Source organism: Brachionichthys hirsutus, chromosome 11 (genome assembly GCF_040956055.1).
Source record: "Brachionichthys hirsutus isolate HB-005 chromosome 11, CSIRO-AGI_Bhir_v1, whole genome shotgun sequence".
In the NCBI taxonomy this organism is placed as follows: Eukaryota; Metazoa; Chordata; class Actinopteri; order Lophiiformes; family Brachionichthyidae; genus Brachionichthys; species Brachionichthys hirsutus.
This window is the reverse complement of record NC_090907.1, coordinates 11,168,958-11,310,357: the sequence shown is the minus strand read 5'-3', so window position 1 is coordinate 11,310,357 and position 141,400 is coordinate 11,168,958. Positions and strand designations below refer to the sequence as shown.

The window sequence follows — 141,400 nt, the reverse complement described above, 5'->3', positions numbered from 1 at the left end:
GTTTCCTCCTCTGTAAAGGTAATGGGTGGAGGCGAGGACAGCAGAAGCAAAGGCACCTCAGCAGCTGGGAGGCAGGAGGTCAGGTATCAGGCCCAACTTCCTCTGCCAGAGAGAACTGGGGTTCATTCCAGAAAGCAGGTTCAACGAACCCTGAGTTGACTTTTACCCCGAGATGGGAAAGTGTTCGTTTAATCAACGAGCACTGAGTCTGTTCAGCGTGAACATGACAACAATCAAAAGCCATCATCAATGAAGCACCAATACTACGAGTCATTATGGCAACCAAATAAAAAAGAACACTAGCAGTCCTAGCGCGTGCAGAAGGTGAGTATGAGCACATATTAAAAGAAAAGCGGCACGGCTGAAGAGAGACCGTCGCTGTCTAGAGATCAGCTCTGAGCCACTTTTTGTTTGTCATGGTGATGGATAGACTAACAGAGGAGGTGAGACAGGAAGCTCCTTGGAATATGATGTTTGTAGATGACATTGTGATCTGCAGTGAGAGCAGGTAGAGGAGAATCTAGAGAAGTGGAGGTCTGCTCGAGAAAAGAGAGGAATGAAGGTGAGCAGGAGTAAAACAGAGTACATGTGTGTACATGAGAAGGTCCCAGGGGAGACAGTGAAGTTACAAGGAGTAGATGTAAAGAAGGTAGAGGATTTCAGGTACCTCGGGTCAACACTGCAGAGTGATGGAGAGAATGTGGAAAGGAGGTGAAGAATCGTGTGCAGGCAGGCTGGAACGGGTGGAGGAAAGTATCAGGTGTGCTCTGTGATAGGAGAGTGTCAGCGAGGATGAAGGGAAAGGTCTACAAGACAGTGGTGAGGACAGCCATGATGGACGGCTTAGAGACAGTGGCTCTGAGGAAAAGACAGGAGGCGGAGCTAGAAGTGGAGGAGATGAAGATGCTGAGGTTCTCCTTGGGAGTGACCAGGTTGGACACGATTAGAAATGAGACAATAAGAGGGACAGTGAAGGTTAGACGTTTTGGAGACAAGGTCAGAGAGGACAGACTTTGATGGTTTGGACATGTCCAGAGGAGAGACAGGGACTATATCGGTAGAAGGATGCTGAGGATGGAACTGCCAGGGAACAGGACTAGAGGACGACCCGGGAGAAGATACATGGACGTAGTGAGGGAGGACATGAGAGTGGCTGGTGTTGGGGAGGACGATGCAAAGGACAGGGTCAAGTGGAGAACATTGCTGTGGCGACCCCTCACGGGGACAAGCCGAAAGTACAGTAGTACTTAAAGACTTTTCACTGCTTTTACTGGCCATTTTAGCCATTTCACTCCAGCCAGTCCCAGTGTCGGGTACCACCTACCTACAACCACATAAGAAGCTGTTAGGATGGTCGCCTGCAGCATCATTGCTTTGGTTTGTCGCTGCAGAACCTGAACATTTCCGCTGTGATGTGAAGCTGACCCATCGACAGGCTTCTGCTGTTTAAGGATGGAGTCTAACTTGTGAGGAATATCTGGGGTTTAATGCCGACGCTTTCAGAATGGCCCTGCAACACATCTGCCCTCACCAAAACACACAAGGCACCGAGACTTAGCCAGACATGATGGAGTCGGGCTGCAGCTGGCAGTCGCTGCAGTCGTCAGAAGGGATGATAGGACGTTGAGGATGATGTCCTCTGACGTCCGATTTCATCCACAGATGATTCACTGACTAAAGAATGCAGAATGGATGTTGAAATGATCTGTCAGGTAATTAAAAAGAAAACAGCAGATTAATGGATTAATTTTTGCATCAGATGAATCACACTGGGATAGGTCCATCGTGTCATGGAGGCCTCATATATCAGCAAACACATCCGTCCATCCATCCATCCATCCGTCTGTCCGTCCCACCCGGCCTTTGTTGGCCTCTCACTGTTCTTTTGTTTCCTTCATCACACGGACCACTCGCCTCCCTCTCCCTTCCCAATAATCTATTTTGCCTTCTCGCCTTTCCCCACCCCCCCCCTCTACATCTGTGCCTGTGTCCTCATCTGACCCTGCTCAGCCTGATTTGCTCTCAGTGTCTGTTTGGATGAGGTACAGCTATTGCTGCAGAGTTACTGCAGACACGTCTGTCCCTCTACAGACATGTTATCGCTCTAAAGACGTTTGTCCCTTTACAGACACGTCTGTCTCTCTACAGACACGTCTGTCCCTCTACAGACAAGTTGGTCCCTCCACAGACATGTCTGTACCTCTGAGGACACGCTTGTCCCACTGCAGAAACATCTGTCGCTTTACACACATCTTTGCCCCTCTACAGACATGTTATCGCTCTAAAGACATTTTTCCCTTTACATGCACGTCTGTCCCTCTACAGGCACGTCTGTCTCTCCATAGACAAGTTGGTCCCTCTACGGACATGCCTGTCTCACTATAGCGTTTGTGCAGCGTAGAAGTCATGTGTCCTGCTGGCTGCACATTGCGTAGCTTACGCAATGCGAGTAGCGACGTCATTCGCGCCCACTGGAATCGATAGGGCAATAGTTAGCAAAAACGATTTCAAGGAATTGAAACACTGGAAACCGGTTCTCAACAAGAACCCGTTTTTGATTCTCACCGATACCCACTACAGACATTCATGAATCTACTTACAGTATTTCTGTTTTCGCTTTCACGTCCTGCTGTATTCCCTGCCACGATGACCTCATCCCTCCCAGAGGAATCATTCGTCTAATCTGACCTGCAGGAAAATGGAATGAATTAGCAAATAAACACAACATGATAGAAATAAAACAGGCAAACAAAGTCAGTCAGTCATTTCAGAAGAAATCAGTCCAATCAGATGTCACAAGTTGATAAAGACCAGGAAGTGTGCCTTTGCAGCTGATTGGACAAAGGAGCAAATGAAGCCTGCCGCGGGGCAGCGATGTGGAGTAAGCACCAAGCTTATGGACGTTACAAGAAGAAGAAAGGTTTATTTTGTCATTGTTACACTGCAAGCACACAACAAAATTCTGTTCAGTACAACGGGCCCCTTCAAACAGCCACACACTAACTGCTGCGTTTCAACGTCCAATGTTCAATGAGATGTGTGACGTCATTGCTCACATAGACATATTGCAAATGTAAATGTGTCCTCTAATGGGTTTGTAATGCACAAGGGACTTAGTTTTAATTGTCAAAGGAAGCAGTAAATTTATTGTGACATAAAAGCATCCGCTGAACTCAGTCGTCAACAGAAATCTTTTGGCGTGCAACTCTTCCCTGAGGTCGTTCACAAAATACGATAAAGATGTTTGTGAATTACACTGTTGTAAATTATTCTGATGATCAAAGCCGCTCTGGGACTGTTTGTTGGTGCGTTCTGTGGCAAAGCATTTTGATTTCACTGTTGGTTCAGCTCCGAAAACCGGGTGAAGGCTTTGTGTGAGAAGAACTAAAAGTGAGACTGCTGGCGTCATTGAATCGCACCATGCCAGTCTGCGAATAAAGTGCACTGATGGAGGAGTCTGGTCAATAAATGCTTAAAAAAAAAAAGCATCACATCATGAAAGAGAACACATGATGGACTGGAACAGAACGTCATTCATCAGCAGCATGTGTGTTGAGACCAGAGATGAAAAGTGGTGTGTGTTCATGACTCCCTTCAGCACACACGTCCCCTTCAACAGAGCTGAAGGCAGGAAGCTAAAGCTTTAACTTAAACCCTATTTTATAACCAGGACGTCTGTTTATTTTTTTGACTTTTCCGTCTTTGTGAGGAGGATTTGTTTGTTTTTGCTGCTTGATTTAAGGGATGTATGTTGTTTGCATTTTAGATGTGCTGACTGATACTGATCTTAATTTCTTCATCTCTCTCTCCTCCTTGTGAGCCAGCTTTTTGCTTATATTATGGCATATCTGGTGTCTTTGTGTCCTGATCAATAGGTTTGTACTGAACTTATTTTATTTGTATTTATGTACAAAGGACTTTCAACGGAAACAAGACCGCATCCTCTTAGACAGGATGTTTGACTGTACTTGTACTGTAATACATGCTACTGTCTGACTGTACTTGTACTCTAACATTCTATCTAATAAATATATTCATCATCATCAGCTGTTGGTGTGAACGGTGAAGAACACGGACCCGCGTGAGGCTCGCCGTCCTCCGGCAGCAGCGAACCAGGAACAGGAAGGACGGAGCGACGATGGAAGCATTGCAATAACCTTTGGTGAAAACCAATGAACTGCATTTGAAAGAGATTTCAATGTTTAGACAGATGGGAGCAGGAAGGTCTCGTATACGTGCTTCCTGCAGGAAATCGCTCTCGTGTGTTCGCTGTCATGTTAGGAACAATCTCTGGAATGTAACAGCTTGTTGTCAGGAAATGTGCGAAGACACTATTAGCAGACAGAAGACTATTCCCTGTAGCTTCATGTAGCCTACTGTAGGTGGACGCCACACAGCAGACATGCTTTGTGCACCAACACACACACACAGCATTAACAGCCGATCCTAATCACAATCTATTTGTAGCTTGCAGAGCTGCAGCTTTTAGCCGATAAAACAGTAAAGGAAACAGCAAGTACAACCTTTTAAATGTCTCGGAGCCATTCTTTTTGAGCACTAGCATCTGTGTGTAGCAGACCAAGAGACAAATGTCTGACACTAAAGGAGGTTTATTTTGCATTTGGTGCATTTGTGCAACCAACAGGACCCTTTGGTTAAATCTGCCTGTGAGCACACAACTGAATGCAGCCAATCGCATTGCAGGCAGAATTTTCCTCATCCTCCAATGAGACGAAAGGACTTCAAATTAACGTTGGGAGCAACGGCAGTCTAGATGGCTGTGGACAGCAGTAAGGCCGATCTAGTGCTTCAGCGCTGATGCAGGAGGAGAGTCCAGGATGGTGCTGAGAGTCACACAGCCAGCAGCAGGTGAACAGCGTGAGGAAACCCATATGGATGACATGAATTCATTTGGGCATGTTGGTGAAGGAAATAGAGGAGATGAATAATACCACTTATTTCCAGAAGAGACTAGATCATAGGGCGACCTACAAGAGTGGAGGGAGGAGCACACAGGTGGACGACATATTGTGTAGACTCTACACAATGTAGACTGAGCAGTTTAAAGGAGGTTGGTGACTATAAGGTCGTGGTAGGAGAGAGTGTAGCCAGCCAACATAGGCTGGTGGTGTGTAAGATGACTCTAGTGGTGAAGAAGATGAAGAGGACAAAGGCAGAGCAGAGGACAAAGTGGTGGAGGCTGAAGAATGAAAATTGTTGTGTGGCTTTCAGGGAAGAAGTTAGACAGGCTCTGGGTGGACAAGAGAGGCTTCCAGAAGACTGGAATACAACAGCTAAGGTGATCAGGGAGACAGGTAGGAGAGTACTGGGTGTGTCTTCTGGAAGGAAAGGAGATAAGGAGACCTGGTGGTGGAACCAGGAAGTGCAGAAGTCTTTTCAGGAAAAGAAGTTAGCTAAGGAGAAGTGGGACATTCAGAGGACAGAAGAGAGTAAACAGGAGCACAGGGAGATGAGACGCAAGGCAAAGGTAGAGGTGGCAAAGGTCAAACAAGGGCATATGATGACCTGTATGCAGGTTAGATTGTAAAGAGGGAGAGAAGGATCTGTACAGGCTGGACAGACAGAGAGACAGAGATGGGAAGGATGTTCAGCATGTTAGAGTGATGAAGAGTAGAGGTGGGAAGGTGTTGACAGAGGCCAGTAGTGTGTAGGAAGATGGAGGAAGTATTTAGATGAATTAATGAATGAGGAAAATGAGAGAGAACAAAGGGTAGTAGAGGCACCTGTTGTGTATCAGGAAGTGACAAAGATTAGCATGAGTGAAGTTAGAAAGGCGATGAAGAGGATGAAGAATGGGAAGGCAGTTGGACCGAGAACATACCTGTGGAGGTATGGAAGTGTCTAGGAGTGCTGGACTTGTCCAAACCATCGAAGTCTGGCCTCTCTGACCTTATCTCCAAAACGTCTAACCTTCGCTGTCACTTCACTGATACTTTCCTCCACCCGTTCCAACCTAAATGGTTAAAACTAATGTCTACCACCACAGAACACACACACACACATACTCACACACTGTATTCTGAATCGCTGACCCAAACGTTCCTCATCAAACGAAAAGTGCTGCTGGTGCAAAGGATAATAACCGTAACTGAACTGTGTGTAACTGAAGCCGGCAGCAGTTCCCGTTGGCTGGGAGGTGGGATTCACTACAGCAAGACCAGCCACCAGTCACACACATTTTCACGCCTTTGGGCTCTTGCCTCTGGTCATCAGTCGTTTTTTGAATGTTTGAACCTTCACCTACAGGATGTCACATGGATTTGGTGGTTGGGATGCAAAAACGTGGAAGCGGATCTTCCTCAGGTGAGGTTGAACGCAGCACCACCCCCGGCAGCGATGCTCGTTTTCATTCGCTAGAATAGAATAGAATCGTCTTTGCTGAGGTCGGCTACATTTGTGGAATATGCACCCGCGATATTTTCGATTAACTGCAGAGCTGCGAAACACACTTTATTAGTCTTTTTGTTTTTACCGGTAATTTCTTCCACTTCTTTCTTTCCTCCGTCTCTCTATTGTCTAGTTTATCCCTCCATCCAGCGCTGCCTGGGAGATTTAATGTTGCAAATGGGACTAATGCTGGATCCTTTATGCCGCCCAGGAGGGTGTGAACTCCCGTTGCCCTCCCACAGTGCTTTCTCCCAGGGAATGGGAGACACACACACACACACACACACACACACACACTTCCGTGTTACACGGTGGTGTGCTTTGTTTGGATTGGGAACATTTTCTTTCTTCCCGAGCAGATTGAGGCAGAAGTTCCAGCCTTGGGCTTTTCACATCAATGACAAAAAAAAGAAGAAGCTCTGATGGTGCTTTCATGAAGAACGGTTGTTCCTCAGATGCGAAAGCGTAATGACTTAGAAGCGACTGTAGTTTACGTGAAAATGCATAGCTTCAGGAGGAATTCACCATTTATGTGGTAATGAGTGAAGCCCTTCCAGAATGCACTCTGTCTCCTGCTCTGTGTGTGTGACTTTATCTAAACAGCAGAAACACACCATCAGCGGTTCTACCCTGCTCAGTCCTTGCTGTCGGTTCTTTGGGTCAGCCGTCAGCAGGCTTGTGTATCGGGTCCGTTCCTCAGGACTTTCTCTGCTACTATCTCCAACCGAACCATGGGATTGATGGATGGGTGAATGGATGGATGGATGGATTGATGGATGGATGGATGGATGGATGGGTGGATGGATGGGTGGATGGATTGATGTATGGATGGATTGATGGATGGGTGGATGGATGGGTGGATGGATGACCTCTATAGAAACCCAACACATTCCCAAAGACTATGAATGGCTCCACCGTTGACTCTGCATCTTCAGCCCAGTCCATCACATACTGGTTCAACAGACCCAGTACAAGCCAGTAGCTCATCCAGCCCCACCAGAATAGAGTGGTGGGTAAATCCCACTGTTCCCACTGAGTCTAGGTCCATGTGTCAGATACCCAGGGTTAGAAATGTTGCACTATCCAATCAGCAGTCTCAGTGAAACTGTCCTTAATGATTGGATAAAGCCCTCTCTCTCTCTCTCTCTCAATCAGAAGGGTTAAACTGGTTGTGTTCCTGACCCCTGACTAACAGCCTGTCCAGCATCAGTAGCAGATCCACAGAGTGCTGAGTAGACAGAATCCGAATCAGCAGAATTCTGAGCTGGCTAAGTAGAGCAGGAAACCTCAGTGAAAATGTCTGGAGGACTAAATGAAGCATGCAGACGTTTTGCTGAGCGGATACTGGGTGCAGATCAGCAGCCGCTGCGTCCTCTGGCCTCCTGTCCCTTTAAAGACGCCGACCTGGCTGCTGATGAGAAGGCAGTTATTTCCAGCTCCTTCCTCCTTTATTTGTGGCCCTGGTTTAGGAGACCTGAATCAGCAGGCTGGATGTCGGGGTGCCATGCTGATAAAGCAAGAAGCGGATCCCACGCACTTTAACCAGGGCCCCCAAGTGATCTGTGAGGGGGGGGCTTGATCAGGGGATCAGGGCCCTAAGCCAGGCGGATACACTCGGGTGGATAATATGTCTTTAATGCTACTGTTGGACGGCCCAACTGGCGCCCAGACCGACTGGCACGATGCCCAGCGCTCTTCAGCTTGCCGAGCGGCTGCACGGCCTGGGTGACAGTTTTCAGACAGGCAAGAATGTCACGGGTGACAGACAGGCAAGCAGACAGACAGGCAGGCAGGCAGACAGGCAGACAGGCAGACACGCAGAGTGCATAACTGCAGCTGACTGATGCGGCCAGATTTGAAGACGTCCCACACTGTTCTGTAAATTGACAGTAAATTCTTGGCAGCAGCTTCATCAGCAAACTGATGTTTTGTAACATCATTATTACTGTTATATTATTACTATTATATTGCTGTAAATAACAGTTTTAGAGCAAATTATAGAGACGTGACTTCCCCTCTCCTCCAAGATGGCGAGCTAAATGCGCTCACCCAGCCCTGAGCTGCAGCGTGAAGTAATCAAACGGCATCAAAGTTGGAGGCAAAATACAGGTTTCAGAGTTTGGAATGTATCAGTTGGCTGGTTTTAATTGACCCAATATGGTTCAATGCAGGAATGTCAAGCATCCCATCTCTGCTCCAGAAGTAACCCAGTCTGAGCTCTTCATGGTCCAGAACCGATGTTGGTGTCCTGGTGCAAGGAAAATAATGTCTCTTTAATATCATGTAAATGTTGAAAAGAGCACGGAGATGATTATCGAGGCCGTCACACCCACAGGACTCAACAGGACTCAGGTGGGTCCGTCCATCCAGCAGAAAAACTGCTGCATGGTTCTTGATGGAAAAAAATAAATAATCTGAAGCTGGGTCTTGGTCTAACTTAAATCCCATCCGGATCCCCGTCTGGATACAAAAATATCCGGATTATCACATTTACTTATAATGGAGGCTTTTTCCCAAAATATTTAGTCTTGTAAAATCTGCATTCGATATGAACCATCATGAAACATGTCACCTGGATCTGATCCAGAATGAGGTCAGGAAAAAATATTACATTTTAACATTGAAAACTCAATTTCTGGATTCCAAAATCAGTTAAAAATTCACATAAACTCTGATTCACTTTTACTTTTCATGGTTGGTGTATAAAGATACCAAGAACAATCTAGAACCTTTTGGTGCTGATCCAGATCACCATGTGGACGGTGTAGATCCAGTTAGGAGGGAAACGAGCTGCTTGGAGGAGGTCTGCGCTCTCTGAGTGCTTTTCTCGTTTCCTTAGTTGTTTAGTTTGGTGTAATGTTACATTTTCAGAGGAAATATAAAAATGGGAAACTGGAATTTACAGAATCAGTGAAAAAAGAATGCCAGCAGTGTTTTTACTAAACGTATAGCACTGCACAAGACATTTAAACGTTCAAATCAAAGTGATTAAATCAAGGGAGCATTTCGGTGAATGACATATGGAAACATTTACAGAGCTGTAATTACAAAATAATGCAATTTACTCAGTGGTCATCATCATCATCATCATCATCATCATCTTCATCATCGATCTGATGACATCAGAAAGCGTGCTTTTGTGGTTTCAGTGGAGGTCTCTGCTACGGCCAGGTCCAGTGAGACCTAAAGGCGCTGTGAGGATCTGATCCGATGAGACCTGCTCCAGAGAGAGCGGAACTCTGCTTCACCCAACGTTGTTTGCGGAGCAGCAAAAAGCGTTATTTAACGCCGAGTCCGGCTGGCCGGAGCAGCGAGGACCGTATATTTGGAGGTTCTGAAGGGAATCGGGCCGTGTTTGAATTATCAGCCGTTGGAACTGCTGCAGGTCATTTCATAAATAAACCGCTGAAACGCTAAAGTCTTAGATTCTGTTATACGTTTCGTTTGGGTCAACATTGTTTGAGTGGTCTGGTCAAGCATAAAACAATATATTATTTTAAGCCCTAATCTTGAGTGTCCGCTTACAGGATTGCAACATAAATGCCAGGGCTAAACAAAGCAGCCCTAGTCGCAGTCACCATACTCTCCCCAGATAGGGGGGTCCCGGGACTCGGGCCCATTGTGCCGGTTTACTTACTGGACTTTCTTCTTGTCCCATGAGGGGTCACCACAGCAAATCAACCTTCTCCACTTCACCCTGTCCTTCGCATCGTCCTCCCCAACACCAGCCACCAACCTCTGGACATGTCCAAACCATTGTCTTGTCTCTCTGACCTTATCTCCAAAACGTCTAACCTTCACTGTCCCTCTTATTGTCTCATTTCTAATCCTGTCCAACCTGGTCACTCCCAAGAAGAACCTCAGCATCTTCATCTCCTCCACTTCTAGCTCCACCTCCTGTCTTTTCCTCAGAGACACTGTCTCTAAGTCGTCCATCATGGCTGTCCTCACCACTGTCTCTAAGCCGTCCATCATGGCTGTCCTCACCACTGTCTTGTAGACCTTTCCCTTCATCCTCGCTGACACTCTCCTATCACAGAGCACTCCTGATACTTTCCTCCGCCCGTTCCAGCCTGCCTGCACACGATTCTTCACTTCCTTTCCACATTCTCTCCATCACTCTGCACTGTTGACCCGGGGTACCTGAAGTCCTCTACCTTCTTTACATCTATTCCTTGTAACTTCACTGTCCCCGCTGGGACCTTCTCATTTACACACATGTACTCTGTTTTACTCCTGATCACCTTCATTCCTCTCTTTTCGAGCGCAGACCTCCACTTCTCTAGATTCTCCTCTACCTGCTCTCACTGCAGATCACAATGTCATCTGCAAACATCATATTCCAAGGAGCTTCCTGTCTCACCTAATCTGAACCTGAACAACTCTGACGTACTTCTCTGCCACTCCAGACTTCCTCATGCAGTACCACAGTTCCTCTCTGGGCACCCTGTCTAGGCTTTCTCTAGACCTACAAAGACACAATGCAGCTCCTTCTGACCTTCCCTATACTTCTCCATTGCTAGCCTCAACGCTAACATTGCATCTGTGGTACTCTTCCTCAGCATAAAGCCATACTGCTGCTCACAAGTGCTTACTTCTGTCATTAGTCTAACCTCAAACACCTTTTTCCATAACTTCATCGTATGACTCATGAGCTTTATCCTCCTATAGATTCAAGATTCAAGATACTTTATTATCATTATGCGAACATAATAAAATCGTGAGAAGGCCCACGGCTTAAGGCACACATCATAACATAATCAAATCAAAAACTAAATTCTCTCTCTTAAAGTTTCCACAACTCTGTATGTTTCCCTTCTTCTTGAGAATGGGCACCAGAACACTTCTCCATTTCTCTGGCATCTTCTTCCCCTCTAAAAACTCTACAGCTTCCTCTCCTAGACACTTCCACACCTCCACAGGTATGTAATCCATTCCAACTGCCTTCCCATTCTTCATCCTCTTCATCACCTTTCTAACTTCACTCGTGCTAATCTTTGTCACTTCCTGGTCCACAACAGGTGCCTCTACGACCCTTTGTTCTCTCTCATTTTCCTCATTCATTAACTCCTCAAAAATACTTCTTCCATCTTCCGAGCACAGATAATGCAGAATTTAAAAGTATGATGAATGAATTAAAGGGGGAGGGACGTAAGGACAAGCAGAAGCAGATGATGAAGGAATGCAAAGGCTTCCACATCTTCATCTTTAAAGCCTGTTCTAAATCTGTTCTCCTGTGAAAAGTATTCATTTATCAATATGATAATACAGGGTGTCCATTTATTTAGAACTTAAACAAATTATTTTAAAAGAAAATGAACAGATATCCATCCATTTTCTTGTAGATGAGACAACTTCAATCGTCTTGTCTAGAGACTGACTGAGAACCTACGCAGACATGTCTGAACATCGATAATGACCTGCAGCACTCCGGCGACCCGATTGGTGGTGGGAATGCAAACATAGAAGAGGCATCGGAAGAAGTCCCCAGTTGGTGGGCCCCAGAACATTTTGGTCCATAATGCCTATTGCTATTGGCACATCGTTGCTATAAGTAGCAGGGGCCGGCGGACCCATCGGCTGGTGGATTAAGACAGCTGAGCAGTGGGAGAGGCCCGGCCCAGATGGCTGTCCTATACAGCTCAGGCATTCAATACTTTTTTCCCCCAACCAGACGGAGACCATTACAGTAGCTTGAAAGACCTGAGAGAGGCAGAGAGGCAGAGAGACAGAGCTGGGGGCAGTGGTGGAGGGGGTGTCTTGCCTTTCCAAAATCTCTAATTACTACAATTGTTTAAATCTTTTCAGCATGCTTTTCGGATACAACCCCCCCCCCCCCCCCCCCCCCCCCCCGTAAGCCCTCCTGAGAATTCTTAAGAGACCAAACTCACACTTGGCGGAAAAACGGAGGGAGAGAAGAAAGAGAGGCATAGACAGGGAAAGGAAAAGTAGAAAAAAGAGGCACATTAAAGACATGCAAATGCAACTGTCTGGGGTGAGGAACACTAAGCAGCGCTCGTAGGATAGCTGCCTCTATTTATAGCGTTTGCATGTGTGTGTGTGTGTGTGAGAGGCTGCGTGAGTGTGTGTGCAGAGGTGTGTGATGACTTCCTTAAGCCCGGCTTTCATGTTGCAGTGAGACAGTCTGGGTGTAGAGATATGTCTGCAGAAATATTCTGCCTAATTGAAACACTTCACAAATGAAGCTGTCAAGCCCGGCTTCAAACAGAATCTACGACAGCAGTTGAAAGAGAATTTCTAGGACAGCAGGGTGGAGGAGACTCTTTCCTGCTTTTCCAAACATCTACAGCACATTAAATGATTACAGGTTGGCTTCAGGACAGTTACCCGAGAGAAAACTTCCTCAGAGAGTCCAGGAGAGAACAGCAGCCAATCACTGACGAGTCACGTCTACTAAACTGGGGGCAAGAGGGATTTCAACCATTAGTGGGTTTTTACCTGAGGACAATGTCAGACTGCAGATTGTACAATTGGTGTCTGGTTGTGTCTGGGAGCCTCGTTGAGCTGTCCTGAAAGTGCTGAACTTGAGTTCATGCGCTTGTCTGCTTTAGTCCTACTGTGGTAGCGGTTCTTTGTAAAGATTGTACTCTGTGACAGTAGACCTCTGGAAATAAGTTTAATCGTTCAAAAATCACAATTAGCTCTGACAACGTCTCACCATGAGCTAAATCACTTCATTCTTGGACTATCATCTCTGATAAGTGCCAACACATATCAATTATAGATATCAGTTGGTTTATATGCACTAATCAGCAGCAAAGATTAAAGCATAGTCGTTAAATTTAGCTGCTCTCCTGTAATTATAGGCTTTATTTAGCGACATTATTAAAGTACACTCAGCAGGTCTTTATAAATAATACACTGGAAGTTTACAATATGTGAAGGATAGAGTCACGGGACTTTACCATAGCCTGGTAAATCTGGATGTGCAGTTTCCCTGGCAACGGGTCTGAATGGTCCATGGGGTCTGATTCCCCATATTCCCAATAACACACACAGAGCATTATGAGGGGGCTGGCCTTAAGCCTCCTTCTGGTCCACAAAACACAAGTAGACTGGTTTTGAACCCCCAGCACTGAATCGAGAGGAGGACCCAAAACTTCCTCCTTAAGAAGTATGATCCCCAACAGCTGGAACACACCTGGGGAATGATGTTGGATGATGTCGGACTGACCTGAACCAGGACAATCCGACCTAGTGAGCATGCTGTGTACGCTACACATAGCATGCAACATGGAAATGCTCGTAAATACATCAAAGGGCATTTTCCTCTTAACTTGATGATGATATCTATTTATGGAGCTCAGCATATATCCTGCCTGTGAAGTCGAGCCGATAGCCGGTACTGTGCTGCTTGGCTGTGTGGAAGTGGATCAGTAAAACAATATGTGTGCTCTGAAACTTTCACCATGAACTCTAATCTAACAAACCGTCTTTGTTTGGACAAGAAGAGCCGAGCCCGGAGAACAGCAGGCTACTGAGGGCTGCTGCAGAGAGTGATACCGGCGGCTATGGATAGCATATGGCACTGGGAACTGGATACAACACAATAAACACAGGACGGGCTGGGTCGCAGTCGATGGGATTACGTGTGTGTGTGTGTGTGCTTTTTCATGAAGCAGAATGCCAGCATAGTAGAGTATGTTTAACAGAACATTTGTAGCTCGTGGATCACAGCCATTGTTATCTCTCTAGTCAAAGCTGGGTTTTTTTATGTCACTATGTGCATCCTCAGAATATTTTAATGTTGTGTTGCAGACAAGTTTTTTTTTTTTCTATCTATTTGTCCCGTGAGGGGTCGCCACAGCAACCCAACCATCTCCGCTTCACCCTGTCCTTTGCATCGTCCTCCCCAACACCAGCCACTCTCATGTCCTCCCTGACTACGTCCATGTATCTTCTCCTGGGTCGACCTCTAGTCCTGTTCCCTGGCAGCTCCATCCTCAGCATTTTTGTGTTCCTCTGTTTCCCCTCCTTCGCTCATGTTCTTTTATTCAGTCTTGGGCGCAGCAGAGGACGGACAGCCGGAGCCAAACGAGACACACCTGATTCACATCCCAGCTCATCACCGGCGCTCCCTTCTCTCAGACAAATTGAGTGCACGTCTCACGTCCTTCTCCCTGCTCCTGTTTTCCCCGGGTGTCTCTCCAGCCTCTGTTTGGTGACGTCAGTCTGCGATTGATTTTCGTGTTTGGCCGAGTTTTATTTCTTTGGATAATGACGACAGCCCGTTTCTCGTGCTTTTTGAAACTCTGAATTTTTATTTGAAAAATATTTTTATTGTTATTAAGGAAATGTTGACTGTCTCTCTGCACCTCATCTCTGCACCTCAGTATCCACCCAAGCACCTGGTCCTTCACAGCTATAATGCAAAATGAAACAAAAATATTTAATTAGTTATTTCTACTAAAGATTATTTTTCTATTAATCACTGAATTTTCACATTTCAGATACCGAGCAGAGATGTGTGCTGAGGCACCAGCCAACCAAACAGCAACATTTTGGTGACGGCCTGTGGACATTTCGTAAACAGCATGAATTGTTGTTTATGTTTTCTTGTTGATGTGTCTGTGAATGCTTGCGCGTGTTAGCGTGTTTCTAAAGGTCACGCCATCCTCATGTGCAGCTTCACGGAAAGCTGCCACTGCTGCTGTTTGTCTGGGACGTGTCTCCCCCCTGCAGGGCATTGATTAAGTGCCACAACTATTCCCCACCTGCGGCAGCCGGCCAATAACAGGCGAGCATATGCATTAACCAGCCAATGACAGAGCAAAGAGAGGTTTGGAGAGACTGGAGAGAAACAGGCAGTCATCAAACAAGTGGGTCTTTTTTTTTCTAGTGGAAAAACACAAAGTCTCATTCAGGGGGATTAGAGGAAACAGCTATAAAATACAGGGGGAGGGAAGGGGGAGGAATGTAGAGAAAATTCTGAGGTGAGTGAAGGGTAAGGAAGCAAGGTGAAGTAGATGATGGAGAAGAGATGGACAACAGCTGGGAGGGAGGCTGGAACTGGAAAAAAACATTGAAATCATGTCAGACACACACACACACACACACACACATACACATTTTGAGCTTTTTTCAGGGTGCTTTAATGAAGCTGTCCAGATGAAAAACGAGCCAGTAAAATCTAATAACACGAGGCAAACATTTCATGCAGGGCTGTGGAGGTAGATTCTGAAGCGAGGACAGCGTTTGTGAAGAACGGCTGCTTCCGCCTCGGTGCCTTTAAAGCATGGATTCAGTCTCATGTTCAGTCATTCCCAGAAGCCACCGGGGTTTAATCAGCTGATGATGATGTTGGTCAAGCTGTCTTCACCGTTGGGCTGCGTGTGCTCCATGCTAAACTGCTGCTTCCTGCCGTTTCTGGTGCATTTTATAGGCAAAGAGATGATCTGATCTGTGTCCTGCACAAAAGAATCAAAGACACTAAAACAGTCCTGCGTGACATTCATGTCTGATTTTCCAAATGCAAATAAAGCCAACAGTCTGATGTGAACTGGGTCTCTGGAAATAAGTTTTACCCGAGTTTAACAAAAAGATTTGTCGTCAGCTGCAACTGTGAAATCTAAACTACTGCACGAGTTCTGATTAGCGTTATTGATCTCGTGCCATCATGACCCAATAATTCCTTCAATGAATGATTGCATTGCATGGAACTTAAATGCACACAGACTGCATGACGGAAATCCTGCTCGAAGGTCGAAGGAAGGAAAACAATAAACTGATGCTTCATCACCTCAATCATTGTCGCGGGTGCTGCTGGAGCTCATCCCGGCTGGCTGCAGGCGAGGGGCGGGGCACCGCACAGACAGGAATCAAACCCAGGCAGCAGCGCTACCCACTGCACCATCGTGGTGTGAATTGATTTTGTAGAATAGTGTATATGTTGCATGAGGACAACAGACAGCTGCTGCAGGACCCAGCTCTCAGTGGATGTATTTTTAGGGTGACGACCAAAGAACACCAACCGCTGCATCGCAGGGACGGACGGACAGACAGACAGACAGAGGGCACCTCAGACTCATCTTCCGTTCTACTCAACATGAGGAAGAACCTCTGAAATCTAGTAAGAATCACCAGGTGGTGTGTCAGCCTCGAGATGGGATGGATGGATGAATTATTTCATGTTATCAATGGCAGCCTTCGTCACATGGAGAGAAACATTGATGCTCAGAGATATCCCCCCCATCAAAGTCATCTAGATTCTAGAATCTAGAAGATAGATATTCCACCAAACAAATCCTATTTCCTCTAAAAATACTCATATATTAGTACAACAACAATAAGGGCGTCTGCATTTAGAATAGCAGAGAAGCATCCTACTGTTGAAAATGTTCATAGGGCTTTGATGCTGACATCAGCTGTGCGTAACCATCAGCATCTCTGCTGCAGCTGCACCAACAAAGCAGGTCGACAGAGGATTTGAGATGAGCCCATCCCAAATAAAAAAATACAACAACCCGTCTCCCAGACACCATCTCAACTCATAAACCAACAACCCGTCTCCGAGACCCCATCCCAACAAATAAACCAACAACCCGTCTCCCAGACACCATTTCAACTCATAAACCAACAACCCGTCTCCGAGACCCCATCCCAACTCATAAACCAACAACCCGTCTCCGAGACCCCATCCCAACAAATAAACCAACAACCCGTCTTCTAGACCCCATCCCAACTAATAAACCAACATGTCTCCTAGACCCCATCCCAACTAATAAACCAACATGTCTCCTAGACCCCATCCCAACTAATAAACCAACAACCCGTCTCCTAGACCCCATCCCAACTAATAAACCAACATGTCTCCTAGACCCCATCCCAACTAATAAACCAACATGTCTCCTAGACCCCATCCCAACTAATAAACCAACATGTCTCCTAGACCCCATCCCAACTAATAAACCAACAACCCGTCTCCTAGACCCCATCCCAACTAATAAACCAACATGTCTCCTAGACCCCATCCCAACTAATAAACCAGCATGTCTCCTAGACCCCATCCAAACTAATAAACCAACATCCTGTCTCCTAGACCCCATCCCAACTAATAAACCAATGACCTGTCTCCGACCCCACCCCAACTAATGAACCATCTGCGTACCTGGTGGTCTATCATGACTTTATATTTCTTTGCCTTTAAAGAGTCTGCATTAAGATGGTTTACATCATAATTTTCAGATCAATCTCAGTTTAGGGTAGCACTGTGGTGGAAAACGAAATTTATTTCCCATATAAATAGTCATTGCTAGGTTTGCCATTTATTGAAACGGAGCGGACGTTCTCAGCACTCTTGGTACAATATGGCAGATGACCACAGAAATATCCCCGATGTCCTCCTCTCAGACATCGGGGATGTGATCAGAAGCTGCCTTTAAGCTGGTAAGAAGCTTCCTTCAAGGTGTTCAGAAGCTGCCTTTAAGCTGGTAAGAAGCTTCATTTAAGGTGGCATGAAGCTACCTTTAAGGTGGCATGAAGCTACCTTTGAAGTGGCATGAAGCTACCTTTAAGGTGGCATGAAGCTACCTTTGAGGTGGCATGAAGCTACCTTTAAGGTGGCATGAAGCTACCTTTGAGGTGGCATGAAGCTTCCTTTGAGGTGGCATGAAGCTGCCTTTAAGGTGGCATGAAGCTACCTTTGAAGTGGCATGAAGCTACCTTTGAGGTGGCATGAAGCTGCCTTTAAGGTGGCATGAAGCTACCTTTAAGGTGGCATGAAGCTGCCTTTAAGGTGGCATGAAGCTGCCTTTAAGGTGGCATGAAGCTACCTTTAAGGTGGCATGAAGCTACCTTTGAGGTGGCATGAAGCTACCTTTGAGGTGGCATGAAGCTACCTTTAAGGTGGCATGAAGCTACCTTTTAGGTGGCATGAAGCTGCCTTTAAGGTGGCATGAAGCTACCTTTAAGGTGGCATGAAGCTACCTTTAAGGTGGCATGAAGCTACCTTTAAGGTGGCATAAAGCTACCTTTAAGGTGGCATGAAGCTGCCTTTAAGGTGGCATAAAGCTACCTTTAAGGTGGCATGAAGCTGCCTTTAAGGTGGCATGAAGCTACCTTTAAGGTGGCATAAAGCTACCTTTAAGGTGGCATAAAGCCACCTTGAAGGTGGCCTAAAGCTACCTTTAAGGTGGCATGAAGCTACTGTTGAGGTGGCATGAAGCTACCTTTAAGGTGGCATAAAGCTACCTTTAAGGTGGCCTAAAGCTACCTTTAAGGTGGCATAAAGCTGCCTTTAATGTGATATGAAGGTGCCTTTAAGGTGTCATAAAGCTACCTTTAATGTGATATGAAGGTGCCTTTAAGGTGCTTTAAGGACAGCAGACAGACAAACAGGGGGGAGGAGGGATTCATCCTTCATCTGTGATGTAACTGTTGACGATGGCTTTGCCGCAGTCAATTAGAAGCCTGTGTCCTCAAATGGCCTCACACACACACACACTATCTCTCTCTCTTTCCACTCCCCCTCTCTTTTCTCATCTCCTCTTCCTGGAGCTATTTATCTCTTCCACATCCTCTCATTCTTGTTTTTTATTGTTGCCGCAAAAATCCCAAGCTATTTCAATGCAATATTATCTTTGTCGCGGCGCTCCTCCCTGTCGGCTCCTCCTCGCATCCCTGCCTCTGCTCTCCTCCTGCCCAGAATCCCTCACGTCCCACACACACATTACAGAATAGTATCTACTATGTCAGGTTGCAGATGTCCTCCTCCTCCGTAACCCTGCTGGACGGGTAGCCTCGCTGCTTTTAATAACAGCGTACTCTCCCCAGACGTACAGCGTTTAGTCCTACTATATGACGATGCCTCCTTTTACACCGTCTCCCCCTCTCCCTGCCGTACTCTCATCGCTTCTTGCCTCCCATTTCCTCCGTTTCTTTCTTTCCTCCTCTCTGCTTCTACCTTTTGCACATGCTCAAAAGAAACATTTAACGAGCAAACCATAAGAAGCACTTTGGTTTTGAGACCATTTCAGGTGTGTCTGCGTATGTTCATCCGTGTGCACGTGTGTGAATGTGTGTGTGTGTGTGTGCCCATCCCTCGCTCCTCTCCTCTCTCTCTAACTGATGGAGGGTGGGGTAATCTGCATTGGTTGCCATGACACCAGACAGCCCTTGCTTCGCAAAGGCACGTAGGTTCCTCTCTGCTCTATTTCCCTGGAGCCCTCCACGTGTGTGTGTGTGTGTGTGTGTGTGCGCGTGTGTGTAGGTGTGTGTGTCTGTGCGTGCGTGCGCCTGAATCTGAGTGTTACATGTGATGCACTTGATGCACAAAGATAAGAAAAATGGAACATTAGTGTTGCTATGAGGTAAATAAAAACAAGCAACATCTGGAGGCAAATATAAACATGTTGATATTAGATTTACATCCAGACAGGCGGGTCTTTGAGATTCTCTCGAGAGGAGGATTCCAGTAAAGCTCCGCACCGTGCGAGCCACTGAAGGAGTTCCTGGCCCATTTAAATTATTGTTCTTATTAGTATTTATTGAGCCGCTCTGCTTAAACCCAACCTCTGGAGGACATTGGAGCGTATCTCAGACCGAGCGGAGCCCACTGAAGGGCCTCACACGGACTTCGTATTGCTTCAGGGATATTTGTAAAAACATGTTCCTTCATTATTATTATGAGGATTAGTTCTTATTGTTACTGTTCACTCTGCAGGCTTTAGAAGGCAAAGTACTGCAGTACACAGAAAGCTGTTTCCAGATACCATTAGTTGGAGGGAATCGCAGTATTTAGAATCAAATCTATTCACGGTTCTAAGAATCCTAATAAAAGTGTTCGTACTACCTTAGAATCCGCCTTTCTATCTCCAGACTCCTGCCTAGATGAATAATTTAGCAGGCTATACTTCTAGCCATCTGCCACCCCACCTCTCTCTCTCTCTCTCCCTCTCCCTCGCCCTCTATCTCTGTTCCTCTCGCCTCACAGTGAGCTCTCGGTTCAGACTCTGCACGCGACTCTCTTTCTTGCAGGTCAGCGATGGAGCTGCATGGCAAATCATTTTGAAAATCACTTTGCCGTATTTCTCTCTCATTGCTGCAGCGTTGACATCTTTAACAGTGAACATTTGATTACTGCCAGTTTAACAATGCAAATAAGGCCTTGCTCATTTGTGCTCTGGTTTTTAGCATGATAATCTTTAAGAGTCCTGCAGTCTCAGCGCCGACCAGCACTCAGCCGGTCTCTGCTCGCGGCGGCACCAGCTGTCTGACGGGCTCCCCAGCCAGAGGAGGCCAGAGGAGACGAGTTCCATCCAAAATCAAATCACTAACCGTCATTAACCTCTGCAGTGCTGCCTGCAGAGCCCAGCAGAGGTCAGCCAAGTTCCTCTTTAATGTCGATGCACAATGAGGAAGCGCCACTTTCATTATCGCTGAGCAACAACTACAACGCCTGAGTGGCTGGATGTCCTCCTGTCCTCCTGTCCTCCTGTCCTCAAGCTGCACGGCGGCGAAATGAATGAATACATGATGTCAAACTACAGGTAGAGCAACGGGACGATTTCCAGCGTCTGGATCAATGCAAGCAAATCCCAGCAGCCAGGAAGGAAAGACTGGTCTGAGGTTAGCGAGGAGAAAACGGGAAGGAATTAGAGGCACAGACAGACAGACAGGAAAACGCGTGTTCAGGCCAGGGGTTGGAGGATCACAGGAGAGAGTTGATGAAGTCAGACTAAAGACGCAGATGATGAGGAAGAGGAAGAGGAAGAGGAAGAGGGGAATGGATGAATCCCGAATGCTTCCTGCCAGCAGGAACAGGAGGAAATGTTTCAGGAGACTCCTCTTCCGCTTCCTCTTCATTTTCTACAGATCAACATTTTCTAGCAAGGCATTTTTAGATTCTCTGCATACAGAAAACAGCCATCACTGCTTATTGAACTATTTAGGCATTCCAGTTGGTGTTGTGTGTCGATACATGTATGTGTATTTATACACGATAGATGAGACGACCATCTCGTCTGAAGCTGCTTTTCTGCTTTGCGGCTAACGGGTGTTGCTCGGTCCTATCGTAGCTAGCTATGGGCGAGAGACGGGGCACACCTCGGACACGCCGCCAGTGTGTGTGTGTGTGTGTGCGTGGGCCCCGGCTGCTGACCCTGCTGCTCAGGTTACCTGGCAGCCTGACGCCGATGCTATGAAACCAGCTGACGGGGACGTTTCGGCCCTCGTCCCGCCCCTGCAGCCTCCATTACTAACACAAAACGCATCTCTGCTTGTCAGACGCTGCCGTTCAGCGTGACCCGTGATGACCGCCTCTGTTTCTGTTTATGACCGGCTCTACCCTACAGCAATCAGCAATTAAACTCCATGAACCCGACTGTCGAAAACGTTCCAGTCAGGTAAAACCGTAGCAGCTCTTGTCTGCTTGTCACGTCGGTACTCAACCCGCCGAGCTGCCCGATGCACCAGGAACCCTCAGATGCCTCACAAAGCAGAGACACTAAAGCCTCCGGCTCTCGGTATCCTGTTTCTAGGAACCGCAGGCTACTCTGGGCCAGGGTGGAGGGGCCGGGTGGGGGTGGACAAGGGGAGAACTGTGGGACGACAGGGTGCAGAGGTAGGCCGTGCACATAACGGCACCTGAGCAAGGTGCATGTATCAGTCACGTGCGTGCATTAAGCATGTTGCCATGTTTCCACCTGCAGGTTGACATACAAATCAGGTATGAATGTGACCAGACAGAGAAAGAAAGACACGAAGACGGAAGACATGAGGAAGAAAGATAGGAAGACGGAAGACATGAGGAAGAAAGATAGGAAGATGGCAGACATGAGGAAGAAAGATAGGAAGATGGAAGACATGAGGAAGAAAGATAGGAAGACGGAAGACATGAGGAAGAAAGATAGGAAGACGGAAGACATGAGGAAGAAAGATAGGAAGATGGCAGACATGAGGAAGAAAGATAGGAAGATGGAAGACATGAGGAAGAAAGATAGGAAGACGGAAGACATGAGGAAGAAAGATAGGAAGACGGAAGACATGAGGAAGAAAGATGGGAAGACGGAAGACATGAGGAAGAAAGATGGGAAGACGGAAGACATGAGGAAGAAAGATAGGGAGACGGAAGACATGAGGAAGAAAGATAGGAAGACGGAAGACATGAGGAAGAAAGATAGGAAGGCAAAAGACATGAGGAAGAAAAATATGAAGACGGAAGACATGAGGAAGAAATATATGAATGTGGAAGAAAGACACGAAAACGAAAGACACAAGGATTAAGAAATAAAGGAAGAAGACATGAGGAAGAAAGACACAATGAAGAGAGACAAAACAGACTGATTTCACCGCTGCAAAATAACGGGGAGGCAGACCGTCCAAGACAGAGTGAAAGAAATAAGGAGGAAGAGGACAAAGGAGAGAACAAGGGGAAAGAAAAAAGACAGCGGTGCGATGGCGGTAAGGGATGAGGAGAAGAAAGAAAAAGGGACGAGGAGGAGGAAGAGGAGGAAGAGGAGAAGAGACGAGACGAAAAGGCAAGGCGGGGGGAAATTGAGCGTGTAGTGAAGGGGCTGTTGAGGGAGAGGGGGGGGGGGGGTGCTGATGCTGGAGCACAGCGCGGCCAGGCTGAACCGAATGAACCGCAGTGAAGGTCATGGAGTCCAACATTCCTCTGGAACACTGTGTTTACGCTGCGATGAGGGAGGGGGGGGGGGGGACGGGGCCCACGGGCGGGGGGTGCGAGGGGGACGACGCGCAGAGACGGAAATCATCTACCAGGGACACTTCCCAGCCGGGGTGAGTGCGTGAGTGTGCCGCGCGCAAATCGAGGCTGGAGCGCGTTTCAGAGAAACTTGATTCCAAAGTCCCCTGTCTGCCCCCCCCCCCTCCGGTAACGTCCCGGGAGACGGCGGACGGCCGTGCGCGCTGCATCTGTCACCGAAGTCCAAAGACTAACGCTCAGTTATCGTTTCATTCCAGATGTTCAGACGCAAACTGTTAGAAATCAAACTGAAATCAGTTCGTCTCAGGCATCAAAAGTTCCTTCACGTGTCTGTAAGAGGAACAGGATTAACTGTCAAATTATAATAAATGAAATATTCTGATTTAATCAGGAATACTAAACTTGTTTGGAAAAAAAATGACAGTTTCAATGTTTTGCTTTCGTCACTTTGAGGCAACTTTTATTGATTTGAATTTATTTGTAAATGTTTCAAAAGAAAGATGAACGATTTGTGATTGCTGTCATTTTAAATTTGGTTCGAATTTAAATGAATTTGTTTTTGAGATTCAGATTAATTTCAATTGACTATACGTATTTAAAAAAAATTCAATATAAATTTAAAATCAGGCTTTCCTTTTTAAAGATCAAGGGTGCTTGCAAATAAACTCCATGAGTTAGAATATTAATATATCATTAATTAAATTATTTATTGTTACATTTTAACAAACAATTCTCTCCTGTAAATGTTAGAATTTTAATTCTTACAGTAAAAGCAAATTATTAAATTATTTACTGTTTCTTGTTTATAGAAAACTTATCTTGTAAATTATCTTTAACAAAAACTCAATAACAAAAACGAAAGTTTTTTGTTATTGAGTTGCAAAAACTAAATTTCGGCAGACAGAGACCGAGAGTGCTGCAATCGCCCCCCGTTGAGCGGCTGCGCACTTCCCCGCCAGGCGGAAAGACGTTTCCTTCCGCCCTCTGCTGGTGAAACAGAGGAACAGCAGATCTCGCCATCACGCTCACAGCAGATACAATCTAGTATCTGAGACAATGACAGATGTGGTATCGGTCCTAAGAGAGATTAATAATGCGATAATCATACAATTTTACATTTTAAATCAGTCCAGGAAAGAAAGTAATCGATCAAATTGTCTCTGGAAAGCCTTGAAACAAATATTTCTCCTCCCCATCAGATTAAGAAAAGAAACAAAGACATGCTTTATCAAAATGCCAGCCAGTTATTCTCCAGACTCTTTAAATGTATAATTTAAATCATTTCTAGATGACTCAGCCTCAGAATCTTTTCGCTTTTCCTGAGCCATTGAGGAAAATGATCTCCACTGGCATCAGTCAGAGTGACACTTCAGTGAGCGAAGGCAGAGCAGGAGACACCAGGCTGTCTGGACTCTGGACTGAATAATCCGTTGGTGCCCAGAACGCTGCACAGCAATGCAGAAAATATGCAGGAGCAACACAACCGGACGAAAGCTGATAGATGAAAACTCCATAAGAGGCTGAAAGCTGAGTCCTCAACAGAAGGACATGAGTGAACCCGATGACCGACATCTGCCTGTCTGCCTGCCTCTCTATCTATCTATCTATCTATCTATCTATCTATTTATCTATCTATCTATCTATCATCATAACCCAGGAACGGATTTAGACCCATCAATAATAATATCAGCACCGGATCCCCCCAGGGCTGTGTACTTTCCCCCTGGCTCTTCTCCCTGTACACCAACTGCTGCACCTCTGGCCATCAGTCCGTCAAACTGATTAAGTTTGCGGACGACACCACCCTCATCGGGCTCATCTCGGACGGTGATGAGTTGGCCTACAGGAGGGAGGTGGACCGGCTGGTGTCCTGGTGTAGCAGCAACAACCTGGAGCTGAACAGCCAGAAAACAGTGGAGATGATTGTCGACATCAGGAAAGTCACAGCCCCACCGCCCCCCCTCGCCCTCACATACTCCCCTACCCCCATCTCCATCGTGGACTCTTTCCGCTTCCTGGGCACCACCATCACCCGGGACCTCAAGTGGGAGCCGACCATCAGCTCCCTCATCAAGAAGGCTCAGCAGAGGATGTACTTCCTGCGGCAGCTGAGGAAACTCAAGCTGCCAACCCAGATGTTGGTGCAGTTCTACACCTCCATTGTGGAGTGCGTGCTCACCTCCTCCATCACCGTGTGGTACGCTGGCGCCACCACCAGGGACAGACACAGAGTGCAGCGCATTGTACGTGCTGCGGAGAAGGTGATCGGCTGCAAGCTGCCATCGCTCCAGGACCTGTATGTCTCCAGGACTCGGAGGCGTGCAGGTCGGATCACAGCCGACCCTTCCCACCCTGGACATGGTCTCTTTGACCCTCTCCCCTCAGGCAGGAGGCTACGGTCCATCCGGACCAGAACCTCCCGCCACAAGAACAGCTTCTTTCCCTCAGCCGTAAGACTAATGAACACTTAATAATTCTGTCCCGGACTCCTGAATACAACTTGCACTTTTCCATTTGCACTGCGTGATGACGATAGTTTACTGCTGCTAGTACACATCTGTGTAACCACTCCGGCTGCTGTTGATGTCTGTACCTGTATGGTCTTTGTATTTTGTCCTTAATGTTAGATGTAGAACGACTTCACCGAGCAACGTTCCTAGTCTGTGAACCCTCACTGACAATGGCAATAAACCACTTCTGATTCTGATTCTAATTCTGATTCTGATTCTAATAAGTCAATTATTTTCTTTTTTTTTATTTCCCTCCACAACAAAGACTTTATAGTCAAGTCAAAGCATTTCATGTCCATCTCCTTTATCTGTCTCGTATGCATCAACTATGTCTCATCTCATCCAGTTTCATCGCTTCCTTTCATGTCATTTTGCACTTTATTCTCTAATCCCTGTAATCCTCCTGTGGCCAGTTAGTGTGGCAGCAGGTGGATTAAAGAAAACCCACTACTACTACTTCAACAGGAGTTTAAGTATCTGGACCCTCGAGCGGTCATTCGGAGCTGAAGAAGCCTCTTGGATGAGAGCTGAAACGTCTTCACTCAAACTTGATGAGTCCGGCTGCTGCTTCGTTTTGGCTTTGACTGAAACGGTTCCTCTCGTTGCCGATGACGGCGTGCAGAGCTCACTGACATGGGCGATAATATCGGTGTTCTCTTCTCTTCCACCGTCACCAGAGAGTCCAGCGTTATACAATGGAGGATAAGTGAACACAAGTAAATTAAGGTGAAGCTTGAACGGGCATAAGAAGAACAGCCCAGAGACTACTTTAATCAATGCAGGTGCACAAGTAACTCCTTCTCACCCAAACTATCACCCTGTGTGACAGGTAATTATTTTGGCAGCCAGCAGACCTCCCAAGAGCCCCCCCCCCCCGCCCCCCTGCTACCTCAATACCTCTCAAGGGGCCATCTGTGCTTAGCCACCCTAGATAAGTGAGAAGAATGTGGGGCAGGATTGCTACGGTGTCTGGCGCTTAGCTTGAGCTACAAGATTTAGGAGGACGGCGCAGACCGGGGGGGGGGGGGGGGGGGGTAATATTTTATGGTTTTACTACAATGATGCTGTATTTTTTTCCTAATTTTCATTGTTAGTTGGAGGAGAAATGGAGCTCATTGCACCCTGCAGAGCACTTTATATTCACCATGAGGGGTGTAGGAAGAGGAGGTGATGAAAATGCAGTGAACCCTAGAATTTACACTATTTGTTGTAATGCCGTGAAATGAAGTGTGGTAGTGTGTAAGAACCAACCAACCAACCAACCAACCAGCCAGCCAACCAACCAACTCCAAAGGAACTCCTTTGGTTGAGCTCAGAACTGAGAGTCCGCGCTGCAGCTCAGACGTACTGCCGGCAAAAAATGACAAAGACCGAAAAAAAAAACTATCAGACACATCACGAAGAGCAAAAAAAAACAAAGAAGCAACGACTTGTTCAAGTTTGATTGAAGATGTTTCACCTCTCATCCAAGAGGCTTCTTCAGTTCTGAGAGACTGGTCGAGGGTCCAGATACTTAAACTCCTGTTGGAGCAGGAACAAAGAAACAAAGAAAGGACCAAAACCACCAAGGCAATCAGACTCCCCAGGAATATTAGCAAGAGCGTTATGAATGCCAAGGCTCCCCGGGAGTCATGAAAACACAAATGAATCCTCAGGAGTCATTAGCATCCATAAGGTGAAGGGTGCTCTGATATACTAGGAAAGCACTCGGAGAGCACAGACCTCCCCCAAGCAGCTCATTCCCCTCCTAACTGGATCTACACCGTCCACATGGTGATCTGGATCAGCACCAAAAGGCCATGAAAAGTTAAAGTGAACCAGAGTGTGACACATGACTGTGTCACATTCCATAAACATCGGTCAATAATGAACCGAGATATTGAGGAACGAATTTTGAAGCTCCATTGACTCTATTGTTAACGAACATTTCAAACTGATCCAAAATCCAGGTTCTCTTCTGGATCATCACCGAACATTTCCTGAAAATTTCATCCAGATCCATCCAGAACCTTGTGAGTTACGTTGCTCACGGACGGGCAGACAGGCAGACAGACGGGCGCCGGCGACTACACAACCTCCGCCTCGCCTCGGCGGCGGTGAATATATCAGCTTCTCCTTCTCCTCATAAATACATCAGGACCAGTCGCCCCGAAGCGGTCCTTTCATACCAGGTGCAGGTGGCGGGCAGCAGCTCTGAAGCACCCATGGGATGTCGTGTTTGGTCTTCACAGCCTACACAGCCCCCCCCCCCCCCCATCCACACCACCCTGGGGAGGGAGGGCATCATATTTAACAATACTGGCTGGTGTACCTTTCTCTCCAGCAGCTGTCAAATGGGACCCTGTAATTGCTTCCAGAACCTCACCGCCACCACCAGCAGTGTAAATACGTTAGAATGGCAGGGATGCCTCCAGAAACAGGCTCAATGCACCCCCCCCCCCCCCCTCCCCAACACCTAGTGTGTGAGTGTGTGTGTGTGTGTGTGTGTGAGGAATGCTGCAAGACCTGATAGATCCTCACCAGACCAGAACTCCCGTTAAAATAGAATTGAATTAGGATGCAAGGCACCGATCATTCTTCCAGCACTTTGGTTCTGGTTCGGCCCGAGGCCATGCTGCCGCTCTCTCCAGAGCAGTCAACAACATTATGTGATCTGGAAATAGGTGTCTCCTATTTCAAAGAATTACCGCCATGGGTGGAAATTGAAAGTAGCTTGAGAAATAGCACCCTTTTTTCTTTGGTCCAGAAACAGACCACAGAACAGGAAAACCTGGTGCAGTAAAGGAGAGGGGCTGCTTAGGAATTTCTACGCCTCACACCGTGCTTGAGACTTTGGTTCTTAATACCAAAGACCATTTTTGTTTCATATCCTGTGCAGAAGCATTTACATCTAATAAAAGCTCTCATTTGTGCATATCAGGACAAGGTTTTTTTTATTATCTGGATGTCTGCACTTCAAATAATATACATATTTGCTATGAATATGAAAAATGCTGCTCTGGCTCAGTCTTGAAGGAGGTCCCAAGGACAAGCGCCTGTTTTTGAGCGAGGATGTGAGAGGGTTGGATCCACGTCAGAGAAGAGGAACTAGAGGAGGAGCACGCTTGCCTGAAAGCCATTCATGAAATATCTTACTCAGTAAAAGGTGATCATGTGATAATAGCGTCATGGCCATGTCATTCTTCTCTTCCATGCAGAATGAAGGCTTTTTTTTAAAGAACAACGTCCGCTGATGATCCGCCACCTTTTCATTCTCTCACTAGGAAAGTTATGTTTTACATTGCTTGGTTGGTTTTTCCAACTCGATCACATGAAGACTAGGGGATGGAATTTCTAAGAAAAGCAGAAAAGAACCCCTTCAACCTGCTGCAGAGCTGAAAAGGGGTGCAGCATTTTGTTCCCTTTTATTTAAAATTGCAAGCAAAACCTGATGAACCTGATGAGGGGTCAGAGGAGCAGGTGTGTGCTCGGGTTATATGAAGCAGTTATATCTCAATTTTGCTGTTCAGTTGCTACAAACATTAGGACAGCAAATAAATACACGCACTATCCGAATTACGACCCGCGCGATTTACGACCACCCGTACTTACAACGTCCGTCTGACCGATGCCGATCACGAATGAAATGATCTGGGTTCCTTTCCTAAATTATTTGAAGCCATGTTTTGAGCATAACCTGAACCAGTCGCAGTGTCATCTCCGAATCATTTTAAAAGCCCAGTGCAGCAACACCATCGCTGCTCAGTCCTCCGTTCTAGTCCAGTCAAGCAGGAAGACCCAAGTCCAGACCCACTGGGGCATTCCAGCTGAATTCAGTTTCACCTCTGGCCGCTGTTGTAGCAGCTTAGCCTACGCCACGGCTACACAAAAGGCCGAGTTTCATATTGAATGTGAGAATCCCCTCATCTTTTGACCCCCATTACCATATGAAAAGACCAGAAAATGAAACTGCCAGCTAAAAGAGAAGCACTGGAGTGAGTGGTTCAGGTAAAACAAGCCATCGACAGTGCTCGGTTTACTGTTCAGCAGAGGATGGATGGAGGGGATGGATGGACGCAGATGGATGGATGGACTGTCATTGTTTCAAGCTTTGAAAACAAACCTGTGACCTCACAGAATGCCTGCCCGCCCCGTTTTGTTCATAAATCAGATCAGATCAAACAAATCAGTTTAGGAACACAATGTAAGAACAAATTTTGACTCAGATGGAGAACAAGTCTTGGTTGAATAGCAACAACTCCCACACTCGACGTCATCCAACTCTGCGCTTTGTACGCAGCATTGCTCTCAATTTTTGTCGTTGAGTTCCCTTCCTTGAAACCTGTTTCTTGTGCTTTCTTGGGAGCCATAATTACCCTCAGTATGGCTCCCAAGAAATTAAAAATTGCTATTGGTTGCGTGGCAAAGACGTCTCTCCCCCTCCTCCACCATCCACCTGTGCCACACACTTTCAAAAACAAAGATAAAGTGTATAATTACTATGTTTTATTTTAGTGATAATGTATAACTGTCAGGAACCCGGCTGGAGCTTCCGGCTCCACTCTCTCTCTGCTCCGCCTGCCACACCCGTCATCAGCTTATCCACGTCACCTGTGCTGCTCTGGACACCTGCTGCTCATCTCCTCATCAGCCCCACTGCACTTATACTCTGCTCAGTACTCTGCGCTCTGCCAGAGTGTCAGCAACGTGTGCCTACTCTCCAGCGCTTATATTCTGACTGATTCTTGTGTACCTCCCCTGCTTGTTTTTTGGATCTTGACTGCTCGCCTGCGTCTTTGGATTTGCCTGCCTGATTGGTCTGATTGCCTGATTTGTCTGCTGGTTTGGACTGACCACATGTGCTTGAATATTAAAGTTACGTTACTGGATTCCATTCTTCTGTCGTGCTTTTGGGTTCCCCCCCTATCTATGCCCTAACAATAACTTTACTGTGCTTTTCTAGAATCAAGGTTATCTTTAATTCGTTTCTATGTTGTCACCACACCAGATTTTACAAATGATTGGGCCATGAAGCTTTGTATGATTCCGTAGAAGTCATTTCACAATCAGAGTTTGTGTCAATGTTCTAATATTTTCTGCAGCTGTGCCGAAAGGCGTCCTGATGATGCATTTATAATATCTGTCCCTAAATGACCTGCCGCATGTCAGAAACCCCTGCAAGGATGTGCTGGACTGGACCTTCATGCGTCTCCTGCAGGAGGAGGACTGAACCGCCCTGGAAACAGACCAGGCCTGATCTCGGTGACACTCGGTGTGTTGAACTTGTCTACCTCGGCGCTCAGTGTTTTCCTGATGTCTCACACAACAGTCACACGTTGCTGCTGACACTGCTACAGCACTAAACTAAACAGATTCTCTGACAGCTGACAGGTCGCAAGGACTTCTACCCACACTGCAGCTCAACAGCCCCGCCATCCAGTGTCAGCCCGGTGCTTCCTTCTGGCGTCTGATGTCCTCCCACGGCGACAGGAGTCGACTCCAAACCACCCACCATCTTATGTAAGCGATAATCCTATCCAAGCTTCCCCGTGACCGCAGACTTCCTGGTTCTTTTTCAGCCGTCTCATTCACCTTCCATTCTGGTTAAAAAACATTCCCCATGAACGCTCCCTGTGTGACTCCTCAGACAGAAACAAAAAGGCAGCCTCTCCATCACCCAGGAAACCATAAGTTTCCCTTAATCTGAATAACTCGGGAGGGCAAGACAAGAGGGAAATGTGAATTCTGCTTGGGGGGGGGGGGGGGGGGGGGGTAAAAGCCCCTTGGCGACGCCATTTTGAACGTGTGCCGTGTTGAGCCGGCTGGAGCCAGAGATACCTAAGACAACAGACAGGGAAGACTAACCTGGAGACGGAGCTCCAGGCCGGCTTACCCACTGTTTAAAATGTTCTATGGATGTCGTGTCATTGTGCCGAAAGACTGGAGTCAGGATGACGACTCATCACGGCCCCTGAAGGGGAGGCAGAGGAAGCGGCTCTGAAAGGAGGTCAGCGGAAGATTGTGGCACCAGACTTGATATCTCTATTCACAAGCTGCACTAGCAACCTGGTCACTCTGAATGCAGCACCATTATTTCAAGACAGCAGCAGTCCTGGGAAAGGAAACCCCACAGAAAGGGGGCACAGGAAAGACAAATGAGCCTGACACATTGGCAAGCAGGCGAGGTAACAAGTTCACGGCCCTTTCAGAGAGCATGGCAGCCTGCAGGGTGATGGATCACAGAGCCTTATATGGGCCGTCAGGAGTGGGACATGGTTTAAAACGCATGGGAACCCACCCTTCAAGAGGAACGGATTCATCCCAGTGGTGGAATAAATGAATCCCTGGAGTTTCTGCAGGAGGCTCTTCCAGCTTTCTCCCTTTGGAGCAGAGCTAAAGATCTGCAAACATCACATTCCAAGGGGCTTCCTGTCTCACCTCATCTGTTAGTCTATCCATCACCATGGCAAACAAATAGGGGCTCAGAGCTGATCCCTGGTGCATCCCACCTCTACACTAAACTCACCTGTTACTCCTGCTGCACACTTCACTGCTGTCATACGTGTCCTGAACTACTCTGACTTACTTCTCTGCCACTCCAGACTTCCTCATGCAGTACCACAGTTCCTCTCTGGGCACCCTGTCTAGGCTTTCTCTAGATCTACAAAGACACAATGCAGCTCCTTCTGACCTTCCCTGTACTTCTCCATTGCTAGCCTCAATGCAAATATTGTGTTTGTGGTACTCTTCCTCGGCATAAAGCCATACTACTGCTCACAAATACTTACTTCTGTCCTGAGTCTAGCATCAAACACCTTTTTCCATAACTTCATCGTATGACTCATCAGCTTCATCCTCTATAGTCTGCACAACTCTGTATGTTTCCCTTCTTCTTGAAAATGGGCACCAGAACATTTCTCCTCCATTCCTCTGGCATCTTCTCCCCCTCTAGGATTGTATTAAACAACCCTGTTAAAAACTCTACAGCTACCTCTCCTAGACACCTCCACACCTCCACAGGACAAGACTCAGCAGTCCACCTGCACCAGAAAGAACAAAAATGTCCCGGTTTTATCCAGGGAAGACAGATGGTTTGAGAGAGGAGTTAAAGAAGATTTTTTTGTCAAACTGGAGAAACCATCCCTGAACAAGACACTATCTATTAGCAACACACAATGCCGTATTGACCTCTGTCCACAAAATCCACAACCCCCAGCCACACCTCAACAGCTCACCTGAGGGTGGTGGGACAACGACCCCCTTATGAATGTTAACGACTCCAGATGAGTCTTATGGTGGTTTTGGTTCTTCCTTAGTTTTCTGCTCCAACAGCAGGAAAAGTATCTGGACCCTCTCCCAGTCAGTTTGAACTGAAGAAGCCTCAGAGGTGAAACGTCTTCAGGCAAACTTGAACAAGTCCACTTGATTCTTTTTTAATCTTCTTGATTTGCCTCCAGCTATATATGATGATCAACAAAGCACCTCATCTAGTTTGCACCGCTGTGCGTGTCCATACAACGCAGAAACACCAAGAACAACACAAACAGTAAAGTGGAAGTGTGTCTTTGTGTCTCCTCAGCACCCGTCCCGTGTTAAAACGCTGTCATTTCTGTGTATCGTCACCACGTGGTCACGTCCGGCACCTGTCCTCTGTCAACACATGCACACAGGAACATCTGGACCATGAGAGCCCATACGTAGCTCCGCTGAGTGTGGTGCTGACAGGCTGGCTGCTAACAGCCTCCCCAGCAGAGGAGAGGAGAAACAGGAGGAGTTTGGAGCAGAGAGCGGAAAAAGAGGAGAGCGTTTTCTTTCTGGACACTGACCTGAATGGAAGAGGGAAGCCGGCGCTGGTCAGCCTCTCGTCTGGCGTCTTTGATCAGATTTCACACTCCAGCTCTTCGACACTGCCTCCCCAAGTTCCTGTTTGTGAGGAAAAACTCCCTGGCAGGGGGAGGAACGAGGGGAGGAAGAGGCAGATGGGAGACAAAGCCCTTTACCGCTTCCTTGTTCTATTTTGCACTCATTCCTCTGGTACTTTCATTCATCGTAAAAATTATCTCCACACACTCTCTGCTGAGAGAGAGAGAGAGAGAGAGAGAGAGAGAGAGAGCATCTACTGAGCATGCCCACAGCCCAGCGGCTTACTTTGTGATGAACTCTTCCTCTCCTGTTCTTGCCTTCCCCCTCCTCTGTCACAGCGCTGTCTCTCCCGTCACTTGTCCTCTCTCTCTTTCTCTCTCTCTCTTTCTCTCTCTCTCCAGCAATCAGTTCCGGGATCAGGAATGCTGCTCTGATCAAAGTCCGGCTGGCTCCAAGGATGGAAAAACAAGCCCTTCAAACCGAGCCAAGTGAAGAGAGGAGCCGAGGAGAGCCAAGCATGACGCCATTCTGACGTCATGCGTCAAGACTAAAGTCACATGCGTGTTGCATGTGTGTAATCTGTGTCGTTTGATCATGTGCACATTAGCTGTCATCAATGTCATCACTAATCCTAACCTAGTAGAGCTCTATGAAAGTTACCAAAATAATTCTGCTGCCAGATCCAGGCAGGTATTTACCCACACCATCTGCAGAGTAGGGACGGGGCAGGTGGCGGAACCGGAGGTCCAGACGACTGCAGGCTTGACCCCAGCTAGTTCAGAGGTCATGGGAAACAGCAGGCCAACATGAAGAAGGGGGGTCAATCCTCCCGGTGGAGGATGGCTGATGGAGTAATAGCAACAGGGATTGAAAATAGGGATCGATCCATGGGGGACAGTCCACAGGGGACAGTCCAAGGGGGCCAGTATTCCTTCAGCAGACAAACCGTATGTGGATCAGACTCTATGACCGGTTGATTCTTTAATCACCCGGCGATCAGAGAATAAGTTGGTCAGAGCTGAGAGTCTGACCAGCATCAAAACATAAACATAAATTATTTACACTAAATACTTTAGAGGTGTACTCTAAAGTACTTTAGAGGGAAAGAGCTCACACAACTACGGGGGAAGAGACAGCAATTACTGATATTGATTATTGCATTAATTAACTATTAACTTTGTCAAAAAGGAAAGTCTTGAGTCTATCTAGAGATAGTGTCTGATTCCACAATAAGTGAGCTTGATAACTGAAAGCTCCGCCCCCGGTCTGCTTTTAGAAATTGTTGGAACCAACGGCAGACTAGCATTTTGGAATATTGCATAATGAGCTCTGCAAGGTAAGGTGGGGCCTGCCTGTTGAGGGCTCGCTAGCACTCTCACCCCCTCTCTGTCAACGTCTCTCTGTCTTTCTACCTCTGTCTCTCTCTCTCTCTCGTTCTCAAACCCAACCGCTCCAGACAGATGGCCGCCCACTATGAGTCTTAGGTTCTGTTCAAGGTTTCTGCCTGTTAAATGGAAGTTTTTCCTTGCCTCCGTAGCCAAAGTGCTGCTCAAGTTGGGTTCCCGTGCTACACCTGTAAAGTGCCTTGAGATAATGTTCTGTTATGATCTGGCGCTATAGAAATAAAAATGAATTGAATTGACTTGAAACTGTTCCTGGCTGTACCAGAACCACCTGATTCATCAGCCCTCTCATTCCACCCCTGAGTACCGGTGACCCCCATTATTATCTGGCTTGGGTCTATCCTGACAGGAACCCCATGGCCTAAGAAAACCTTTGCGCATCTGGGATGAAAAGAAGGAGCTCAGACAACCATGAAACTCCCTCCATTGACCTTAACGCCCCTGACAACAACCATCCTGCTACCCCCACCATGAAAAAGGATGCTGTTAACAGGGATTAGAGGGCTGGTGTCCATCCCCTGCCAGTGTGCAAACACACAGATAGTGAATAAGAGTGTGCCAACACTCCCAGCAAATGTGAACAGTCATGGTGAAGGTAGGCTGAGCACAAATAAGGCATCGATTCTGTCTCAAAAGCAAAATGATTTATCACTAACGGGTATCACAAATAGAGTACAACTATACAAATACATGTAACATTCAATAGGAGGGATCCACTCATGGAGTACTAGCAGCACCTGCTGGCCAAAACTAGTACTGCAGTCAGCAATTAGAGAAAAGGGTTCTGAATTTAGTCCCTCAGGGGTTTTGGTGTTTCAGTCATTCATCTTCTTGAGCCACCTGCATTGCGGGTCTCCAGCCGGCTACAGGCGAGACACGGGGTACATCCCGGACGAGACGTCAGCTGAAGGCAGGGCCGCAAGAAAGACAAAGAGCCATTCATGCTCACTCACACCTACGGACAACTTGGTGCGACCGGTATGTTGGTGGTGGGAGAACCCGGAGAGAACCCTTAGAGAAGAGCGTATGGGAAGGAATCGAATCTTGGTCCTCATCTTCCTCTGATGTTTATAAATGAATCCTCATCTCCCTCAGGTGGTTATAAACGTGTCTTTATCTTTGTCCAGTCTTTATAAACTAGACTAGACAGCTGCTGATTCGTTCCCCGCTTCAGGACTTTTCCCTGTTGCAATCCTCCAGAGAGGATGTTGTCCCCAGTCTCAGTCCGTATGAAGCCGACTACTTTTAATCCATGTCTTCCCTGAAACAAAATCAAGAACGAAACCAACATTAAGGTGAAATACACACCATCTGTGGCGGCACGGTGGCGTACTGGTTAGTGCTGCCGCCTCTCAGCAAGAAGGTACCGGGTTTAAATCCTCTCTGTGCGGATTTTCAACTCCAGCCTCAAATATCTGTTCACACTCCTCACGTCTCTTTATTCTTATACCGTAGATATACATTTTGCACTAATAATTTTTTATTAGGAGACGCAGGGAGCTTTGACACATCTTTACTTTCCTTATTTCTTATTTCACGTGTCTCATCCAAAAGTTACACAGCAGGTGTGACCCGTCACCGTCCCTCCTCTGCTGTTGAGATCGGGATGGACGGGATGGACTCATGCAGGTTTGCTGCCTCTATGAAGTCAGAATTACCTCATTGCGTTAAAATCTTATTTGTATTTTTCAAGGCATGTAAAGTTTTTATGCAGTAATGATGTGAAAAACTGCTGAACATAAACTCGGTTCTCAGTATTCTGAGAGTAGCTCATGCGGAATGGTTAAACTTTAAAGTGTGACACAAATTAGAGCTGACCTTTGACCCGGTCGGCCCGCACTACTCCGCTATGGAAGGTGGCGCAGATGAGGAGATTCCTTTGCCACTCCTCATGCAAAGTCGAAACCTGGCCGTTTTATATTATTGCATCACTATGTGTTGTCTTCAGCAGCGTGTTGTGTCCTTCGACACGCTGCTTCTATTTCTGTGTTCTCCTACGTTATTTTATTTATTTATTATGTTTGTATTGGTTGTATTGTATGGTCTGGTAGACTGTTTAAACTGAATTGCCCTTTGGGATAAATAAAGTTGTCTGAATCTGAATTTGAATAAAAGTAACCTCAGCCAAAACCAGCTAAAGCTTGAAATGCAACAAGTGCAGTTGTCCCGAGTTTGTAGTGATGTAACTGCAAAAAATGATCTTTTTGCAGAAATTCCTGCATGTTTACAGATGTACTTGGAATTCCGCATCAGAACTACTTTTCCCGAATGAACTTTGACATATAATATTTCATTAACCCACCAGAAGTCATGAAAATTCAGAATCAGGCAGTCGGTGGACCAAGAGGAACCGGAGCCGGACAAATCACTGACTTCAACTTGATTGGCCAGTTGTGCTAGACTGGTGTTCCAGTATATCACTATTATCAGCGGTGCTTGTATCAGAAAAGAAGTGAGTAGAAAGAAAAGTTGAGTCTGATGAACAAGTGGAGCAGGACTTTATTCAGCCAACATTAATATACGATCCACCGTCGGCTCTGGTCTCATGCTGATGAACCTCCCGTACAAAGTCTTCAATAATTTGAGAATTTGAGAAGAACTTGTTCCTTAGAACGGGGAATTAAGCATCCAATCCCTGCGGGCAAGATCCACAGAGATTATGTTCGCATGACTGACTGTAAACACAAAATCTGACTTTCCTACTGGACCCACCAACGTCAGATCTGTTGGTCCAACCATCTAAAGTCTTGACCAGCAGCTGCCAGTAGGTCCGGGTTTCGTTACTCCCAGCTAAGCCGTTCACACTCTCCAGGTACGGACCAAAGTCTTCATTGTACGTGTAGGTGAAGCTGCAGGAGGAGAAACAGGAAACACAGAAAAAGACAAACTAAAACTAGAAACCCACTCAGAGAGCACAGACCTCCTCCAAGCAGCTCGTTCCCCTCCTAGCTGGATCTACACCGTCCACATGGTGATCTGGATCAGCACCAAAAGGTTCTAGATTGTTCTTGGTGTCTTTAAACACCAACCATGAACAGTCAAAGTGAATCAGAGTCTATGTGTATTTTTAACTGATTTTTGAATCCATAAATAAGTTTTAATCTTAAAATGTAATATTTTTTCCTGACCTCATTCTGGATCAGAACCAGAAGCCATGTTGCATGATGGTTTATAGCGGACCCCTTTATGACTGTGATTTTTGGTGACTGAATTGAAAGCAGATTTTACAAGATAGGATATTTAGAAAAAGCCTCCATTATAAGTAAATGGGTAAATCCAGATTATTTTGTATCTAGATGGGTATCCGGGACATTCTCAAAATTTGATGGGATCTAAATTAGATCAAGACCAATTTTCAGATTTGTATTCATCAAGATCCATCCAGCGGTTTTTCTGTCATCCTGCTTAAACACAATGACCCCCCCTATTTTTGGACAAATTGCGACACCATTTGCAATTCAGATCCGATCTAGATCAAATTTGGTGGTGAGATAAAGACCCCCCCCCCCCCCCCCCCCTACACGACTGTGAAACATCGGTCAATAATCAACCGAGATATTGATGAACAAATCATTCATTTCAATTGACTGCATATCACCAAATGTTTCAAAGTGATCCAGAATCCAGGCTCTCTTCTGGATCACACCAAAATGTAATCGCCTGTTCCTGGTAACATTCCCAACATTTCCTGAAAATTTGATCAAGATCTGTCTGTAACCTTTTGAGTTATCTTGCTGACAAACAGGCCGGCGCCGGTGATGGCATAATCTATTCTTTTATTCTTTTAAGTACAGCAGAGCAAAATGAGTCGACTGAAACATGGGCCAGGCTGATCAAATATTGAATTCAGAAGATAATGTTTGGATCTTACTTGAAGTTGTTGTTGGAGGACATGAGTTTGGTCATGGCTCCCAGCAGGATCCCTCCCTTAACCGTATGAGCGCTGAAGGTCAGAGGTGGATGGCCCAGGAGGCCGTGCTCCACCACCAGCTGGAAGTCAACCGTTTCTATGCCCTCTGGACCAGAACCTGGAAGTCAGAACAAGTAGCTGATTCCCATCAGCAATCACAGACCATCATAGAGCTGAAGTTGAGGCTCACTTCCAGTCCCAGAGAGCAGCAGCAGCAGCAGCAGCAGCGCTACAGGAAGCAGAGCGTGCGTCGCCATTGCAGCTGTATGGCAGGCCGCTGAAACGAGCACTGGTTTTATTCCGGTCCGGACTGTTGACACACCGGAGCAGAGACCAGCGTTATCCTAATCACATATAAAAGCTGATAAAACTTTCCTTCAGGTCATCTAAACTGTGACCTTGAAGTTCGGAACGTTTGTTTGCTCCTTTTGAATGCGTTGTTTGGAGTTCCTACTCTCGTCGTGCTTTTATAATTGTTGCCGTAAACGGGAATGGTCTTCATTGATCTGATAAATGGACCACGAGGATTTTCTCATGTCATTTAAAAAATAAAAAGAAAGATTCATGACAGCAACGTGTGACGAGCCTCACGGTGATAAACATGCTGATGCTGACTTCAGCGCCCCGTGACCTCCAGCAGGTGCCAGTCACCTTCAAAGGTCACCCGGGAGACGTCGAGGCACGGCCGTCGTGTTTGTCTTCAACAGGCCAGAATGACACAAGATTTAACTTATCAATGTTGACATTCATTCCTTCTCACGAAACAACAAAAAGGATTTCAAGGAAACATTTTAGATCTCGTAGTTAAATAAAAATGTTGAATGAACATCAAATACCTTCAAAATAATAGTCTATGCAGGAAGGATTTAAAGTCAATCGCAGAGGGATTGTGTGTGTGTGTGTGTGTGTGTGTGTGTGTGTGTGTGTGTGTGTGTGTGGGTGGGTGGGTGTGGGTGTGGGTGTGTGTGTGTGTGTGGGTGGGTGTGGGTGTGGGTGTGGGTGTGGGTGTGTGTGCTCACATGCTAGTTTTGCATTGGCATCGACGCATCCACTAGACTAGAGGGCAGCAAAGACTCCACAACGACCGGTTGGGGAACAGGAGGACGTCCCGATGGAGGGTGAACTCGGTGGTCCTCTGTGAGGCCCGGAGACGCAGGGAGCTTTGACACATCTTCACTTCACTTCTTCCTCTCCATCCATAAACATCGGCTATGCATTGTCGGCGTTTCTACAACACTGCCTCCAATCATTTGTATTAGATTTCACGTGTCTCATCCAAAAGCTACACAGCAGGTGTGACCAGTCACCGTCCCTCCTCTGCTGTTGAGATCGGGATGGACGGGATGGACTCATGCAGGTTTGCTGCCTCTATGAAGTCAGAATTACCTCATTGCGTTAAAATCTTATTTGTATTTTTCAAGGCATGTAAAGCTTTTATGCAGTAATGATGTGAAAAACTGCTGAACATAAACTCGGTTCTCAGTATTCTGAGAGTAGCTCATGCGGAATGGTTAAACTTTAAAGTGTGACACAAATTAGAGCTGACCTTTGACCCGGTCGGCCCGCACTAATCCGCTGTGGAAGGTGGCGCAGATGAGGAGATTCCTTTGCCACTCCTCATGCAAAGTCGAAACCTGGCCGTTTTATATTATTGCATCACTATGTGTTGTCTTCAGCAGCGTGTTGTGTCCTTCGACACGCTGCTTCTATTTCTGTGCTCTCCTACGTTCAGGGAGGGGAACATAAAATTAACCTCAGCCAAAACCAGCTAAAGCTTGAAATGCAACAAGTGCAGTTGTCCCAACTTTGTAGTGATGCAACTGCAAAAAATGATCTTTTAGCAGAAATTCCTGCATGTTTACAGATGTACTTGGAATTCCACATCAGAACTACTTTTCCCGAATGAACTGTGACATATCCATATTTCATTAACCCACCAGAAGTCATGAAAATTCAGAATCAGGCAGGTCTTCTGCAGTCGGTGGACCAAGAGGAACCGGAGCCGGACAAATCACTGACTTCAACTTGATTGGCCAGTTGTGCTAGACTGGTGTTCCAGATGTGGCAGGAAAAGGCTATGACCTGGAAGTCAGGGCGTCTCCCAAACAGATCCGACAGGACCTGGCGCCTCGTTCAGCCGACGCAGTAGACCTTCACAGCTGAAGGGGAACCTCAGAGTCTAGAAACCAAGGCACTGCTATTCTGCAGGTCCCTCGGGAAGGGATATTTTAATACAAGTGACAAGGACTGTTGTCACACTGGCTCTTAGCTTGAGGGCTGATAGGACAATAATAATAATAATAATAATAAACTTTATTTATATAGCACTTTTTTAGAAATAAAATTCGCAAAGTGCTTTTACAGATAATAACAAATCATACAAACAAATAAATACATATTAAACAGACATTAATCAGTGTAAAATGGGTGTTTCAAAGCAACAATGGCATCAGGGCACAAGTGATGAGACTAGGTACCCAGCAATAATCATAAAATAATAAAACAATGTTAAATAAATATAAAAAATAATAAATTTAAAAATTTAAATTCAAATAAATGAAAAGTAATTAAAACAGAGGACTCCATCAATCAAAAGCCAGTCTATATAAATATGTTTTTAGAAGTGTTTTAAACGAAGTTACCGAATCTGCAAGCCTTATATTTTCAGGCAGGTCGTCATGGCCGTCAATGACCGTCTCCGTGACGATAACCGCATTCGGTATATCGCTATTATCAGCGGTGCTTGTATCAGAAAAGCAGTGAGTGGAAAGAAAAGTTGAGTCTGATGAACAAGTGGAGCAGGACTTTATTCAGCCAACATTAATATACGATCCACCGTCGGCTCTGGTCTCATTCTGATGAACCTCCCGTGCAAAGTCAACAATAATTTGAGAATTTGAGAACAACTTGTTCATCAGAACGGGGAATTAAGCATCCAATCCCTGCGGGCAAGATCCACAGAGATTATGTTCGCATGACTGACTGTAAACACAAAATCTGACTTTCCTACTGGACCCACCAACGTCAGATCTGTAGATCCAACCATCTGAATTCTTCACCAGCAGCTCCCAGTAGGTCCGGGTTTCGTGACTCCCAGCTAAGCCGTTCACACTCTCCAGGTACGGGCCGAAGTCTTCATTGTACGTGTAGGTGAAGCTGCAGGAGGAGGAACAGGAAACACAGAAAAAGACAAACTAAAACTAGAAACCCACTCAGAGAGCGCAGACCTCCTCCAAGCAGCTTGTTTCCCTCCTAGCTGGATCTACACCGTCCACATGGTGATCTGGATCAGCACCAAAAGGTTCTAGATTGTTCTTGGTGTCTTTAAACACCAACCATGAACAGTCAAAGTGAATCAGAGTCTATGTGTATTTTTAACTGATTTTTGAATCCATAAATAAGTTTTAATCTTAAAATGTAATATTTTTTCCTGACCTCATTCTGGATCAGAACCAGAAGCTATGTTGCATGATGGTTCACAGCGGACCCCTTTATGACTGTGATTTTTGGTGACTGAATTGAAAGCAAATTTTACAAGATAGGATATTTAGAAAAAGCCTCCATTATAAGTAAATGGGTAAATCCAGATTATTTTGTATCTAGATGGGTATCCGGGACATTCTCAAAATTTGATGGGATCTAAATTAAATCAAGACCAATTTTCAGATTTGTATTCATCAAGATCCATACGCCTATTTTTGGACAAATTGCGACACCATTTGCAATTCAGATTCGATCAAGATCAAATTTGGTGGTGAGATAAAGACCCCCCCCCTACACGACTGTGAAACATCGGTCAATAATCAAACAAATCATTCATTTCCATTGACTGCATATCACCAAATGTTTCAAAGTGATCCAGAATCCAGGCTCTCTTCTGGATCACACCAAAATGTAATCGCCTGTTCCTGGTAACATTCCCAACATTTCCAGAAAATTTGATCAAGATCTGTCTGTAACCTTTTGAGTTATCTTGCTGACAAACAGGCCGGCGCCGGTGATGGCATAATCTATTCTTTTATTCTTTTAAGTACAGCAGAGCAAAATGAGTCGCATGAAACATGGGCCAGGCTGATCAAATATTGAATTCAGAAGATAATGTTTGGATCTTACTTGAAGTTGTTGTTGGAGGACATGAGTTTGGTCATGGCTCCCAGCAGGATCCCTCCCTTAACCGTATGAGCGCTGAAGTTCAGAGGTGGACGGCACAGGAGGCCGTGCTCCACCACCAGCTGGAAGTCAACCGTTTCTATGCCCTCTGGACCAGAACCTGGAAGACAGAACAAGTAGCTGATTCCCATCAGCAATCACAGACCATCATAGAGCTGAAGTTGAGGCTCACTTCCAGTCCCAGAGAGCAGCAGCAGCAGCAGCGCTACAGGAAGCAGAGCGTGCGTCGCCATTGCAGCTGTATGGCAGGCCGCTGAAACGAGCACTGGTTTTATTCCGGTCCGGACTGTTGACACACCGGAGCAGAGACCAGCGTTATCCTAATCACATATAAAAGCTGATAAAACTTTCCTTCAGGTCATCTAAACTGTGACCTTGAAGTTCGGAATGTTTGTTTGCTCCTTTTGAATGCCTTGTTTGGAGTTCCTACTCTCGTCGTGCTTTTATAATTGTTGACGTAAACGGGAATGGTCTTCATTGATCTGATAAATGGACCACGAGGAGTTTCTCATGTTTTTTTTTCATTTTCTAACCGCTTATTCCGCTATCGGGTCGCGGGCCAAGCTGGAGCCAATCCCAGCAGTCAATGGGCAAGAGGCAGGGGACACCCTGGACAAGCCGCCAGTTCATCGCAGGGCAACACAGAGACAGACAATCACACACACACACACTCACACTCACACCGACGGGCAATTTAGTGTCACCAATCAGCCTAGGCTGCATGTCTTTGGAGGCGGGAGGAAGCCGGAGAACCCGGAGAGAACCCACGCAGACACGGGGAGAACATGCAAACTCCTCACAGAATGGCCACAAGCCGGAGACGAACCTGCGACCATCTCGCTGTGAGGCAACAGTGCTTACCACTGCGCCGAGTTTCTCATGTCATTTAAAAAATAAAAAGAAAGATTCATGACAGCAACGTGTGGCGAGCCTCACGGTGATAAACATGCTGATGCTGACTTCAGCACCCCGTGACCTCCAGCAGGTGCCAGTCACCTTCAAAGGTGCCGCTAAAGGTCGCCCGGGAGATGTCGACTTAACTTAGAAACAAAGAAAAGCATTTCAAGGAAACGTTTTAGATCTCGTAGTTAAATAAAAATGATGAATGAACATCAAATAACTTCAAAATAATAATCTATGCAGGAAGGATTTAAAGTCAATAGCAGAGGGATTGTGTGTGTGTGTGTGTGTGTGAGTGTGCGTGTGTGTGTGTATTTCATATCAGTCTTTGCACAATGAAGTATCAAAGGCTGTTTCCTTGTCGCCGCTGCTTTTGTGACTTGTGGCTGGGATTATTTACTGATCTGAGGACAGAACAAGGTCAACAAGTCTTTGTATCGCTTTCAAACTGGACATTGAATGAGAACATATGTGTTTGAATTACTGTGAACAACAAAAAGAGTTCAAGGTCAGCAAAGATTACTGCCAGTGTTCCTTATGCTAGCAAAACACTGCTGCAAATTCCCCTAGGATAGACACACACACACACACACACACGCACACACACACACCCAAACACACAGTCATGTCAAAGCACAGACAAGCTCGGGTTCTTTTTAGCTGGTCAGAATAGACTTGGATATTTGTATTCAGGATGCAATAAATGATTCTATAGAGTGGAAATCGGCACACAGCAGGGCAGTGTCTGTGGGTAGCAGCACTTTCCTCTTTCTTTGTCTCTTGGGGACCATTTGAGGTGTTTTTATGTCTGGGTGTGTGCGTGACTGGTTGTCTTTGTGTGGCCCGATGTCTAACCTTTAGTCGTCTACTTGTTCTGACTTCCAGGTTCTGGTCCAGAGGGCACAGAAACGGTTGACTTCCAGCTGGTGGTGGAGAACGGCCTCCTGTGCCGTCCACCTCTGACCTTCAGCGCTCGTACGGTTAACGGAGGGATCCTGCTGGGAGCCATGACCAAACTCATGTCCTCCAACGACAACTTTATTTCATCAGCCTGGCCCACGTTTCAGTCGAGGCGGAGGTCATGTCGTCACCGGCGCCGGTCTGTTTGTCTGTTTGTTAGCAAAGATAACTCAAAAAGTTCCAGACGGATCTTGAAGAGATTTTCAGGAAATGTTGGGAATGTTACCAGGAACAACTTGGTGATGATCCAGAAGAGATCCTGGATTCTGGATCACTTTGACATTTTTGGTGAAATTCATGATTTGTTCCTCAATATCCTCGGTTGATTATAGATCTGTGTTTATGGAATTTGGCATCTGAAACTCTTCCTTTGCCAGTCGAGTTCTTGTTTCCACCTGACTGTCCATTACGCTATGTTGTTGATTAATTTTGACAGCTGAACAGACTATTGTGCACGTGATGAATTATGTTAGGAAATGATGCTTTCCATGTTTTGGAAAGAACAGCCTAAAGTAGCCTGAGAAGTCAACAACCAGTTCAGATCAATAAGAGCCATTCGCTTGCAAAGATGCACTGAGAGGTAAAAAGACATACTTTACTCTATACTTTACATACTTTGCTGTACTTTGCATGTACTGTACTAAGACATTCAGTTCTGCTGTGGTTTGGAGATTTGTCCATGTTTTGGTTTTTTTAGAATGTAATTTCAGTTTCTATGAGGAACTCTGACTCCTGCTACTGAATCTGTTTGCATGAGGAAGGGTCCAATGACGTGTGTTGGAGCGTTCTGAACTTCTACCCACGCGCACGCACGCACACACACACACACGCACCCTCCACCCAATGACCCAACCTCAGCCGGTGGTATCCGTCCCCCCTGCTGCCCGACCCGCCCTCTCCGCTCCACTCCCCGGTGCGCACCGGTGCTCGGAGCGGACTTCGCTGCAGTCCGGGGAGGCCAACGACATCCCGACACGTCGCGGAGAACAACCGTCAAACGAGAGCTCCGGGTTCTGCCATCGATCAGGTGGGCTTCGTCCCCTTTGATGTTAATTCTTGAAACTGTATACAGGGGGGGTCGACTTACGACCTAATTGGTTCCGAATATTTTTTATATCAAGCCTTCTCGGTTGTAAGTCGCCCGTGTTAAATTACCGTTTGTATATTATGCTGCGTCATGATTCTGTAAATGAGAATTGGAAAGATGAAGGTTTTCCTCTCGGTGGACATCGTGTGTGAGAAACAGAAACTGTCGTAACCACACGTCTTATACAGACACTAAAACAGCACCTTCTCAGACGTGGTGACTGCAGCACTAAAATCTAGAAGCTAAACATCTCAAGCATCCAGAGCAGAATGTGAAAGAGAACTTAGTTTAATGAACTGTATTAAAATAGCATCCAGAAATGGTCTGGAAGTGTTTGGACCAGCCGATGCGTATAAAGTCAAAGCTGCAGGCAGGCGAGGACGTCTACCTGGACAACGTGTCCAACCGCTGGAGACGTGAGAAGGACACAGGACAAATTTGGTTATATACTGTATTTTGGAGACGTTTCAGGACTCTCTCCTGACCACAGTGCACACATGAATGAATGAATTTTATTTTCGAACCGGTAAAAATATGTAAGTATTTGTAGATACAAAGGAAAGAAATAATGGAAAACAAAAACAAAAGACACAACAAAATGCAGCACATAGTTCAAAAAAGGAGTAGGAAGAAGTGGAATACTTCAGTTTATAGCAAAATATTCAACATAAATACTTACATATGAACGAACCCGTCTATATTAGATTTTTGTTCTGAGTTCATTCCAGTGAAACCAGGCCTTTGGCATGATTATGGTCCGTTTGATGTTTCCACTCAGCTATTTGGACCTGACCTCTTTGTTTAATTCTGTTAGAACTTTAATCCATTTGACTTTGAGCATCAAGTCTTAGAGTCAGATACAGGCGGAGTAGATAATCTGAAGTGGTATGATCCCAGGTCACTGAGTTCTTGTCTCGGACCTCCCTTCTCACCCAGAACAATGCAGCAACGGTGGACTTGTGACGTACTGCGATACAAACCGTCCCTCCATTCCCTTGCTTCCATATTACCGGGGCCTTTTGACACGTTTGACTTTCTCTGTCCTTGCAGGCAGTGAAAGATGTTTGGAGGAAGCACTGATTTAGAGGACAGCGATAGCTGTAGACGGTTCTCGTACATTAGCATGGCTTGATGCTTGGTGGTACGTCTGAGTCTGCAGATTTTTCCCAGTAACTCCAGCCCCCTCTGGCTCAAACTAGATCAAGGGTTGGAAAGAAAAATTGAGTATAATCCTCAAGGGGATTAAGAACCCCATGAGCGATTAAATGAGGCTTCTGTCTCAAAAGGGACAAATTACCGGCCTACCTCAGACTTGGGAACCGTTTTTACACACAGAACTAAGTAGATTAGACGTATCTCCATTTAAGTGATGATTAGTCACCTCGCGGTCACAGGGGACGCTGCATATTTCTGCCTCTTAGACTTGCCAGGTTAATGGAAATGAATTTTGGTTGACATTGGTCAAACCTCCGCTGTGATTTCCCAGCGGATCAGAAAAGGGATCCACCCTTTTCTGATTCAAGGAGAGGTTTTTTTCGTCTTTCTCCAGCATTTATAATCCTGAGGACAACCATTTTAGCGTAGAGCTGTGGACAGGTTAGCATGAAACCTTTATCAGAGAAAGGGGAGCATGGCGGTCCAGTGGGCCACGCTGTTAACTCACAGCAGGAAGGTTCCGGGTTCGATTCCTATCTGTGCAGAGTTTGTATGTTCTCTGTGTGGGTTCTCTGAGAGCTTCTCTGGTTTCCTCCAGCCTCTCACCTGTAGACAGCTGAGATAGGCTCCAGCAAGACCCGTGACCCGCAAGGCAGATGAAGCAGCTGTAGACAAGACGATTGAGGTTGTCTCATCTGCGAGGGGATGGATGGATGGATGGATGGATGGATGGGAGGTAGGGAGGGACCAGGTGACTGGGAAGTATCTAGACCAGGCATGAGGAGGAGGATTAAGACACCATCTATCAGCAACACACAATGCAGTATTAACTTCTGTCCCCAAAATCCAGAACCCCCAGCCACACCTGAGGGGTGGGGGGGCAACGACCCTTGACCTTATGGATGCTAATGATGCCTTAGGATTCTTTAGCCAGGTTTTAATGACTCCCGGGGAGTATTAGCATTCATAAGGTGAATGCTAATACTCCTGGGGAGTCTTATTATTGTCTTGGTGGTTTGGTTGTCATCCTGGGTGTGCCCCGCCTTTCCCGACATAATCAGCCGGGATAGGCTCCAGCAACACCTGTCGCTGATGCCATCATCTCATTTACAAGAAAATGGATGCAAAAATAGATGTACTACTAAGCTGTGTTTTATTAACAATGTCTGCCAGTGGAAATTCAGTGACAGTGAAGACAATGAAAAGTTAATTTGTGTACTTGGAGTGTATCAATGACAGAAATGAAGCTTTCTTTCTTCTCTTTCTCTTCTTTCCTTCGCTTACTTTTGTATTTTTATTTATCTATTGGACGAGCTGCTGCAATGTTGTTTCAGAACTTTATTAGCTCATGCATTACGTCAATAAATGTAAGCAATATACCAAATACTATAGCCGGTTTACACCTACACAAAAAATGTGCCATGTGTGAGCCTGCTCGTCCCTCCCTCTCCTCCCACAGTCTGAGAGCTAGTATGGATAATAAGGCTTTGGAACTTGACGCTGTCAGCATCACCATGGAGGAAGATGCGATTTGCAACAGAGGCAGCCAGCCTCCGCCTCCACAGCATCAAGAAGCATCGTTGCTGACGCACCTGAAGAAGGTTGAGAACCAGATCACTGAGGCACAGCGTTTCTCTCACCTGCCCAAACGCTCAGCTGTGGACTTGGAGTTCATTGACCTGTCCTACACAATCCAGGAGGGACCATGCTGGAAGAGGAGAGGTAACCAGTCTACCAATTTACATGAATATTGTCAAATGGAGAATGTGGCAGAAACCGTCTTTGAGGCCTAATTAGCATTAATAAAATCACGGCACCTTTTCTGTGGTTGTTGTTTGCTTTTAACATGGATGGATGGATGCATGGATCCCATTTAAGGACATCATAAAGATGGTTTTCTGTAGTTTCGCTTAAAATGATCACCAATGCACCGTTTGATGTCATTAGGTTGCAAAGCCTTGCTGAAGTGCTTGTCTGGGCGGTTCTCTAGTCGGGAGCTAATAGGAATTATGGGGCCTTCGGGGGCTGGGAAATCCACTTTAATGAACATTCTGGCTGGATACAGGTGAGATTGATAACTTCTATTTTCTGTTGGACAAAAAGCTGAGCTCATACTTATGAGAAATGTTCGTTCTTTCATCGACAGATCGACAAAGTTAGATTTGATTCACAGGCATTAGAGAATATACATGACTTGTGTTTTAGCATGTGTGGTGGTTACATTGCACTGTTTACTCTCTGCCTCATGTGGTCTGAGTAGCTCACTGAACTGCCCAGTGTGTGTCCGTTCCTCCTGCTATTCAGGGAAACAGGGATGAAGGGTCAGATCCTGGTAAATGGGAAACCCAGGGATCTGCGGACATTCAGGAAACTGTCCTGCTACATCATGCAGGAGGACATGCTGCTACCACACCTCACAGCAAGGGAGGCCATGATGGTGAGGTTTTATTGGCACAGCAAGTCTGAACTCCTTAAAATGTTTGTTTATTTGTGGATTTTGTGTCGATGACTGCTCCGGTGGACTCACCACCCGCCGAGGGAACCATAGGGTGGGTGCAATGTGGATTGGGTGGCAGCAGACGGCGGGGGGGTGCTTGACAACCTGATCCATGGACATAGTGACTAGCTCTTGGGACAAGGAATATCACCTTGCTGGGGGGGAAGGAGCCAGAACTTGTTAGGGAGATTGACAGGTACAGTCTAGATCAGGGGTGTCAAACTCATTTTCTCCAAGGGCCACATTAGCATTATGTTTGCCCTCCAAAGGCCAAATGTAAACCATAACACAGTAAAAAATTAACTAAATGTAATGTCATTTAATGTAAAATAAATGTAACTACTCCTTAACATGCTCTTTAACTGCCACAGTAATTAAAATAAAATATTCAGTTTTGATATCACTTTTTGAAAAGGTTGTTGAAAGATAAAGCCATACTGTAAATGAGAAAAATCAGAAGTATGAACCAAAGTTTGGTTTGTGCTCAAACCAAAAAAAACAACCGAAGTGGGCAAGATAAAGAACGTTCCCCGAGTCAATGCAGCGGAAAAGACGTCACTTTCAGGTTCAAACCTGGACAGCTGCATATGTAGCCAATTAGCTATGGAGCTGTCCAGTGCTGATCCTGAGCGCCATATGTAGCCGGGATCAACATGTCAGCACATGCTGGAAAAAAGTTCAAATAACTTTCAATAGTCACTGCCAGCAGATTATTCATTTCCTGACTGCAGCGTGTTGCTATTGTTATTGCCATGTTGCTGAATGTGCCCATTTCATCAGCTAGAGGAGGCGTGTGGCGATTGGGGAGAGGAAAGACTGGAAATCCCTGACTGTTGCCTCCATGATCTGGCCCCGGATGTGTTGGAAGATGTATAGATAGATGATGTTTTTAATTGAACTTGTAAAGAAAAGGGTGATAGCTAAATGTTGGAGTCTCTCTGATCCGAGACTGCTGCATATCCGCTGTCATTAAATACTTGTTGCTTTGCAAAAACATCATGTAAAAATCCTCTTTACAGGTTTCAGCCAACTTAAAGCTGGATGAATCTATGGATGTGAAGAAAAAACTGGTGAGTTTAACATTTATTAGCTTAAAATACAGATAGACGATAACAGCTCGGGTTCCACTGGGAGAGTTCTGATGCATAAACTATGTACAGCATGTTTACAGTATCTCACAGTGGTCATGGATACAGCCAGGGACCGTCATGCAAGTCCTTTCTGTTCTCCTTTCCATCACTTCATGTCAACGCCCCCTTTCCCCCCCTCAGGGGCTTTAAAATGGATCAGCTTCAGGATTTCAGTACTCTCCAACAGCACAATTCAAAAAAAGTTAAGGCCTCGTTCTGGTTAAGATCCCCAGTTCCCCCAAGTCCACATGTCGAAGTGTCTTGAGCAAGATGCTGACCCCAAATGTACGCGTAGAAATGGCAGCCCTCTGCCCCCCAGATGGTCACTCAGTCTGAGACAGAAGAGCCCCCAGTGTCCTGGTCTTGTCCTCTCTTGTCCAGGTGAATGAGATTCTGACTGCGTTAGGGCTCCTGGACTGTGCTCACACTCGTAGCAGCTCCCTGTCGGGCGGTCAGTGTAAACGGCTCGCCATCGCCCTTGAGCTGGTCAACAACCCTCCGGTCATGTTCTTTGATGAGCCCACCAGGTGATCAGCATGATGCTTATATATATATTATATGATGATGATATTGATGAAATTAATTTCATGTTTAGTAAGAACTTATGTCATGTTGATCAGAAGTGAAACCAAATACATTGTGATCAAAACTATTAGGTAAGTTGTGTTTTTGAGGATTCATTTTATTATTGAACAATTACAATTAAAATGTTCTTAAATCTCAAACCTAAATATTTAAGAATGTAAAAGTGAGGTTTTGGCTTTCTTTGGAGAATATCTATCTGTGTATAATTATTATGCAACAAAATGAAAAATGAAAATGTTCTCAAGCTCATTTGAGGAAGGGGGCCACGTAATTATTCTTTCCTCTTTAAGGCCTTTACTGGCTAACCACGCAGTGGAGTACATTGATGTATGTGATGCAGACTTTTTATTGTACCACTGCTTGAAGAAAGTGTCTTCTAAAAACTGGCAGTAGGATTGCGAGTTGATTTTGAGTCCATCTTCAACCAGAAAAGGTTCAACTATCCATCCATCTACCCATCTTCCACCACTTATCCGGGGCCGGGTCATGGATGGAACAGTCTCAACGGGGACTTCCGAGACTTCCCTCTCCCCAGCCACCTCCTCCAGCTCTTCCAGGGCTGGAGGAGACATCGTCTCTGTATAATAATAAATATTAAAAAAAACCTTCAGTTCCAAAATAAACCCACTTTCCCACAGGTCTCCAATAAACAACATGTAATTCAATGGTGAACATTAATGACACCGACTGATGACGAACACCCCCCGCCCCCTGCTGACTGTAGAACATCTCGCCTCTCCCATGTTGATATCTCCTCTCCTGATGACCTCGTTCATTCTTTCCCTCCCTGTGTTAGCGGTTTAGACAGCGTGTCATGCTACCAGGTGGTTTCCCTGATGCGCTCCCTGGCGCTGGGGGGGAGGACCATCATTTGCACCATCCACCAGCCCAGCGCCAAGTTGTTTGAGATGTTTGACAAGGTACCGACTCTTCTTAAAGTAATTTTCCATTCTGAAAAATGATGATGTCACTTCGTCAAAACACCTTTGAATGTTTTTTGTACATTGAGCAGTTGTGTTTCTCTACAGCTTTACATTCTCAGTCAGGGACAGTGCATCTACAAAGGTTCAGTCCCTTACCTCATCCCCTACCTAAAGACCCTGGGCCTTTATTGCCCCACCTACCACAACCCTGCAGACTTCAGTACGTCCCCTTCACATGTGTTGGTGTATCTTTAGGCTGCTGAGGATGACGTGAACTCAGTTGCTTGCTTGTCCGTTTGCCCCTGGTTCAGTCATTGAGGTGGCGTCGGGAGAGTATGGAGACCTGAATCCGGTGCTGTTTGACGCCGTCCAAGGTGGGATGTGTGCGCTAGAAGAGAAGAAGAGCCAAACTGAAAGCAACGGCCCATCAGTCTGCACAACCAAGTGTCCTCTGGTACGCAGGTGAAACGCTGCTGCACTGCAGTCAGGACCGGGCTTTCAGCGGTCAGCGGGGGGGGGGGGGGGGGGGGGGGTTCATCACGGGCCGAGTGGCAGAACACTTCTTGACTGGATGCCACAGGTTCCTGGAGCTTTTTAATGATCTCTCCGAGGTGTTTTTCAACCAACTAAGTCAGGAGCGCTGTGCCCACATATATGATTGATTCCCACTTACAAGGACTGACAAACAAACAACCAGTGTGTGTTTGTGGGGGGGCGGATAGGCCAACTTCTTCCTCAATATCTCGGCTGATTATTGACCAATGTTTCTGGAATATGACACAGCCATGTAGGGCTCGGGTCTCTATCTCACCAACGAATTTCATCTGGATCAGATCCACAATGACTGATTCAAAAATCAGTTAAAAATCAACTCTGATTCACTTTTACTTTTCATGGTTGGTGTATAAAGATACCAAGAACAATCTAGAACCTTTTGGTGCTGATCCAGATCACCATGTGGACGGTGTAGATCCAGTTAGGAGGGGAACGAGCTGCTTTCTTAATGGAATCAACTGGTCGTGTTCGTCCACAAAGTTGTATCCAATGCAGACATTTCTCTTAGTTGTTTGTCAGTTTAGGGACTAAAGCGTACACCCCCCCCCCCCCACCTTCCAGTCGTTCAGGATACCGGTCTGCTTACTGCTGCTTACTGTTTGTGATCAATCAGAATGCAAATGTAGGACATAGTGATGATCAGCTTCTAAAATCAAACAGGAATTAATCGATTTAGCTGAAATCACGACTTTCATTTTACCGCAGGGCCTGTTAGTCCGGCTCTGAGAGCAGACAGGTGTGTTTTTTAATGGGGGTGTTTGTGACCAAGCTCTGCTCCATCTTCTCCAGGAGGCCGGGCACATCGAGAGCCATTCCTTTGCCACGAGCACATTAACGCAGTTCTGCATCCTCTTCAAGAGAACCTTCATTACGACCTGCCGAGACCAGGTGGGTGAAACATGGCAGACGCACGGGTCCTGTTTACTGGCTGCAAACACGAGAGCAGGGCCTTGGTGAGCAGTAAAGCAGTGTTCCAGCATTCTCTTCAGCTGCTGACGAAGATGGAGTCTGGTTCTCGACCCCCCCCCCCCCCCCCATCACGTGGTTGAGATGCAGACGATAAACTGATCTGAGCACTGCTTTTAGTGTGAGATGGAAACTAATCCAGCTTTAGTCCTGGTCCAGGTTTTGACCCACCTCAGGCTGACGTCGCACATCGCCATCGGCGTGTTGATAGGCTTGCTCTATCTGAACATCGGCAACGACGCCAGCAAAGTCTTTAACAACACCGGCTTCCTCTTCTTCTCGATGCTCTTCATCATGTTTGGAGCGCTCATGCCAACCGTGTTAACTTGTGAGTCTGATCCAGAGCCGGTTTCTGTTTCCGCCGCCCTGTTTCTTTGTGCCTTTGACACGTGCGTGCTTTCGCTGCCTTAGTCCCTCTGGAGATGTCGGTTTTCCTGCGGGAGCATCTGAACTACTGGTACAGCCTGAAGGCCTACTACCTGGCCAAGACCATGGCTGACATCCCGTTCCAGGTGAGCCAGCGGGAGGGGCGCAGCGTTAGCCGGACGGTTTACCTGGCGCAGTAGATCTGTTGACCCTCCTCCTCAGACGCTTCCTGCAGCAAATCAAAGGCATACGAGGACAGAGCAGGACATTGTCATCGTTTCCTCGCTCAGCAGTCGGTGCTGCTGTTATTTCAGGTGATCTGCCCCATCATGTACTGCAGCATCGTGTACTGGATGACAGAGCAGCCCCCTGAGGCCGGCCGCTACCTCCTCTTCACAGCCCTGTCCACTTGCACCGCCCTGGTAGCCCAGTCCCTGGGCCTGCTGGTTGGAGCTGCCTCCACCTCGCCACAGGTGTGCGGCAGGTTGGCCTCGGTGTTTGTTGGCTCATATTACAAATCTAAGACAGAATATGTCCTTTGCGTCCCTGCCTAGGTGGCCACTTTTGTGGGCCCTGTCACAGCCATCCCCGTCCTGCTGTTCTCTGGCTTCTTTGTCAACTTTGATACAATCCCCAAGTACCTGCAGTGGAGCTCCTACGTGTCTTATGTCAGGTGAGTACTAGTACATATCTCCACTCTATGCTCTTACCTGTCCTCCCATCATGGATGGATGGATGGATGGATGGATGAGGTGACTCTGTTTTCTCACCTGTCCCACAGGTATGGCTTTGAGGGGGTGATCCTGTCCATCTATGGGATGAACCGTTCAGAGCTGCAGTGCCCGGGGAAGGTGTGTAAGTTCCAGCAGCCTGAGGAGGTTCTGCAGTTGTTGGATGTGGAGGACGCAAAGCTCTACATAGATTTCTCCATCCTGGGCGTTTTCTTCATCGTCCTGCGGCTGGCCACTTACGTCGTCCTCCGCTACAAGGTCAAGTCTGAGAGATAGGTTTCTGTGGGCCCATCTCCTTCCTGGATCTGGACTCTTTTCTCACGTGGGACTTTGGTTCACTTCATTTCTTGCTGCTCAAGGGACTAAACGAATCGGCGTTGGAAGCAGAATCAGGATCGGAGCGACGACAAGAGTCGTATTCCTAAACTGATTCTGAGGCCAGTGACTGACGATACGGGCATCACCTCCTGAATCAACGTGCACCTGTTTTACCTCAGACATCAGAACACTTGAACAAGAGACCAGAGGAGGGGGACGCGGAGCCCCGGTCAGCAGGGGATTGTGTGCTATTCATATTCCTGCGAGACCAAAATGCGCCGGATGACAGCGTTTTTGTTTGAGCGAGATTCTCGTGTCATCCACTGATCAGCAATAACATTAGAACCGGCCGCCTCATGTGGGCGAGGTCTTCCTCAGCCGCCGAGCCGAACCCGGGTCGTGGGTTGGAGTGTCCGATTCAGCTAACGTGCCCAAATTCCCCATGTGGGATATTGTTATTCCCCTCGCCTGTCGGAGGTGATGATGATGTAGCTGATCAGTGGATGAAGGATGTGACGATGACGACTGATGGGCTTCTACCGAGTGGAAATCAAATGTTGTTTGAGCTGGACGCCTTTTTGATGTGTTACTAGTTGTAAAGTCATCATTATCGCGATTGTCTACTGACTTGGTGTTTTTGTACTTCCACAGCGTAATCTTAAATCTGAAAATCTTAGTGAGAATAAAAGAAAATTAATCTTTAACTCATTCAGTACCAGCCATTTTCAACTCAGCTATATGCTCAGTGGCCCAGTTTTCGCTCATTTTGCCCGATATTCCAAGCCCCATAGAATATGGGAACGAAGCTACTAAATGAAAGATTAAAGTTCGGGTTTCAAAAAGCATCTTTAGACGTAAATGGCACTGAATGAGTTAATTATTCTATGCTGTACTATATTACCTTTTCTATTATACTATTATACACATCTATAGCTTTATGTAAGCATCGTGGGGGCAGGCAGGGCTTTCTTCCTGCAGTGAACTGGAGGACAATCCTTTTTCTAATCTTGACCGTTGTGGGAGGGGGGGACTGCGGCGCCGTCTGTCTCTGCTCCTGAGGTTGGACTTGGTGTCCCGGGAGGCGGGAAGGAGAAGGGGGGGTTACTCTGAAATAGGCCGGAGAACATTTGCTTTCTAATTACAGTATTTAGTTCTTTAATTAATGCTGTTAACTTGTGAGAATAAATGTTAAATGTTCTTATGTTGCTTCAGTGGACTAAAGACACTGATAAACTGGTCATCCAATCAAAAACTGAAGATGGGGAACTATTCTTTCTCTTCTCGTACATATTTTGTTCCAAGCTTACTTTAAGATTTTGTTTGTTTGTTTGTTTTGTTGTTGTGTTTTGCCTCCGTTGGTTCAGGTAGCTCCGTGTTTCAGGGATAAACCCTCCACAGATAACAACCGCACTGTAAGGACTCAACGTGCGACTCGGTTTGGTGCTACTGCTTCCTGTTCGGTTTGCAATGCTTATATAAATATATATATAAGTACACATCACACTGCACCGGGAACTTTATACTTGTACTCTGTGTAAAATGTACTGGCTGTCATCCTGTCCACTTTTTGAACCTTCTCACTGAACTGTACTTTACGGCATCACAATAAACCCTGATCTAATTTATTGATCTCAGACTTGATCTGTGTTTGGGGAAGCGCATTCCATGGTTTGACAATCACTCGGTCGATTTGATTTGATTTGATTTGCCATCATGATGCCAGCAACACCTTTTTCTGGAATCGCTTTGAGATTTCCGTTAACATTCCAGTCAACGGAGCTTCGAAATGTGTCCCTCCATATCTCTGTTGAGTATTGACTGATGCAGAGCAGAGACAGCTCAGACGTTGAAGATAAGGGAATAGAACCATCAGCGTAAAGGATTGTTTCACAGGAAGGTAGAAACGTATCAGTTGTGTGACGGTTCTAGTGTTCGCCAATCGGATGAGAGATATTGAGGAGGTCAAGACAAAAATTAAATCACGACAGGAAACAGCAGACTTCGCTGAGAGAGTCAACATAACTGAGACAAAAACAATTAAAGACAGAAAAGACGTTTTGGAGGCTTAATGAGAGATGAACGTCTTACCTGTACTTTTATCAGTCAGCTGAGAGTCCCACATAGATCAGAGCAGGGAGACAGGCGTCACTGTGATTAGACGAACAGCAGGAAGCACTAGTGGACGAGAAATACAATCACAGAGTATTAGAGACGTTGTTGCTGAGACGACTGAACCGTATGTCCTGCTGTTATTTCCCTCTGTTCCCTCTGATAACTGACTATCCCATCGTTCATGCAGCCTTGACACTTCGATGAATTACTTATAGTCAGATACAGTCTCGTTAGATGCAGATTACTTAAATGAAATGCTGGATAATAACCCCACACAGAACACCAATATGATCAGTTATGTTCATGGCACGGTTCAGAGGTTGACCTAATTCACGTGCGGCAGATACGAAGCCGTACATGATACGTGATCTACTGCTTCACTGGCCACTTAACAGAACCACCAGAACCTAGATGGAGATTCTGAGATCGTCTTGCTCTGGACTGTCTGCTACCTGAGAGGGAGGCATCTGTTCCACGTTTGATGTTAGCTGCAGCACGTTCATTCCTGATGACAGTCTGAGAGCGACTCTGTAAGGCCTCAGAGCGCTGTTACTTATATTGATGGAATATTCGGGGTTATCCAGTCCTTTAATTGTTAGGGATAATTGTTAGGCTGAGCGGGGGGGGCTTATGGCCCCCGGCCCTAGTGACCCTCGAACCCAGCTGCACAAATCAGAATCGGATTCGTGTGATCGGAATATCAACAGAAGGAATCAGATTTGGGACCACTTCTTTTCCAGTGTGAACGCAGAACACTCAGGAGGAACCGTCAGACACACACACAGGTAGGCTGCATTCCGGTTCTGAGTTAGAACTGGAGTCGATACGAATGTCTAATTAAGCATTTGAACTCAGGATAAACGAACCGTTGTCTACTTTCTCCAGACGTCCCACTTTACATTATTTAATCCAGTCGATGGCGATCTACAATGGGCCTGTAGGGGGCAGTAATACGCATCTCTACGTCAATTCACCCGCAAAAGGAGGAAGAAGAAGAAGAAGAAGCAGCAGAAGAAGAAGGAGAAGAGTTACAGTTAGCTCAGAAGAGTTCCTACAAATGCAAGTATTTCCGTCCATCCATCCTTTTTCTGACGTTAATCGTCATAGCGCTGTCACAAGAGTGATGCTAACGGGCCTTGCTAACCAGCTAGCTATTATTATTATTATTCGCTGCTTGAAAGCGGTACTTTCTACCGAACATCAGACACGTCAGAAACTCAGATGACGTCAGTTTTGAGTCAATACCAGCCTTTTACCAGAGGCGGTCATGAGGAGAAAAGGGCCCATGTTCGAAGGCTTGAAAGTACAACCCTACTAAGTATTTTAATATTCGTCCAGCCTCTAACATGAGTTTATCTCGGGACGTGTTAAGTCAGCATGTAGGTATCAAGACCATAAACAGTCATATTTGTATTACAAAGTTCAGCTGTTATCGATTAAAATGAACTAGTTCACGTTCACAGTTCAATGCTTTCCAGCTCCTTGAAATTGTTGTTGTTAAACTGCCAGCAGTCAAAGAGTTGACTTCCCCAGTTGCCTGGGTTACGTTGGATTCTGCTTCCTGTCCGGTTTGTTGCTGTAATCAGAGAACACCATGGCAACAGTGATTGATTTTAGCATGATGCTGTGTTTGTGTCTCCTTTGGGACAGGCCCTGTCGCCATGGTGACAGTGATTGATCTTAGCATGATGCTGTGTTTGTGTCTCCTTTGGGACAGGCCCTGTCGCCATGGCGACAGTGATTGATCTTAGCATGATGCTGTGTTTGCGTCTCCTTTGGGACAGGCTCTGTCGCCATGGCAACAGTGATTGATCTTAGCATGATGCTGTGTTTGCGTCTCCTTTGGGACAGGCTCTGTAGGCATGGCAACAGTGATTGATCTTAGCATGATGCTGTGTTTGCATCTCCTTTGGGACAGGCTCTGTAGGCATGGCAACAGTGATTGATCTTAGCATGATGCTGTGTTTGCGTCTCCTTTGGGACAGTGATTGATCTTAGCATGATGCTGTGTTTGCGTCTCCTTTGGGACAGGCCCTGTCGCCATGGCAACAGTGATTGATCTTAGCATGATGCTGTGTTTGCGTCTCCTTTGGCACAGGCCCTGTCGCCATGGCTCAGGACTCACTGGCAGAGGCTGGTCTTTATTTTGATGAGGTCAACAAGCTGCGAGTGTTGGAGCCCGACGTCAGCCAGAAGACCTCAGAGCTCAAGGACGAGTGTAAAGAATTTGTGGAAAGTAAGCAAGCACTGAAGACACTCAATCCTCACTTAACGACGCGTTACGTTCCGCAGACCCCGTCGCTACACGACTTCGACGTTAAACCATTGGCTGACAACTTGATTAGTGTTTATCTATTCTTTTTTGCTGCCAGCACGGTGGCACAGTGGTTAGCGCTATCACCTCACAGCAAGAAGGTCCAGGTTCAAATTAGGCATGATCCGATCTCGTGATCGGAAATCGGGTCCAATCACGAGCTAGCGGACTCGCTCGGAATCGGATGTTACCTCCCGATCAGGACTCGGATATATATGGATCGTTATTGTCATTACTTTCTACCAGATCTGGAGTTACGCTGTGGAACAGAGTGAGACCTCTCTCCTACAGACAGAGATGGTAACGCGTGCAGCATGACATCACTTCCTGTGACACTATTGGTTGAATGCTGCTAAACACGCGAGCAGTTTGAAGCTGGTCGCACTGTGGAAGTATTCTGAAGTGGATGAGAAAAACCTGGCGATTGAGGTGCTGTTCATTTTATTTTAAATATTTGTATTTAATATTTCCTGTTGCACAAGTCCAAGTCCAAAGTGAAAAAAGTATTTTATTTATAACTTGAATGTTCAAGCTACGCCACAGAAGTGCTCTGATTAAGAGTTAAATGTTGAAATAAGATGATAAAATAAGCGACGTCCTGGATCCGTTTCTTCACTCATCTTTATTTTTTTATGTATAAAGGAGTATCGGATCGGGACTCGGTATCGGTTCAAAATCAAATGACTTGGACTCGGGGGCCTCCAAAAACCTGCAATTTATGTGATTTATTTACTCTAAATTGTACGTATTGTAGTATTTTTTTGTCAGGTACAGCGCACCCACATCTAATACCTCTTGATTTCTGAGAGAGGTAATTATATATATATATATATATATATATATATATATATATATATATATAACTATGTATTGTGTTGGGTTTTCCGGGTGATTTTTGTTTATTTTTGAAACTATTTTTTCTCCTATCGATCCCTGTGTGAACGTCGTTAAGTGAGGACAAGCTGTACTTTGTCAAGAGTTCTCTCATCCTAGCGTGTCCTACGGGCGGCTCTAATGTTTCTGTCTTTGCAGAAATTGTCCAGTTTCAGAAGACGGTGGGAGGTCTCATTGAGCTGGTCGATGGACTAGCAAAAGAAACGGAGAGAGAGAAGATGAAGGTAAGCGGAGCATTAAACGGCGATGTTGGAGTCCTCCTGCGCAAAAGCTGCCAAAAGCCTGTATGCAGATGACCTCCCCCTGAAAACACCTCCATCTGGCTCCCTATGAAATGTTTCATTGTTTGTGTTTTAAAAGTTGTATGTAAATATCTCAAACTGAATATTATATTTTTTTGATGATAAAAAAAGTACTGATGATGTGATGATGACATCCAGGTGGGCCCTTGGGCAAGACCCTTCACACTACAATGAAAAATAGTCCGGTGTTGGGGAACCAGGGCACCCAGGTACACCCGTAGCTCCGTCCCTGGATCGTGATCCTGTTTTTCCACCAGCAGAGGGTGTAATCGAGTAAATCGCTCTTAATGGTTCAAACAGAACGAGACACGCAAGTCTGAAGAATTGTATTTGATTTTTGTTCTAAAAATCTCATTTTTCATTCAAGATAAAACGTAATTTCACTTTTCATGAGAGGCCATTTAGTTGCTCCTCCCTCAGAGCAATAAAACAGAGTATAAATCAGAAATGTTCTTGTTTTTGGTCCGAACACGAAGTGGAACTGGTTCCGTGTCTCGTGTTGACGCTCCGTCTCCTCGTCCTCCAGGCTATCGGAGCCAGAAACCTGCTGAAATCCGTGGCGAGGCAGAGAGAGGCCAAGCAGCAGCAGCTTCAGGCGCTGATTGCAGAGAAGAAGACGCAGCTGGAGAGGTAAGATGTGGCGCCGTGGTCGCCTCCGTCCTGCTGGAGGCGCTGCAACAGGAGGACGGGGAGGACTCTTCACCAGGGGGGCGGGGAGGACTCCTCACCAGGGGGACGCGGAGGACTCTTCACCAGGGGGACGCGGAGGACTCCTCACCAGGGGGGCGGGGAGGACTCTTCACCAGGGGGACGGGGAGGACTCCTCACCAGGGGGGCGGGGAGGACTCTTCTCCAGGGGGGACGGGGAGGACTCTTCACCATGGGGACGGGGAGGACTCTTCTCCAGGGGGGACGGGGAGGACCCTTCTCCAGGGGGGACGGGGAGGACCCTTCTCCAGGGGGCGGGGAGGACTCCTCACCAGGGGGACGCGGAGGACTCTTCACCAGGGGGACGCGGAGGACTCCTCACCAGGGGGGCGGGGAGGACTCTTCACCAGGGGGACGGGGAGGACTCCTCACCAGGGGGGCGGGGAGGACTCTTCTCCAGGGGGGACGGGGAGGACTCTTCACCAGGGGGACGGGGAGGACTCTTCTCCAGGGGGACGGGGAGGACTCCTCACCAGGGGGGCGGGGAGGACTCTTCTCCAGGGGGGACGGGGAGGACCCTTCTCCAGGGGGGACGGGGAGGACCCTTCTCCAGGGGGGACGGGGAGGACCCTTCTCCAGGGGGGCGGGGAGGACTCCTCACCAGGGGGGCGGGGAGGACTCTTCACCAGATCGTCTGGAACGCTCCACTTTGAAGCGTCTTTTAGCAGTTTTAACATTTTGAAATGAAGACGGTCGCCATCAGTGATCAATAATAATCTTTGTCTAACCAATCAGTGTTTATCTGTTAGAAATACTCTCTGTGTCGACTTCTGGAAAATATTGCAGTATAATCTAGTAGTTTACTGTTTGTGTTTCTCAGGTATCGTGTTGAGTATGAAGCCTTGTCCAAAGTGGAGGCGGAACAGAACGAGTTCATCGATCAGTTCATTCTGCAGAAATGATGACCCCCCCCCCCCCCCCACACACACACACGACTTGAACATATTCTCAAAGCAACCATGAAGATGGAGCTATTTATACAAAGACATATTTATACTCTAGAGTGTATTTATCTACTTTTACTGTGTATTTTTTATCACTTGAAATGCTGCTTGTGCTTGAGTCTGTAAATACTTTTGGCTCTAGAGCCTGCATTGTTTTAGCTTCTAGATTAGCTTCCAGCGATGTCACGTGATCGTTTGCCTCGTCTTTGAGGAATCGTTCATGTTGAATGAACACTCAGGACATTTCAGTGTGGAAGTAAAAAAGTATTTTGAAATCGTGTGAACTTATTTCTGGTGTTTCTGTGGAGCAGATCCAAATGTTGCAGATTGTAGTTTAACAGATGTGGTGAAGACAAACGAGAAATGAATACTGCCACGGCCCCCCCCCCCCAGGGGACTGACCTTTAACCTGAGACGATGTTCAATGAGACAACTCTGAATTACATTAAATCCTTTATTAGAAATCATTTCCACGCCGGTTCAACCGTCCGTGAAGACGATCACACGCAGAGAGGGAAGTGAAATGAGACTCGCACCGCTGCCGTCGTGGTTCCGGAACCTCACTTGATCTTATACTGGAGAGAGAGAAGAGTTCAAAGTTCAAACCCACAGGAAACGAAGCCGATCCCTAAACGCGTCTTCCTAACCTTATGGAGAATCCAGTCCGCGTCTGCTAGAGCTCTTTGGATTATCATCTGGATCCTCTCTGGGTTGTCTTCGTCTGAGTGGCTGCTGTAGCTCTGGACACCAGAGGATGAGAATCGTTGACATGCTGATGGGAGAGGTCAAAGGTCAGCGCTAGTACCAGGGGGCTCACCTGTCTTATGGCGTGCCGGTAATGCTTCTGGACCGCGGGGGATGGTAGCCGTCTGCAGCATCTCAGGAGGTACCGGTAGAGCTGCACCGGTGTCTGGACCAGCTCGGCTCCAGCTAGCGGCGGCGGCATCTCCCCCCGGCTGGAAACGCGTAGGTATAATGACGTAATAAGGTACATGCGGGTGCGTCACACGTGCAATTCACGGCGCAGTTCGTGTTGAACATCCGTTGTTGTGATTAGCATCAAGCTAGTCCGATGGAGCCGCTTTCACACTCCGGTCCGATAGATGGCGACAATACTCCTAGAAGCTAGTTTCCGACCGCCCAACAACAACAATAACAACAAAACAAGAAAGTAGAACGAGGAAGAAGAAGGTCTGTGACGCGCCTCGCAACGAGGAAGCAGGAGGAAGAGGAGCAACAGGAGAACCTTACACGGACTTTTCTTCTCCGAACTCTGGTCCGTGACGTCGTTCGGCGCGCCGTGCGGGATCGGCGCTTCCCGTTCGGGGCGGAGGGAGGTCGGTGAGTCGCCGGCAGCGCCGTTCCGTGTTCAGGCTGCCTCCGCCACGAACATCGTTCCGTGACTTTCTCTCAGCCGGTCGCGCGCGTCGCGTCGCAGGCCAGGAAGTGAATATAGCGAACTTTTGACTGCCTAAACAAGGCACGCAGGAAACGTGACGTCACGCGCGCTACAGTGACATAATGCTTCCAGTGAACTCCATTCCATGGAACGGCGTCACGTGACCTGGGCGCGTGCTTCTGCTTTGACCTTTGCTAAGTGTTGGACTGCGGCTGACGTCACAACGTGAACTAATGGAATTCAGACTGGAAACCATTCTTTATTCGCTATTTTACAGATAACAACAGAGGAGGAACCGATCTGACCATCAGAACTACTTTAATCAGTGTTAATGTGGATGAAATGAAGGCTCTAACATTAGAAGAAAGACGTTTAGACAACACGACTATAAAGTGTCTGGAAGACTTAATCATTTAAAACTTTAAGGCGGAAAGATCTGAAATAAATTCAATAAATTATTGCTTTGTAAGGGCCGGTGATTTTTTTTTTTTTTAAATATCATACACTTAACTGTTTCTGATCAAAGGAAAATGTATTCATGTAGAATTAAAACCCAGGTGTCAGTTTGCAGGTTACATCATCAGATCAGCTGATTTTATTATTTACTTTACTTGCCGTTCAGAACTGAAAAAGCCTCTCGGACGAGAGGTGAAACGTCTCCAAGTAAACTTCAACAAGTCCAGTCCTCTTTGTGATGAACTCTTATTGTTGATTATGCTGTTTTCTCGCTGTAATACTGGATTACATTTTTACTTTATCATTAGTGTCATACTGAGCTCGTTTTTATGGTCATGCTAGTTTTTGCCCCAGAAATAAGTGTTTTATGGACGCATGCTCAGTGCTTAATGGGCTCTATCGGATGGTTGTACGAATGCTTTTTATTCGTTTATCTGGATCGTCTTGCACGTTTTTATCGTGCGCTTTCAGGAAGGCTCTCCCGTCGTTCTCACACGCCGCCGATCTGATTCTGTTCCTCGTCAGCCGCTGGTCGTCTCTGCGCGGCTCCGTAGAGTCAAAGGAAGGAATGATCCGGAGCAGCGAGAGGTTCTGGCGGCCTCACCAGTAGCCGTCACCACGGCGGAGAATCTCCGGACCTCCGTCTGTCGGGTGGTCATCTACCTCCAAAGGGACATGTCCGGGGACAGCTGCCTCCCCCGACGTGGGACGCAGGCCGGCCGCACCTCCCCGCCCCCGCCTCTGGTCCCCCCCACGACCAAGACCTGCAGCTATCGAGGCGCAGTGGGCCTGGGCAACAAGTATGTCCGTCTCAACGTGGGCGGGAACCTGTTCTACACCACGCTGCCGGTGCTGAACAAGCAGCACTCCATGCTGGAAGCCATGTTCAGTGGGAAGACGGAGGTGTTCACCGACAAGCAAGGTAAGCCGCCAGGGAAGCTCCGCCTTCTCTCTGGATAACACTTCGGGGTAAAACCCAACGCAGCCGCGGCTCCTAAGAGGTTTATGTTTATGACTGAGGATGTGTGTACTTCTACAAAACACGTACTGTTGGCTACATATCGCCCGCTGGACTTTCGTTACGCACGTTTCCTGTGATTCTAACATGATGAGGTTAATTCTGCTGAAATGAGGAGTGAACCTCACAAAACGGCAGCTTCGTCGTCTCTCGGGGAAAGGTCTGTCGCTTGCTCCGGTCGCTCGGATGTACGCGGTCTCAACGGCCGCGCCTTCCTTTCAGGTTGGATCCTGATTGACCGCAGCGGCAAACACTTCGGCAGCATCCTTTGCTACCTGCGGGACGGGACGGTCGCCTTGCCCAAAGGTCGCCAGGCGGTTCAGGAGCTGCTTGCTGAGGCCAAGTATTACTTTGTCCAGGGACTAGTGGACCTCTGTCAAAACAGCCTGCAGGTTAGTCGCTTGGGAGTGGTTGCTGGGTTACGGTAGCTGTAATAGCTGTATTGGCGACTTTGTTAGACTCCTGCATGAAATGATGCTTAAATCCTTGTGATGGACTATTTAGTTTATGTAACTATAGTAAGTAGAGACCTACAGAGAGACAGCAACACAGTCTCGCTGCTAGCATGTAGCACCGTTAGCCAAGTCATTGATCAATCAATAGGGAGGCTGAACTGGCTGCTGCCATCTCTTCTCAGGATACATGTGAAAATTCAGCAAATTTATATGAAAGATTATCTGAAACTGTTGAAGTTAAACGTAAAATAACATTTTAGTACCGATCACTGGATAAATATAAGAATTAAAAAACATTATTTTCCTTTTTTTTTTGCATGACCTGCAAAGTGTAAAAGCAGCAGGAAAATGGATGGGTGGATGCTGGCGGGTGAGGCACGGCCTGCCTGCCTTGCCTACCTGTACGTTAGCTAGCGCTGCTTCAGGTGTAGCGGTGCACCGTCCCGAGACGGGCAGCAAACGGGCAGCAAACAGACCCCTTAACCCTTAAACAGTGAAGAGTTCTGCTAATAAGTTCAAATCGATCTGGACTCTGTGGGTCGTCTCCAGACATGGACTCGGTGTCGTTGTGCTTTTCGACTGTGCTGCAAGATGACCACTAATGAACATAGAACGCTGACGACTGTGTTTCTACCCGAGTCCTCTTCATCGTGTTTTTGATTGGCAGGGCAATAAAGAGCAGCCCCTGTGTGTCATACCTGTGGTCACCTCCAGGAAGGAGGAGGAGAGGCTGATCCAGTGTTCTGCCAAGGTAATACGAGAACGTGCCTACAGGTCTGTCATTGAGGTGGGGGGGGGGGGGGGGCTAGTTGTTGCCTGGCAACCAGCAGATAAAACGCTGATTGAACAGCTTCTCGTTCCTTGTCGTTGGGAGGAACGTGAACGTTCTGCACGCGGTATCTCTGTCACTAACCGCTGTGTGTCTGATCCGTTTGTTCCCCTCCGGCAGCCTTTGGTGAAGCTGGTGTACAACAGAAGCAACAACAAGTACTCCTACACCAGGTGAGAAAGCCCCGGGGGCTCCTCCTTCCTCCTTCAGGAGCATCACTCATTATTATTATAAACGGTGAAAGGCTGCCTTTGTCTCGACAGCAACTCTGACGACAACCTGCTCAAGAACATCGAGCTGTTCGACCGGCTGTCCCTCAGCTTCAACGGCCGGGTCCTCTTCATGAAGGACGTGATCGGCGATGAGATCTGCTGCTGGTCCTTCTACGGCCAGCGCCGCAAGCTGGCCGAGGTCTGCTGCACCTCCATCTTCTACGCCACGGAGAAGAAGCAGACCAAGGTGAGGGTGCATTCAGTGGGCGGGGAGCAGCAGGGCCCGCTGTCCACCAGGGGCAGCAGAGGGCGTCACGTGGCTGGTCCTGCGTGTTTGAAGGATTATCTACGATGCAGCCGGTCCTCCCTTAACGACAGAGTTACGTTCAGATCGCTCAACGTTTCGTCGAAACCCTCGTTGAACAACAACATGGAAAAATGTCGGCCAAGTTGTCGTGTCAAAAAAGTTTCTATTTTTATACGTATATTCCATTTATACTGTACACATGTACGTACTCAGTCATAACTCTGCTGCCAGTGCTGGTAGGAACTGGAGTAGGAGGATCAGAATCACTAGGACCTGATGGAGGAGGAGGAGGAGGAGGAAGAAGATCAGTGAATTTTCATCGTTGTGAGCAGATAATCTGGACTTGTCGCCGCTGCTGGTTCTGGAGTCTCCGTTCTGCCGTTGCTGCTGGTTCTTGTGTGTAAATGTTTGGGTCCGTGTTTAGCTCCCATCAGGCCCGCCGGGCGCTCCTCGTCTGCGTGGCGTGGCCTGTGATTGGCTGATGCCTTTGTTTAAGGTGTCTCTCACGCCCCGGCTGCAGGTGGAGTTTCCTGAAGCTCGCATATACGAGGAGACTCTGAACGCGCTGCTGTACGAGACCACGCCCCTGCCGGACAACCCTCTGCTGGAGGCCACATACCGCCGCTACAACCACTGTGGCTCCCACAGCGAGGAAGAGGAGGGGCCCGGAGGCGGCGAGCGCGTCCGTCGAATCCACGTCAAGAGGTACAGCACGTACGACGACCGGCCGCTGGGACACTGACTGAAACCAGAGCCGCCTCCCACCGCTGACGACCAATCATCTGACGGGAATGGAATGCTCTCGGCCCCCTGTCGGGACCTTTTAATCTGGGCAGTGTGAACACTCGATGCTCCTCAGCTGCTGAAAGGGTCTGAAGAACGCTCGCCTTCAGACGTCCGTTAGTAGACGCCATTTTATACCTGCATGTCCTTCAAAGCTGAGCTACTGTCCCTGGAATAATGTCCCTCTGACATGTCTTCATGCAGTTACCCACAATGCCTTCTCCTCCGTTTGTGAACATAAAAGTTGCTTTTATTCAACCATTGTTGTCTCGTTGTTGTTGTTTCATGATTGAGTCAAATTCCAGAAACGTCGGTCAATAATCAATCCAGATATTGAGGGGAAAATGTTGAAGCTCCATTGACTGGAATGTTACCGAAAATGTCAAACTGATCAACATTCCAGGATCTCTTTATGCCGAGGAAGAGTAGCACGGACGCGACGTTAGCGCTGAGGCTAGCAATGGAGAAGGACAGGGTGTCCAGAGAGGAGCTCTGAAACTGCAGGAGGACGTCTGTGGTTCAGGACGTGTACGACAGCAGTGAAGTGTGCAGTAGGAGTAACGGGGAGTTCAGGGTAGGGGTGGGATGCACCCTTTGATTGATCTCTGGTGAGTGAATTCATGCATATTTTCCAATATATGATTTATTTTAAGCCTCCATTATTAGTGAATGCAGAAATCCAGACAGGTTTCCGGATCGCTCTCAGAATTTAATGCGGTCTAAGTTGGACCAAGACGCAGCTTCAGATTTCTGAGGGGTGCAGGTGCTCCATTAAGCCACGTGGAGGCGCTATCGGGCGGTTCATCAAAGGGAATCCAGCCCGGGGGGGGTTGTTCTACGCCACGTTGCTCTGACGTCATTTATTTTGCAGCAGGCGAACCTGTCGTCATTCGGGATGGTCTCCGTGCGCTTTAGAGTCGCCGTGGACGCGCCGCAGGCTGGATGTCAGTGCGCGGCGTCACGCGCCTCCTCCACAGAACTCCACGCGTAAAGCAACGCCCACGGGAGAGCCGTTCTCCTGCAGTGATCGTTCCCGCACGGACCCGGTAGAGGCCCCGGGAAGATGCTAAAAATAACCTGGAGGAGGATGCTGAGGGACCGGGGGGCGGAGCGGGGGGCGGGGCTGGATGCTGGGGGGGGGGGCCACGCTGGTTCCTCCTCCATTGATCAACACGATGGGGAAGGCGGATCCACGACGCACGCAACCAGCTCGGCTGCGTCAGAGTCCATCCGAGCCCAGGAAGAGGACTGAACGGTCCTGAAAGGCCGGGGACAGCCGACGGAGACGCGCCGGGGACAGACAAACATGGACGGCTCCACGGAGGAAGACTACAAAGAGAGGTTACTGTGGAACGTCAAGCGGGAGGTAAGGCCGCCCACGACACGCGTTATTCTGGTCCTTCACGCAGCGACGGCAAATCACGACAGGGATGCGTGGCGCGCGCGCGCGCGCCGCAGGTGCGTCACCTGCAAGGCGCAGAAAACCACGCAATAGTTGTCATTCTAAAGGTCACGTTGTGCGTAAAGATGATCTCATCTGTTCCCTGGTCTCGTTGTTCAGTCATTGGACGTGACGTGGTTGAAATCACGCGCTTTATTCCGTCTCACGCGCGACGTCACGCGTTCTAGAAGAGACGTCACGCGTTCCACCGAGCGTGGGAACGAATGGAAGTTCCGGGAACAATTCAAAGGACGAGCATTAAACATTTCGTATTTGGTTTATTCCGGTACAAAATACAGATTTTTATCAAAAATAGTTTCTATTGTCTGAAATGTAAATTAAATGAAGTGACTCTGATGCGTGTTTGCAGACGGGATGACCCTCATCTCCCCACTGCAGGCGGCGTACACCCCGGACAAGGCGCCAGCCTGCTGCGGGGGCGTGCGCGATATGGAATTATGAAGTGTTTCAATTTATAAGAAAGCAACACAAAGGCGGCTTCAGGTTGTTCCTGGAACAAAATACCCATCCCAGAATAGTGTGGGCCTGAACCCCCCCCCCAATCTGGATTATTCCGTTAATTTGGTGGAGCGGTGTTTCTATGAGCAGCACCGTCTTTTCCGTGCAGCGTCTTCACACTCGCAGCTTCAGCTCAAAGTCGCCCGAGAGACGAATGTCTTCCCGTCCTCCGACCTCTCGGCCCCCTCCTGTCCTCGTCCTGCTTCCTTCGCTCCAAGCCAAGCAGACCGGATGTGCTCCGGTGTGTCTCTCTCTCCGGCTGCGCCTCACGCCGGGGGGGGGGGGGGGGGGCAATGGAAGCATAGATCTCCATCATTATAAGGGAGCGGAAAAGTCGAGCTAAAATATCAAGACGGAGCGAAAGCTCAATCGGTGTCCTCTGATCCCGATCAGATGCCCTCGGTGCTTCGTTGTCCACTTTTAGATCACACCAGGCGGAGCTTTCATGACAAGAAACACCTGGAAGTTCCTCTGGATGGACTTCGTATTGGCTTCGAAATGTGTCTCCGAATTGTCCTTTTTCCACAGATGAACCTGCAGAGGTTTCATTTTTGCTTAAAATTCCATTTCACAATTCGTGTTGTTTTAGTTCTAGTGGAGCAAATGTCTGTGAGTGAGTCAGCTGCAGGTGGACGTCCCCGGCTCAGGTTAGCAAGGCGGGGGTGCATCGGTTGTCTTTGTCGATCCACGAGATGAAAGCGAGTGTGTTGTGATGTTTTGGGGGGGGCTGCGGTCCGGACGAAGCTCCTGGCGTAGAGCTTCCTGTCGCTTTAAGCTCTTCTCGCCATTGCTTGGCAACTGAAAGCTTTCGTCACTCCCACAGAAGTGAGATTGCATCAATTGCCGATGAATATCGCAGGAGTGAGGCAACCTGCCACACAGAAGCAGAAGGGCCTGCAGGGGGGCAGGGAGGGGGGGGGGGGAGGGTCCGCTGGGAAAAGAGCAAGGCAGTCCTGTAAGGGATGTCTCAGCTGAAAACGAAGATGGTGGTCAGTCATTAGTGGGTTTGTGTGTGTGTGTGTGGGGGTGGGGGGGGTAGCAACGATAAGATCCCCGGATCTCCGTTGCCCCCTTTCATTCAGAATTCAACTTGGACGAAGAGAACTGCCATTTATCTGGAGTTTGGATGTTCTCCCCGTGTCCACGGCGGTTCTCTCCGGGTTCTCCGGGTTCCGCCCTCCTCCAAAAACATGCAATTTAGGTGAATCGTAGGTGTGTGTGTGTGTGTGTGTGTGTGTGTGTGTGTGTGTGTGTGTGTGTGTGTGTGTGAGTGCTTGTTTGTCTCTGTGTGACTCCACAATGCACTGGTGACACATCCGGGGTGTACGCCGCATCTCGCCTGTAGTCAGCTGGGACAGGATCCAGCGACACCCGCGAGCCGCAAAGCGGCTAAACTGGCTGTAGACGAGAGGACGGAGGTCGTCTCGTCTACTAGAGGATGGACGGACGGATTACCTTGCATGACATCACAAGTCCTGTGATGTCATGCGACAGTAAAACCCTGTGTGATACGGCAACGCAGACGTCTCTCACAGCTGTTACTGATTGCTGTCTCAGCGATGAGGAGGCGTCTCGTAGCGCTTCTGCACCATCGCCGCACAAATAATCTCGGAAGGAAGCTCCGCCCCCGAAGCTCCGCCCCCGTAGCGTCAAGTGAATGAAAAGAGTTCAACCTCCAGCTGGACGCCGCTGGTTCTCGTCTCCAGCAGACCGGGTCACGACCTGTCCCCCAGACCAGCCTGTATTGGGTTCTCCTTGGACAGTGAAGTGACATCGCGTCTCTTTTCACCCCCACCATGAAGGTGAGGAAGAGGAGGAGGAGGAGGAGGAGGGATTAGATTCTGTCTGTGACGTTCCTGAAACGTTGCCTTTTTCCATTGCAGGGACTTGTTTGTTTCTATGGTTACAAGCTAGGCTCATTCTGATGGTGGGATTTCTCTTGAGGGTTTATTTATTGTTTGAGAGTTGAAGATTTTAAGTCCTGGCGTAGTTCACGATTGTTTCCTGGAGGAAGTCAGAGGTCTGGGTGTCCGGTTACCAGGAACAAGGTAAGCTTGACCTGCAACAAGGGCGGGGCATCGTTTGGATTTTGACATTCTGGTTCCAGTTCTGGTTCTTTTAGGGGCGGAGTTAAAACAGGCCACTGGAGGAAAATGTATGAAAGATGTTGTCTGTGCAAATCTGTCGTTTATTATGAATCATGAATAACCCTAACCCTAATCCATACATTCGTACCAAATCATGGGATCACTTTCTCTGGCTGAGGACAGTAAACTGGCTACGGGTGTTAGTGAGGAGGCGTTCCGTTATCTGTTCCTGGCCCCGCCCCTCTGTCAAATTTTAGAGCCCATTGTGGCCCGCGAGTGAAAGGCTCTGACACGAGAACGGCGTAGAGATGTCGAGGCGCTGAGAAGACGGACGGACAGATGGCAGCTTGTCGTATTCCTGATGTGTGGCGCCTGAAACGGGAACATTCTCCATCTCTGTTGTCTGCAGGTGAAGCAGATCATGGAGGAAGCGGTGACGAAGAAGTTCGTCCACGAGGACAGCAGCCACGTCATTGCTCTGTGCAGTGAGTACATCTTCTTCTTTTTCCTCTCTCACACACACACACACACACACACACACACACACGCACGCTCGTTTGAACTCCTGACCTCCATCAAGGACGCTGCTTGACGTCACCGAACCGCTGAACACGCTGCTGCATCAACGGAAAGTTAATCATCTCAGCCGAGCTAATGGAAGCCAAGAGTGTACCAAACGCTGGCTTACTAAGCCCAGTGTGTGTGTGTGTGTGTGTGTGTGGGACACAGCAGCATGGGGGGGGGGCACGAAGGAGGTTGAGAGTGGCAGATGTGTAAAAGAGAGACCGAGGATGACAAAGATAGGGGGAGGAGCCATGTGAGATTGAGCCGACGGTACAGACGGAGAGTTCAATAAGTGATTGCTTCAAGATCCAAACGATTGATCCATCCTCAGCAGCAGCAGCAGCCTCCCAGTGACTGACACCAGATACTTCTGGCCCTCCATCCATCCAGAGGAGGGCCGGCCCCGCCTCCTGCCCAATGTCAGCTGGGATAGGCTCTCTGCCCGGCCCCTGCTGCAGTCACATCACCAGCCTCTGGAGATACCCGACTCCCTCCCGGGAAAGGTGCAAGGCAAAAGGTCGCTGCCGCCGTTTCTCTGACTCGCTGGTCGTTGAGGGGGGGGGGGGGGGGTAGAGATGATGCCTGGGTCAGGTCTCATCCATGAACACTATTGAATGAAAAGGAAACGGATATAAATCTTTTTTTATATATAAAATGGGAGCAGTTCATCTCTGACTATATTAATAATCATCCGGACCATCCCAAAATGCAAGATGGATGGTTGTGAATCTGAGTGATGAAGCGGGAGAACAGGGTTTGGTTTCCTGCCCTTTGACAGGGGAGTAGAAGGGAGACATGAAACGATGGTCTGAGGCAGCTAATGGGCTCATTAGGAGAGACTTGGTCACGTAGCGGCCGGCCTCGGGTCTAGAGCTCCCGCCTCGGTCACGTAGCGGCCGGCCTCGGGTCTAGAGCTCCCGTCTCGGTCACGTAGCGGCCGGCCTCGGGTCTAGAGCTCCCGTCTCGGTCACGTAGCGGCCGGCCTCGGGTCTAGAGCTCCCGCCTCGGTCACGTAGCGGCCGGCCTCGGGTCTAGAGCTCCCGTCTCGGTCACGTAGCGGCCGGCCTCGGGTCTAGAGCTCCCGCCTCGGTCACCTAGCAGCCGGCCTCGGGTCTAGAGCTCCCGCCTCGGTCACGTAGCGGCCGGCCTCGGGTCTAGAGCTCCCGTCTCGGTCACGTAGCGGCCGGCCTCGGGTCTAGAGCTCCCGCCTCGGTGTCCTGCAGACCCAAAGAGAAAGGAGAAGGCTGAAGGCCAGTGATGAAGAGGAGAGCCAGATAAAAAGGGTGCAGTCTTATTACATTTACAGTGTGATGACAATGTTCAAATGTTGATCAGTGGGATAATAGGCTCACAGGAATGAGCGATGGACCTGTCCTGTGGGGGGGGGGGGGGGGGGGCGTTCCTCCCACATCAGAGCGTTTAGTCAGGATGAAGGAACGACATGGAGAGAAGACGAGTTTCTATTTATAACCTGACACAAAAGTGATGGGAAGATCCTGCCTGCCTGCCTGCCTGTCTGCCTGCCTGCCTGCCTGCCTGCCTGCCTGCCTGCCTGCCTGCTTCTTAGTATTAAACGACTGTGACCTTTAGTTCCAGTCAGGCAGAGATCTTTTTCTCTTTGTTGGGAGGGGAAGTGAGATTTTATCACAACTCGTCTCTGATCATGTGGTGGGAGATTTATTTCAAGTCTGTTCGGTCTCTGAGGAAACTCGTCCATTCCCTCCTTCACGCAGGAAGCCGAGGGGTCGGGAGACCGTGATGCTGTCTCCATGGTAACCCTCAGTCAAACAGTTGTGCTTTATGACAGTAACACACACACACACACTGTTGTGCAGCAGAGTCTTTGTGATGCTGAATGGAGCAGGCCTTTCTTCTTCTGTGGTTGCTTTTAAAAGATGTTAGCGTTCTATGCTAAACAGTAGCCATGCAGCCTGCAGGGGTAAAAGCAGGAGACTGGTTCCTGTTGTAGTTTGGGCCAGCGGCACGGCTGGGGTCATGTGATCTACTGCCAGGAACGCACCGAGACGTCTGCTGGATCCGCTCAGACGGATCCTCCTCTGGCTCCAGAGTGATTCTAAAGGGTTCTTTACCACTGTGGGGCAACTACTAGATGTTATCTGTTACCTTCATGGACTGTGATTGGACAAGAATGACTTGATGAAATCGCTATCAGATCCAGCACACGTCGGGAGTCTGATCTGTATCCAGGTCGAGTGAATAAGAATATTTGAATGTACGGGATCGTATTACATTCACTGCTATGACATGACGGATGCTAATAATCCTGACTGACCAGAGATCAGCTGAAACAATGGCGTCATTTAATAGAACCACGAATAAGCAGAACGCGGAGACGACGCGTCCGTCTCTAACTCCCCGCAGAATTAGAGTTGGATCTGAATTAGTAGAAATGTTCTTTAGCGTTTTTGAATCCAACATTCCGACCAGCAGACGCCGAGAATAAAGGCGTCCCAGCCCGGATCTGCTTCGTATTTCTGCTTAGACGGTGCTTCAAAATGGAGGTGGGGTTTGTTGCCATGGTGGCCAGGGTCTACGAGATGATTGGGCTCGGCCTGCTTGACCAATCAGTGGCCTGCTTCCTGTTTCACTGTGTGTCGGTTCCATCAGGTGTCTCTGCTTGGTCTCGTCGGTCTGTATTCCAACGCCTTCAGACGTTCTCGCCGTTCTAACGTCCTTACTGGGTGATTAAATATTGATCCGGTCTGTCGACCCATCAGCTCTGCAACTACTCATCAAATATGCAAGAGGAGAGCCAAGGCAGTAAACGCTGACGAGGTTTATTTCCGTTTGCTGATAGGATGTCTGAGGCGGGAACAGCCGCCCCCCCAACCCGGTGCACCCCCTGAGATTAATGCCCCCCCGGTGTGTCTCTCTCTCTCACACACACACACACACATTTATATATACCTGCACATCTTGACATAATTCTTCAGATGCATTTTGATGTAAATAAACGGCTGGTGCTGAGTGAGTAAAGAAATACATTTTCAAACCTGCGATGTCACTCAGCCCCCCCCCCCCCCCCCCCATCCAAATATCTCCAAACTCGTCCCCGACGTTTTTGCTATGTTTCTGCTACGTTTGTGGCAGTTTTTGCCGCTAAAAGAAACATTTCTGCTATTATGGTTTTAATGTTTTTACCTTTTTATTGTTGAGGGACTCTGTCCTCCAGCATCTGTTTGCTATTTTTACCAAAGTCTGTCACAGATATTTCATATACGTGCAGGGAACTGCGTTAACTTGTGGAGAACGGATATAATATGGGACCTTTAAGGACATTAACTCCTGGATGACCAAGAACTTCCATTAAGTTCAAATAAAACTGAATTACAGTTTCTTGTCCCCAAACGTCTCGGAAATGTTTGTTCTAGTGATTTGGTTGGACTAGATGCCGTCTCAGTGTCCTCCGGCACCACTGTCAACAATCTGAGGGTTATTGATGAGGCACATTGTGGCTCATCAATCTCTAACTGCGATAGCAACTTCTTCTTGTGGCTATTTGAACGTTGAGCCAGTAGTTGTTTCTTGCACAGCGTGGATGCGGGGCTTCGAAGTAACCATTCCTCCCACATTCTCTGCATTCACCCCCTTTCAGCGTGTGTGACTGCTCATTCTCCCCCCCCGGCTCTTAGACCTGAAGACAAACGTCCAACGTCTTCAGAGGAACAATCGCCGCGTGTTGTAACGTGTTTCAGCTTGTTTGGCACCTCCTGTGGTGAAGAAGCGTGCAAACAGAAACGGAAACAGAAACCTCCAGTGCAGAACGAACCCCAACTCCCTCTGACAACGGCGATGATTGGTGCTCCGCTTCGCTCCGTAACGAGCACATCCGTCTTGTGGCAGGGAAAGCGTTGACTCTGTAATGTGACGGGAGGCGGCGAGGGGGAGGAGCCGCTTGCTGCCACCGCTGGAAGCTGTTGATGATGGATGGGAATCAGAGAACATCCAACAGCTTAGAGGAAGCAGCGGAGGAAGCCTCCTTCACATCGACTGTTACCGAATGAGAGACGGTAACTGCAAGGACTCCGTTTCATGGCAGCACAGTGGTGCAGTGTGTAGTGCTGTTGCCTCACAGCGAGGAGGTCCCGGATCAGATCGGATCCCACCTGGGGCTTTCCTGTGTGGAGTTTGTTTGTTCTCATGTCTGATGGGTTCTCTTCGGGTTCTCCGGCTTCCTTCCACCACTAAAAACACGCAAATGAGGTGAATTGGTCGCCCCGAGATTGTCCGAGAGTGCGCGGTTTCCGTGTGGCCCAGTGATGAGCTGGGGATAGGCTCCAGCAGAACCCGTGACCTTTCACTTCAGATAAGCACCTGAAGACGAGACGATGACAGTCTTCAAGAGGATGAATGACTGACTCCAGACTAGACAGTCCTGAACAGATTGTGGCTTGACTTGGGAGTAGACGGTTAAGACTTGGGTCTTGTCAGTCTTGACTTACAGCATGTCTAGCTTGACTTGTAACTCTTGACTTTGGGCTTGCGTGAATTGAGTGCAAAATCTTCAGACGTGCTCTTCCTGGTATTCCTGCAGCGTTTCAGGCCCTCCAATCTGTTTTAGTATGAAATTTGCATCTGAATTATTTCAGTGAAATATGTTTTAGATGAGAATTTTCACAAGTCTGAGGGCGCTTTGTGAGTCCCGATGAATGACCTGAAGTTGTGCTGCGGCTCCTGGAATCGCCTTGAACACAAACAAAGACGCTGGAGAAGCCAGCAGAACAGATTTGCAATTATGAATGCAAACGAGTAATGTTGTGACAAAATGTTCTTGAGTCTTAACAATAATAAGAGGACAAGGATCTGTGGAAACAGGATATCCATTTAAACAGGGATAAATGTGTGTCGTAGGCATGGATGTGAAAACGAGTCTAAGTGATGAAAGGAAAATGAAGCAGAGCGAATGTGAACGTTTGTCACGTCTTTAAGAGAGAGCGAGTTGAAAGCTTCGGTCTGACGTGACGGATGGATGCGCTGACCGGCGCCAAACTCGGGTTGTGTTTCTATCCTGGGCATCCGGGTCTCTGTGAACGCCCACCCTCTGCATACAGCCCGCGAGGAATCCGTCCCACAGCCTCTCTGTGCTGCCTTTCTGACTCGCCTCCGTCAGAGGTGACATTTTACCAAGCCCCGCCCTGAACCCACCGATCCTTCCTGCGTCCTGCATCATGAGCTGGAGGCCTGCAGAGGTTTCACCCCAGCACGGCGCAGAAAGCTGAAGCCCGGTGCTTCATTTCCCACGGCAACCGAAAGCATATCAGTCGCCATGCCAACCCGACTGACCCCTTGATCGTCTCTGCTCCCTCCGCTTTCCGTCCAGTATCCTCCCATCCCATGCTAAAGAGCCATCCCGTCCTGCAGGGAGATCCCAGACACGGATGCCATTTTCATATTTGGTGATTATTTCCTAATTTAGTTCAACAGTTGTTCTCGCTACGTTCCTCTTTTCTCTTCCAGTAGTTTTACTGCTGCCATTCTTTGGATCCATGACTAAGAGCGAAAGAAAACAAAGCGAAAAAACACACACATGAAGCGAAACATTACCACAGTCTTTCTCCTACGGCAGGTTGACTCGGGTAGACTCCGCCTTCATTCTTGTGTCTTCGGTTTGCCTCGGCTCCAATCGTGTGGTCGGAAACCGAGTCGTTTGATAACCGAGGTTCTGCTGTACAGTATTTATTAACATTCCCTGCGTGTCATGGATGGCACGCGTGCCTTAGGTTGCCGACCCCTGCTCTAAGCTGTCCGTGGTGTGTGTGTGAACGGTCGTCTGTCTCCGTGTGGCCCCCACGATGCGCTGGCGATGCATTCGAGGTGACTTCCTGGTGTCTCCCATTCTTCTCTCCTCCTTCGCCTCTTTGCTTGCATCGCCGCCGTCTGGCTCGGCGCTCTCAGGCCATTGGTCCACCCGTTGCTCTCCGTGTCTCGGTTCTATTTCTGTCTAGGATCTACAGAATGACTCATGAAGTCAGACAAATGGAGGCTGAATGAAAATAGTCAAGAGTCCATTTTTATCAGGCACTGTGCTAAAAAAGTACACGCATCTCTTCAACAAGTACTACCATAAAATAACATATCTATAAACAGTGTGGTAGATGAAGTAGTGCCATTACACAGATGGTTGACATTGTGTTGTTATGGCAACGTGATATTTTCACGACCGTTATCTGCGAGTTGAGTGTGAATCCAGGTTACATGGGTTATGTTGGTGTTGACGTTGAGTTATGAAACATCCAATCAGCTGCTACAGCCCGAGTAAACATGCGTCAGTACTTTTACTTTGAGTGCAGTACACGGACACAACAACAGCAATCTACGGCGCTACACGTTACCTTTCCCTTCGTCCTCGCTGACACTCTCCTATCACAGAGCACGCCTGATAGTTTCATTGTGTGCTGGATGTTGGTTCTGCATTTAAATCAGCGGTCCTTTTCCTGCCACAGACCGGTTTCATGCCGGGCAATTATTTCACGGACCGGGGGGGGGGGGTATTTAAATAAAAAAAGAGGACTATAATCTTACCAATAAACTTTATATTATACACTTGCAAATTATACACTTGCAATAACTATTAAACAAGTATTACAATATTTGCTCAGCATTAGTTGTGGTCTCAATAACTGCTTCTGTCCATCATGTTCAGGTTGTTTTCTTTCATAAATTCCACATTCTTGTTTTTTAATCCCGGGTTCTTGGTCTCTCTGTGCCGAAGCGGTTTAGAACCCTTCATTGCTCGTTAATGAAGCTAATCAGCTGTTGTAGATAAACCCGAGTTTTAAGTCTGACTCCTGGTTTGTCTGTTAAAATAAGTTTTCTTTTCTTCTTCCTCCTCAGTTCAACTTTTCCCCTTAGCAAAGAAGCTCTCCAAAGACGTTTGTTTTTTGTTTGCTTTTATTAATTTTTGTTAGTTTACGGCTGTTTTTTTCACGTGACCAAGAAGATTCACAGGCGAATGTTACGTTGGAGAAAATCCGGTTGTTTTACAAAATAAAACACCTTTTAGACGCTAATAATCGATACAACGGAGATGTTATAAATTAGTTATTCTTTCAGTGCGGCCCGGTAACAAATGCCTCGCGGCCCGGTGGTTGGGGACCACTGGTTTAAATGATAGAGCACTAAAGAGCTGCGATGGCACCAGCCTCGAGTTCATGGCGAGTCCTCCAGGCTCCCTGAGGTGCAGTAGCCTCGGTGCTCGGTGCAGGGACAGCCTGGCGAGTCTGAGGCGCCGCCAGCAGACGAGCAGAACCCTGAGCGTGTCGGGGGGGGGGGGGGGGGGGAGAGACGAGCCGGGCTGCTAATGAACGTCTCCTTCATTAGCTCCGTTCATGATCTCACCGGGGACAGACAGCTCCGGGTCCGCCTGGGTTTATCGTCTCTGTCGGTGCCAATGGATCAGCCAGCCGAAACAAAAACAACGACTGACAGAGCGGGGGCGGGTCACAGGTAGTGGACACTGATCCGGATCCATCCTCTGCTCCGTGTTTGGATTCTACAGAACAAACCATTCATTGATGTCCCCCCCCCCCCCACAGACACCCGATAGACTAATACACACATGAAGTTGTCGTCGTTTCCATTTTTCCGTTGCATGCGATCCCATTCCTTTTTAATATCCTCTGGATTTTCCTCACTGAGGATGATTCGAGGCAGCAAATGTTCCGAGCCGATACCGCTGATGGATTTCTATCTGAAATTAATGAGCGTATTCTCTGCGGCACGTTTGCACGAACGCAGTACTTCCAGAAACCCCGTATTTAATTCCTGTGTGTACCCATAAGTCGGCACATTATGAAAACCGCTAATACCACAAGCTACATGCACCATAATGAGGAAGAGGGCCTTAATGCAGCGATTACGGGGGGAGGGCACAGCCAGACTCCTGGTGCCCTCCTGTATTCCTGATGTCTAATATCATGTTATCTTTCATTTGGGATTTCTGGCTTGGCTTTCGTGTGTAAACGAGAGAAGTCTTGGGCAGATTTACAGATGTGGACTGAACTAACTCACACGGTACACACTGGAATCTCACGGGCCAGAGGCTATGTTACCATGACAACCAGCTCGTGAGCTGCCACTGCATCAGATGCAATGCAATTGCATCGATGAATATTGCTGGGTTAAATTGATTGTTGGTTTTGGAAAGCTTGGGTTGTTTTCTAGAACAGAACTCATGGAGCACATTTACGAAAAATCTCATCGCCTCTCCCACGTTCAAAGTTCTCTCTCTCGAGATAGAGACGATGAACTTTTAGTTATTCCTTAAAGGAACTACCAAACATGGAAACGTTACCTGCTTGGTTTCCTTCTACTCCGTGGAGCTATTGCTGCTCAGCATAAAGGAATATCATTCATTGTCCCAACCGCTTATTCCGTTTTTGGGTCGCGGGCCAAGCTGGAGCCAATCCCAGCAGTCAATGGGCGAGAGGCAGGGGACACCCTGGTCAAGCCGCCAGTTCATTGCAGGAACTGGCGGCAGTTTTTAAGGAATAGAGGAATAAGCAGACGTATTTTAACGGAGATGTGGAGAAGCGTTTCACTGCATGCAGAATGAGTCCTGAAACGCGTTTCATCCGCTTTAATCAGCTGCCGTCGTTCCTCCAGAAGGCCGTGAGGATCGCTTCATCCGTTCAGACCATTGATCTCTCAGGGCTTCGGATGCTGCTTCCTGCGTTGCAGAGCCCACGGGGGGGCCAGAATAGCCATGCTTGACGAGCTGGTCTCCGGCGTTCCTCTGTGGTTGGTCAGAATAGCGGCGGCGTTGCTTTCGGCTTTGATTGATGAACTCCCCCTTGCTCCTTCCTTCCGTTCCTCGTCTTGCGCCTCCTCATTAACGCTCCCGTCTCCTGTTCTCTCTCCAGCCACCACCGAGGCCTGTCTGGGTCACCTCCTGAAGAGACGAGCTGCTGGCTTTCTCCGCAGCGACAAGATCGCTGCGCTGTTCACCAAAGTCGGGAAGGTGTACGACACGGCCGGCCGGGTCTGCCTCACAGTGCAGGAGCTGCTCCAGCAGCAGGCCGAACTCACCAGGTCACTCCTCTTCCTCCTCTTCCTTTCATACGACGCTCTGCTGATGCTACCGGCGGAATCGTTTTTCCTGCCTGACGGTGCGGTCAGAATCTTTGCTTTGTGATGGAGGATAATCAGACTGCTAGCGTAGCGCTCATCGAGCAATGAATTTAATATCGCGGACTTTATTATTTTATTTTATTGGGCGGGGGGGAGGGGGGGTCCACTATAATAGAAATTCCCTCTGATGCATCTGAAGTTTAAAAAGTCGTCTGCAGCAGATATGTGGTCAGCGCTGCACTCTTTAGCTCCATTTATTTAAGAAGCTAAAAACTGCAATCCTGATCCTGCATGTGTTTCTACGTGTGTGTGTGTGTGTGTGTGTTTGTGTGTGTGTGTACACACACACAGAGCCTGATAAACTGCTGTGTCAGCAGGCAGCAGGGCTGTGTAATGAGTGAATTGATCCCGTCGGCTTCTCCGGGCGCTCGGCGCTCCGTCTTCACATTAGCCTTCCTTGTGGCATCTCGCCGGCCCTTATTTCCCCAGACAAACCGCACATGGCGTCAAAGCTCATTACTGTATGGATCCGTGTTTACACAAGTCGCAGCCCTCCTCCATAATGCATGGGCGCACACTCACTTCCTGTCATCCCAGCTCCGTCTCTCGTGTGCCCCTGGTTTCCATGGCAATGTGATTTGTGCTAGTGGTGGCGAAAAGGCAGAGAGCATGATGGGAACCAGGAGACTAAAGAGAGAGAAATATTAGCAGACATCAACAGTGCAATTAAGAGTTACAGCAGTGGAGTGAGTGGTATTAACAGCTGCATGCCACACACACACACACACACGCACACGCACACACGCACACCTTTACCTTCCTGACTCCAGAGGTAAAGAACAAACTATTAAATCATTTGCAGCACCAGAAGTATCTTAAAGGATTCATTACTCCAATACGTCACACATATATATTAGATGATAATATGCATGTTTTTAACATTCAATCAATAACAATGACTGACACATTAATATACATCAAAGTCTGAAGAGCGATCTACGGGCGGCACAAACACTTTATTACAGCATGGACACCCGACAATGGTCAATTATGTGATATTAGAAAAATAAAAAATAAAAAATAAAAAAAAAATCTGTGATATTGGAAAATCTCTCGCGGCACACCAGTTGGAAACACTGGATTAGGTGAACAGACGTCAGTCAAAAAAGATTTTTGCCCCCCCCGCCCATGATTAAGGTGACAGATAGCTCATCCAATCATGTAACAGCAGGCCCATGGAGGCGGGGCTGGTGAAGAAGCCCTGCGGCTCCATCGGCTCCTCGTTTGACTCGTGCTGCTCTCGTTTCTATAGCCGCACTTCTGTCGATACTTCACGACGTAAAACTCTCGCCAATGCGATGCGATCGGAATCGTCTCGCCTTCAGCCGCTTCTCTGAAATATGGGTTGTGGGTAACGCTGGAGCCTGTCCCAGCTGACTACAGGAGAGAGGCAGGGTTACACCCTGGACGAGTCGCCAACTCATTACAGGGCCACACATCACAATTTAGCGTGTCTGATTCACCTAAATTGCATGTTTTTTCACGATGAGCCGGCATCTTCTCCATCTTCTCAGGGTTAGGGGTCGCCCGTAGTCAGCTGGCATAGGCCAGCAATGTGGATGAGTGGCTGTCGACTAGACGACGGATGGACGGATGGATGGATGGATGGAGAGAGCCCACACGGACACAGCGACAACATACAAACTCCACACATTGGAAACAATTGAAAATAATTCCTTTTCTTCACAATGTAAATGTGAAGCTGTGGTCTGACGACCTGAGTTTACTGCGCCCCAGTGATGACGAATCTATAGATTCGTTCTTCCTGTGCGGCCCGCGAGCAAATGCCTCGGGCCGGGGCCCGGTGGTTGGGGACCCCTGATCTAGAGTACTGTATACGCACCCACAGGAGTATTGGCGGTATTTTAAACCAACCTCACTCTGTTGCATGAGCTGTTACCAATGATCAGTCTTGACACACACACACACAGACACACACAGAGGCTGTGGGCGTTCCTGCAGCAGGTCCTCTCAGCATTAGCCCGATGATGGAGGTGTGTGAGTTGTTTGTGTGGGCCAGACTCAGTCTGGATCAGACTGCCGCTCCATATTAATGAATGCTTGAGCCACTGATTACGAGCATGAGACGCCATCATTAGTCTGACATGCTGCAGATTTATGAGAAACCCAGCAGCGCTCGGCTGTCAGGAATAACAATGAGTTTTAATGAGTTGAGCTAACAGCTCATTCTATTGATGAATGCTGCCTCCTAACGATCACATTTATTAACGGTCATAAGGTGTTACTATAAAAAATACAGCCTTCAGTTGTCGGTGTCATGATGTGCCGATTCTTCCTTTTCTTTTCTCCTTGTAAGACCATAATAAAAATCTTTAGGCTGAAACCTTTAATGAGGTCATTAAGATGGTAAAATGTCGATCAATGGGTGAACCTGGATGCTTTCACCTTGTAATCCTGGACTTTGTGGGGTCCTTTTGGACGTGTATTAGAACACATTAACCTTCCCATGCTCATAACTGTACTCTACAAATCACTGATGTCCATTTAATCTAATTTCCTGACAATTTAGATTGTCAGGAAATTAGATTAAATCAAAGTGATATTTATGATTAGGAATGACAAAAAAACGGAACACTCAACATGTGATGCATATCTGTAGCGTGACGGGCTCAAACCTCTGCTGATCAGATACAAACATCTCCTCTGTAGTAGCCACTCATGATGTGTGTTTAACCCCCCCAGGAGGACCCAGAGTGTGGGCCATGAACCTCTTAGGAGGCAAGGCTCCTCCACCACCAGCCGCCCCCCTCAGCCTCTCTCTGCCCAGGCCATCAAGCACATCTGGATCCGGACAGCCCTCTTTGAGAAAGTTTTGGACAAGATAGTCCAGTACATCGTGGACAACTCCAGGTGGATTGTTTGATCATTGTCTTGAATCATCAAACGGCCCTTCGGATTTATTCTGTGTCGTTTTGCTACCGTGTGCATAAATACTAAATACCTTTTATTGATTTATTCCCTCGGAGGGCAATTTGGTTTACAGCAGTTACACTTTCTAACTGTGGTCTGCTGCTGGTCGCCGCGGCGCCCATGCAATGAATGGGTGAAGTGTCTTGCCTAAGGACACAACGACAGTGTACACATGTGCCTGAGTCGAACCGCCAACCTCCCGATCATAGGACGACCTTCTCAACCACCAGTCAGCGTGCGTTATTTTCCCTTAGGAAAATAACGATGTTCGGACAATACAACCGCTTTTGCACATTTTATCTCACTTCACATGTCCTTAATAATGCAGCAACCGGGGTTTAAAGCACAGGGTGTTGTGATTTAAACATGCATTTCTGTCAGGACTAACCAATCCTGTGATCCGAGGGTATGAAGCGTATGCAGACGATACTGTCTTTTATTTATGAGATAGTGATTCACTATGTCTTTGTCGCTGCAGTAAATACTATGAGAGGGAAGCGCTTATGCATGACTCAGTGTTTGGACCCATCCTGGCAGTGCTTCTGGGTGAGTACATTAGAGTATAGTACTCTCTTCTGTAACTGCTAAAATATCCAAAATCAAAATAAAGGCGAGGAAACACGATACCTCCAATACATTCTCCTAACGTCCGTAAACACCTGAGTATAATCCTTACCTGCTAAATTTAAAAAGAAACAAATATGTTGTACATATATAAGCCGCACCTGTCTATAAACTGCAGCCGTCCACATTGTAACATGAGATATTTACACAGAAAGATTTTTTGTAAACTTTTAATTAAATCAATCTTTTTTTCTGAACAAGGCCTGTAACACAGCAACTAGAGTAGCCTACCAGAAAAGTCCTTGATTGCTAGCTTTATCTTCCTCCTGCGCATTGAAACCAATAAAGTCATCTTCTTCAGTGTTGGAATTGAACGACCTCAGGAGTACGTCATCACACATCAGCTCAGTGTCTCTTTCTTTGTCCTTCTTAATGTTGTGGGGGAAAAAAGTAGCGCAATATAATCTGGAAAATACGGAATCTATAAGATCATACTTGAACAGAAACATAACCGTGTGAACGTTGTGCTTCTGGTCAGCGACTTGAGAAGAAAGATTTGGGTAAACAAGGCGAGGTTGTGAGGTTCTATTCAGACTCTCTGTGAACTGGAATGACTCTGCGTTCCCAGTGGGGCCCTGCGCTCTGGAATACAGCAAACTGAAGACATCGGATCATTTCTGGACGGACCCCTCAGCCAATGAGCTGGTTCAGCGTCACCGGATCCACGGGGCCCACCGGTGCCAGGAAACCTCGGCTGGCCGCCGACCGGCGCTGGGGGTGAGTGGCAGCGGAGTCTCTAGACTAGTCTAGTCTCTGGACTAGACTATATTGGAGGGGCGTGTCTTAGCTGATTCAAGTCCCTTGTCTCCCAGATCCGGAAGAGGCAGTCCAGCGGCAGCATGTCGGAGGACAGGTTCGCCGCGTCAGCGAGGGAGTACGTGGAGTCCCTGCACCAAAACTCCAGAACACACCTCCTGTACGGCAAAAACAACGTCCTGGTCCAACCGGTAGGAAGCAGCGCCGCCTGGTACCGGCAGATTCACTTTGTCCACCGTGCTGTACACAGCAGCTACTGAGGAGGGCCCATCAGAACCGGCTCGTCCAATCACTGAGAGTTTCAGGCCTGCTCTCACGGCAGTTTTTCAATAGTTCAGAAGTTTTAATCAATATATTTTCCAATACGTTGTCTAATCCGGTGTTTCTCTGGTGTGTGATTCCAGCTTTTTAAATGATGACCAGCCAGTCCCCATCCATGAAATACTTCCATCAATCAATCAATCAAGCATCAGAATTTCTTGTAGATAATGACAGAGGTTGTTAATCTATCAGATCAATGTGGGTTGTCCTCAGCCTGCATCCAACCGTCCACTGACTATTACAGTAATAATCAATAATACGCACGATGTCCTCTGTTGAGAGGCTGGTTGTAAAGGTGGGTGTGGTCCGGATCGGTTCAGGAGTATAATCCAGACCAGGCCGGGTCAGGGCCCTGGTGCGTGGACCTCGGCGGTCCTGCTGCTCTCCCGGGTGTTCTGATTGGGAACGTATTGATCAACGACCTGCAGCTGCACCTCGTCTCTGGGTGGTTTTAGTTTACACGCATCACAGAGACCAGGTCGTTCAGATTTAACAGCGTGTCCAGCTCTTTGTAAGCTGGACTCGAATGTCCCACAGAGACAACCTCTCACACCTACGTGCAATTTAGAGCGGTCCATTCACCGAAGCTGCACGGCTTTGGAGGAAGCCGGAGAACGCGGAGAGAACCCACACAGACACGGGGAGAACATTCAAACTCCACACAGATGGGATTCAAACCCAGTACCTTCTTGCTGTGAGGTGACTACGCGACCCATTACGCCACCATGCTGCACAAATAACTTTGCACTGGAACCTAAAGAGAAACATCAGCACAGTCTTCCACCTCCGGCAGGTCGACTCAACCAGAACCTGCTCGTTTAGGCTCCGCCTTCGTTTGCCTGTCTTCGGTTCTCCGAAGTGTTTGAACCCCGAAACTCTGTTTGACTTCCGAGGCATTTTAAACTCCATTATTTTGTTCTAGAACCGAGTCGTTCGAGACCCGGGGTTCCGCTGTGGCGTTTCCTTTATTATTTAAACGTGGGTTTTTTGTGTCTCATGAATTAAGCCAATCAAACGCCTCCAACGTCTCTTCCCCGTCTGTAGAAGAAGGACATGGAGGTGCTGCGGGGCTATCTGTCCCTCCACCAGGCTGGGGACAACCTCACCCTGAAGTGGACCCCCAACCAGCTCATCAATGGGACCCTGGGAGACTGTGATCTGGAGAAGAGGTATCCGGACCCCCCCCCCCCCCACACACACACACACACACACACACACACACCAATGATGACACACCACATACATGCAGCTGGGTGAAGTTCTCATGTCTTTGACAGCATCTACTGGGACTACGCCCTGACCGTCCCGCTGCGCCAGATCGTCTGTATCCACTGTCACCAGCGGCGTAAGTGGCCAGGGCGACTTACCCCCCCCCCCCCCCCCCCCACACACTCATGTCAGTGTGTGCCGTGATGTGGAACCACTGACCGGCTGGATGATGACATGTACTTTGTGTCTGTATTTGAGGACACACATGGCTCCTCAATGTGCAACATGAAAGCTCTGGATTCAGGGCCCCGACTCTGGATTCAGGGTTCCGACTCTGGATTCAGAGCTCCGACTCTAGATTCAGAGTTCCGATTCTGGATTCAGGGTTCCGACTCTGGATTCAGGGTTCCGACTCTGGATTCAGAGCTCCGACTCTAGATTCAGAGTTCCGATTCTGGATTCAGGGTCCCGACTCTAGATTCAGGGCTCCGACTCTGGATTCGTGGTTCCGACTCTAGATTCAGGGCTCCGACTCTGGATTCAGGGTTCCGGCTCTGGATTCAGGGTTCCGGCTCTGGATTCAGGGCTCCGGCTCTGGATTCAGGACTCCGACTCTGTATTCAGGTTTCCGGCTCTGGATTCAGGGTTCCGGCTCTGGATTCAGGGTCCCGGCTCTGGATTCAGGGTCCCGGCTCTGGATTCAGGGTCCCGACTCTGGATTCAGGGCTCCGACTCTGTATTCAGGGCTCCGACTCTGTATTCAGGTTTCCGGCTCTGGATTCAGTGTTCCGGCTCTGGATTCAGGGTCCCGGCTCTGGATTCTGGGTTCCGGCTCTGGATTCAGGTCTCCGGCTCTGGATTCAGGGTTCCGGCTCTGGATTCAGGGTCCCGGCTCTGGATTCAGGGCTCCGACTCTGGATTCAGGGTTCCGACCGGGTCGGGCTTCTCAGGCTGCGGTTCTAACGCTCTTCTCGCCACGCTCCAGCGGACTGCGGGGGAACACTGGTTCTGGTCAGCCAGGATGGGATCCAGCGGCCCCCTCTTCACTTCCCCCCCGGCGGTCACCTCCTGGCGTTCCTCGCCTGTCTGGAAACGGGCCTTTTGCCGCGGGGTCAGCTGGAGCCGCCCCTCTGGTCTCAGAAAGGAAAGGTGTGACAGGGTTGGGTGTGGTTCAGGGAGGTTAGGGGTCATCGGTGGGGCGATGCCGTCTCCATGGAGACCAGCAGTTCACACGTGTTCGTTTACCTGCAGGGGAAAGTGTTCCCTAAACTGAGGAAGAGGAGCAGCGCTGCCCGGCTCATTGAGCAGGACGGGAGCATCGAGGAGCAGACGGCTGCCGACTACGTGTTCCGCCTGGTGTATCCTGGATGCCGCCATGACGCCAGTAAGTCGAGCGTTCACGCCGCCGTGCATGCTGGGACGGAGCTCAGATGTTGGATGTCCTGCTGCCTCCCGCCTGTGATGTGTTGATGAAGTCGGGGCTCCTGCGGTTCTCCTCCAGTGCTGCTCCTCTAACTGTGTTTTCTGTCGCCCCACTGGTTCAAGCAGTCACTATAAACTACCACCACGCCACGGGCAGCCGCGCGCCGTCGCTGGACGACGACGAGGAAGAGGAAGATAGGCTCCATGCTATGATCTCAATGATCTGCTCGCGGAACCTCACAGACCCTAATGTCATGAAAGGTTTTTATCATCTTAACACACCCACCCACCCCTGAGGCCTCACCCCAGCTTCAGACGTCCGTCCCGCCTCCCACCCCCATGCGTTCTCAGACCCTGCCCCCCCCCAGCTTTGTCTGCCTGTGTGTCTGCTGCCTGAGCCCAACAAGTTCAGTTTCATCAACACAAACCAAACAGCAGAGTTTCTCTGTGAAGGATTAAGAAATGCTAAAGTACATAAAATAACTCATATATGTAAAAGTATCCATCAGCTCTGGTATAGTGACAGCCAATGGGAGACGAGAACAGCCGTGACTCATCTTTATCCTCTTATGGGCCCAGTCCACATCAAACGTGTGATATTAGTACGAGAGTTCTACTTCATAGAGACGGCGATGTAACCAGGCTGGACGTGAAACTACCGTTAGCTAACGCAACTCCAGCTCTCAATGAAGTCACCGTGAAGTACTGCAGTCCAGTACTACCGAAGGTACTAGAGACTGGTACTGCAGTCCGGTACTACAGACCGGTACTCCAGTCCAGTACTACATACCGGTACAGCAGTCCAGGACTACATACTGATACTAAATTCCAGTACTACAGCCCAATACACCAGTCCAGTACTACAGTCTAGTAGTATAGACCATTGACACAGTCTAGTAAATTCTTATAAAGTGAGAATGTTTCTATAAATAAGTCCTGATATTGTGTGGCTGTAACCATGGATACGCCTGTGGTCAGCCACTCCCATCCTTCTGGTCTTCCACTGAGGAGGTGATTCCACACCCATTTTCTTTTCATGAGTTTAATTATTTCATGTTGATGTGCAAAAGATTCAACATTGACTGGTTTGTCAAACCTAAAGTCAACGTTCATTCTCTTTCTGATTATTGTCCTGCAGCCTAAAATTATGACCTTTCAGTTTTACTTCGTGTACTATAATGGGGCCTTCATTCGTGTACTATAATGAGGCCTTCATTCGTGTACTATAATGAGGCCTTCATTCGTGTACTATAATGAGGCCTTCATTCGTGTACCATAATGAGGCATTCGTTCGTGTACCATAATGAGGCTTTTGTTTGTGTACTATAATGAAGCCTTCGTTCATGTACTATAATGAGGCATTCGTTCGTGTACCATAATGAGGCATTCGTTCGTGTACTATAATGAGGTCTTACTTCGTGTACTATAATGAGGTCTTACTTTGTGTACTATAATGAGGACTTACTTTGTGTACTATAATAAGGCCTTACTTCGTGTACTATAATAAGGCCTTACTTCGTGTACTATAATGAGGTCTTACTTTGTGTACTATGAGGCCTTCCTACGTGTACTATAATGAGGCCTTACTTCGTGTACTATGAGGCCTTCCTGCTTGTACTATGAGGCCTTCCTGCATGTACTATAATGATGTCTTACTTTGTGTACTATAATGAGGCCTTCGTTCGTGTACTATAATGAGGCATTCGTTCGTGTACCATAATGAGGCTTTACTTCGTGTACTATAATGATGTCTTACTTTGTGTACTACAATGAGGCCTTCCTTCGTGTACTACAATGAGGCCTTCCTTCATGTACTATAATGAGGCCTTTGTTCGTGTACTACGGCTCCATTCTCACAATGTTTCATCTTTATTCTCAAACGCTCTCCTACGTCTTCCTCCGCGGGACGCTAATACTAGCATGTTGTTGCTCCGTATCGGATGACTGAAGGAGAATCCAGCATCTGTAGGAGGGCTGCTCTTTGCCTGCCATGCTTCTTCCTTAGTGGGCTGAGACATCCTCCGGTTTGTTATCTCTATGTGTTGCACATTTTTGTAAACGTATCAAACTGGTGCCGCTCCTCTGCAGCCGTCCACGTCCTGTTGGATCTGTCAGTGTCGTGCTAAAGGGTCAGCAGCGTAGTCGCCGTTAGCATGTCGCTCCTTGGATGGAGGTTAATGAAGAGAGGAGTTCTTTCATGTCCCTCTGGAGCTGTCTTCCCTCCCCCCATTGCTCCTCTTCCTCCCGCCGCTAGCACTCTCCTGTCAGATGAGCACTGGTTTTATGGTAGTTTATCGGTCTTTCTCACCTGGGTCCAGTCCTGCCTGGCCCCTTTGCATTCTGGGATTTGCAGTGCTGACTCTGTTGGGTTCGTCATGGCCGAGTCGAGCTTTGCTAATGTGCTTTGTTTTTTTGCGCTCCTTTCATTTGACGATTGTCTTTCTTTTCCTTTGTCCTTTCATTTCACTCTTGCGACATGCTTGACAGTTCTTGCATGCGAGATGCAGCCTTTGTTGTTTTTTTAAAACGCGACTGTGTTTCTGCGTCTCTGTGTTGGAATATTCTCTGTCTGCTGACTTCCTCGGTTTCTCTTATGTTTGTGCAGTCGTTTGCTGCAATGCTGTTCACTGTAATTCTTCACCAACCCTGTCCCCGCCCTCTCATCCTGTCCCCGCCCCCTCCCGCCCCCACCTCTCATTACGGTCCTGTGGGGTTCCGCAGTAGTAGAGACGTGGAGTCCTCCTGTGAGCAGGGTCGGATTGCTGATCCATTAAGGCTAGCGTAAAGCGGGGGCCAAATGGGGGCCTCACGCCAACCTTTTTGTGTTTGCTTCTTTTGTTCTTGGTATTATTTGGTATTTTGGGGGGGGGGGGGGGGGGGGGGCTATTCAACAACGAAAGCACAGCTTCATATTTATGACAGGTCATCAGCTCCAACCTGAAGAATTAAGGTGAAGAGCATTTATTTAATGTTGGAGTTCTTATGATTTCTCCCCCCCCCCCCTGTGTGGCTTTTGACTGGAGTCCTTTTTAGTTCCTGAGGTGATTCCTTTGATGTCTCTTGTCTCGTTCTGGTTTTGTGCATCCTGCATGGCTTGGGCGTCAGCTTTGTCCTTATACTTTCTCTTCCTCTGTCAACGCTTCGCCTCTCTCCTTGCCCTCCTCTTCCTCCTCTCCTGTTTTTTCTGGAGTGTATCTATGCTCGGCCTCCCCTCTGAAACGACTTGACCAGCATGGCCTCCCTGCATCCTCTCCTCCGGCACCGATCCTGCTTCCTGATCCGTCACCTCTCCACCTTTGCTTTCCCCTCTGTGCTTGTTTTTCCTGCTCTCAGATGTAACAAAACCATCATCCATCCTCATCCTCATCTCTTGATGTCATGAATACCAATGAGAAATACATGGAAGATGTATTTAAGGTTGAGCTGAGGGACCTGAGTCATAATATGTAAGGCGTAGAGTGTGAGGAAGATTAACTGACGTGACGACTGCAGCCTTGCAGCGCTGAGGCCTCCATCTTCTTGCTTTCACTGTTTCTGGCTTAGACCACGGGGAAATGATGGAGATGCAGGGTTTTGGCGGCAGCCCATCGTCATGGCAACAGTCCGAAGGATCCTCTCACGAGCTGCCGTGCCAGTCCTGTTCCACAGCTAGAAGCAACGTGTCTTTCGACTTCCCGGCCGGCTGCACCTGCATGCATGACCCAGCGGACATCCACACGTATGTCCTGACGACGAGGTCTCATGATGGAGTGGAAGTTTTCAGCATTTCTCCCTGATTATAGTGCAGTGAAAATCCAAGGAGCGATTTCCAGACTCCAACAGAGTCCTCATTAGAACGTCTTTGTGAATGGGACGGGAGCGTCGCGGTAACAGCTGCTTCCTCTCCATCAGGATTCCTCTGAAGATGCTCTGCCAGAACATGAAGAGGCAGATTGTCTCCCGGGCTTTCTACGGATGTGAGTACATCACACGTCATCTGCACACGCAAATATCATGTCGTAGAGACTCTCACAAAGGATGAGGAAACGGATGGCATTAAAGGCATGATACTAATGTGGTGGATCCGAGCCCTGATGCTCTTCAGCTGTCTCTCCTGTCCATCAGGGCTGGCTTACTGCAGACACCTGTCCACCGTGAGGACTCACCTGTCCGCTCTGGTTAACCACAGCATCGTTCCTCCAGACAGACCCTGTGAGGCATCGGGCGGCCTCAGCAAAGAGGTCTGGAGCAAGTACCAAAAGGACTGCAAGGTGGGTTCAGAGCAGAACTCTGCCTCCGAGCTTAAGTGTAGCTCAGGGGAGCTGAAACTTTTAATGAAGTCTGGAATGGAAATGCCCTCCTTCAGAAGGGAGCCCCACCCTCAATTTCCTCAGGGTTCTTTATTATCCTAACAGCTGTTGCTGCTAATCGCGCTTCCATCTTTAGAAGAACTGAGCACTCATCCCTGAGAACTGAATGCACCTCCATGCATCCGACATCGTTACATGAACAGTGTCAACACATCATCCAAGCAGCTTCTTGACAGGTCTTATATTTTAGTACCGCTTGCGTATTGGTTCAGTTTAATACGCCACTGTAGTGCACCAGTTTTCCACCAGAGGGCAGAATGCTGACTTTCGGTAGGGGAAGTCGAACACAGACTCACAGTTGGCTTTGTGTGACTATTTTGTGTTCCTCCAGGTTCACGTTGTGTTCACACTCCTGACTTACATTAGCCTGCTCCTCCTATTCCCTCCTCTGCTTCAAAAGCCTTCCTCCACCAGAATCACTGAGGGGACGTCTCATTTTCGGGGGTTATTCACCAACTCCATCGAGCATTGATATTGATTTACTCTCTACAGCTTCCTCTCAAGCTGTCAGTCTCTCTGTTATTGATCGCTTCCTCACTTTGTCACCGCTCACACCAAGCTGCTCCTTGTTTGTCTTCTTCTTTCCTTTTCTCTGGATGATGTTCATTCTAAACTGTGTGTGTGTGTGTGTGTGTGTGCGTGTGTAGAACTATAAAGAGCTGGAGCTGCTCAGGCTGGTTTATTATGGTGGAGTGCAGCAGGAAATCAGGAAGGAGGTCTGGCCGTTCCTGCTGGGACACTACAAGTTTGGCATGGGCAAAAAGGACATGAGCCAGGTACACACACTCACTCACACACACACACACACACACAGGGTCTTCTCTTAATGTGTGTCTGCTTGTCTTTCTTGTAAAGATTGATGCAAAGATCAGCGAGCGCTACCAGCAGGTAATGCGGGAGTGGAAGGCCTGCGAGGTGATTGTCAAGCAGCGGGAGAAGGAGATGCAGTCGGCCATCTTTGCCAAGCTGTCCTCTGGCAGCAGCATCGACAGCCACGTCCTGCGGCTGGTTCACAGAGACTCCACCCTCAGCAACGAGGTGAAGGAACTCGCCGTTGTTTGAAGAGCATCCCGTAAATGTCTGACCTGTCTAGTCTACTCATCCTTCTTGAAGCTCAGACTGATGGAGTCAACGTCTCCGTTTATTACTTCACCAGCACTGCTTACTGGAGGACTAAAGAGAAAACGCTGTCATGTTTAATCCCATTTCTAAATATTTTAAAGGTCACATATTATACTCTTTTTCCACAAGGTATCGCAGTTCCCAGACAATTCTATGAAATATCTCTGAAGGTTTTTGTCAAACAGCAAACAGGTGCTGCAGGACAGCTGCGTACACACACATCTTGTGCACGGTCACCCTCTGTGACATCACAGGGGGTGAGTTTCAGTAGGTGATTACAGAACTAAGCAAACTATGCAGGATTCACTGGATGGTTTATTTTGCTGTTTTGGGGTTAAGGACCCAAACTCACCATAATAGTGTAGAAACATGGGAAGTTTTTCATAATATGTCTCCTTTAAGTAAGACTGATGCTTATGCTACAATCTCCAGATCAGCTGTCACATTTCAGTTAGTAAAAACATCTCGTTTTATGTGCTATCTGCGTGCAAACATAGGAGTTTAAAAGCAAAGGATGAACTAAAGTGTTGAGATTAATCAGAACCCTTAAAACACTGAATGAGAAATAGTCAACATCATAGATGAAATAAATAAATAGAATATTCATGCTAGAAATAATAACATAAGAACGTAAAGAATCAAGACAGACACGTAAAGCTGAGCGTCATCAGCGTATCGTTGTTAGCATTTCTATTAACTGGTATAAAACGTACAAAGTTAAATCATGAATCCACGAGCTAAAATATTATCACTTAACTAATGATGTCATCCAGGCAGACAGATTGCCCCCCCCCCCCCCCAATAAAGTGTAGAAATAGGTTCAGTTAAAAAAGACATGAAATGAAGAAAAAGACTGAGACCTCCTCCTGCTTCAGGTGTTCATGTCGGTGGATGAGCCGGACGAGGGGAGCCAGGAAACCCCCAGTGGAGAGGATAGCACCCCCACCATGACCACCCTGATCCCCCCTGCGGCTCTCCCCCCAGAGGAGCGCCCCCTGGTGGAGTTTGACTCCCCTGACTCAGGTCTCCCCTCCTCCAGAAACTACTCGGTGACCTCCGCTCACTCCCAAATCCTGTCCAGCATAGACGACGGTCAGAGTATGGAGGAGGAGGGGAGTGTTGGGGAGGAGGGCAGGAGTCTGGGGGGGCGTCAGGACTCTCTCTCTGAGGACAGGCTGTGCAGTCAGCTGGAGAAGATGGTGACCAGTGGGGCAACAACAGAGGGGGCATCACCTTCCCTGTCTTCCTATACAGTACGTACAGACAACTCTGACGGGGGGGGGACGACTTCACGTTAAACACCCCCTGCTCAGAATTTACACTGAAATGGTTCCTGTGTGCAGATCGAGCTGCTGGACACAGTCGCCCTCAACCTCCACAGGATAGACAAAGACGTGCAGCGCTGCGACCGCAACTATTCCTACTTCACCGCAGCCAACCTGGAGAAGCTACGCAACATCATGTGCAGGTATGAGCAGCCTGAGCGCCGCCCGGCTGCGTTTCACCTGCTGCTGCGTCACGCTGCCTGCTCTTGTGTCTTCCTGCAGCTACGTGTGGGAGCATTTAGAGATCGGCTACGTTCAGGGCATGTGTGACCTGCTGGCTCCACTCATGGTCATCCTGGACGATGGTGAGAAGAACCAGCGGCAGTTAGCCCCAGAGCTAAGCTAACGTGTCTCCTTAATATAATGAAAACACTTATGATCTGTGTGTGTGTGTCAGAGTCTACAGCATACAGCTGCTTCGCTCAGCTCATGAAAAGAATGAGTCAGAACTTCCCTAATGGTGGCGCCATGGACACACACTTTGCCAACATGAGGTCACTGATCCAGGTGATTACTCCTACTTTGTGTGTGTGTCTGTGTGTGTGTGCGTGTGTGTTAACGACATCCTTCCATTCTCTCCTGACGTCAGATCCTGGACTCTGAGCTGTTTGAACTGATGCAGCAGAACGGAGATTACACTCACTTCTACTTCTGTTACCGCTGGTTCCTGCTGGACTTCAAGAGGGGTGAGTGACACAACCACAACACAACAACAACAACACGAAAGCAAGTTCACAGCTCTTAACTTGGGCCCTGTTCAGATGGTGATCCATCCAGTACGCATGGGAAAATGCCTGCAGTACCCGTACTGAGCAGTAGATGGCGGTGTAGCCTTTGGTGCAGCGCAACCAGTCCCTTATGACGACATTGTGTTGATAGGCTTGTCTCCACTTAAAGGATGCTCCAATTGAGAATCATTTACCATGAGTGTGTTTGCAGGGAAGCAGGAGAGTGTGATCGGGTCTGATCAGGTGTGTGTGTGTGTGTGTGTGTGTGTGTGTGTGTGTGTGCGCGTGTGTGCGTGCACGTGCACGTGCAGAGCTCCTGTACGGGGATGTGTTCGCGGTGTGGGAGGTGATCTGGGTGGCTCCGAGGATCGCCTCCCGCCACTTTGTCCTCTTCCTGGCTCTGGCTCTGGTCACAGTCTACCGTGAGATCATCATGGACAACAACATGGACTTCACTGACATCATCAAGTTCTTCAACGGTGAGAGACCTTCACGCTGACAGAGTGTGTGTGTGTGTGTGTGTGTTTAACGTACGAACCGCTTTGTGTGTGTGCCCCTCAGAGATGGCTGAGCGTCACGACGTCCAGCACATCCTGCAGATCGCTCGTGAGCTGGTGCACCGGGTCCAGTCTCTGATGGACAACAAGTGACTTTAAAGGAGGAGGGAGGGGCCGGGGGGGGGGGGGTTCCTGACCCTCTCATCCTTCCATCCCTCAGAGAGGCAGTGTTTCCTGGCCTCCACTGATGCGGAGCCGAGCCGGGGGGGGGGGGGGTCCCCTGCCCCGATGGGGCTGGGCTGGGACCTCCTGGCTCTGGAGCGCAGCCTCAACCTGTTTACATGTACTTCACACGGAATGCCATGGCGTCTGTTCAGACATGTGGATTTGTCTGCATGCTTGTGAGTTTGATCACACTGTGAATGCATCGAGTCTCCCCAGTCCAGCACACACACACACACACACAGGGGGGTCGGCCAGGGGAGGACGCGGGGGGGGGTGAGACTGCAGGATATCCTTCCGACCGTCAGCAGAAGATTTAGCCACGAAGGTTTTCATTAGTGACCAAACGGACTGTGCCGACCGCCTTCACGAGTGTTTTCTACGGCACGCATGTGTGTTTGTACCCGCTTCGCTCTTCATCCTCACCCGAATGTTGCTGAGGGTTTTCTACATGGAGGGTGGGGGGGGGGGGGGGGGGGGTCGCCACCAGGAGGCCAACATGAACCGCAGCCGTGTCTCCAGAGCGCAGGGTCAGAGGTCAGTGCATGCTTCACTCTGGTTCCAAGGCTGAGAAACAAAAGAGCACAACTGTCCTCCTGAATAGATGACTATGAGTAGAGTTCAGAGGGATAACCCCCCCCCCCCCCCCCCCCCAGAGGAGGCATAATAACAACACCCTAACATCCCTGTTTGGCTACGTTTAGCCCATTTAGCACAAAACGCAGAGACGAACACAGTTTTAAAGTTGAATTAAAGGATTGTTTTTGAGGTTCTTTAGAAACGGGCATCACAAAGAAAACACTGTTGATGTCTTCCATCCTGTAGAAACAGCTGATCCCAGATTCCTGTTCCGGACTAGATGGCATTCTTCTGATGAAAGAGGACTTTGTGGCTGCTTACTCCAGACCAGGATGTAGAAACCTTCCTGGTTCAGGTTTAGAGGAGGAAGATCTCAAAGCTGTTGGTGCTGGAGTCGTCAGCAATCCCGTCAGTCCAGGCAGGAAATAAGGAACATCTCCAGCCTTTAAGAGTTTCTCCTTTGGAACCGGAGTCAAACATGACTGTTAGGGAAGCAGGATTTAAAATGGAGCTGCTCTTCTTCTCGTCAGTAATCGGTTGGTCGACAGTAACAGCACAGACGACGTTCACGTTTATATCTTTGATACTAACCCCCCCCCGCCCCCATCAGTCTGATCCTTCCCTCCTTGAAGCATCCAGCCCAGCTGCATATGATCGGTCATCCAGCTCGGACCTGCACCCGTGATTCAAGTGGCACGAGTCTTCCCCGATCCTCAAGTGTACTGTAGTTCTCCGGCTCTCCGATTGGCTAGTCTGATCCCAGGAAGGGGCGGTGGTGTGGACTTTCCTCGCCGCGGCCCCTGCCCCCTTCCGCCATGGCGCTGGCAGAGGGTCAGCGGGGGGGGGAATCCAGGGCCCTTAGCTTCTCTTCCAATCAGGACATTGTGTACCAAAGCCTTGAACAGCCCCCTCTGTGGCATGAAGACGTGCAATTTCATACGATACCACGAAGACTGACTGTTTACAACGTGTGACATGGTGGTTGTTGTTTTTTTTAATGGTGATCTTGGATTCTTTAGTGCATCATTTTGGTCATTTGAGAAACTCCATCAAAATCTATACTTCTATAAATAAACAGAAAGCCCAATATTTCTATGAAGGCAGTCAGAGCATAGACGTTATTTTGGGATCTATTTTTATGTCGGTTCTGCAGCGAGGCGGTGCATCCCGGGCGGAGATGCAGAATGTGTGCAGACGATGTTGACTGTTAAGTGTTTTCTCAATGTTGTGCACTGATTTCACATTTCTATTGGTTCAGAACGCCAATGATTGCATTGCTGAGTATGTATTAGTGAGGACGCATCGTTTGCCTTGAATGTGACGTGTCAATAAAGCGGTTTGTTCAGTATCCGGCTGCGGTCGTTGCCCGATCCAAATTTATCCGCGTCCTAAATGTTTCATAGCAGGAAAAAAAGAAAACTCGAATCAATACCAAACTCTCTCCGGAGTTGATCCAAAGAAAAAAAACGGCCGAAAACCTCCTCGCCAGAGACAAAAGTATTGTTGGAGATCAAACTATAAATTAAATGAGTTAAAAAAAAAAAATTGTATAGTAATTTGGGGGTGCAATGATTGGCTGGTGTGTTCGAGTGCCCGATTTCAGACGGTGACACCACACTTTGGCCTCATCATCATCATCATCATCATCACTGGTTTATACATGAACCTGCATCACAAACACAAACGACAACAGTTGTACAAAAGCCTTGTTTATCGATCGGCACCCATTCATGACGTTGCACAATACAAAGGCATGAAAATAATAAGAACATTAAAATAGGTATTGCATCTTCCAAAAGCAAATTTTTTCCATTCATAAATACTTGCGATTTGAGTTCATGGGTTCTGACGGAATCACTTCCTAATAGGCAACAATCGTTTCTAGATCCATAAGCGTGATGAAACTAACGATCAGCAGACATTCTGCAGGTAAGACGGGTTCTGTACAGTCCGAAAGGCCCGGAGACGAGTGGTTAGTGGCCGGCGGGGGGGGTCCAACTGGTACTGGTCCTAACTGGGGTTGGATTTCTCTGCAGACTTCTGGATCTGAATGAAGGAACAGAAACAGAGGCAACAGTTACAGAATCTGGTCAGACAGGAAACGGAAGAACCAGCGAGGAAATAACCCCCCCAGCTGCTTCACTGGAGGGGGGGGGGGGTTGACTGACTTCCTTTCCCTCTGAATCAATGGAAATGTGTGTCAAAAGGAAAGCGGCGTTCTGAAACTAGACGCGGATGCATCCACCGGCCAGCAGGTGGGAGGAGAGCTTTCTGATTCACAGGTTCTAAAGCGAGAGGCGGCACAAAGAACCATGAAACAAAGAAACCACTGAGATCAAAAAGGTGAAGACGGATCGAAAAACAAGCGGATCAGAAAACAACAAAGCTCTGGCCAGAACAGCAGAGATGAGTAACTGAGCAGATGGAAATGTGAGAGCGCATCTTCTGATCTGACAGGAAGCCAGGCAGGAATGTTACTGTACCTGTGACTGCTCTCTTAGGAAATCTGGGAGCTGAAATTCCCCTTTAAAGACCTGGGAAAACAAAGAACCAGCTTTTAGAGGTTCAGAGCTCCACAAAGGAATCCAGCAGCAGTGAAGCTTTACCGGCATTTAGCTTGTAGCACCATGAGCGTTAGCATGGCTAGCCCCAAGGAGCTGACAGAACGAGAATCAAGGAGCTGATAGGGGACCAGAGCAAGAGGCCCAGCCTGTGTGTGTGTGTGTGTGTGTGTGTGTCCCTATCCAGGAAACAAGCTCCCGCTGGCGTTGGCTCCGAGGATACATGAAGGATCCTGCTGGATGATGACTAACATGTGTTTTATGTCCAATAAACGGGAGCACCGTCGGAATGAAGGTCGTCCTGGGAGAGAGAGGAATGTGGAGGCCGGCCAATCATAGCACAGAGGCAATGGCGAGGAATACTAATCAGGTTAATGCCCGTCTGAGGAAGGGTTGGGACAATAGTCATGGGACCGCGGCTGCTTGCAGTGACGCCCCCCCCCCCAGGGCAGGACGCCAATGACGGTTGCTGTTCTCACATGCGCGGGTCGGTGAACTCGCAACGGGAACAACAAACAGCGCGTCGTACTTTGTCCCGGTCGGTCTCAGACACCAACTCAACCAACATGGAGTCAGCAGCAGAGATAGGACCTGCTGAATCTTTCAAATGAAGCTGACGGACGTTTCGTTCCGGGGGGGGGGGGGCGTTCCGGGGGTGTCACCCGCCTTGACTGCAATCAAGGAAAAGCCTTTTCCACAGATTGTACAAAACAATTCGCCTGTTTGTGACATAAATATACAGACTGCAACATACTCGATCTCCTCTCCTGATCGTTACCCGTCGTCAGGTTTAGCATAATGTAGCATGCTAATAAAAGGCGTACGACTTGGCTCTACGTCTGACACCAGGTCCTCTGACTGCGACTCGCTCAGTATTTATGTAAAATCAAAATCACAACAGCTGAATCGGGTGCAGCAGGTTCCGTTTCACGCCGCCGTCGCTAGCGCCTTGCTAACCCTCCAGTGAGAATCAAGCAGCGTGTTGCTGCGTTCGACTGAACTAACAGAGGCGCCAGGGACGGGACGCGTGACATCAGGAAGTTCTAGAAACGACAGGGGAACAGGCAGCGGGCGGCCTGGCGGCCTGCCTGCCTGCCTGCCTGTCTCCACAGACCTGGAGGTCAGCGCATGCTTCTCATTTCCTCCTGGGTGCCACTGTTCAGCTTCCCTCCAGGCCAGGCTTCCACTCAGATACAGGAGGGAGGCATGCGAAGGAAACGAGGACGACAGCGTGTGCATCCGGTTACACACACAGCAGGTTACACACAGCAGGTTACACACACACACCGGGTTACACACACACCAGGTTACACACAGCAGGTTACACACACACACCGGGTTACACACACACCAGGTTACACACAGCAGGTTACACACACACACCGGGTTACACACACACCAGGTTACACACAGCAGGTTACACACACACACGGTTACACACACAGCAGGTTACACACACACGGTTACACACACACCAGGTTACACACACCAGGTTACACACACACACCGGGTTACACACAGCAGGTTACACACACACGGTTACACACAGCAGGTTACACACACACACGGTTACACACACAGCAGGTTACACACACACGGTTACACACACACCAGGTTACACACACCAGGTTACACACACACACCGGGTTACACACAGCAGGTTACACACACACGGTTACACACACAGCAGGTTACACACACACGGTTACACACACACCAGGTTACACACACCAGGTTACACACACACACCGGGTTACACACACACCAGGTTACACACAGCAGGTTACACACACACACGGTTACACACACAGCAGGTTACACACACACGGTTACACACACACCAGGTTACACACACACACCGGGTTACACACACCAGGTTACACACACCAGGTTACACACACACACCGGGTTACACACACACCAGGTTACACACAGCAGGTTACACACAGCAGGTTATACACACCAGGTTACACACACACACCGGGTTACACACACACCAGGTTACACACAGCAGGTTACACACACACGGTTACACACACAGCAGGTTACACACACAGCAGGTTACACACACACGGTTACACACACAGCAGGTTACACACACACCAGGTTACACACACACCAGGTTACACACACACCAGGTTACACACATACCAGGTTACACACACACGGTTACACACACAGCAGGTTACAAACACACCGGGTTACACACACACCAGGTTACACACACACGGTTACACACACAGCAGGTTACAGACACACCAGGTTACACACATACCAGGTTACACACACACCGGGTTACACACACAGCAGGTTACACACACACCGGGTTACACACACACCAGGTTACACACACACCACCAAGCAGTCTGCCAGTCAGGGAGGAGATGAAGGACCGCCTCCAGGATGAAACCTCATCTTAACTGACTCTGTTTCTGTGTCGATAACTTCCTGCTGTCCTGGGCGTGGCGTCCTGCTCGCGACCTGTAACGTGTACCTCGGTATCAACGAGAGCAACGAGAGGTCACCTGGCTTTGGGCGTCCAGCTTTGGGAAACGCAGCTCATCAGAACCGTAACAAGTCTCTAACTTGTTTCACTTCTGACTTTTTCTGCATCAACCTCCGACAAATTCACAGGAGAACACGGCAGCCTCTGTCCACAGCCACGGAGGCGGAGCTCCAACATGCACCGGTCCCCCCGCTGCCCCAGCACATCCAGCAGTCGGGTCAACATGGGTTCATGCTGTTACAGGCAGGACGTCCCGCCAGCGCTGCAGCAGAATGAAAGCGCCATTAACTCTCTGGACTGACCTAAGACCACATGGACAGAGACGTGTCCAAAGTGGCATCTGAGAGAGACAAACCAACACGGGTGGACGCAAACACCCACTGAAGTGACGCCTGATGGACGGAGCGTGCGCCACATCACACACGCTCCGACATTCATCTGTGTGTCTTCCATGATACACGCACGCATTATAAAACTTCCGATACCTGGACTGACACCTGAAGGACCCAGATCTTGGTGTCTCCACTTCCTCCATCATGATCGACGCACCTTTGTTCTCCTCGGTGCAGGAGATCGAAGTCAGCTGAGAGAAACACCGCCAAAAGCAACGCTAGCCCAGGCATGGGCAACCTACGGCCCGCGGGCCATATGTGGCCCGCTGGGCTTTTTAACCCGGCCCGCCCAACTAGTTCAAATGATATCATTAAATTACATTGTATTGTAATTAAACCTCATTCATTTTACCTTTTCCATGTAAAAGGCCAAACATGTCATTTCTATTCGATGCTAATACATCCAATGGCCTCATCAATTCGAGTCGCCGCGTGTCACGATGGTGCCGACGCTGGTCCAGAATCAATACGATAGGGTTAGCCTGCACATCATCACGACAAAGGAGGCGCTCCAGCTAGACACAACGCAACGAGCTAAACACGGAACTCTGCAGACCATCGTTTCTCATCGCTTGTCAAACTGATCTGATTATTTTTGCCGTGGAGAGACTCAGAACTTATTGATCCCAATATCCATTTCTCACCAGGGATAGGCGCAATTTCAAGCCACTTAAAAGCTATCGATCGCGGCTTCGAGACACGAGCCTCATTTACAGCAGCGACCGGGAGTCAGCGGTGCTCTGACTCCCGGTCGTTCTAGAGCTCCAGAACTGACAGAGCTAGCCGCTGACAAACCTGAGACCTGAACCCAACACAATGGATTACGCAGCATAATCCAGAAGCATTCCCAGTCCCTCCGCTTAATCCGAACCCTCGTTTTTCAGTCCGTTTACCGTCCAGAACTACACGAGAAGAGACGATCAGAAACATGTAACCTGAGACATCACAACAATCCAATCATATATTTATTTACCTACATTATCAGATATGCCTATTGTGTACTACACTTATTTTACCAGAGCGGGGGCCAGCTTTATTCTACGCTGCATTCTGGGATCTTTCCTCTACCCCTCCCGTTTTGAGTCTGCATCCGTCTGGAAGGAGCGACGACCACAACGTCTCCGTCCCTAAAGGAAACGGGACACACGACCCTACTCAAAAACAAACTAACCAAACGGAGGGGATGGAACAAGAGAGGCGATTGGGATTGGACCTCAGTATGCTTGGCTAAAGCTTTTGGTGAACGTCCCACGCTAACAAACACAGCTCAACGACGGCACAGATTATACGTGGACGTAATATATGATGATCCGACCTGCTGGGGACAAACCCACTGAATGAGCAGCGCTTCAGGGTCAGAAACTCAACCTTCACCTGCAGAAACTGGACCGAACTGAACCCTATCCTCTCCACCTTCCCTACACAAAGCCCTGGAAGCTTCCAATCAATAGAGACAGACGTGCGTCGCGTCTCTGAACTGCTTGGGCCACCGGCCAGACGCTGCCTCAAGGACGACCTTTAAGACTGACCTTCACTCAAAGCGATGAGGGTGACCTCAACGTCATCTTCCTCATCACTCCCGTCGACTTGAGACTAAATATCTCTCCGCCGAGTGGCGGATACCGTGCAGCCACCTGGGCAGGAAATGAAAGAACGGGTAGATACGGATGGTCTTTATAAAAACAGCACAGCAGTCCCACATGGGGCTTTATCGTGAGGGTTACCTCAGGTCGATGACCTCGTCTGATAGGACGCAATGTGATCAGATGTGCAGCAGTTCAAATCGTCTGTCCACTGGCATTCTGAGCCACAGCGTTCGCTCTCGCCGCTCAATGGAACAGATTCACGGATCTTCCGAACTAAGCCCCCCCACCCCGATGTTTTGAACCCTGCGGCTCGGCTTTTACAACGATGCGGCTAATCTATGGGTTGTTTGGGGGCTAAAATGCTGCCAATACATTTAACCTCTTCACATCAGACCAATGAAACCAGTACGCCGATGGCAGACGGTATTCAGAACTTCATTCAGCCGTAATCAATAAATGGTCACACGTCGACCAAATATTCTGAACCACAAGCAACATCAGGATGAGAGACGTTTTAGATTGAGTGGGAAGCTGCTTCAAAGGTGTGAAAAAAACAAGGATGGGACGGAGTTCATGTTGATCCGAAAACCAAAATGAAACAATCATAGTATTTATTGCTTTACGGAGATCGATACCGGTCATTCCAGCCATCGAAATAAGAGCCAAAGAGATTACGCCGTAAAATAAAAACATACAGACGCAGTAGTAGTAGTAGTAGTAGTGGTAAACGGGTCTGCATGAGTAGTAGGAAACAGGTCTGCAGTAGTAGTAGTTGTAGTAGTAGTAGTAAACAGATCTGCTGCAGTAGTAGTAGTTGTAGTAGTAGTAGTAAACGGGTCTGCAGTAGTAGTAGTAGTAGTAGTAAACAGATCTGCTGCAGTAGTATTTGTTGTAGTAGTAGTAAACAGGTCTGCAGCAGGAGTAGTTGTAGTAGTAGTAAACAGATCTGCTGCAGTAGTAGTTGTTGTAGTAGTAGTAAACAGGTCTGCAGCAGTAGTAGTAGTAGTAATAGTAGTAAACAGGTCTGCAGCAGGAGTAGTAGTTGTCGTAGTAAACAGATCTGCTGCAGTAGTAGTAAACAGGTCTGCAGTAGTAGTAGTTGTAGTAGTAGGAGTAGTACTAGTAGTACACATGATGCAGCCTTCAGCTTAAAGACGATGGATCAGGCTCCCGAGGAAGGAACCAATGAGTTCTTCATCAATGACCTGCTGGAGAGACGTCGGAGACGCAGCCTGAAGACCTGGATGGACGTTAACAGCTAAATGAAGGCGACACTGAAGAAGACGACTTTATTGGGCTCAGTGTGCAGGAGGAAGATGACCATCGTGATCAATCACTTTTCTGGTCGGCTGCTGTATTTGCCGTGTTACAGGCGCCGTTCAGAATAAAGCATTTACTCAACTAAAAGTAAAAAAAACAAACCTTTCTGTGTAAATATCTCATGTTACAACCTGGAAATAACAGCGTCTAGAATGACACCAATCCAGAAATCACTAACGACACGGGGAAAGGGCTCAGACTGAGGGAGCAGGATCAATGAAAACATTCCAACATTCCAAATGTGGTCGGACAGTTCGCCAAAAGCTCTCTGGAAACGGCCCCTCGGAACGAAACACGGAGCACGCATCAGAGGCGATGCACAAACACACGTCGTCAGCAGCATGTCAGGCGAGTACACACTCCGCCAGGAAGAAGGGGGGGGGCAGCAGACGTGGCTTTAATACATCCAACACATGAGCACATGGATTCCAGAGCCGGGGGGGTTGGCTCACAAGGCTTCTCCATCGTCGCCGTCTGAGGTGGGAACCCTCCCCTAAGCATCGAGTCAATAAGGCTAGCTACTAGCATGTTGCATGCATCGTTAATGACTAAGCTAACAGGCTATCCCCCAGGCTGCTGCTAATCAGCGGCATGCTGCCAGCCCCCTCCACCCGCCGGCAGGAAGTAAAACCAGTTTAAGCTGTTCAGCCGGCCAGAAGCCGACCCGAACCCAATCACAGCAAACACACACACTCTGTGTTCTGGTGGTTCTAGGAATGCCTGACTGCAGCGGTCGCTGCGCCGCCGTCAGCGCAGTTTCCATCTCTGTTCGTGGTCACACACATTTCCAGCCGATACGACTCACATCTCACTCGCAAATGTTTTCCCTTTGAGTCATAGCAGACCAGTCGCGCCAAATTCACTCTTTCCTCGTGTCCTTGCATCCCCCCCCCCCACACACAAATATTTGAGACAAATATATTGGCTAACACTGTAACTGGGTTAAAGGCAGGCCCGTCAAGCAAGGCTGGAATGTTCTCAACCTTTCCATAGTGGGAAACTGAAACGATAGAAGCCCCTCCCTCTTGGGACGCACACACAATCCAAATCAATCAACAACTTCATACAGAGATCAAACAGACGTGAAGAGGCACGGATTCTGTGGTGAGCAAAACGAACAGCCCTCAGTGCTTTTCCCGAGGTTGGAGAAGGTTTGATGTCCGGGAAGGTCGTCACTGCCGAAGCACGGGGAGGCACTTTAACCCCCCCCCCCCGAGCTGAGGAGCCTCCAGTCAGTCTCCAGAGGAGATCTCCGCCAGACAAACGCACCTTCCTACAATCTCATTTTTATCGTGCGGCTCTTCGGACTCAGATGATGTTTTGCTTTGATTTGTTTTTCTGCTATTTAGATTTGACATTATAATTATTATATTATGTGGAAAACTTAATTTGTTTTGAAAAGGTGTTAGAGAAATAAAGTTACAGTATACAGTTACAGAACGGTGCTGATATTCCAGACCAGCCTTCAGACCCTCATGCAGGGAGCTGCGTTTGCTGGCGACTGGGCAACACGCCGTTCTGCTGCGGAGCTGGAGAAGATCTTTAAATGTCTCATATCTGTCTTTCCGCCTTGTCGGTACTCACCCGTCTGGTGTTGTCCAGCACTTTGGCGTCGGGACGGCCGTAGCTGGGCGGGTTTGCTTGGGGGTCGTAGCCCAGTCTGGACAGCATCGGGGCAACGGCCACCATGTCCCTCACCACGTCAGCTGGGATCTTCCCCACCCACTTGGACAAGGCCTCCACATTGACAGGCTTGATGACCTGGTCTGTGGACCGCTCCACCCTGTCGAGACAACCACAAGGGAAACCCAGGTGTGATCCGAGAGGGAAGGTGTGTGTGGGCCGTCGCACAAGTTTAGCGCAGCAAAGATTCCAGGTTTTAATCTCGCAGGTCAATATGGACACTGAATGTGTGTGACGCATCAGGAGGGGACAAAAGACACCCATAAAAATACAGCAGCAACGTGAATGATGAGGCGTGTCCAGCCAGGCCGTCCTTAGGAGACAGTAGACGTGGCAAGCAGATGGACATGGTGGGATTAGTGAAGGCGTCACAACAGGGATCACAGTTTAACCCAATGAAAAGATCGTTTTCCATCTAGTCATCCATCAGTCAATGTTTCAGAGGCACGGGTCATCATTAAAGACGTCTCTCCCAGGTCATGGACATTCAAACTGAAGAACAGAATTCAATCCAAAGCACTGAACCACTTTACATGAAGAGTTTCAGAAACTTTGACTTTACCACATAACGAGTATTACTGTGAAGTTCCTGTGTGTGCAACGTCGACTGCAGGAAGAGCTGGCGGAGGTCACGCAATCAGCGGAGGTCACGCAATCAGCAGAGGTCACGCAATCAGCGGAGGTCACTGGTAAGCAGAAAAATGTCATCTGTGATCAAACCAAGTCGTGTGTGTGTGTTTGGGGGGGGGGGGGGGCATCTTGGATCTGCACCAAAATTCAACGGGTCCTTGTCGAGCCAATGTTTCATTTGCCCTCCAAGATTTGTGTAACTCCTCCCACTCGTTTAACGACCTGTCATGTTTATGATCCAAGCCGATGGCAGCTCTTAGCAGCTAGCTCAAACAAGAAGGCAATCAATGCAAATCTGACGCGCCAGTGGAACGCCTTAACGCTGCCGCCTCTTTAAATAAAAAGCGCCGCTGGCACAGAGAGAGCCGGCGGTAAAGATATCTGATATCTGTGTTAAAACAGAGCAACACAAAAACAATCCGGCAGACGGGTGGAGGTTCCTCTTCGTGGGTCGAGGTTGGCTCGCTCTGCACTCGTCTGTAGTCCATCTTCCCATCCCCGTCTCCTGTCAGACTACCTCAGTAATGCAATCGACTTCCCTCTAATCCATTTACTTTGCAATTGAATCTTTACGCTGTGCGAGTATACTCTCCTGCATGATTAATAGAGTGAGCTGGTTGTGTCATCTCAGGAGGATGGAGGAGATGCTTTCTGAGCGTTGGGCCACAATCCGAGCGTCCACTCCGAAACAAATGGCCCGGGAGTCGCTTCAGGCGACTCCCCGTCGACATCAGAGAGGCTGCAAAGTGTTGGCGAGCAGCGAGCAGTGCTGAGCGCCATCAGAGAGGCAACACAATGAAGGATCTCGCCCACAAACCAACAAGCTATACTTCCACATTCTAGAAACCAAGATTTGCACGAATTTTGAAAACAACTTGTATCTTCATAATCTGTGTTTGCAGGTTTATCGTTGCGTTGTGGCCTTGGATTTCAGGAAATTGTCATTTTATCTATTTTTAGAAAACACATGAGTAATAGACCAATAATTGCAGTCCAAATTCGATTCCCTAAGGTATTTATCTATACAGAAAGAAGTCTCATAATAACTATTGGGCGTCTAGTCTAGACGTTTTGGGATGCTTCTTCTATTTTGTACTTTTGTGTTTCTACAGGATAAATGTGCATGAACTGGTCAACCTAACAACATTGTACTGCTTCCTCAAGTTTTAATGCAAAAACATGTCAAAATGACTGATGGTACCCGGTACTCCTCTGGTACCCGCGTAGGACCAGACCAAAGGTCACACAGATCAATAATGCTCAATAGATGATCAACAGATGTAAATATCCCATCTATTTGTTTCCTGTCAACAATCTGAAATTATTTGAACCCACACCGCTGAACAATCGAGCTGTACACACCCTTCTTTAAACGCGATGTGTCCGTCACATGACCACTTCCCTTCAGGCCGACGTTCTTAATGGCCTCCAGCTTGTCAATTATTCATCGCAGGGCGCTCTTTACCCAAGGTGGTGTTCTGTATCACCACCGGCTGATAAGAGAATATGACAGAGACATCACGATCCCAAATAGGATGGAGAGTCAAGGAGGAGGGGCGTAATGTCTGTTTTCCCTGGGATAAGTAATGGAACGACTCACTCAGATGGGCAGGGCTTCCACTAATTCAAGGTCAAGTAATTGACGTTAATGCAAAGACGAGGTCCCACTCTGGGGCCTGGTTGCCCGCTGATTGAGACTTGGTGTAGACAGAGAGCCACAGCTGCAAGATGGGCGAGAGAGCATGGGGTGAAAGAGGGCAAGAGGAATTTTCTACCAGGCGTTATGGGGGTTGACTTTAATGCACTGTGGGCAAAGTACTTGAGAGGAGGTGGTGCAAAATGTTTGTTGGTAAAGGGTAGCTGCGCATTCAGGGGAATGGTATGATGGCTGTTAATGGAAGACCCTGAATAACAACCACTGTAGAATGAGTTCAGGGAGAAAATGGAGACTGCACCATTATAAACACAAGGAGTAGAGTCTTCCGCGCCATGCTGGTGACACCCCCAGCAAGACATCTACGTCTCACTGATAAACGCAAACGCTCTGCTTGGACTCCAAACCTCCATGCCTCACAAATCTCCCTCCTTGAAGGCGTGTCCTCCTCGGCCTTTCGTCACTTCATTGTCATTTTTCAGGTCTCTCCGTTCATATACTGCCACATACTTCTTAGAAAAGCCTGAAGACGTTGAGGTTCCTTGCCGTTTGGATCACATCAGACTCGTTTTCCCTGTCGATCTGCATTCCCTCACCCCCCTCAAGTCCTGAGCTCTTCAGAGGTGAGCGGAGACAAAATGTGTTTCCTGGCGTGGTTGGGCTCAGCCTGAGATGAGCCGCCGAGTCCAGAAGAAGTTCCCCTCTTTGGTTTGTTCAAACTGAACTAGCCAAAGCTTCATGACACCACCTGTTTGGGTTCAGTGTACGTCGGGATAACGCAACGTTAAGTTCTGACACAGTGAGCGTCTCCCCAGCGGTCTAATGCGCTACTTCTTTCGATAAAGGCTTTCCTGTTGCTACATTGGTTGAACTATTGGACTACCCCGGAACTGTTTGTGCACGCTTACTTCCTCTCGAGGTGTTACAGATGTGGAATAAACCGACATCCTATCACGCTTTCGTTGGGTAGCAACCACACACAAACCCAGCAGGGTGTGTTCAAAGCTGTACCAACTGTTGCAAAGTCAAACTTTCATCACACACACTGCATGTTGTTTTTGACATCAGCCGGAGTGACTCGGGTTATTACTCAGTCCAGTTGTTTAGTCGGAATCTCATACTCCACAAGACTAAAGTTTCACCCGGTTTTCACTGACAGCATCCTCATTTATCTCACAAACAGTTGGGTTGGGCCTGCAAGCTCCGACTGCTTGATGTTTACCATCAGCTCAGCCCAGAGGGTTCTGGTTAAAGTCTGCACTCATCAATATTGCATACAAATCAATTTGTGGAGGGGCGCTCTAAATGACCGCCGATCTGGATTACAAAGAGATTTCATCTCTGGCTTTCCCGCTGCAAACATTTTCTACGAGAAGCACAGCTTTCTGGAATAACACGGACGTGACCCTGAAAAGACTTTCCCATTTCTCGAATGTACGGATGGCGGATCAGCGTTTTCAAAGGCAAGAACACGGAGGCCCTCTCTAAAGCTCAAGAGTCCTCACCGCTGGACCGCAGCGATCCAGTTTCAGTAACATGGCTGGAGGACAGCAGAGACTCAACAGCACTTGGACTACAATCACATCAAGCCTGCTTAACTCAAGCATTGACCCACTCCGTACCTGAACTCAGGTGTGGTGGGGCCGCCCCCAATACACCTTTACCTGTTAGTTGATTTCTGAGAGGGACTTTGTTTTCAGTTATTTTATATGCGAAAAATGTATTTGAGTTGCATGTTCTCCCCGTGTCTGCGTGGGTTCTCTCCGGGTTCTCCCCGTGTCTACGTGGGTTCTCTCCGGGTTCTCCAGCTTCCTCCCACCACCATAAACAGGCAACTTAGGCGAATGAAAGTTTCCGTGGGTGTGAGGTGGGACCTGGCGGGTCGTCCGGGGTGTACCCTGCCTCTCGCCCATAGACAGCTGAGATGCTCCAGCAAATCCAGCAACCCGGAGATTAGATTGGATTGGATGTGAATGACGAGCTGAGGCATGGTGTCATTTCACGTTACCATGGGAATCAGCGGGAGGGAAAACAGCCTCTTGCTGTCCCTCTGTCTGGACAAGGAAGCCGAGGATCTTTTGCTCCCAGTGTTTCTTCATAGTGACTGAAAGTCTGCGTTAAGAACTCGAAGCACCAAGTCAGTTCTGTGGAAATCTTTAATGAGGCTGAATGAAAAAGGCTTTCAGATTAATGTACAAATGCTTTATGGCTTTAAGATGCTGAGAGGATCTCAAGCATGATCACAGAGCTAACACGGTTCCAGGAAAGAAACGCATTACTCAACAGTGCACTCGACAGACTCACTAGTACGGATGACTATTGATTAAACCGTCAAGATCAATGGGCCAGTCTTTCTCAGGACGGATCAACTAAATATTTAGGGAATTGTGCTGTAAAAATGATAATGGGGTGAAATCGTTAGCGCCAAACATGTTTTTCACTACATCATGTCACTATGGTTACAGTGGCGCTGGCCAGAGCAGCTCTGTCAGCTCTTTGGCCCATCGATTTCCCGTGACCTCGTCTACAAGCACAAATGTAGGACACAGGAATGGTTTAGAGGTCAGAGGTTGATACTAAATCTCAGGGCTGGCACCTCGCAGCAAACACATGTTAATAGTCCAGATAGTCAAACGACTCCATGTGGATGCTGGTTCTCTTCCAGACGCTGGCGCTATGAGTCGGTTCATGACTTCAGGAACATGAGAGAGGATATTTATTTACTCCAAACCGGGGTAGACAATAAGTCAAGAAAGTGGTTTGGTGCGGGTTCAGAAGCACTTCCACACAGAAACGACTAAACGGCCTCTGTGGAGGGGTCAGCCTAACCCGGTCAGGCCAGCTAAACACACTATGATGGTCGGGCCTGGGCTGAAACATGCTCAACCGAGTGGAATTCCGGTTTCCATTATCGATTCATCTGCCGACCATTTCATCACCCAATCACCGACCAAACCCTTTCAGCGTTTCTTAAAAAACTTCCAGAGGCCAACTGCTGAAATCACTGGAGCAACCCTGATTCGGGCAGGGCCAATAGCCACTGCGTAGACACAGCGTCTCCGCAGAAATAACTGTTGACGCTGATCATGAGCAGAGTTACACTTGTTATAACAGAGATAGCGGCTGCTTCCTGACTCTGCATTCCAAAGGGGTTAAGTGTCCGAAATGTCAACGAACCTCAGAGAAAAAAGAACCGGAGACGTGTCAAAGCATGACACAATGAGGAATGCTGGTTCAGTGTCCTCTCTGGTAATGGATGTAATGGAATGTTCCGACCCCTAGTTTGAAACTGCTTTAAGGTTCTCGGTCTGACAGAACTGCTAAAAGAGTCAATCACAAGGTCCAGGACATAGTCAGAGCTACACCTGGGAGAGCTCAGGACATAGTCAGAGCTACACCCGCGAGAGCTCAGGACATAGTCAGAGCTACACCCGGGATTGCTCAGGACATAGTCAGAGCTACTCCCGGGAGAGCTCCTCTACACTGAGTTCAACTTGTGAAGTTTGGGTCATTGATAGTGGAGTTAAAACAACATCCTCTTGAATGGCAAATATAGGAAAGTCAAAACGCCATGGGCACAGCTTTCGAGTTATCAGGAAGACTTTGACAACTTTTCATCACTAATGTGTTGATTTTACTGATCAAATCTCAAATTAATTGACCAAAGTCCCTAAGATGGGTTTGTTAAATTAAAACACACAGAAATCACGGAAAAAGAGAGCGAGTACAAATTGACAGACTTCTTGTTTGGGTTAGGTCCAAGCTTTCTATAAACAATCAGTTACGTTCCTGTACCAAATCCCACAACTGTACATTCAACAGGAGGCCTGGGCTGTGTTTCAGGGGATAGCCACTTTGCAGCACACATTTCTCAGGTAAATATACACTTAGGTTGAATTTTGTGCAAAGTTTCACAGGTTTTGGGCCAAACGGTGATTCACTGTGGAACAATAGGGTCCTCAACAAGCTTAGTGTTCGGGAGCCTAATAATGAGATCATTAAACTTGTAAAACTAGGCACACAGATTCCAGGACTGCTGATGTCATTTCACAACCCTGCTATCATTTAAACATTTCAAATGAGTGCACAAGAACAGAAAAAAGTGAAAGAAACTGGAACATAGAGGGGCTAGCATTACTTACTTTGAAAGGGACACTCCGCCAGCTTTCCCTATGAGCTCCTCATGATGGAGGACAGCATCGTTCCAAGGAATGTCAAGGAATTTCAGCAAAGTCTTCATCCATTTCTCAGGATGAAGGACCAACTGTTCATAGTGCACCGGTAGACATTTGTCCGCTGCCTCTAGGCACTGAGTGTACATGGTCTCTATGGCCCGATTCCACTTGGTCAGGCAGTCTCGGTAGCTGCCCAGGTCAAAGCCAGCTATGGTGACCTTCCGAGAGATCATGGAGTGGACTGAAGCCCGGCCATCACGAATCATCAGAACAAACTTAGCGTGGGGGAAAATCTTGGCCAAGTAGGCCAGCGATTTCAGTGCAAAAGGGTCCTTGTTGCAGAGAAAGTTGGCAGGCTCTCCATGTTTGACAATAATTTCCAACAGGAACGCCTGCATGGCAGCATCCAGTACTTCATCCGTTACCCCGGCCTCATCAAGGCGCATCTTCTCCCGACCCGAGCGGCTCCACATCTGCTTCATGGCCAGGATACGTGGGATAACGCGGGTTTCCTCACCACAACGCACTTCGGGGTGAGCGTCCAGCATGGCTCGCATAAGCGTGGTTCCGCTGCGGGGCACTCCGCCAATGAAAATGAGTGGCATGTCTTTATTATAAACAAAAGGCGTGCTGAGGTTCTGCCCTGTCCGTAGGGTCGTCCGCATGCTGCCTCCCAGTGCTGAGAGAGGCAGGATCCCCCCCGGCTGACGTTCCTCGATGCGATGGTGGCAGTCCATGGCGTGGCGGCCAAGGTAGAAGACTGTGACGGAGCTGATGACCAGACAGGCCACCAGCAAGTTCTGTTTCAGCTTGCCAATCATGATGCAGGCCAAAAACAGGAGAAGTTGTTATCACTACAGGGGCGATTTAGGGGGAGGAATGGGGAAAAAGGGACCTAAGGGTAATTAAGGTTCCCACCCTTTACGGTTGTTGACTGGGAACCGGGTGTGGATCGAGCTCCCTCGTGCACAGCAGGTGTCGAGTCCCCAGCTCCATCAGGCCTGGATGGTTGGACGAGAAACAAAAGCAAAGGTAGCAACAGCTAATCAAAAGTTATTCTTCATGTCTCAAATGTCAAAATACATCATGTGTCAAATACCAGGGACAAATCCACAGAGGAAGAGCGACATTCTCTTCATTCAATGAGCTTTGGATTGGAGATCACCATTGTTGTGCAATGTTACTTTGTAAAGAGAGTTGCCGCTCTAGAGCAACTCACAGAAAAAAACAAATTAACGCTCCACCCACAGAAAGATGTACGACTACAACCATGGCAGCATAGAATAAAACCACACGTGTAAAGAACGATAGCTCTATTCTCTTTCTGACGACATCGCTGTCATTCTCTGGTCAGCCATCTTTGACATTCGTTCTGGCACACGCGTGAACAGACACTGGTTATGTTGACGGGGCAATGGATGCACACAAACATGTATACCGCACATAAATCCTACCCGCCACAGAGGGCTGGCGGAGTGCTTTCCTCTGCTGTCGGGAAGGGGGGGTCAGAGCAGGCCCCCGCAGGCCAACCAGCAGCCAGAGCTCAAGTTTAAATCACACATTTAGTCTGGTGCAGGATTCCGTTCGCGCTAACTTGACCTGAATTATAATATTCACGTCACTACTTTCTCTCTCTTCCCCGTAGTCTTGTGCTCTCTCTCCCTCTGTTTGTCCCTCTTCGTGTCTTCGCTGCAGAACCTGGACCTATAGCTGTCAAACAAGGCATCCTTATTGCTAGAATTAGCATTGGTATTTTCAGTATCGCTTGTATAGCATCTCTCTTTAGTCAGTATGTATTCATGTATCGCGGGATTCTGCGGTATTTCCCATTATTTCATTGATAAAATAAGCATTTTCTTCTGTCACGGGAGTTACTAGAGCTCATCCCAGCTGGCTATGGGTGAGAGACGGGGAACACAGAGACAAACAACCATTCACAATCACACACCACGGACAATATGGAGTAATCAATTCTCCTAAACTGCATGTTTTTGGAGGAAACCCACGCAGACACTCAAAGAGACCAAACATGTTGGACGCCTACAATACGAAAGTGTTTGTCGGCGTGTGGGGTATGTTCGGCAGGTGGAGGTGGGCTGATGACGGGGCAGGGAGGGGTCATAAAGGTAAACACACACGGAAAGTAGATTTAAAATGCGGCGGCGCTACTTCGCAGATTTTCACCTGGTTAATCGCCGGAGTTACGTTCCAGGACCGGGACCCCCCGCAATATTTGGACCTGGCGCCCCCACCCACCAAAATGATTATTGTTACCGTAATTCTCGGTGTACAAGCCGCTACTTTTTTCCAATATTTTGAACCTTGCGGTTTATGCAACGACGCGGCAAATTTACGTATATTTTCCCACTTTCTTTACGAGCCGTGTTTCGTTAAAGACTATTTATTTTCGTTACAAAATTAACGCCCGCCCGCCCGGAGGGAAAGCCCCGCTTGCGCGTAGCTGGGGAGATCTGCGAGAAGGGCCCGGCGCTCGTCCAGAGTCGCCGCCGCCGGACCGCCGTACCCGGTCCCCGCCGCCTGTCCGCCATCCGCTACGCGGCGTCGGACGCGCCGCGTAGCGGGGAAGGAACCCACCCCCTCGACCTCCCGGGCGTCCCCACCCCTGCCGCACCACGCTCCCGCGGACGGAGGATGAGGGGCACGGGGGCAAGGGGGACGGGGACACCCGGCCAGGCGGGCGCGCGCGCCACGCAGCCTCCGACGGGCGGAGAGGGGAGGGCGACGGGGCAACTGCTCCCCCAGCCGCGGCTCGAGCCCAGCCCCGCTTCGCACCCCAGCCCGACCGACCCAGCCCTTAGAGCCAATCCTTATCCCGAAGTTACGGATCTGATTTGCCGACTTCCCTTATTCTAACATGCCAGAGGCTGTTCACCTTGGAGACCTGCTGCGGATATCGTTACGAGCCGTGTTCCGTTAAATATCATTTGTCTCAATGCACTTGCGGCTTACGAATATGTGCGGCTTATTTTAGTACAAAATATATATTTTTTTTAATTCAGTGGGTGCGGCTTTTTCACAGGTGCGCATAATAGTTCAGCAATTACGGTAAATATAAAGTAAGTGCTCTGATTTCCAGCATCCTCAGTTAAGCAGAATGTCTTTCGGCATCTTTCGCTCAGCGAGTTATCCTCTCGCTTTAAATGTTTTATATGGAAATGAAGGCCCAAACATCTGGAGCGCTGGAACAGCTGTGTCCACCAGACCTGAAAGGACTACACTGAAATGGGTCACTACATCACGATGGTTAACAGCCAGCGGCAGCACTGCTCAGCGATAGGCTGATGCTCGTCACAGACTCCGCCCAGAGGAGGAGGAATCTTTCTGGACCGAGGACAGCAGAATGAGACGCAGTCATCTGCTTTGTCATGAAGTTTTAATTATGGATGTTCTTCCTTCCAGTAAACTCCAAATGTGCCTTTAGTGTCCTGGAAGCCGTCTGAAGCTGCACGAACATCCCACGCAGCTCTGTTTGGAAGAACCTTTTCAGGACCCGCGTTTGGGAGGCTACGTCGACTGCTGACGAAGACAAAAACCAACCACTTCCATATGTCCCCAGTCCTGTGGAAGATACGCTGGCTGACACGCAGAACAGGAACACAAGAGGAGATGTGGGCTGGTGATGGCGTGATGAATGCCGAGACGGGCCTCACTGCCTGTAACATCAGGAATACCAAACCCACGATGTTGGGGGGGGGGCAGAGTCACAGCAACAGTTTTACCTCTGCCTTGTGTTTTTGACGCCGCTTGTTTGTTAGCAGGATTACGGAGAAACTACTGGATGGATCTGGATGGTCGGTCTAACTTAAGACACCGTTACAGTTTGAGAGCGATCCAGATGCCTGTCTGGATACAAACATAATCTGGATTTTTTCCATTTGGATGCAGGTTTTGGAGGATTTGTCAAAAGAAAAAAAAAAAATTAAATTCACTCTACAAAAATCAGTCATAAAGGGGTCCGATATGAACCATCATGAACAATGTCTTCCGACTCTGATCCAGAATGAGGCCAGGAAAACATTTTAACATTAAAACCCATTTATGGTTTCAAAAATCAGTTACAAATATTTTATTAAATTCATGGTTTGGTGCATAAAGATACCAAGAACAATCTAGAACCTTCTGATGATGATCCAGATCACCATGTGGACGGTGTAGATCCAGTTAGGAGGGGAATGAGCTGCTTGGGGGAGGTGGGGGGGTCAGAGGAGGGTGGGCTGATACACTTCAACCATCGGTTCACGCTCTGACATCACGTTGTCAACTTCCTGTCGGTCGTTTACTCCCTACCAATGGCCTTTCAGTCAACACCCTCCACTCGGCTACACAAAAGAGGGGCATTCCACAACTAAACAATACAGCTGGGGTGGCACGCTGGTGTAGTGGTTAGCGCTGTCACCTCACAGCAAGAAGGTTCAAATCTTACCCGTGCCGAGTTCGCACGTTCACCCCGCGTCTGCGTGGGCTTTCTCCGGGTTTTCCGGTTTCCTCCAAAAACTCCCGTGACTGAAGCGGAGGCTGGATGGATGGATGGATGGATGGATGGATGGATGGATGGATGGATGGATGGATGGACGGACGGATGGGTGTGTCGTAACTTTCTGGACAAGGCAGAGCGGTGTTGCGTTACACTTCACACCGGGGCTCAAACGTGTTTTGTGCTAAATTAATTGAGGCTCGTCTCTCCTGTTACCGATACGGCATCCTCCTGGCAGGATCTTTCTCCCATTGATCTGTTCGGGGAAGCAGCGGAGGCTGAGGCCAGTCTCCACGGAGCAACGGTGAAACCAAACCACATCAACACCTAATAATGGCGAGCGACCGTGCACCTCGTGAAGCCCTGGCGGTGAGCGAGGCCCGACAGAACAGGAAACACCGCAGGAAACCAGCATTCAGAACATTTCACGGGTTTCTGCTACGAAAACGAAGAAGGAAAACGAACAACCGTTCCACCGGTTGTTGGATGAACGATGACGAGTCAGGCCACTGGCTTCAACCCGACCGTTCCGTGACACGCCCCCCCCCCTCCCCTCATGCAGACAGAGTGGACTCAGACAAACATTCCCTAACGACAGTCGTAGCAGCAAAGCTGAAAGATCTCCCCGGTGATTTCTCAGTCAGTCCCACAATAACACCTTACCACAACACACAACAATACCCCCAACACCCCAAACATGGCACCCCACAACACCCGACAATAACGCCTTACTACACCCCCACAGCAACACTGGACTGCCACCCTTTTGATACCGGGGGGGGGGGGGTGGAAGACTTGATCAATCTGATCACTTCTTTTCTTTCTGATCTTAGAAATATTTTTCCTCGATCATCAATTAATCAAATGTTCCCTCTTCACAACATTGTCCATGTTTGCTGAAGACCCCCCCCCACACACACACACAGGAACCAGTCAGACCACAGCAGTCCTGTCTGCAGGCATGTAGCGCCTCAGTCCTCTCTAGCATCCACTGTTAGAGCAACGCTACACCAAGGTGAATCACCTGCGGATGCTAACTCGCTAGCACGATGCTAGGACACAAACACAGATAGAAACATTTAGAGCTGGGATTTTGTAAAACACTGAATAAATCTGTGCAGTGGGCGTCGGAGTGTTGCTCTGGAGACGGGTTCTAGTTCTGGTTCTGGTTCTGCATGCAGCGCTTCCAACCGGTCCTGCTGTGCGTCCTCACTGCTAATTATATTCAAGAGTGTTTCCCTTAATGTCAACAAGACAATCATCAGAGACACACAGCCAGCAGATGACTTGATTAATAGATACACATACACACATATATATATATATATGCGTATATATATATACACACATATATATACGCAATAACCTGTAGAACTGATGGCGATTCTGAACATTGATTTTCACGCAGCAACAATCCTCATCCTATTTTAGGATTGACCTTTTCTACTCGCTCATTGTGGAATCAGACGCTCCACCACATTTACAGTCCTGGACGGAAGGCGGAGCGTTTGTGGTGAAACGAGTCACGACTTCACGGCGGCGTCAACAGGAAGTGAAGCGGCTGCAGTCGTGAAGACGTGCTGATCTCCGTGCTGGAGACTCGTGTTGTTCATTCCCAGCTCTGTGTACTCGCTCGGCTCTAAATCACACCTCGTGTGTAGCCGTTAGACACGTACAAACAAGCTACAGGTAGAGAACCCACATCAACAGCCAGAGGCGTTGCCGGGGAAACCTGAGCTACAAGCGGACACACGTATACAAACAAGCTACAGGTAGAGAACCCACATCAACAGCCAGAGACGTTGCCGGGGGGAAACCTGCAATGGACCGTGGCTCTGCTGGTCTGGGAGGCTTGAGGACTGCCCCCCCCCCCCCCACCCCTGCCCCGCATCACTGAGTCCTGGAGCAGCAAGCCGCGTTCTGCAACCGAACCCACGGCGACACTCGGAGGGGGTTCGGTTCAGAAAAGGACACCAGAGCATCAAAGAGCTCCAGATCCAGAGACGCAGTGAGACATGCGGTCAATACGCCGCACAGCACCGGGACGAGTCCCATCATCTAGGGGGGGGGGGGGGACAGCAGCACCGGGGACGAGTCCCATCATCTGGGGGGGGGGGGGCAGCAGCACCGGGGACGAGTCCCATCATCTAGGGGGGGGGGGGGACAGCAGCACCGGGGACGCGTCCCATCATCTAGGGGGGGGGGGGGGGCAGCAGCACCGGGGACGCGTCCCATCATCTAGGGGGGGGGGGGCAGCAGCACCGAGGATGCATCCCATCATCTAGGGGGGGACAGCAGCAACGGGGACGTGTCCCATCATCTAGAGGGGGGGGGGGGGGGGGGGGGCAGCAGCACCGGGGACGCGTCCCATCATCTGGGGGGGGGGGGGCAGCAGCACTGGGGACGAGTCCCATCATCTAGAGGGGGGGGCAGCAGCACCGAGGACGCATCCCATCCTCTAGGGGGGGACAGCAGCACTGGGGACGAGTCCCATCATCTAGAGGGGGGGGGGGGGGGGGGGCAGCAGCACCGAGGACGCGTCCCATCATCTAGGAGGGGGGGGGGGGGGTCTTCTTGACCCAGAACCGGCCATCCTGAAGGTGATCGATCTGCTGGAGCAGGTTTGCGGTTCCGGTCGGTTCCCCGGTCGGCAGCGTCTGTCTGCGTCCCGCTACACAATTTACCGGACACGGTTCCTCGATACACCCACGAACACGAACACGAGCACGAGCACGAGCACAAGACCCGGTAAACGGAAGACGGGCCGACATAGACCCCCCACCCGACTCAAACCGTGCGTCTTTGGCTCCTGGGCTGGAGCGACGGGACGGGGGGGGGGGCATTACAACAGAACCGCATCGACCTACCGAAGCTGCGGGTCCGGCGCAGGAGACCCGGGTCCGGGGAGTCCAGCGTCACCGGCCACGCATCGCTGCGTGAACACCGCGACACACGCACGCTGGACGGGCTTGTTGCGCTGCGACTGGTGGTGAGAGAGAGAGAGCAACCTGCCTGCTACTGGACGGCTCCTCCGGCCTACGTCAGAGCAGCGGATTGGTCCACAGCAGGGGGGCGGGACTAGGGGAGATTTAAACGCGCAGGGCATGAAGGAGGAGGAATCGATTACCTGAGCTCGATCAGTCACTGTTCACGATGTTGTTGTTGTTTTCATGTGTTCATGTTAATATCGCGAGAGTCCGAGAGTCCTCCTAATGTCTGCGGGAGCTGGGGCGTGTTCCGGGGGGGCGGAGTCAATGGATGGATCCTTCATCCTTCAATGGATCAATTGATCGACGTGATACAAATCCATAACAAAATGTAATTCCAAAACAACGAGCATGGCGGAAACGCATTTAAGTTTCACCGCTCAGAGGAGAAAACCTCGATGATCTCGTCTACAGCCTGGCTCATGGGCAAAAGGTGTACGGCACCCCGGATGAGTCGCCAGCTCATCGCAGGGCAAGTAGAAAAGCACTCAGAGAGCACAGACCTCCCCCAAGCAGCCCCCCCCCCCCCCCCCCCTAACTGGATCTACACCGTCCACATGGTGATCTGGATCAGATCTAGAATCTTTATACACCAAACATGAAAAGTCAAGGTGAATCAGAGATGATGAGTATTTTTAACTGCTTTTTGAATCCATAAATGGATTTTAATGTTATTAATCAGTTAATTAAATTCTTCCTGGCCTCATTCTGGATCAGATCCAGATTAAATTCAGGCTTAAATTGTAGTGGGTGATCACCCCCCCCCCCCCCCCCCCTACATGACTGCGTCGGGGCAAATAAAGCCTCTCACAAAGAGAAATATTTGCTCTTCTGTCCAAGAAGTATTTCTCGTGGTGAAGGAAGCTTTGAAAGCAGTGACAGAGAAGAAATGTCCGCTGATGGATGACACCATAATTGCGGGGGGGGGGGGGGGGCTCTGGTTTCACTCACAGAAAACAGCTCTCAGCAGCTCCAGAGTCCCGACGTGCGCGTTAGCCGGAATGAGCACACGCAGGGAAACATTTAGCTCAAACGTCTGGGACTCAAAAGGTGATGCTGACCCTTACAGTTCAAATGAAAGCCTAGCATGCGGGACGATCGATGGACGTGTCCATCATCCTATAATGTCTCGCTCATGCAGTCCTTTGACATGTGGGCAGCACAGACGTCCATTATTGCCCCGCTGAGTTCTTAACTGAACCTACAGGCGTCGTTCTGAATGGAGCCATAGGGGTCGATAAGGGCAAGAAATAGCTGCCGGTGCAACGCTTTCCCTGGGGAGCGTTCACTCAAGGGTCTGCTGAAGCGTGAGAACGGATGGTCAGGAGAAAAGGCGAGGAAGTGTGCGTTGCCCAACGATTCCCATCTCCCACGGGAAGAGGCACAAAGGTCAAAGTGTCGAAGAAGACGAGAGGCTGCGAACACAACCCTGCCCTGATGTTTGAGAAGCTCATTAAAGCGTTTGCTTCGCTCTGAGGTGCAGTGAAGGTGCCGCTCAAAGCCGTCTCAGCCTTTGCAGCATGGATTACTATTAACCCTGCGGTGGTTTGGCGAGGAGGAAGCGTGCGTCAATCTGCACACACTATTTTTGATTTGTGCAGTTGATCATTAAAGTTGTGGGGGAGTGGGCCGGCCTGTTGGGGTCCTGTTGGTCGTGCTGCCCGTTGCCCGGTTAATTGCTGTTTTTTTCTTATTATCTTAAGGAATAAGACAATTATTATTCTGTGAAATAAACTGTTTGAACCTGACAGGCTCTCCGCCCTGTTTTTGGTTTGGATGAAATCAACGTTGCCTGCGCTGGATACAAGGGGAGAGCATACAACCTCGGCAGGAAATGTTAGAGTTCTGTCTGGCACTCCTCTTCATCAGAGCCCCTGAGGCTTTCCTGAACCAATTAGCAGCAGTTCATCTGTGCTGATTAGCAAATGGCTCTTCAACTATTTCAGCAAAAGACACTTAAAAAAAAAAAAAAGGAGAAGCTCTTGGCCCAACTATTCAAAGACTAACAAGGTGGAGGAAGTGACTGATTTTGTCTGAAATAATCCAAATGTAATACACACAGTCCGAAGATGACTGCATTCCAAGGGAATTCTGCACCTTGATTGATGCGAATCTTAAATCTGCAACACGTATCGACTGCTCAGACATGAAAGGGAAGCAGCTCGGGCTCGTTGGCTGTCTGGATTTTAATTTGTTGGCTTCAGTTTCTGGCTCTGGTCTCGCTTATGCCTCGTCACTGTCACTCTGGTATTATGCTAGGGTGTACCCCAAGGCTTGAGGCTTGGCCCCTCTTTTTTTTCATATGGAATCACTATCTGGACTGGAGCTAACCTATACGAGATAGCATTCTGCTTAATGTCAGTATTTCCTCTCCATATTAGACCGTTTGAAGATAAGACCCTCCTCCCACCCTCCTCTCTCCTCCCAATGCCGGTTCCATTCCATTCTCTCCCCTCACCCGACTGCTTTTGATGGGCGTCCTCTCTCAACCCACTCACTCCTCTAAACTAACCAAATTGTCCCCTGAGTATCTTAACCCGAACCTGAGCTCACGTCTAATGTCTGGATGGATGCTCTCATGTAACCAGGGTGGACAGGCAAAAGGTGATAGAGTTCATCTGCATCCATAAACAATGCAAAGCCTTATTGATCCTGCATTTAACAGCGTGTTTGCTTAGCAATAGCTGAGAGTAGATCAGTCGTCCTCGCTTGTTGGCTGCGCTTCCAGCCTCCTGCTACCAGCGCTGGCCATCGCTGTAGAAAGTACCCGGATGCTGCTTCTCCTTCTCCTGCAGGCCAGCCATGGTAGCAACGGTCCTCTCGCTGGCCATGGCTGTGATTAGAGCACATTTCTCACTAATGCGAGTGTCACACGTTCAGCCACCGTCACACAGAAGCAGTTCTCTGGCTCGCCTTGGGCGAAAGCCTTAAACCTCTGAAGCTGCTGGCAGAACAACAAAGAGCAGCTTCTCTCCAGCTGCAGTAACCAGTTTAGAGCCGTTCCTCTGTGGTAGGGATTACAACTTCCTGCCTTTCAAGTCTTACCAAATCTAAAAAGGCAACAAGGCCCGTTTGTCCATTACAACACGAGTAAGCGCTGCGACTCCAGAAGGCCAGCGTTCTCTCTGGATGGTATTATCACATCTCCAGGTCACAGTCAACACTGCTGGCCTCCAAGTACCAAAGCAAGCAAACATGTTATCATCCAGGCTTTAGTTACCAATCATAAAGGGCTAGCTCTCTGATTTACAGTCTTTGTAGTGGTTGTTTAACCCCCCCCCCCCCCCCATATTTTAAATCCAAATTCCTGATGATTCAAAAGCTGATTTTGAAGTGCGGGATGAGCGTTGAGATTTGTATTTTACACGTCAACTGGTAGATAATCTAACAACCATCTCTACCCTCAGCTGAGCAGAGGTCAGGAGGTGGCAGGAACTTCCTTTGATTAACGGAATGCCCTTTGAACCTGAATAGGGCCCCTGTCAATGGCAGGAAGTGATGCCATAATCGTGCACGTGTTGATCTTGGAAGGAGTGGCAGCCGAATGTTCTGCTCTCGCCTCGTCAGGGACGTGAACGGAACAAACATGTAGGCCGAATGGCAGAGAAGGCCAAAATGACATTAGCATTAGCGTTGGCCCTAAAGTAAAGTAGAAGCACATTAATGACACACCTGCTAACACCTCATGCTAAGTACCATGTTAATGGTTAGCCCTGCTGAATAAAATATGATAGTAGATATAATCTGAAAAAGGCTTAAAGAGAAATGTTAATTTTTACTTGACTGGATTTCTATGATCCATCTAAACTTCTTTCTGATTCTACATCGGGTGGCAGCAACTTTCCTAGAATCTTTTTGCTGCAAAGACGCTAGCATCGAGTTAGCCGGCCCAAATGCAGTTACGGTTTAATTGGCCCTGACACTTTATTGTATTTCCTTCCCACTTTGCTGACACCCCAGGGAGCTCCGGCCTGACTGGTGCCTCATTGGCGAAACTTGAGCTCAATCAAGACGATAGACTCCTCCAAAAAAGGACACGTCAGAGCTTCTGCCTCCGACTCGGCGCTCTGAGTTGAGGCGACGGCTGCAGCGAGTTGAATGTTTCATCCCGGCTGCAGGAACTGATAGTCCGACCGATGGAGGCTGAAGGTGAGGATGTTTTCTAGTCACGATCACCGGCCTGGGCGCTAAACAACAATCGGTTAATATAAATATGAAATATCTTTTTAACTGATCTCAAAGTTAATAATATCCATAGTGGTTTGTTAAATCATCTCAGAGAGGTGTTCTTACAGTAGCAGGGATATCTGAGAGGACATCCAGAGGAGACAGCCGGGGCGGGACCGGATTCAGGATGGGAGGACATGACAGTGGTGGGGAAAGACAAATGGAGAAGGACGTCTGGAAGGAGACAGCAGATGAGTGAAGACAGAAATATGCAATGGCTAAAGTAGAAACACAACCAGGATACTACAGATGCATCCGTCCGTCCATCCAGTTTCAGCAGAGAAGCTCAAACCTTCCTCTACAAGGTGTTCCAAAACCAGCCAGCAGATATAATCCCTCCAGGACGTCCCGGGTCTTCCCCGCGTCTCCTCCCAATGGGACATGCCCAGAATACCTCTCCAGGAAGGTGTCCCGAGGGCATCCTAAGCACGGTTCAGCGTGTAAGTTCTGTGTGAGTCGCTGCCTGTGGGCGTGCAGAGATAGCTTGAGGTGCAAACATAAGCCCTCCTGCCACGTCTGTTAGTCAAAGCGGCGTTAGGTCCAGTCGTCTGACCCTGACCTTGACCCTGACCCTGAGAACTCAGATCAGAGCCATCTGAATATATTTGAAATAAATTCACCCAACCATGAATTCATTCATTCTTTCACTGGACAGAAATCAGCTGCCACAAGAAGATATTTGGGAAAAGTTGGAAAAATATATTTATAAAACATTGTAATAATAAAATGTAATATTGCAGTTTAACGTGACCTGCCCCCCCCCCCCCCCCCCCCCCCGACCCCGTATGTGTATTCCAGCTGTTTGTAAACCGACCAGCTTCCTGAACACACTGAACGTTCTCCTGTGTTCTGCTTTTCCCTCCATTCTTTCCTGAAGGCGCTCGATCACGTGGCGATAAAGAAATGAGTCGGCAGCATTTTCCTTCGGCCGCTTCCAAGACGAGGAATGAATGAAGTTCCACCTTTAAACAAACACGGTGATTTTCCATCTGGATGAGTGAATGTATATTTTAATGAGCTGGTTAATGTTGTAAAGTCTGAGAATAGAAAACAGACGAAAGCTGCAGGTACAAAAACGCCAGAAATATATACACAAATATAGAATATTTCATCAGCGATGGAGAAAAGCCCTGCCCCAAAGAAATAATGGCCGAGCAGCAGCATGTCAGCGGATCGATGCCCTAATGAGAACAGATGAACGGGCGCAGCGATTGTTTACATGGCCTCTGATGACAGATGGCAAACGATCATCAAGCGCTGAGCCGATCGATATTCCAGAATGAAACGTCCTTTAGATGTGGAACATTTAAACATAGACGCCACATGAATTATGTAGACCTTCAAATACTCCATAAATATCCATCTATCCGTTTTGTTCTGCGTGTGCACGGATGTAAACATGTTCAGGCTTTACAGCTTTCCAGATCAGTCGGGGATCTCCGGACTTCTGGAACCATATCGATCCTTTTATAGAGTCAATATTTGCATCACCCAAATCATTGCCGCCCAGCAGAGGCGCAAACAGCACGGCGGATGTCCTCCGAAGTCACCTTCCAATGAATGATGTCGCTGTGTGGAACAGGCGCCTTGACTCAGATGTCACCGTGACATCAGAGTCAAGGTGTTTGTTTTATAGCATCGCAACCAGTCCAGAGCACTGATCCACCAGGATCAGATCCTTAGAATTACACCGAAACTAGGGAACAGTTTGCCACCACAGAGCTTTAATAGCTCATCTAATAGGGGGGGGGGCTGCATTGTGACTGACTATCTGTCAGGCTGCTGGTTACATGAAGCCCAGCCGACTTTCATTTACCATTTAAGTGGCTGGAGCTACTTGAATTTTATAAACTGCATATTAAAAAAGGTACACAACTGTATACTGATATACACTGTATTATAGAAGGTTCTTTATGTACAACTCTGTGCGCTGCAGTTCAAATGTCTGCGCAGCAAACTGCCCACAAGCTGGTGTCCAGAAAAGGATCTGGAAAAGGGTCAAACAGAGAGCGTCTCCCGACCTGATTAGCATTAAATCCCACACAACTCTAAAAGCTGCGTTTGGTCTGTTGAGGGGCCGTGACCTGGGCTGCCCCCAGAGCCCCCCAGGAGATGGAGGGGCCTTGACCTGGCCTCACCCCGGATGGGCCGCACGAAAGACAAAAACCACGCCCACACACCGATTTATCTAAATGTCACGTTTTTGGAGAAGGGAGGAAACCAGATGCTCAATGTTGATCCCCTCAGACGTCAGCGGTTACGGCTGATCAGTGTCTGCAAGTTCATGGATAACGATGTGACCTACAGAAGAGTCAGACACGGCAACACCAACGCTTTGCTCACGCCTCAAATCAAGGAGCCAAGCGAACACATTCAGACATAAATGGATGGAAAACGCTGAGCGGGAACAATTGATTCCCAGCTAAGCCTCCCGGGATCTGATCCTGAGCCCGGAGACGTATCCTGAACAGGACGGGTGTTGAGCGGCAGCAGGAGGGGGAGTTCTGCAGCAATCAGCAAACAATACAAGGTCACAGTCACAGCAAGGCCAGCCGGGCGCATAAACCCGAACGGGTCCACCATGACCCGGAACCAGAACCTTCACCAACACTCAGATTAGATCATCTGGCCTTGAGTTTTAATCCAGTTCCTTCTAAAATTCAGTCTTTACTGTAGAAAGGGAGATTACAGAAAACGTTTTCATGATGCGATTTCATTTAAACAAACCTCGGGGGGGGGGTGGTGGACACCCCCCTAGCGTGAGCATCTCCTGCTTTATGAGCTTTCCGGGGCCCAGCAGGCATTGGGTCTGTTCACGCCCCCCCCCAGAAAGATTCCAGAAATACCATCTGAAGCCTCAACCCAGAAGGATGCAGCCCGAGGAACTGCTGAACCCTCAAACTGTTCTGGTGGAGGACATGCTAATAATGCTAATGCTAATGGCCGAGAGGGTTTTCATGTCCTTCAAAGGGTGACTCTTCCTGCGCCTCATTGTTGGAGACACAGCCTCGCCGCCTGCGTCCTTGTATTCGGTGGCACGTTTGCGTAGGATGCAAAGTACACCACATCTCAAGGTCGGGTGTTGAGCCGTTACCACAGCAACGGTGGGAGTTTTACTATCTGCAACTCCCGCCGTTGTTGCAGCATCTTGATTTCAAAATAAAGTGGAGCATGTGGCAGAGAGAGCTCGGCTGAAATAAGCCACACGGCAGATGTTGCATTTCATCACGTCTCATTTAACCCTTCAAAGGGCACTCATTGATACGACGGTCACCTTTCTGATGAAGGCTTCGGCTCTTCTTCGCGCGTTCGTCAGGATGTTGCAGCACTGCTCGGCCGAGGAACCGGTGAAACCCGTTCCCTTCTTAGTCCACAGTTTAGGGGTGATAAAACGTTTTTAGACTGCCATTTATAATTTAATAGACTCTTCTTGGGAACATTCTGCAGGGAGGACAGCACGGTGGCACAGCGGGCGGTGCTGTGGCCTCACTCCTTTCTGTGCAGGCTCATGTTCTCCCCCCGTGTCTGCCTGAGTTCTCTCCGGGCCTCCAAAAACATGAAGTAGGAAATAATGGATGGCTCTTCTGCAAGGATTCTGCCTGATCCCGCTTTAGCTCTCTGCTGCCTCCTGGTGGACACATCAGGGTGTTTCTGGTATAGCCATTGTTACAGTGGCTATATCCATCTCTTGGTGTGGGTTTCTGAGTTTTGGGGATTCCAGCTGTGGAGCTGTAAATAACGGACGAAAGACGGAGACCTGCGCCGGGTCCAGATGTGTTGGACGACTACAGGACACGTCTCCGTGTCTCCTGCGGCGTCAGCAGGCGAGGCTTTTGCTCCCACCTGGACATGATCGCTGTGCTTTGTCCACATCGTGACCTGCATCCTTCACCAAGTCCATCCGACTGTCCCGTCGGTGTCGAGAGACCATGAATCAGATCCCCGGTTCCTTCCGTCCACACAAATCCTTGAATTAAAGCTACAGCAAAGATAAAAACCAAAGACAGCAAATACCATAGTTTATTCTGGAACACAAGCAAAACAGAAACACTGAACTGGATACCGATGTGGATGTTAACCTGCAGGACTCTGGTGTATCAGATAGAAAACAGCAAACTAAAGTTACACCGAAGGCTTGTTCGTTTTCATCACTGACACATCTGAATGTGTTTTCAACATGGAGGACTTGCTTCCCCCTCTAGTTATAGAACCCCCTCCAGAACCAGCAGGTGCAGTTGAGGCCCGAGGCGATGAGCAGGATGACCAGCAGGGCGACAAACAGGCAGAGACTGATGATGGTGGCGACGACGGCCCACACCAGCGTCCTCTTGGACATGTCGATCAGGGGTGACTTGAGGGCCATCCGGACCCTGCGCGCCCGCCGGCGGTCTTGAGGAGGGTACCTGGACAGGTTAACCCCCTCCATCCCCAGAGAGCGAACCAGGCACGCCTTGTGGTGGCTCAGCTGGTCGAAGGTGTGTTTACCGTGGTAGCGGCCCATACCACTCTGACCTGGGGGGGGGTCCAAGAAGTACGTCATCAATTCTGAAACGTTCTTCTGTTTAAAAAGGTGGGCGTGGCACCAAAGGCATCGCCGGTGGAGGGGGCGCGGCCTTCACCAGGACGCACCGGCTGCTATTATTGGTTCATCTGTCAGTTGTTCCTATAATCTGGAATAATAACTGATCAGATGAAACCTCAACATGATCACATGACGTTCTCCTCCACGCTCTTGAGCTCTTTGCTATCCGTTACATGCTTCATAAAACCATCGATCCCTCTTCTGTGCCGTCTGCTCATTAAGGAGAAGCAGCAGCTTATCGGCGTTTTACAAATTGTACAACGAAATGGGGAAACAACGCTAACCACTGTGCCACCACGCCAGCAACGTTCTAAACAAAGGCGTCGTCAGAGCGACGCCGCTGCACCACGAGTCTTACCAACACCGCCGAACGGGAGGGAGCTGAGCGTGTAGTGCATCATTACGTCATTGACCGTCACGCCGCCGCTTGTGGTCTCCTCAATCATCCTTTTTATAGCCTTGGATGAAGAGGAGGAGACAAATGAAGACGAGCGTCCGACACTGAAACACTAAACCTCTCCATCGGCTCACCTTCTTATCGGAGCAGAAGACGTAGAGAGCCAGAGGCTTCTCCCTCTCGTTAATGAAGCCGATGGCGTCGTCCATGTCGCTCACGGTAACGATGGGCAGCAGGGGGCCGAAGATCTCCTCCTGCATCAGTCTGGAGTGGGGGGGCACGTCCTTCAGCACCGTCGGGGCTGTGGGCAAACCATCGGTGTTGGTCAAACGGAGAGACGGGCAGCATTCGTTCACGCGTCACCGCGTCCCTCCTACCGATGTAGCACAGAGAGGCGTCGCTCTGCCCCCCCACCACGGGAGCGTAGCCCTCCATCAGACCCATGACTCTGTTGAAGTGACGCTGGTTAATGATTCGGCCGTAGTCCGGGGAACATTTGGGATCAGCCCCATAAAATTCCTGCGACAGATCAGAAGGCGATGAAAGGATGAACGTTCAGCTTGAGAGACGGCGCGTCGTCGCATCAGGATGGAGGAGGATACCGTTAACGTTTGTCGGATGCATTCCACCACGCGGCCCTGGATGCTCGGTTCACACAGGACGTAGTCTGGGGCGATGCAGGTCTGGCCACAGTTGGTGAACTTCCCCCAGGTGATGCGCCTGCAGGGGGACCAGGATTAGAGCCCAGAATGACTGCCTCTCATCTCTAGAGCCACCTCATTGGTGTTGCTATCCCCAGCTGACTACGGGCGAGAGGTGGGGCACACCCTGGATGTGGCCCCACTGCATTGTGGGGCCACACAGAGAAACAACCCACTGACAATTTTAAAGTGATCAACTCGGCTAAAATTGCGTGTTTTTGGTGGGAGGAGTCCGGAGAACCTGGATAGAACCTGGAGAGAACCTGGAGAGAACCCACACGGTCACGGGGAGAACATGCAAACTCCACACAGGACGGAACCTGAACGCAGTCCCGGCGATCGTGCTACCCACTGCGCCACCGTGCCTCCCGTGTTCTGCCGCCCTTGCAGGACCAGAACACATAAAAGGGGCGGATCCAGGAATTTAAAGATAACTTTGTGAAACATTGAACGGTGTAGGATACTGAACTGAGTCCTTGTGTTCTTGGACGTGTTCCTCGGACCCTTCTGGCTTTATCCTGTCAGGACAGTTCTTGGATTTGACGCTAGGCCCCTCCCACAGCTCCGCCTCCAGTCTCTGCATCGGCTTTTGACCAAAATGTCTTTCAACTCTTTTTCTAATCCACTAAACATGTTTTATAACTATATTTCTACAGGCCGCTACGCGTTTTACTGCCCTTAAACCGGTTGTAGTTCATCAACCGCAGCGCTCCGGGCGCCGCTGCTGATGCAACAGTCTGCTCTCGTTACCGGCAAGCGATCCTGATGTCACAGTTCTTGTCGATGTAGCAGGGGCTCTTCCCGCCCAGCTCCAAGGTCACGGGGGTGAGGTGGCGTGCCGCCGCCTCCATCACCAGTTTGCCCACTCTGCCGCTGCCTGTGTAGAAGATGTGGTCAAACCTGAGCCTCAGCAGCTGCTGGGTCTCCGACACGCCACCTGTTACCACTGGGTACAGATCCTGGAAATAAGCAACAAAGATCCGACATGTCAACAACACAAGAACATCAGGCACGTCTGAAAAGGACCCAAATGTTCCCGACACTGCGTGGAGAGAGGCTCCGACGGTCCGGGAGCATTTCTCCTCCAACAATAGTGGCGGTTCAGACCTTGTCCAGATAGCGAGGCAGGAGAGCCCGGAGGAGGAGGGAGGAGCACTCGCTGAGCTCCGACGGCTTCACCACGGCGGCATTTCCTGCAGAGGAGCAGCAGGATGAGCAGGTTGTTCAAACTGAAGCAGTGGGGATCGTCCTGGAAGCGACAGCTCCACCTTAATGTATGCCATGTGAGATAAACGGTCCTTTCACTTGCACTTTTAAGAAGAGGTCATGTTTTGTGTCACCTCCGAGAAATAAACCATATCGAGTCATGAATGGAGCGTCTGTGCATCTTGATGAGAGATGTAAGACATTCATCCAAGAGACGGGAGTCAAAGCATCACATCACGCATCGCAGATCTTTCCCTGAAACAAACCACGTGGTTGTTGTGTCTTATCTCACAGGTTGGTTCCATGTAAAAACGCCTTAAACATCAGCCACAGACCCGAAGGAGTTCCCCTCCATGACAAAGCATCAGGAATCCTCATAAAACACACGTCTTCAGTTCAGTCAGGAAAAAAATCGACATGCTGCACCTTAAGATGACAACAAATGTGACATTACGTCTGTGAAAACTTTACTTTCCCTCGTCTCTGCCTTTCTTGTCCATTGGGGCATGTTTAACAATGAAGACATCACTTCCCATGATGCAATGCAGCAACATGTTTGGTTTCATTACCGCCAGTGGTAGGTGGTAGGTGGTTTGACCATCTCCAGTTGGCTCAAAGCTATTAAGACCATTAACAAAATTATAATCTGTTTAAAGAAATTTAAAGTTAATGCTTTAACAAAATTTAGATACAAAATCCCTCAGGTCGACTTCGCCAAAAGGCTGCTGCTACGCTAGCGAGGTTCATTCATTCATTCATTCTTATGTCTGCTATATGCTGGAGCCTATCCCAGCTTTCCATGGTCAAGAGGTGTGGCACACGACTTTACTTAATTAAGTAAAGTCCATTTACTAAATGCATCTAGGATAGAGAGGCTTCCTACCAGCAGCAATAGCGCCAACCAGTGGCTGGAGGGTGACCGCCCAGGGGTAGTTCCAGGCCCCGATGATGAGCACCACTCCCAGAGGCTCCGGCTGGATATAAGCCTCGTCTGTAATGGTGAGGAGGTTCTTCTCCACCGGACGAGGAGCAGCCCATTGGGCCAGTTTCTCTATGGCCAGGCTGATCTCATTCTCAATGCCAATCAGCTCCAGGAGAGGCACGTCGTACTGGCTCTGCAAGGCACCCAGCACACATTAACATGGTAGCAGTGCCCCATATGCCCCAGGCTGGTATTTCAGTTTAGTTATTGTTTGGATGCCAGTCGGGTTGTAGGAGGGCCCAGAGCCTCTCCCAGCAGACTTTGGGCTGGAGGCTGGGTTCACCCTGGACAGTTCGTTATCGTCACAGATGCACGATAGAAATGTTGCCATGTTTGAGTCAGCCGCCAATAGTAACACGAGAGAGGCTGGAGCAAAGCCTTTTGATTTTAGTTCCCAAAGAAGCAACAGCTACCTTTGTCCAGCTACGGCTCCAGATGACCAGATCTGAATACCGTTCAGAAACCAAGTTGTGTGTCGATCCAAGGAAAACAGACATTTAAATGTGTTTAAATCCAATAATATACTCTATTCAGATCAATAGCCAGTGCATCCATGGCATGTTGTTCTTGCATAATATAAAATAGAATCATCTGCGTAGATTGTTTACATGCGTTTTCCACAGCAGAGGGTCAGTCAATCATGAAGCTAAAAACACGAGTGGGCCTAGACTACTGCCTTGAGGCACTGCGTATTTGAAACCACTATGTTAAAGGACCCGTGAACTACACATTATGAAACATTGCATCTTCTCTCACCCTGTTGATGTCCTGCTTTAGGGCAGTGGAGATCTCCGTCTCCTTCTCGGTTATCAACCTCTGCAGAGCACGAAGCTGCTGCAGCCTGAACTCGATGGGTCGAGTCCTGCCGCTCAGGAAGGCCTCCTTGGCCCCCTGCAGCACCTGTCCCTCCATGCAGACGGCTCAGATGGATGAGAGGCTTCCTTTTGGGAATTAACAGTAAAATTAGCTGTGATTAGTAGAGGTCACATTGTACGATTTCAGTACCCACAAACGCATGTCCATTATTAGTATTATTAAATAATAGTACTATCCCTCTTTTTTACCGGACTTTTCTCTTTAAAAACACAGCTGGGGAATTAAATTCACCATATTTACAACGTCTACTTAATTAATAGACTAGAAATGTAAGTCTCGGTAGCAGGAGCCCCCCCATTACCTCCATAGCATACAACTTGTTTTAGTCTCCACTGAGGAGAATCTATTTAAGGTAACAGGACAAATGTAGAGGGAGTCATTCCAGGTTTACTTTGGCATGAATGAAGTTCATTCAGAGGTCTGGTTAATGGCACAAAGTCAGATTAAAGCAAATGAACACAGTATTAATGTGCATGTTTAATGACCCCAGGTTGGTTTAACTTTAACACAACCTTCCATCGGGTCTAATCATCTTGAGCTAAACTGGAGACTAATGCGGACTTACCTTTGCTCGGGTCAAATATGCATCCAGAGGATCCTATAAAGTATCGAACCAGTGATCTGACCCAAGAAAGGTTCAGACGTCCGACAGGCTGCAGCCGCTCTGACCCGGCCTCATTGTGCTCTGTTGAAAAGCCAAGCTGCTCCGGGATCAGTTTACCAGGAGGCTCGTTCATTCCGTTCCGCCTCGCAGCGAGACCCTTACCAACATGTGATGCCTGCCCCCCCGTCCCACAAACACAGACCCACCCACAGAAACATGCAGCATTCAGAGTGTACAGTTGATTCAACGATCAGCTCACCTTCTGCTCCTTCCACCGCGTCTAATCAGACTAATTCTCCAAACTCAGTCGACACGGAGGTCAATGTATCTGAATAACAACACGTCGGTTTATGGCGGCATCATAAACGACTCAGCGACATCTGGTTAATCATAATCCCACAAAGAGGCTCCTCACAGATGTGTGCAGCGTGAAACAGTCCCCAGCTGAATAAGGACGTGTGTATCGCAGAAAAGGCAGAGCAGCACAAACCGGTGATTGATTGAAAATATTACTGGACTTTTTTTATTTCAGCTCATTAGAAAAAAAGAAAACATCACAGAACATCTGCACTGTACAACTCTCTGGACAGCCAGTGTGGGTTCGCCTGTACCGGTCCCCCCCCCTCCTCAGGTGGTCGGGTCCTGCTCCTCAGCGGCGGCGCAGGAATCTCTGCAGAAACAGCAGCACACAATCAGGGTGGAGACCACACACGTTCACACACACACACACGTTCACACACACACACACACGTTCACACACGTTCACACACGTTCACGCACACACACACACACACACACACACACACACACACACACACACACACACACACACACACAGTTCCACTGTTGTGGGATTGTAAACAAAAGGGGGGTGGGGGCAAAACAAAGGGGGGCATTTAGCTGAAGCCTGCTGGGCAATGAAGGGGGCCGGGTACTGTGTGGTCAGATTTCCTGAACAACAGCACACATTGTGCGTCAGACACAACGCCGTTGTTGTGTCAGGAACAGGCGTGTGGGTCTGAAGGGATCAGAACTCCATCTGTTGTCATGAGAAATACTGACTTCTATATTAAAGGGGACATGAAAAACTCACTTTCCCCATGTTTCTACACTATTATGGTTTATTTTGGGTGCTTATCAACCCAAAACTGCTAAATAAACCATCCAGTCAATCCTTTGTAGTTTGGGTAGGTCTGAAATGACCTCCTGAAACACGTCTGGAAGAAATCGCGTCCGCTGTGACATCACAAGGGGCAAATGTGCACATGCGTGCGTGCGTTTTCCCCGTGTCTGCCCGTCCACGCTCTACGGCATTTTCCCTGCATAACGTTTCTTTTTTGTGGTAATGTTCCGGCGAAAATGGGCAAAAAGGTTTTAGTGTGTTAAACACTTTGAACGAGACGCTTTATGGAGCAATAGACATCGGCGCTACGACCGCGATACTGCAGCGCCGATCCGTCGGGGTGAAGAGGGAGCAGAGCCGAAAGGCGAAGCGCTCCATTTACGGGTCGCTCTCCGTTCCTGCCCTCCCCTGCGGTCACGAGTTTTGGGTAGTGACCAAAAGAACAAGTGGGAGGCTCCGGAGAGAGTGCGGAGTCGCTCCGCTCCTCTGAGGCTGCAGGATAAGCGGTTTGAAAATGGATGATTCAAAGCATTTTTATTCCGTCCTGAGATTATTATCGTCATCACGCTGCGTGTGTTTGTGTGCGCACACACACACACACACACTGCGCAATGCGTGTCTGGGTGTAGAGACGCGCTCTCCTTGATTGCGCTCCAGACGTCCTGCTCTCCGTCTCTCCTGCACGAGTCGAAGAAGAGCAGAGCGGATAAAGTTCATTTTTTTGTGGTAATGTTCCGGTGAAAATTGCCAACAATGTTTTTGTGTGTGCTAAAAACGTCCCTTTACCGGAGGCGTGCTCGCTATAAACGTACTCTTGCTTCCGGGTTTAGAGCTTTTCTGACGGAGCTGTTTGAGACCGAAATGACGGACGCTGTCCTGCAGCATCTGTTTGATAATTTCATACAAGTGTCTGGGAACCGCGTTAACTTGTGGAAAAAGGGTAGAATATGTCACCTTTAAGGGTTTTGCACGTTTAAGTCTGCTAAGTTTTACGCCGGACGCCATTCCTGTCGAACCCTCTGCATTTATCCAGCTCGGGACCGGCTCAAGGGAGACACTGGCCGTGCTACGCTAGCTCACGCTAACCGTGCTACCTTTGAGGCTGTCGCGAAAAACTGTTTATTATTTAAATGGATGTAAACAATCATCACAATGACAGTAAACTACTGTTGCCCATCCCTCTTCTGATGCGACCCCCCCCCCCCCCCCCGTGAATGTGACCTCTGCCTGCCCTCCTTCCTGAGTATTTACCTGCACCGTGAACGCCGCTAAGGCCACCAGCATGGCCACGGTCACCGCACGCCGCACGCTGCTCACATTGGTCCGCCTCAGCAGAAGGAACCGAGCCCAGCTCAGCTTCTTCGCCGTGTGGGGGGGGTACCGCATCCTGTTCACCCCCTCCATCTTCAGCTGCTTGATCAGGCAGCTACGCAGGTGACTGAGCCGGTCGAAGGTGTGCCGGCCGTGGTAGCAGCCCATACCGCTGTTCCCTGAGGAGGAGGAGGAGTGTGCTTCATCACTCACAGTAAACAGCCGGTAAAGAACTGCGGCCTGGTTTGACGGCCCGACTCACCGACTCCTCCGAAGGGCAGCGCAGTGACGGTGAAGTGTACCAGGCAGTCATTGGCCAGCAGCGCACCGCTGGACGTATCCGCTATCATCCTTTTGATGAGCTGTTCAACGAGAAGCCGGAGTGACGTCTCACCGACTGACTGTCTGACTGACTGACTGGCTGGCTGGCCGGCTGGTCGGCTGCTGCCTTTACCTTGTTATCGTTGGAGAAGACGTACACGACCAGAGGCTTCTCCCCTTCGTTAATGAAGCGGACGGCCTCCTCCACGCCGCTCACCGGGACGATGGGCAGCAGAGGCCCGAATATCTCCTCCTTCATCACTTTAGATTCCCGGGTCACGTCCGTCAGCACGGTGGGGGCTGCAAGGACACAGGAAGACGAGAGCTTCCATATTTAAGTATCCTGGCAAGAAATAAAACTTCAAAGCTTCATCAGCCAAGGATCAGACGCAGTTTTCATAAGGCTGGAGAAAAGCAGCCGTGTCAAAATAATACTAAAAATCACATTTATTTTTCTACTGTATTAATCAAAGACGCAAATAAATCCATGCTTATTATGGATCTTTACAATTACCTTTTTAGGAATAGTAAGAAAAGGAGAAAAATAATCTATGTGTGAAGAAAATATCTTTTCATCCTCTGAATCGGAATCAAACTGAATCCTGAGGTGCTCAGACATTCCAGTCCCTGCACAACCTTAAATCATCAAACACTGACAAACAAACAAACAAACAAATGCAATCACATAACTTTCGTCTCTCCTAAGTCAAGGTAACGAAGGATTTAAATGTGCTCTGAAGGATCCCGCTGCTCAGCATCATGTATTCTAGGCTGCAGGGATTGGCTGAGGGTCCACGACGGTGCGGTACGGAGGTAATCGGCACGGCACGGCCACTTGGAACACTTTCCTTAAACTTGTGGACATCATTTCCTTAATCTGCTGCTGCACTGATCGCAGCTTCTCTGAAGATACAGCGCCTTTCTCCGGTGATTTGCTTTGTCCTTGCCAGCCACCACACATATTGCCATTTTCTTCATCACACAGATGACATGGATAAAACACTTTTTGACTGCTCATAAACCTACCGTATTTTTCGGACTATAAGTCGCACTTTTTTTCCATAGTTTGGTTCTGCGACTTACTCAGGTGAGACTTATTTATGGGTTTTTTCTTCATGATGCATCAAAAAAAAACAAAAAAAACAATTTACTTTCTTTTTTACTTGTATATTAAAATTACAGCCCTTCCACTAGATGACAGAATGTACATAAATCTGTGCATTTTGTGTTTTTATGGCCAATTCTTACCTTATTTCGAGCCACCACCAAAGAACAGACATTTCACCTTGAAATGTTTTCTAATAACATAATAAAGAACTGAATAGGTGCACGGTGTGTTAACGTAAAAAAAGAACGGCTAAACAATAGCAGTGAGCCGGGCGCTGCAGCCGTTTCACGTCTCACCCAGAATGCCTTGCGACGTAACATTGGCGGCCCCCAAACTAAATGGATTATACATCTGATAAGGAATAATTATATATTTTTTTCTATGTATTTACGTAGTAGAGGTAAAATATTGTGTTTGTAGACCAATTTGTCAAAACAGTCAGGGATCGCTTTGAAGTTTGTAGTTAAGGTAAACCATGTTAATCTAAAAAGAAAAGCTTTTCCAAAGTGGAAGTTTCATCCATCCAGAACTTACTGCCTGCAGTGTTTGCGTGTGTGTATTTTTCTGGAGGTCTATCCAGCCTATTTTTTATGTTATAAAGCAATCAGCAGCTTCTGCTGGGACTGTTTCCTTTCTTCGTAAGCGCTGCGCTCCTTTTCCGGGTAGGCTACTTTGAACAACGCTCAGAGTTTCTGATCGTAGTGCGTGCTCGGAGCATATTTCTGGGGGGTTTTGGGGCGAGTCCCATCTTTACTGTTCTTGGTCTCAGTTTTTGTCAAATAAATTTCCCCCCAAAAAATGCAACTTATACCCTGGAGCGATTTATATATGTTTTTTTCTTCCTCATTATGCATTTTGTGACTGGATCGACTTATAGTCCGAAAAATACGGTACATAGAATTCTATTGGAGTTATACCTTGTGTGTGATCAGCCCACAATGCAACAGCGATGGTTTCCATGATCACCGGCCATCATACATTAAGAGACTCAATGAACACAGCGACCGATCCACCAGGAGCTTCTTTTCGGACCCACGTACCGATGTAGCACTGGGACGCATCGCTCTCTCCTCCCACGGCCACCGTGCTGCCCTCCATCAGAGCCATCACCCTCTCAAAGTGCTGCTGGTTGACGATGCGGCCGTAGTCCTCAAAGGCTTTTGGGTCGTCGGTGTAAAACTCCTGCAGTGGGTGGATAAGAGATGAAAGGTCGGGTTGCTAACCACCCCCACAACAAAGACCACTTTAACACGCTCCCGTCGTGAAGAGGAGTCCCAGGTTAGCCAGTTAGCGCAGTGCCACAGGACGGCGCTTCCCTGTGTTGGGTGGTGATACACTCGCTGTTAAAGCCAAAGCAGCTAATACAAATAAAAACCTCTTGGATCAGACATTTAATCTCTCATCCAAGAGCTTCCTTCAGTCTACATGACAGCACATTTGCACATCGCCTAAGCCGCTCCACCGAGGACGCCGTTTCCACTGCTCTTCACCTGACCCTGGAGCACCTGGAAAACAAGAATGCGCTGGTCCGGATGCAATTTGTGGATTTTAGCTCGGCCGGGGTGCGTTCTCAGCCCCCTACGTTACACCCCGATGACTCACGAACACACACAAATCACATCATTAAGCATGCGGACAAAACGACAGTGGTGGGTCTTATCCAGGACGGCGAGGAGCAGCACTACAGAGAGGATGTGGAACCTTTCACCGACTGGTGCAGCAGAAACAACCTGCTCCTGAATGTGCCGAAAACCAAGGAAGTGGTGAACGACCTTCAGGCAGAGGCAAAGGCAGCGTTGAGAGGGCGCTAACCTGCAACGTCTCTCCGTGGCACGAGAGCAGCAGCCCCTCAGAAAAGTTAGCGGAGAAAATAAAAGGGGTCACGCCGCCACGCATCGGGGAACCGGCGAAACGACGGCCGTTCGCCAACAACAACCATAAAGGAATCTGAACCTTAAAAATAAATTAATCTGCTTCCGACTCAACCTTCTAGGATTATCCTGACCAGGACGAAAGGGAATCAACACAAGGGAGTCCCTTCAGTGTTTAATAGATAAAAGGTCTTTTACTGCGAAAGGTTCTCGCCCACACAGGAAACGACACGCCTTCGGGGATCTGTCAGCTTGAGCGACAGTAACCGCCGTGGCTGTGTCGGTTCTCAGTGACCCCGGTCGTGGTAGATCATGAATCCTCTTCGTGACATTGACCGACCTTGATGCTCCTCCTGATCTCTTCTACTACTCGGTCCTGGATGCTCGGTTCACACAGGATGTAGTCTGGAGCGATGCAGGTCT

At 48.4% G+C, this 141,400-nt stretch overlaps 8 protein-coding genes across 9 annotated transcripts in view; 4 read left to right on the top strand and 4 right to left on the bottom strand.

The window, feature by feature from the left end:
* The first annotated feature begins 48,501 nt into the window (after positions 1–48,501).
* Positions 48,502–55,058, top strand: LOC137901283 (ATP-binding cassette sub-family G member 4-like). The gene is made up of 14 exons (XM_068745299.1): positions 48,502–48,751; positions 48,977–49,094; positions 49,334–49,466; positions 50,546–50,596; positions 51,038–51,183; positions 52,038–52,161; positions 52,270–52,384; positions 52,476–52,618; positions 53,509–53,607; positions 53,845–54,013; positions 54,097–54,197; positions 54,366–54,524; positions 54,606–54,724; positions 54,833–55,058. Exons 1-14 carry the CDS (start codon positions 48,502–48,504, stop codon positions 55,056–55,058), a joined length of 1,953 nt encoding a protein of 650 aa, XP_068601400.1.
* Positions 55,059–58,200: 3,142 nt separating this feature from the next.
* Positions 58,201–62,646, top strand: ift20 (intraflagellar transport 20 homolog (Chlamydomonas)). Its single transcript, XM_068745455.1, has 5 exons — positions 58,201–58,271; positions 59,311–59,448; positions 60,559–60,644; positions 61,249–61,352; positions 62,251–62,646. The coding sequence occupies exons 2-5, from the start codon at positions 59,322–59,324 to the stop codon at positions 62,330–62,332; spliced, it is 399 nt and encodes a 132-aa protein (XP_068601556.1). The 5' UTR covers positions 58,201–58,271; positions 59,311–59,321; the 3' UTR covers positions 62,333–62,646.
* Positions 62,647–62,814: 168 nt separating this feature from the next.
* lyrm9 (LYR motif containing 9) lies at positions 62,815–64,498 on the bottom strand. Its single transcript, XM_068745844.1, has 4 exons — positions 63,626–64,498; positions 63,192–63,330; positions 63,022–63,114; positions 62,815–62,949 (listed from the first exon to the last, which is right to left on the bottom strand). The coding sequence occupies exons 2-4, from the start codon at positions 63,318–63,320 to the stop codon at positions 62,935–62,937; spliced, it is 237 nt and encodes a 78-aa protein (XP_068601945.1). The 5' UTR covers positions 63,321–63,330; positions 63,626–64,498; the 3' UTR covers positions 62,815–62,934.
* Positions 63,551–68,091, top strand: tnfaip1 (tumor necrosis factor, alpha-induced protein 1 (endothelial)). Its single transcript, XM_068745842.1, has 7 exons — positions 63,551–63,715; positions 64,755–65,151; positions 65,470–65,639; positions 66,370–66,453; positions 66,652–66,704; positions 66,795–66,990; positions 67,571–68,091. Exons 2-7 carry the CDS (start codon positions 64,905–64,907, stop codon positions 67,790–67,792), a joined length of 972 nt encoding a protein of 323 aa, XP_068601943.1. The 5' UTR covers positions 63,551–63,715; positions 64,755–64,904; the 3' UTR covers positions 67,793–68,091.
* A 1,048-nt stretch (positions 68,092–69,139) lies between these two features.
* sgsm2 (small G protein signaling modulator 2) lies at positions 69,140–97,031 on the top strand. Its single transcript, XM_068745841.1, has 24 exons — positions 69,140–69,199; positions 72,290–72,365; positions 81,327–81,495; positions 84,298–84,465; positions 85,004–85,071; positions 85,718–85,866; positions 85,962–86,096; positions 87,271–87,395; positions 87,504–87,571; positions 88,421–88,584; positions 88,687–88,819; positions 88,981–89,118; positions 92,401–92,575; positions 92,749–92,813; positions 92,962–93,107; positions 93,854–93,982; positions 94,062–94,244; positions 95,204–95,581; positions 95,672–95,796; positions 95,876–95,958; positions 96,051–96,160; positions 96,243–96,339; positions 96,693–96,860; positions 96,943–97,031. The coding sequence occupies exons 1-24, from the start codon at positions 69,140–69,142 to the stop codon at positions 97,029–97,031; spliced, it is 3,201 nt and encodes a 1,066-aa protein (XP_068601942.1).
* A 2,357-nt stretch (positions 97,032–99,388) lies between these two features.
* tpst1 (tyrosylprotein sulfotransferase 1) lies at positions 99,389–115,007 on the bottom strand. Of its 2 annotated transcripts, XM_068745508.1 has the most exons (4): positions 114,154–115,007; positions 107,629–107,827; positions 100,163–100,213; positions 99,389–99,725 (listed from the first exon to the last, which is right to left on the bottom strand). In XM_068745508.1, the coding sequence occupies exons 1-4, from the start codon at positions 115,005–115,007 to the stop codon at positions 99,690–99,692; spliced, it is 1,140 nt and encodes a 379-aa protein (XP_068601609.1). In that variant the 3' UTR covers positions 99,389–99,689. The 2 variants fall into 2 exon arrangements, with proteins under 2 accessions (XP_068601609.1, XP_068601610.1); XM_068745509.1 differs by lacking the exon at positions 100,163–100,213.
* A 15,020-nt stretch (positions 115,008–130,027) lies between these two features.
* On the bottom strand, positions 130,028–134,675 carry LOC137901133 (aldehyde dehydrogenase, dimeric NADP-preferring-like). The gene is made up of 9 exons (XM_068745133.1): positions 134,520–134,675; positions 133,665–133,896; positions 132,683–132,768; positions 132,326–132,534; positions 131,477–131,594; positions 131,252–131,393; positions 131,009–131,175; positions 130,836–130,935; positions 130,028–130,407 (listed from the first exon to the last, which is right to left on the bottom strand). The coding sequence occupies exons 1-9, from the start codon at positions 134,673–134,675 to the stop codon at positions 130,094–130,096; spliced, it is 1,524 nt and encodes a 507-aa protein (XP_068601234.1). The 3' UTR covers positions 130,028–130,093.
* A 1,064-nt stretch (positions 134,676–135,739) lies between these two features.
* LOC137901106 (aldehyde dehydrogenase family 3 member A2-like) overlaps positions 135,740–141,400 on the bottom strand; it is an 8,675-nt gene continuing 3,014 nt past the window's right edge. Inside the window, exons 6-11 of the mRNA XM_068745108.1 lie at positions 141,318–141,400; positions 140,147–140,288; positions 138,132–138,298; positions 137,940–138,039; positions 137,618–137,856; positions 135,740–135,913 (exon numbers count right to left, since the gene is read on the bottom strand). The exon at positions 141,318–141,400 is cut by the window's right edge and continues 35 nt beyond it. Of these exons, the coding sequence (XP_068601209.1) occupies positions 135,893–135,913; positions 137,618–137,856; positions 137,940–138,039; positions 138,132–138,298; positions 140,147–140,288; positions 141,318–141,400 (752 nt within the window). The 3' untranslated portion in view covers positions 135,740–135,892. The remainder of the gene's footprint in view (positions 135,914–137,617; positions 137,857–137,939; positions 138,040–138,131; positions 138,299–140,146; positions 140,289–141,317) is intronic.

What these genes read in the sequence shown, in the direction of transcription:
- tnfaip1 (XM_068745842.1), top strand. Translation starts at nt 64,905, where the DNA reads ATGTCCGGGGACAGCTGCCTCCCCCGACGTGGGACGCAGGCCGGCCGC. An exon ending in GGTGTTCACCGACAAGCAAG is followed by an intron (nt 65,152 to 65,469) that starts GTAAGCCGCCAG and finishes CCTTCCTTTCAG; the next exon opens with GTTGGATCCTGATTGACCGC. An exon ending in CGGAGAAGAAGCAGACCAAG is followed by an intron (nt 66,991 to 67,570) that starts GTGAGGGTGCAT and finishes CCCCGGCTGCAG; the next exon opens with GTGGAGTTTCCTGAAGCTCG.
- LOC137901133 (XM_068745133.1), bottom strand. Translation starts at nt 134,675, where the DNA reads ATGGAGGGACAGGTGCTGCAGGGGGCCAAGGAGGCCTTCCTGAGCGGC. An exon ending in TAAAGCAGGACATCAACAGG is followed by an intron (nt 133,897 to 134,519) that starts GTGAGAGAAGAT and finishes GGTGCCTTGCAG; the next exon opens with AGCCAGTACGACGTGCCTCT. An exon ending in GCATCCGACAAACGTTAACG is followed by an intron (nt 131,394 to 131,476) that starts GTATCCTCCTCC and finishes GATCTGTCGCAG; the next exon opens with GAATTTTATGGGGCTGATCC.
- lyrm9 (XM_068745844.1), bottom strand. Translation starts at nt 63,320, where the DNA reads ATGCCGCCGCCGCTAGCTGGAGCCGAGCTGGTCCAGACACCGGTGCAG. An exon ending in ACCGGCACGCCATAAGACAG is followed by an intron (nt 63,115 to 63,191) that starts GTGAGCCCCCTG and finishes TCTGGTGTCCAG; the next exon opens with AGCTACAGCAGCCACTCAGA.
- LOC137901283 (XM_068745299.1), top strand. Translation starts at nt 48,502, where the DNA reads ATGGATAATAAGGCTTTGGAACTTGACGCTGTCAGCATCACCATGGAG. An exon ending in TGGCTGACATCCCGTTCCAG is followed by an intron (nt 54,198 to 54,365) that starts GTGAGCCAGCGG and finishes CTGTTATTTCAG; the next exon opens with GTGATCTGCCCCATCATGTA. An exon ending in CTGCCTCCACCTCGCCACAG is followed by an intron (nt 54,525 to 54,605) that starts GTGTGCGGCAGG and finishes GTCCCTGCCTAG; the next exon opens with GTGGCCACTTTTGTGGGCCC.
- tpst1 (XM_068745508.1), bottom strand. Translation starts at nt 115,007, where the DNA reads ATGATTGGCAAGCTGAAACAGAACTTGCTGGTGGCCTGTCTGGTCATC. An exon ending in TGCTGGACAACACCAGACGG is followed by an intron (nt 100,214 to 107,628) that starts GTGAGTACCGAC and finishes TTGTTTTCCCAG; the next exon opens with GTCTTTAAAGGGGAATTTCA. An exon ending in TCCTAAGAGAGCAGTCACAG is followed by an intron (nt 99,726 to 100,162) that starts GTACAGTAACAT and finishes TCCTTCATTCAG; the next exon opens with ATCCAGAAGTCTGCAGAGAA.
- sgsm2 (XM_068745841.1), top strand. Translation starts at nt 69,140, where the DNA reads ATGGACGGCTCCACGGAGGAAGACTACAAAGAGAGGTTACTGTGGAAC. An exon ending in TATCCACTGTCACCAGCGGC is followed by an intron (nt 87,572 to 88,420) that starts GTAAGTGGCCAG and finishes GCCACGCTCCAG; the next exon opens with CGGACTGCGGGGGAACACTG. An exon ending in TCTGGTCTCAGAAAGGAAAG is followed by an intron (nt 88,585 to 88,686) that starts GTGTGACAGGGT and finishes GTTTACCTGCAG; the next exon opens with GGGAAAGTGTTCCCTAAACT.
- ift20 (XM_068745455.1), top strand. Translation starts at nt 59,322, where the DNA reads ATGGCTCAGGACTCACTGGCAGAGGCTGGTCTTTATTTTGATGAGGTC. An exon ending in GTGTAAAGAATTTGTGGAAA is followed by an intron (nt 59,449 to 60,558) that starts GTAAGCAAGCAC and finishes CTGTCTTTGCAG; the next exon opens with AAATTGTCCAGTTTCAGAAG. An exon ending in AAGAAGACGCAGCTGGAGAG is followed by an intron (nt 61,353 to 62,250) that starts GTAAGATGTGGC and finishes TGTGTTTCTCAG; the next exon opens with GTATCGTGTTGAGTATGAAG.